The following is a 144,179-nucleotide window of genomic DNA, read 5'->3' as shown; positions in this document are numbered from 1 at the left end:
ATGGAGTTAATATTTCAAATTTCACCTGTTCTGTCACTTACATTGGGAAAAGGAGTGGGGCGGGAGACTGCTGTGACCTGAGTCTGGCTCCCTGATCCCAACATCAAAGCATGCTGAGAAGGTCCACAGGAATGGGAATAACAGGCCATTTAGCTGGTGCTACCATTAATCTCTTAGGTATCTCTGATGCTGCAGGGGGAAAGAGGCAGGGAATAATCTAGTTACTCATCCATCAAGACTCCTTCTTCTCTTATGAAATGGGTAAATGACCCAGTGCCTTGTTCACTGCTTGTGAGCCTACCATTATCTCCTGTCATTTCCTAGAGCATTGGTAGGCATTTAGCTTCCCTCATGTGGACAGCATTGGTATTTTCTATGGCTGGGACCAGTGCCTTTGTTACAAGGTCAGATGTTCCTTGCCCTAAAAGCACAAAAGCAAACCACCAGCCAGCCCCAAACACCTCTGACTGAAGGGAGATCAGAAACAAGCTACCAAGAGCTACCAATAACTCTATCATGTGAAATGCACTGAACCCAAATAACCTTATTTGGGATTTTTTTGCTTGTTCTGAATTGTTTAAACATGACTGAAGGTAACATTCACTCTCCCCTTGCAAATACTGGGTGAGGGTTTTTCCCATTTCCCCAAAGAGACAGATATTCACACTGCTCTGTCTTTGTGGAGCTGAGAACAGGCCAGGCCATTCTCTCACACATTGTTTCAACCAAACTGATTCTGAAATTTTCATGGGGCATTCAAGCATAAATAAGAGGGGAATTTTAAAAAAAATACTGTCTGGCAGGGCTGAAGAGCCCTTTTGAGACATGTTTCCATCACTTCCCCTGACATAGAGCTCAGGTAGATATAGCAAGGTCTCAGTCTTTGAGATCAACTAACCTTGCCCTTGCCCTTCCCTCCAGATCTCAGTCGCTCCTTTAGCCCCCTCTATTGCAAGAACATGAGCATTTTGGATTGAATTGATCCATTTCCTAATTTTTTTTACTCGATCCACCAGTGTCACTCACACAGAGACTGGTTTCCAGCAGGGTCTGGAGGAGCTATTCCCATTCCTTGTCTTTAAACCTTTATCTCCCACCCCTCTCTCTCCTCCCTTTTCCCAGGCTTTGAGAGCAGAATAGGATTTCCTCTGAAATTCACAAAATTATCTCATGACAATTTTGTGAGAGAGGCCAGCAGACCTTGGCTCTGGTTCTGCCCTGCTACATGTGCAGTTCTCCTCACCCACAGCAGGGAGGACAGAGAGAACCCAACCAAATCCTGACCCCCTTCTGCCTGGACCCCAAAACTAGGATCCAGCTCCCATAGAGGAGCTCCCTGAACCAAACCATTACTACACAGTACCTCATAGGAAGCTGTCCAAGGCTGATTTTATCCCATTCAATGCTACTTTGAATACCTGTGAATTTATTTCCTGTGTGTAGCCTGTGACTGGAAAACAAGCATTCAATGAAATCTCAGATTATTTCAGCTGCAAATGAAACACACAGCAGATCCTGGATGATTCCCCACACCATACTCAAGACCAGACAAAACTGGGCATGCAGTGCAATCCACGCTGTGCTCTAGGCACTGGTATTCAGAGGTGAAGAGTACCAATTCCAGGGAGGCAAACTTTCAAACAGCACCTTTTTTTTTGCCTTCTTGCATGCATCCTTAATTTTTTAGCCTGCCTTTACACTGCAATTCACCCATGTGCCTATCTTCCCAAAACATATCACATTTGGCTTTTCTCAAATGAATATGTATAAATATATTTACTTTAGCAAGTCAACACGTGTAAATGTCACTGTCTGTCACGGCTCACTGATTCTGTCCCTTTCCAAAGAAGAAAATGTAGTGCCATGAGAAAGGTCACAGGGCTGGACAGCATTGTGCTGCACCATCTGTGTTTTCCTTTCAAACTGGAGATGGACAATAACTGCATGCCTGCTGCTGGTGTGAGGAGTTAGGAGAAGATCAGTGAAGGAAGCCAATGTTTATCTCAACAGCTTTCAGACTCACAGTGCCAGTTTCCAAAGCAGCTGAACTCTGTCAGAGTAACCAGCACTGAATTAAGAGGCAAGTTTGATAGCTGTATTTTCATATGGCTTCTCTTAAGAAAGCAGATGCTGAAGCCATTTAGGGGGACTTGCTCCTGGATTCATACAGATTTGTTCCACACAAATTAGTGTTACTCAGGTATTATTGAGAAGAAAGCTGAGAATGAATCAAAGAAACTGCTTTTCATCACAGTGCCAGAGCAATACAGCCTGGAGCACAGCAGACATGAAAGAGCACAATGTGCTTAGTGAGATATGAAAAGGAGGACCTGTATGTGTCTACTATTCTCTTTTCCTTTTATGTGTGTATAACTCTCCTGGAAGCTTGAAGAAGAATGATTATTTCCCCAAAGAGACAAATGCACCATCTGCAAAACATTACAGGAAATGTGTGACCCTTCTGAACAGACCTACCCTCCAGAAGCAGAAAGCACTGAGGGCACCAATCCTGTGGGAATTGCTTTAGAGCAGAACTGTGGTCACCAAAGGTCACCAAGCCACAGCACACGACCTGAGCTGTTAGCCATGGCCATGGGTGATAAGACAAATCAGAATAGTGTGGTAGCACTTTACTATCAATAAAGGGTTAGAGTGGGAGGCTCAACTGGCAATGAATGAAAGGAGAAGTTCTAAGAGAACAGAAAAGAGAAACAGTGTTTACAATATGCTTTTTCCTAAACACAAAAGCGATTGCTTACTCCTAAATGTCTTTTCTCAGCATTTCCAATAAGGCTTAGGAATGATGGAGTTGCATGTTATTGCTTAAACCAAGGTTGAAGAAACTTCTGATTATCTTTTCAGACACAGACTTTTTATTCTATCTCTTTTCTAGTTGAAGTGCTGTTACCATGAAATTACCAGCATGCAGTTCTGACTGACTGCTAATGCCAGGCAACCACATTAAACTCTCTGTGCTCTCACCCACTGCCACCAGGTTGCTGGGCTTCACCCACTTGTGCTGCTGGAGAGAGAGTGAACTTGTGGTGCAGCTCTGCTCAGGAGATGGACTGAGAGGCAGGGATTGCACACCTGGCAGCTAAAGGAAAATGGGCTTTTCAGCCCCCTCCATACTTCAAAGAAAAGCAGGAAGTTTCAAGGCCTGCAGCACTGAATGTTTGCCATTTGATGGAAAAAGTGCTGGGATACATTCAGGTCAATTTAAAATTGTTACCAAGTACCAAAACACTAAAATTCCTGAAGATATTGCTTGCAAGAAATCCTTCATACTTGATTTGAAAGCAGTGTTGCATCATCTGTATAAAGACATGTATTTCTTACCTGAAATCTATGCCATGCCAAGCATATTCCAGCAGGAGGTTTTGTGTATGGTACAGCTTGATTTGGGAAGGAGAAGTCAGACTGAGAAGCCCTGAAATGAGAAGAGGAGAAAAGTAACTTCAACAAATTTACTGTACGGCAAAGCCAAGAAAGCAAAGAAAGAGATTCACATGAGATACTCAAGTAACATTAGAAAATCACTAATTGCCTCCATGTAGCAGATTGCAGTACTTCAGCAATGACTTCATCACTGCTGAGAAAATGCTGAAAGAATCCTTAACTGGAGCAGGTTTGTAAGCCCCTTAAAAATTCTGGCCCTTAGGAGCTCAAAGTGGATGTTCTTTGCTTCTGTAACATGCTTACCATTCATCCTGTGCTCTGCAATGCTTTTGAGCCACTTCATGCTTAAAGCAATGTAATGATCTCAGCTGCAGGAGAAGTTTTGTTAATGCAAGTGCTGGAGGTCAGTGCCCGTGATGAGCGGAGGGAGAGTCAATGTGAGGCTGGCAGATTGCTTGGCACATGCACCAGGGACATGTGAAGCCTGAGCTGAAGCAGCAGGGATGGAGAAAAGCTGCTAGAGGAGGCTCTGGGAAAAAATCAGGACAGTTATTGCTCCCTTCTCGTACATACCAAGAGACACAGTTTTGCAAGTTGTCTTTCTTCAATCCACCAGGATGGCTGCTTTGGGGAAAAACACATTTAACAAGTGTGCTCAAAATCACATCTTTTAAGCCCTTTTTAGCTGGAAATTTTCTATTCCCTCCCCACTGCCAATTCTCAGACAGGTTTTTAAACAGCTGTTTTTAAACTTTTGACACTTCAGGCTTCTCTGCGAGATGTGATGAAGTTTCTGACTGTATCTCTTGCTCATAGTCTGATCTGCCAGTCCAGTCAAAATTATGGACAGTTCTTGTCCTCATGGCAATCCTTTATGCTCACTGGATATTGTCCAAAAGCTTCTGCAGAAAAGAGATACCAGATACACAAAAAGGCATAATCAAAGAGCACTATTCATACACCAACTAGATCCCTTTGTCCAGATATTTCATAGCATTTATTTAACCATCTGGTCTCCTTGAACTTGTCCACTCCACCAGATTAAGAAAAATGTAATGTAAATGAATACCATTAAAGATCTAAATTAGTAGGCATTGATTGAATGCCACAAGCCAATGACTACAACTAGGAGAACTCTTTGCAGTTCATAACTTATCTTGTTTTGTTCCTGTTCATATGTTATCCAAAAAGGACTTTGATTTTTACTAATCTCCTCATTATTCAAGGCCCTTCAAGAAAAATTAATGCAAACATATTTCAACATATGGATTCTGTCTGTGGGTTAGTCATTTCTTCTAGCTCTTTGACTAACTATTATTTATGGCCTGTGAGTTGTCAATTGAACAATATGGCATTCCCATGCCTTGGCTGGATGTTTGCACCAAGCTGTCAAGACTTTCTGAGAAACACCATTCAGCTCCATCTGACACTTCTCATTGAATAAGCTTCAGGTCTGGGTTACCTTGATGAGACACATACAGAAACCAGAGTAGATGAAAGGGAGCGTGGTTCTTGTTACCCAATTCATTACTTGTGCCTAACCCAATTCCCTGCCTTACCAGTGTTCACAGACCAGAGGTATTTTTCACAGCTTCCCAGATTATTTATTTCATAACTTACAAGTCAATAACAAAATTATGTGTAGAAGAAGACCTGACTAAACAAAGGTTTATTGCTTTTTACCCTACTGCTCTCTTTCTTTGTAGTCCACTTCACCCTCTTTGGACGTAGCTTGGATACCTCCACATGAATGATGCAGGCATATCTTCAGTTTATTCCAAAAATGAGGAAAAGACAGCAGCAGTGTTTTGTTCTTTTACAACAGAGCAGGCAATGAACTTACCAAAACAAAATGAAACCAGCAGGGACAGTTTCCCAGTGCAGGGTGCCAGGCTGGCTCCAGTAGGTGCCCACTGCAACATCCTTGTTCTGTGAGGCCTCCCCAGCACTCAGATTCCTGAGTGCCTCAGAGTCAAATAGAGTTTCACATCAAAATGAAAGCATCTGTCCCTTCATAAAGCTATGATTTCTAAAAGATTTTGAGGAGAAGCAACTGGTATACCACCAGTTTCTGGGGACGTTTTATTTCTTATTTTTTCAAATTAGAAAAGTGGAAGAGACAGCCAAAGGGCTTTTATACCTTTTTACAGAGCAATGATAAAAGCCACCAAAATCATAATAGCTGCCTGTTTCCTGTTTAAAATGCTCTTGCTTGGCTTCAGAAAAGACAAAACAACTCTTTAGTGTCGTTTTCATCAGCACTGCCACCATCTGCACAAGCCTTAATTCATGCAGCAGGGATTTGCAGAGGAATTTTAACCAAAGTGGCACCAACAGTGTGTTTTCAGAGCAGACAGAATCTAAGAATAAGGAATTAAACAAAGGAGCTGAACTGGTTGACCCATGTTGCCAAGCCATCCCTGCAAAGTCTTACACAGAAAAGTCTGATGGGGGAAAAAGAAAGCCACAAATTAGAAAAAATTTCCCCCAGCACCATCAGATCTGTTCAATGTGAAAAAATGAGACAGAGAAAGCATCTATATTTATCAATTGCACTGTTGAGCTCCAACTCTTTTTCCAGACTCAATCAATAATTTTTCTCTTTAAATTCCCCTGTCCACTGTACAGGAGTCAGCTATGTTTGTTTACCAGCAGATAACCATCTTAATTAGACTACTGTATTGAAGCTCTGTTCTCTTCAAGCACAGAAATAGTTTTGTTCCCTCTGGCATTGTTTTCCTTGGAGGTGTCTCTTGCTAAACGGAATCTTTTCCTGTTTAATGAAACAGACTAATGTAAATGCCAACCTGTAATCTTTGTGCTCATGTCACTCCCACTCGAGTGAAACTAGACAGGACCCAGTTAATTAGTACAAGCCATTAAAACCAAATAAAAAACACAGTTAACAGCCAGCTTATTTATCTCTAAGCATCTCATTTCCACAGCATCAAAAACAATTGGAATCAAGTAAAATGACAGCCAATTTTTTATGTTTTGACCATGAAGCCTGTGCACACTGTAGGCAAGTTCTTGTAGAAGCAGTAGCAAACTGAGAAGCAAGCCCTGAGTTACTAAGTGAGCTTTTCCAAGGCCAGCACATGCACTGTGCAGGAACCCTCACAGCACAGAGCCCTGTGCCATGTGCTGCTACTAGAGTAATTCCAGCCTCATGTCTAGCCAAGGCCAATTCCCAACATCAACAATGCTTGTCAACCCACAGGCAGTTCAGTAATGATTCTGTAAGAGAAGGCAAAGCCTGACCCCTCTCTGTCACATCCTACTGAAGAGCTGTTACTTCTCATACACAGGCTCCTGTTTCCTGACTCTCAGCACGTCCATGCCATTCCTGTAACAAGCACCTAAACACAGGGCATTTCAGGGGCACATCAGCACCATCCTCTGCTTAAAGATCACACCTTACACAAACTCCTAGTAAGGCAATGTTGGGAAGGATGAAAGTTTGACAAGAATTCTCACAGATCTGTACGCTTAGCAGAAAGATTTTTGAATGTAGAATCTGAAGAAGGAATAGATATGAAAGCAAGTTTTGATATAGAAGAAAATAATTGCTGAGCCAGTCTTACTGGATAACCAAGGAGGCAAAGGGTATGTTAGTTAGAAGGGGGTTTTATGGCTTAGAGCAAAGGATAAACCCACCTCAAACAAGATGGTTTTACCAAGCAGAAAGATTCCACAGGCAAACAAATCAGTAAATGTTGCAAGTAGAAAAAAGGCCTCAGAATTTTCCACTGCAAGAAAACCAAAAAACAACTTCTAGCTTAAACTGTAATGTACTAACTTTTAGTGATTGGAGAATAGTAACATGAATATGGTAATTACAGTAGTTATGATAGGCTACAGGTAAAAGTTAAGGTATAGATTGGTTCTTCTGTATTAAGATGCTCAGCAAAGAAAAGTATCTAATGCATTGTAACCAAAACCAAAGGGTGTCCAGGCCTGCCTGCAGCTGGAGCTGACAGCTGTAGGCACAGGCTCTGTCACCCACGACCCTGGACTGCTGTAACATCTTGGATACAATAAACTGCATTTTGGAGAGCTGCCTGGAGTCCTGCATCCCTCATTCAGGCTCTTACAAGGCAAGAAGTACTCTTGAACCTTTGAGAAACTTGCTTTCCTGGAACAAATTTTCCATGGTGATAGGGCCAGCACAATCCTGTACTTCTGAAGAGGGCTATGAATAAAATAAATTTTCAGTGAAGAAATCTAGATCTTTCCTCCTTCTCTTTTAGGATAAAGCTACCAAAAGTGCATTTCTCTTCCAATATCTTCCACCTGCAGGTTAAATCTAGAAGAACCTTCTTCATGAAGCCCAACTGTGATGATCAGTCAGTTCTATACCTCTTCAGGAATAAGGAGCAACAAGCAGCACTAGCAGGGGAAGAACCATGCCAAGAGACCCACCAAAACAAAAACACTTTTCACTAAGTCAGTGACCGGGACAAGAGACTGAGGGGGAAAGGAAGGGGTTTAGATTGACAAAGTATAATACAATACCCAAGTAATGCCTTCTAAATCTGGGCATTTCTGTGAGAAACAAGTAGTCACAAAAGCTAACAGAATATTTCTCTTCTGAGCATGCTTTGATGGCTGCCATTTTTTTTTCTCAGTGTTGTGCTCTTGCAGCCTGAGAAACTGTAGGCTTTCAGTGCAAGTTAAGAAGATTGGCAGAAATTCTTACTCTGTAACTGGCATTTTGTGAAAATTTACTCCAGCAAACTGCTAGCTTTTTCACAGTCATTACCTAAAAATAAATTGAAGTAGATCAAGGAAGACAACATATCTAGTTCTGCAGAGCCACAGACAAAGACCTTGGTTAAACAGCCATTGTGGGGAGTACTCTCCATCACTGCTCACCTCAGCAAAAGTAGGAAATATTAAGAGGTGGATAATACTTTTCCACACAGTTTCAGCATCAACTGAAGCAGGGAGTGATGTCAGAAAAGCACTCATTTTAGAGTAGGCACATTCCCCAGCATCTGCACATTGCTTGTAACCCAGGGCTTCCACTGCACCCCTCCACAAACCTCTTGTACCACATTGGAGGCAGGATGTACCACATTGGAGGCCACCCAGCCTCCCCACAGCCAAGAGTTCTCCTTCCCCACCGTGTGCTGATGACATTCTAAATGTGGGCATTTTTCAGGTGCACTGTTTGGAGATGCTGGAAAAAGGAGCAAGGAGGACAATTTAGGGAACAAAAATGTCAGACTGTTATTCTCATTATAGCACCTGATCATTTTAGGGGTTTTTTGGATCTGATCCAGCAGCCCTATTGTTGTATTGTATTTATTAAGTCTATTGTGTACTAAATAGCAGGAAGATGAATAAACACATCTTTGTTTAAAAAATAAAAAGGCAAATTTCATTTTCTCAGCAGCCTTGAAGCTGCACAATTAATGTTCTCCAATTCAAACACAGCATTTACTCATCTGTCCTTTCCTGTAAAAACTAATGATAATAGAAATAGTTGGATATTCTTCAGCTGCTTCCCACTCCAATTTGCTTTTTAATTAGTACTGATTCCAGGAAATTATGTGGCTATATTTTTCAATACAGTAACCCTTATGTGATGTGACATTATACAATGACATGATCAACAAATGCCCTGTTCTGGCCCTGGAATATTGCACCCTCATCCTTCATGCTTGCTTTCCACCCATGGTCCAATGAATACAATTAGAAAATGAGTAAGCCTATTTCTATGCTAGTCATGTCCATGGGCACAGATGAGGTATGGAATCTAATTATGAAGCTTAAATGAGATCCTATATGACTCCCAATAACTTGATAAAAAGCTGAATAAAGTTAGCTTTGTTCTCAGACATCACCCAGGTAAAGAAGTTCTGTTCCACTTACATGTTTGCCTTGTTATCCTCCAAGCCTTTCTCACCTGCTAAAGAACTCCCCAGCAGTTCTTCAAAGTCTTGAAATTGTTCCCAAGCTTTGATATGGTGAATTTTACTAATATGAACTGGAATCTGATTTAATTCTACAGCATTTACAATCCATTTTTACGAAACATGTCATTTATTTTTTCCCCTCTTTCCTTCACACATAGTGAAATGACTGTACATTGGTCTAGAAGAAAGTGTCTAGATCTCAAGAAGCCCTAGAGGTAAGGTATGACTCACAGCCATCCAGCTGTGTCTGGGCTCCACATACAGGGAGGGCACTTCCCTCTGACCCATCCCTGTGAGGGTCCAAGAGTGTGCCAATTCTCTCACCTCCACACTGATTTGTGTTACACAGCCCAGTCACTCAGGACATGACAGTGCATAACAGGAAGACCTTTTACACTTTCAGTGACTATTTAGTTAGGAATAATAATTCCTTTTGAATGACAATGCACACAGAGATCATGAGGATTTATTGAGTATAACCTACTGCAGTCTATCCATCAAAGTGACACTAAGTCACTTAGAAGGTTCCTGCTTACTGGACTTAATGAACACTTCACACATTTCTGCAGTATTATTTTTGCCTAACAGATAGTCTCTCATGTGATCCTTAGGGAGAAGAACTTCCCTAAGGAGCAGAGATCTGCCTGAGCCCTTGGCAATCACAGCACATGCTGATATTTGATCGATGTTGCTCATTTGTCATTTCCCACTTGCTCTTTCCACAGCACACCACAGACTTTAGAATTAACATTTCCATGGTTATTTTGCAGGGCAATCTCATTACACATTTCACAGAAACAGGGGAACACAATCCCCTGTCCTTCTGACTGCCAGCTTCCCTTGAGTGGGCATCAGAAGAATAATTTCTCTTTTGCTTAAAATGTGAATGACAGTAATGATCTAATTCTTCCTTCTAGGGGATGAAACCAGTGTCCTGTCATTTTCAGCCATGTCTTTATCAACAGCCCTATAAATAAACAATCAGTGCTGCATATAGGTAAAACCTATATGCAGCTACTAGAGGTCTAAACCACTAGAGGTCTAAACCACTTTCCTTTTACAAGGAAAGCCTTGTAAAACCATGGCTGAGGCCTGTTACTCCAGCTAAGTAGACTATGGGAAAGTGACTCAGCTGAATTAGAGGCAGAAAAACATGTTATATAACCTGAACTGTGTGTTCACATTGTGCTGTGTAGTGGTTGGTTGAATTATGTTTGTTATGGTTCAAAACTATGTAACTGATAAAGGCCTGCTTCAAAAGGCCTGGTTTTTGCAATAAAGGGCATTTAAAGGCAATAAATAAAGTGCAATTTCCTTTGCACCTGACTAGGGGATTCTGCATTGTTCTGCTTTGCACAAATAAGTAAAACTCACCCCGGAGTAAAACAACAAAAAGTAAGACACTACTTGTCTTCCCTTAATCTTTTCTGCATACCTTTAAAGATGTCTGTCATCTTCTCTTTATTATTTTTCAAGTTCTCCCATCACATGTTTGTCTCCAGTTTTCTCCTGAATAAGTGAGTCTTATTCTCTGTTCTTGCTCACAGCTCTATTATAAAACAGAGGTCAGCCCTTGTGCACTTCCTTTCTCTTATGCTTGGCCACCTCTTGTTTTCATTATTAGCAAGACAACTGCCAGGCCAAGTCAAAAATACTCCTACCTACAAGTCCTGAGCGGCAACCAAAATGTCCATGCTGCTTTTTCTCAGACTTATTCTCAACATGCAGATGTTACCTTTTGGGACAACATGCCAACTTCAAAAGTCCCTGTTGAAATTCAAAATCTCTATCAATCCCCTAGCAGAGCCACACTGTCCTTGCTCAAACAAGGGACAATGACCCTGGGAAAACATGGACAATAACATAGTTCAGAGAAACTTTGGGGAGAAGTTCCCATTTTGTTATAAATTATCAAATCTGTAGCCAAATTTATAAAAATTTAACAGAGATTTATTAGATCGAATAAAAAAAAATAGAGAATTTCGAAATCCCACCACACCCAAGACAGTGTCAGCCCCGGGTGCAGCCGCTGGATGACCTTGGGTTCCTGCTGACAGAGTGACAGCGTTCCCCCTAAGGTTCATCCCGAGTGCTCTTCGCAGCCAGCTTATATACAGTTTATTCTGCCTGAGGCAGAGATGACCACATATTTCTTTGTGTCTGCTTGCATGTAAAGTTGAATCCATACATGTGCAGAAACAGACAAAGACAGTGTCCAAGACCCAGACAAGTGTCTGAGTACCCAGGCAGAAGATGTATTCACATGGAGTAGGTGATGTCAGCTCCTTGAGTACCATAGATTTAATCAGTCCAGGTGCATGGTCTTGCGAGCTTCTCGAGACATTCCATTAATCATCTCCAGGAAGGTCCAGATGATATCTTCCAAATGCTGGTGCCAGAGGAAACCCCCTCGGATAGCTCCAGTCTGTCCTGTTCAGATCTGGTATTGTCTCCTCGTTGTCCGGAATCAGCCACAATGTGCATAACTCCATTCCCGGTCAGAGCAACTGCAAACATGGCCCAGGGCTTCCCCATTCATAGGGTAACGGGTTTGATTTTATCTTAACGCCGTCAGGGAATTGGTTATAATGTGAATAGAATGCTGTTCCCAGCCAGAGTGGTTACAAACATAGGTTTGATTTTCTCCTAATATTTTAGACATACATATATCTATTTCTACAGCATGAATTATCTCTATCATATAGAACAATTTCATCTGAAACTCAGACATACCCAAACACCTGGAGAAGGGTCATCACTTACCACACTGCTGATTAGTCCCAGAGCTTGGCAAGATCCTTTATTCTCCCTAACATCCTACAAACTCAAGACAAACACAAATTCTCCCACCACCGTCAAAATACCACTCTCCTGAGGAAGGAAAATAAGTCTCTTAGGTTTAAAAACGTCTCCTCTTTCCAAATTTTTAACAAATCACTACAGTTTTCCTGCCTGATTAACAAGACAAAGATTTGAGTGGCAAAGATCACCTGTGAAAACAGGTCTATGACCCTGCCCACATAGCTTAGTAATTGACTTGCTGAAGATGTCTCAGCAGCTTCTCTCTGTTTAATGCAAGGCACGGGCTCTGACAAAGTTGTCCTGGTGAAGAGCCTAATTACTGCTCTTATTTCTCTGGCATCCTTTCAAAGCAGCACAGCTGCAACAGGGATGTTTCTTCCAGACTGCCCTGTAGCCTCTGATCTAAACCAGGCAAATGTGATTTGACCTCTCTCCTGTGTCCCCAAGTGTCTCTGCCTACTCTGGTGAAACAAGAGCACACCCTGCCACTATTATTGCCCTTCTCTGAACAGCATCTCTCTCCTATGACATTCTCTTTTAAAATAAACATTCTTGTATTTGATGAATATAAGTTACATTTTTTGCCTAGCGTTTATACAATTGAACAAGTGTTTCCCAGTTAAAATACACCAAAAAATAATTCATCCAAGCAGCTTCTAAATCCTCTCCATAGTCAAGAAACAGGGGTGGTAACACCTTTGTCTGCAGAGAAAGGTGTGGGCCACTCAAGTCACATAAAAGATACCAGCTAGAATAAGAATGTGCATGTCCTGGAAATATTTGTATGTAGGTCAGAGAGTCTTTAAATATGCATTGAAACTATATTAATGTCACTGACCTGTCTGATCACAAGTGCAGCTGCTGCCTTAAACCATCTCAGAATTGTTTCTTCTGAGAGCAAGTATCTGCTGCCCCTCAGATCCTTCCTTTATCTGTAGACGGGTGGAGGGAAATTATTTACTATCAGATGTTCAGTTATATTTACTGATTTTAATAAAAAAAGGAAACTTGATAAAGGACACTTCGTTTCCAGTTAATGGCCTGCAAAGGTTTATCATTGGAGACATTTGACACCAGAGCTGATGGGAAGTTTGTATTGCTGCTGTTCAGCTGTGCTTTGCCTCAGGTTAACTCATATATTTTGTTCTGGTGCAGCTAATCTCTGTTGTTTTTTGGTTTTTTTTCCATGAGAATGAAATAGTTGTTTTCCTTGGGGAAAAAAATAATAAAGATAGAAAAAACAACAAAAAAGCCCCATATGTACAGAGACAGCAAGGATTACTTGTAAATGCCATAATTTAAGGGCAAAAAGAATCCTCTTATCTCACCTGCAGAGTGGATTTAAAAAATGAGAGCAGGAAGAGAAATTACTTGCTGAAAGGAAGTTTTAGAGGGCATTATTAGGTTCCAAAACCAGATTTATGTAGCTTCCATGCTGTACTCAGATATCTTTCATGCACTTTGGCTTAGACAGATATTGAAAAGGAGCTGGAGCAGATACAAGTACATCACTGACACACATTCTGTCATGACATCTCTTTTACATGTTTACTTACTACCAGGTAAAATGGTAACTTCTCTCCTGATTAGGATCCTAAATGTACAGCAAAAATGCTAGGAAATTATTTATATGAATATTTGCAGCAGGGAGGAGGTGCACACGTGTGTGTTGCCAAGCACACTACACCTGCGTTGGTAGAAAACACACTGCAAAGGAGAGGGCCTGTCACTCTATTCCCAGCACCATCAGTGCTTTGCTTCTGTGCCAAAGGAGAGAAAATGCACTAGTTCAGTAATGGTGGTGCTTTTTGTAGGACTGTTCACCTAAGTGTCTCCAGTACTGATGTCTCTGTGTTCAACTCCTTCTCAAGGACATCAACTAACCTGCTCCAGTGCCAACACATCAGTCCAGTGACACTGCTAGTGGTGCAGACGTAGGAGAACAGCTGTGTTGGGTGCACATGCTCTTCTGTAAAGAAGACACCTCACAAAAGCAAAATCACATCACAACCACTATGTAAAGAACTTCTTGTAAAGAACTTCTGTTGGTAAAATAAACTTGTGCTTGCACACACACACCCTTGTAAATGGCCTGTGGCTCAACAGAACAATTCTGCCTCCAAGTATTCCCAGAAGAGCTAAGTAAAACCACCTTTGTTCATGTTCCTAATTCTTCCTCAGGAAGATGCCAGGCTATGCTATCAGCATGCAATTAAGGAAGGTGGCAGTCCTGCTCATCTAACTGTGCAATTAAGATAATGTCACTTTATATTTCCACTTCGTAAAATACTTTGAGATCCTCAGATGAAAGCTCTGTCCCAGTGCAAAACATTCATGCCTTCATCAATGCAGCAGATGGCATGTGGTAGACTCGTTTGTGTGTGAGCCCTGTTGTCAATGCTTGTTGTAATTAGTTAAGAATCATCCCTTCTGCTGTTTGATAATGCTTGGTAGGGACTGGCATTTCCACAGGAGCAACTGTGTCTTGGTGGCACATCCTTAGACTGCTTCCATCACTGTTGTAGCTGTGTAACTACATTTTGAAGAGTATTGTACCTATATGGCTGAAACACGACACAACAAAGGTATACATCAACTGATGAAAACTAAAGGAGAGCTGGAGAGGCAACCTTGGCCATTGCTCTGCACAGAGCAGGGTGAAGAACTCCTAAGCATTTCCCAAACAGCTCATCTAACTTGTTTCAAGGACTGACAATGATAGAAGCCCATGTCTTGTTAAAGAAGCATTAGTTTGTATTACATAGGAGGTTATCTAACATCCAATCTCAAATCCCCTTAGGGAAGTACATGCCTATTTTTTCTAGTCTTCCTTCATCAATATTGTTTTCAATCCAAGGCCCTTGCTCTTTGCAGCTATCTTAGTATACTTGCAGATTATTTTATATGGTATACTGTATTCTTTTTCATTCTGCTGAGAAATATGCAATGAATGTACCTCTCCACTTCATCCATCTTTCCACTGTAAGACCATGACTGAATAAAAGGAACACTGGAAAAGAAAAAGAAATTTTAAAAAGGCACAGGAACTATCTTTCAAAGTAATTGCTGTTCAGCAGACCAAGGCTGGAAAACAAGCATAAATGTGTTCTAATTATACCAGCCCCTGAGTTTTGTTTTGGGCTTATTCACATGAATGGGAGTTACAGTGATTCTGCCTTTGCCAAGAGGAATAAAGCACCTTGAAACAGGCATGGATATATCTAGTTAAATAAAAGTAAATATATTACTGATGCTGACTGTTGGTAATCCACAAATAAATGCAAAAAAAAAAGAGAGAATTTGAAACAAATTTGAGTAAATCATCTAAACATCATCACATGCAAGGCCAAGGAAGAGGGTCACCTGCATTTCTCTCATGGCACAGTGCATTCATGCAAAACACTCAGGACTTCTTTTGCATCTTAGAGCAAAATCTTTTGAAGATTTTTATATATTTGAATTGTTCTCAGACTCGCTTACAGGAACGCTACCTGTATTTGTAATTCACATTCTCCAGTTGCAATAATTACTTTTCTCCTAGAAGAAAAGAAGCAGTGACTAAGACAAAGGAGAAGTGGCAGGGCTTTGCTCTGCTCTGTGCTTTACTGGATTCCTACAAAGGAAATTAATTGCTGGGCTGAATCACACAGTAAGTCTGTTTGCTCCTATCTTGTCTCTGACAGGTACCAACAGCAGGTTCTTCAAATCCTCATAGACAGTCATGCAGCAATGTTCCCATAGAGGATGTTTCTTTCAAAACCAAGGTGCTTAAGACTAGTTAATGTCTTGAAGCAGAAGGGCTCAAATCTTTAATAATTTGCTTCATCCCAGCTACTGCAATATAGACATTCACTTGAGTGGAATCCTCTGCAGCCAAATTCAATACCTCAGTAATATTGTCCAAAAGAGTGAGTTTCATAAGTTTTAAAAAAAAGGCAGCAAAAAAGAAAAAATCATATAAATTCGTAGTACTGTCCTCCATTTTACCAAATTATCCTAATCTCTGAAAAAACAACAAATGGGATAAAAAAGGTCTAAATTATACCCTTAAATATTTCTTTATATACTCTTATTTTTCATTAAAATCCATTCGATCAAGTCCTAAAATTTCTACTATTTCCTTAAGATATTTTACATCTTAAATGCAAGCCTCTGTAAAGAGCTAGCCTTGGTATCTTGTGGGTAATTTCCTTGAACAATTTAACTAAGCATCAAGACCTCAGGAAACTCTCCAATCTATCTTCTAGCCAAGTACAGACCAAGTTAACCAAAACCATTCCTTGTTTATTTGTTCCTAAAATCTTTATGAAGCAGAATGTGAGAAGGTCTATGGATAGACAATTCCAGTGCTGAACTGCTGGAAATCTTGTCTCAATGTTTAGCCTGAATTTCCCTTGCTGCAGTGTGAACCCATCCAGATTTTCCCGATTTGTGTGTCATTACGTACCTATAGTGCAAACAACTCCTCCTAAACCAGATTGCCTTAGACATCCTTTTCCTGAGTATTTTGGCTATTGAGTAGTTTCAAAAGACCATTACAAGTGGAGTGAGCAGTACAGAGAGAGAATTTCAGTGTCCACAAGCACAATGTTGGCAGTGATGCCATGACTACAGAATTAAATATGCACAATGATCTGACCTACACACGTGTGCAACTTTGTGCACCAGATCCATCTTCCAAGATGATCCCCAGAGTCCCACATCCACTGGACACTATGAGGGCCAAACCCAGGCTCTTCAGTGCTATTCAGTGGAAAGCCAGAATCATTGACCAGAGCAGTGAAACAAATACCAGAGTACCATGCTTGCCTGAATTTTCCTCGGCATATATTATATATAATATATATATATATATATAGAGAGAGAGAGAGAGAGAGAGAGAGAAATAGATAGATAGATAGATATAGATATAGATAGTGCATCTAATGGGGGAAAAAATTATCACAAGGCAACAATAATTCTTTCAGGATGGTGTCAAAAAGGCTTATTCTATTTTAAGTTTTCTATCTCTTCAACTCCTCCTTATTTTTCTAAATAAATATATCAAAGTGTCAAAAAAGAAGTTGCTTGGGATTAAAAGATAGCATCTTCTTTCAAGAAACAACATGTTCCGTAGAGAATATCAAAAGAAAGTACTTGGACTTTCTCAAAGTTTCCTTCAGAAATAAAAACATATGACAGGATGGTCACAAGAATATAGAAGATCCTTTGTCAACTGACATATTTGGATGCAGCATTTGGCAGAAAACATGCCATAGGAAAGGAAAAAAACTGTCATAATGTGCCAAGCTTTCACACTGTGCCTCAGGCTACCCGCTCACACTAAGCAGGAGACAATTCTCTTTACAAGGCCCAGATCACCATTCAGCAAGAGGAACATCTCATAAAGACACAGTCACTAATTCACTGGAGTGTTTTGGTTATCCATGTAGGCATCCCTTGGTCTAGGTGGCATTCCCATGCTGATCTTTGAGCCCAAGGTATTTAACTGGCCTTACACAAGTTGTACAAGGGTTACAATGGTAAAAGGCTGCCCAAATGCAGTAGTGTTTTAAAGTGTATTTATGTATGTACACACCATTTCTGTATGTACACACCATAGTGTGGCATTCACATTCTCTGAAAAAATCCCTTCGCCCAGGATTTTTCTCCTGGGAAGCTGAGAGGCCTCAGAGAAAAGGAAAACAATTCTTATCTCATTTGCTTCTCCTGTGTTGTGCTTCTGTGGAATGTGTTTGGAGATTGTTTACCCACAGGTGATTGCCTGATTGGACTCTGGTGCAAGTTGTTTTGACTCTTTGGCCAATCAGGGCCAAGCTGTGTCGAGACTCTGGAAAGAACCATGAGTTTTCATTATTAGCTTTTTAGCACTGAGTAAGTATCCTTTCTATATTCTTTCACATAGTATAACATAGTATTCTTTAATATGATATAGTATAATAAAGTAATAAATGAGCCTTCTGAGAACATGGAGTCAGATGCATCATTCCTGCCTTCATTGAGGCTCTCTTCAAGTACAATAAAATAGAACAGTTTGTGTTGGAAGAGACCTCAAAGCTTATCTAGCTCCAACCCCTTGCCATGACAGGGACCCCTTCCCTTCCTTGCTCAAAGCTCCATCCAACCTGGCCTGGAACACTTCCAGGGATGGGGCATCCACAACTACTCTGTGTAAGCTCTTTCAGGGCATCACCACAATTGCAATAAAGAATTTTTTTCTGATATCTAAACCTAAACCTACCCTCTCACAGTTTAATTTATGTGTTATTGGCAACTTTGTGAGAGATGAGAACAGATCAGAACAGGGGAAAAAATGAGATTAAGCTGTCCTCCTGGGAAACTCTGAAAGTCTTCAGAAGAAAGATGTTACAGTACACCATAATATCGTTAATTTTTCAACATATTCCAAATAGAAGCAAGATATTGTCAAACACCTGATAAGGCCTTGACAATTACAAAGCTCCTTAAATATTGATGTGAACTGAGTGAGTCATCTTATTTTTTGGCTTAGCAATATTTTATCTTCTATTACTTTGAGAGTACTCAAACATGGGAGCAGGATGCAGTATCAACTGGGTAAAGTGCCAGAGAGAGCAATATGAAGAATAAATTGGAATCCAAATCTCATACACAAATTACTATTAACACTAATTTCCGCATATTACAAAGCAGCTTCTTTGCATGTATGACATTGCCTTTTGCACCCAAACATGACTTTAATTAAGATCTAACTTATTCATGACTATAATTCAGATCTAACTGCTGCTCTAGTCAAATGAGTATAATTAGTCCCAGAGGGTAGATCTAAGAGAACTAGGGTTTCCTTTTTACTCTACATTTAGGCAAGCACAATAGATGTTGTAAGATCCATCTGAAAACCTGGAAATGTAAAGAGTTTTACAGAGTTGGTAGGTAAACTCTAAACAAAAATGTTGTTAAAAAGGACTTTCATAAAGGCTCATTCAGCTTAATTTATTCTTGCAGACTACACAATAGAAGTGAAACAATAGAGGTGATTAACCAAAGTAAAGCTGATAAACTTTTTGTAATGATTTCCTTGTTTATTAGGAAATAGAACCACTAAAGTTTGTTTAGCCCATCCACACATAATTTTTAAAGGGATTAATGTGGTGGGTATTCATTTTTATTCCTCTCCTGCAGAGAATACAAATCAAAGAACCTGCTGCATAAGTTGTCACTAGCATAACCAAGCCAGAAGAAGTCCTAACAAATACTCTGTTATTGAGCATTCAATTATTCCAGTGTCCCCACTCACAGCATATTCCATCCAGAAGGCAAAACAATGAACACAATACAGTCCAGATGATTTGTTCTTTCTTCTAGTGCATCATTCAACCCCTACAGCTGCTTTGCTTTTCACCAACTCCTCCTTCCCACACACTTTGCAGCACCTTTGTCCCTTGTCCACAAGGCACTAACTTCACCTTTCCTTGCCAAAGCAGTCCTCACCCAGTTCCCCTGTCCTGAAAGAAGGCTGATAGACATTGTTTTTGCAGCAAGGACCACCTCATTCCCCAGCTGCCCCAATGTCACATCAGCTCCTAAAACAAGGAATTACTGCTCAGGCCCAGCTTAAATTTTTATGTATTCTGTCCTGACACTGTGCTTGGTGACCAGCGGTTCAGAGGACTCTAACTGGCATTGTTGTACCCTAAAACTGCCCTCTGGTTTGATCACTGATCATCTCTGAACTGCAAGGAGAAGTGTGAGCTTCCACACACTGAACACTGGGGACTGGTGCTCTTCTGACTTTCACAGCTGGCTTTTAATCTATCTGTAGCTGGGTCTCAACAATGCATGTGAGATCTCCAAGCTGTGTTTGAGAAAAACCAGACTCAAGAGACCTTCTGGTGAAAAATACCATCACAACCTCTGGTTCATCCAGAGGACCAAGAGCTGAGGCTCTGAATACTTTGTTGTTTTCACCAGAGTTAAAGCAGCAGTTCAGGTGCTACACGTGCAGTCAGCCAACTTTGGTCTTCAGAGTGATGTAGCTTTGGCCATCACTCTGTAGGTAATAGCAAATATTTTTCTTCTTACCTTCATTAGAGATTAAACTTCACATTTCCCAAGAATAATTCCATAAACTCAGTTCCTAAAGCTCAGTGACAGACAATAATTGCTTTTTAGAAACAAGCACATGTTCTTAATATTAATTTAAGATAAATAGGGGTAAATATATGCCTAGTTTCAACCATATGGTAATTGCATCCTTAAACTAAAACTTCTCTCAGTATCTGTAAGTGGAACTTGTTTTAAAATGATTCCCAGTGTGAAGGAAAAGGGAAAAAAACACAGTCAGTTTCATAAGGGAAGAGGAAAGTTAAACTCACAGTGTTAGGTTGGCAGCTAATCCATGAGTCTTGTAAGGCCACAGACAACTGGTGTGGTGCCCTTATGACAAAAGTGAGAGAGGCTCTTTTAAAATTGTATTTCAGAATAAATGCACACAAAAAAAAAAAAAAAAAAATTCTTGGTAAGCCAATATTTTTGTAGTGAACCCACTTAACCAGGTGATAAGAATCATGGTTTGATTCTGCTCTTAGCATGTTGTTCCAACTGTACATTTTCATCACTTTCACTAATTTTCATCTTTGTATGCAAAAAGACAAACTCTCACAAGTAACCACTTCTTTAATTGTTTACCATTTCTCACAAGAAAGTCTCTTAAGAATGTTCATTCAGTCACAAACACAAGACAGTTACTTTTTATCTCAGTCACAACCCAAGGAATATTCAAAGTTTAAAAAGGAAATTGAAGGTTTTTTTAATTTCCAGAGGCATTTCTGAATTTTTACATCCAACACAACCCTACCAAGAGAAGACAATGTCACTTTAGGAGAAGTTAACTAGATTGTCCTTGCTAAATTGGTTTTGACTCAATCAGGTCTTAGGGTGATGTACTTCTTCAAATTACAAAAGTATTTTCATCTAAGAAATATATTGAACAAAACACGTATGAGTTTCTTCATGGTAATGGACCCTGCACAGTGCTAAAGAAAAGCTAAATCTGAGCCAGGACTAAGAGGCTGAGAGATCAGAAATGCAATTTACATTGCCTTGCAGCAGGTTCAAGGCAAAGCTGTACTCCGTGCATCCTTTACCAGGTGTTGTACAACACATCTGTGTGCATAGCAGTAGCAGTGCTCTGCTGGACAAGCAAGCTTGAACAGCTTGTGCTGCATAATGAAAGACAGCGGAGAGTCAGCTCAGAGAGGAAATAAAAACCTATTCGATTGTCTATTTCATCCCCTTGCCACTATAAGACTTCACTCTATAATAATTTCATACCATTTATTCTATTCTAGTTTAAAGTGCCTGGGGTGAAGAAGCTTCCCCTGAGATATTCACAGCTTGATAGATCTCAGTATGTGGAAGCATTTCCTAATACACAACACCCATGTTTCCCTTTGAAATTTCATCCCATTACTCCTGGGCACCCACCCTAAATCAATATTTTTTTCCTTCAAGTTTCAGCAACCCATCCCTTTTGCTCCCATTTAACAATCCTGTAACATGCAGCAGATTTAATCTCTTCTAAGAGCATAAATCAGCTCTTCAGCACCCCGTTTATTTGTGCCTTCCCCTCACAATGTTTCATACCTCAGCTGAGGACAGGGCAAGAGAGGCTCTGCAGGGCCTGGGCTGCAATGTCCCTCAGCCCTGATTCACAGCCAGCCCTGGCTGGGCTCAGGGTGCTCCACCTTGCAAATGGATTCTGTTCCTTTGCACAATGAGTAGTGCACAAATCCATGTGTAAATCCTTGCTTGCACTTTCTTTTCTAGAATGGATATATTGGCCTCACAGCAATTTAGGCAGTCAAGGGACAGTACAATTAGGAATGAAATCCACTTTTTCTTTCCATGCGTTTTGCTCAAAGGCTGGCAGGTGGCAGTGCATCCTTAGGAATTAGCCATGGAAACATGGCCACTGCAATTGTCATTTATCATTTTTTTTTGTGTGGGAGGGTGGTCTCTTTTTCTTTTCTCCTTCCTCTTTCATTTCACATTTATTCTTTTTCATATTTGTTTTCCTTCCTTATCTCAAATAATTGTTCTCCCCTTTCCTGCATGGAAAGCAATTTAATACAATGTGTTTCACATCCTCTCTGCGCGTGTTCAGGTATGACGACATTTTTGGTTTCTTTCTAAAGATCCTCTATTCTCACAGACATTCAAAAAAGTTAACCTGCAAGGTCAGTAAGAGAGACACTGAAATGAATCAAGCTGCTTTGGGCAAAAGCTGGAAGGAGAAGAAAATCTGAAGCAACCATCTTGCTGATGCAAAGGATATCAGCCAGCTAGCTCAGTCTGCCGTGCAAATATGCATTGCTGGTCTTTGATAAAAGATCAAAAACTTATCTGCTTTCTTCAGGAAGCCCAAATGAGACTGAAAACACCGCAGAGGAAGGAAAAAACAACACTGATACCGCATGTGTTTTGTCTCACCTCAGGCAGAGAGGCCCTCTGCGCTCCAGGTAACAGCAAACAACATCTTAGGGAGAGCAGTGGGATATCCCAGCAGCATCTTCCGAGTCAGACACCACTCCCATGCACTGCAGGCTCTGTTCCTGGGCTCCAGTGCTGGCTGGTGGGATGAGGAAGAGCTCATCAGGCTGTCACCTGAAAGGCACTATATGGACAGGCTGCAGAGCAGGGGAACTCCTGCTGCCCTCAGTCCAGCCCAGGGGTGCTGCGGGAAAGCAGAGCACTGAGCAGCTTCAGACACTGCCCCCAGCTTACGTGGCTGGAGTTCCAAGAAGCTCCTTATTCAGGTTTAAATCACTTTGCTCTTCATCTTCCCCATCTTGGCTTCAGTGTATGAAGCAACTGCTCCAGCACTGGGCTGGCCACTGGAGAGGTAAGAGCAAAAGGATGTGAGGCAGCAGTTTTGGGATGGGGACAGCACAAGGGTGGCTTTCTGGCAATGGAGGAAGCCAGTAGGATCCTGGCCAAACAGGAAGATGATGGAAGCAAGCAAGGCACAAACAAGAGAAAAGGCATACAACTACACGGCAAAAGCAGAGGCAGGTCCAGAAGGAGAGGTGAGACCAGAAAGTCCTGAGAAAGATGTCAGCCCCCCTCCTCTGAATGCCAGACCTATGGGCAGACAAGTTAGCACAGCCTGAAAGAGCAGCATAGTGGGGAGGAAGAAGGCAGGGCACTCATGATTCTGTCCTACTGGCAGTCTCTGCCCATCTCTCATCTGCACAGCCTTTTGGTGAAAGAGAAATTCGCAGCAGTGACTCTTGACCCCAACACCACAGAAACAAAACACCTTGTTTTTCAGGAATGCTGAAAAACATTCACCTAGCCCCATCACCTGCCTTCCCAGACACAGCTGTTGCCTCCCCATACTCAGGGCAGGAGTGGAGACTGGCTGGCTTCAGGAGCACAGACAACCCCCACCAATCCCTCATCCCAGTCCCAGTCTTCCCAAAGCTGCTGAGATCCTGGCAGCACTGCAGACCTCTTTTCCCTTTGCTTCCACCAAACTCCAACACAAGCAAACTGTTGTCACACTCTGTCAGTCTGTGACCAAACCCCCCAGCTCTCCTCTCAGCCCAGACCCCAGAGGGAGCACTGCCAGCTGTACTGCTCCTAGCCCACCACTGCCAAGCTGAGCTCTGCCCAGCCTGCCAAAATGCCTTCAACCGCCTCCAGCCACAAAAATTACTCTGGCCGTTTATTTTTATTTATTTTTTTTTAGGTTTATTAGCTAATTGCTGTTGCCTCTTGGTTATGGCTGTGGAAGACCTTTACCCTTCAAGCGCTCAATCTTTGCACTGTGATGCAGGCCCACATTTCAGTGCTTTAAGTTATGGGCCATTATCTTATTCCCTGGTTCCTCATCATGGTACTGATCCAAAATCAAGGAAGGCTTTCCTCTGGCTTCAGCACTCTCTGGATCAGGCCGGCAGCCTCAGCACAGCAGCAGCTGGCACATTGATGGCTGCTTTGAGTGAGCTGCTACCCAGAGAGAGATCAGAAGAAAATGGCCAATAACGTTTGGAGGCAAGGGCAGAGTTTATGGAAGAGATTGGCTGTGGGCATTTAAAAAGCACCATGAGGTGGAAAACAGCAGCTCCCTGAAGAGGTTCAGAAGTCCCTCGGAAGGAGATGAATGGCTAAAAATGTGCCCAGCTTGGCTGAATGAGCACGCAGGGGATAGACCAGGTAAGAACAGAAGGACAAATGCAATGAAATTTCAGACCTAGCACCAAGGAAAAAGTCCCCAGACAGACCTCTGCTTAGCTTCTGGAATACCCTCCAAAAGAAAATAATGCCAAGCCATCAATTGGTATATTTATATGCAGATTTGACAAAGCACCAATAAATATTCTATTGAGAATAATTCTACAGTGACAAAGCTATGGATGCTTTTGTGGAGGGTTTTTGCAGCATTAGAGTATGTAATTTTTAGGATACTAACTGGAAAAATGACAATCCTTCCCTCCTTTGAGATAAAAACCAAAGGAGCCATGCCAAATTACTGTACCATATATGCAAATGCCTGAATGCAAATTATGTTGTTATCCTTGTGTATACTCCCAAGGAGCCATAGCATCTTTTAAGCCCTTTCTTCTCCACATACAGTGGATGTAGCCATCCATGACAAATTTGTGTTTTCTTTTCTGAGAAGTAATATACTGTATTCCTCAGTGGCAGAGAAGTGAATGGAGCTGCCATGTACAAAATTTAAATGTTTACACCCAGAGGGCAATTAAGTCAGTTTTATATGATAATGTTATAAATGAAATGCTAATAAGTACTGTAAATGGCCATGTAATCACATCCCATCATTTGCCAATTATTAACGAAGGGGGGGGGGGTGGGGGGCAGGCAAGAGCTGAAAGCCAGCAGTAGAGCTGAAGATGATGTACTACTTTAAATGAGAAAATGCAGGTACTGTGTAATGCACAGCCCTGACAGAGGCATTTTTATACCAGAAATTCAAATTTCTAAGCAATGTCTGATTTCCCCTTGTATTATCGTGTCAGTAGTAGTAATAAATTTCTCTGACACAGGCATTTTGTTACAAGTATTGCCAAGGGATTTTCAGAGATGAAAATTGGAATTTCAAAGGAACTGAAGTGCACACCTACTTCAGGAGCTGCACAGTGCCCTGGGGGGCTTTGCTTGGGCTCCAAGGCTGCAGTATAACACTGTGCTCTGGAAACTGTTTAGATGCTTGGTTATGCAATTGTGTCCCAGTGAGAAGTCCTTAAACAGAAATTAGTTGTTATACCCCTCTGCCAAAATGGTTTCTGGACAATCCCCCTTTCTACCACTTTGAGGGGCAATTTTAGCCAGGTCTCAACAGAGTAGGAATTTACTTTCAGTAAGGGCTCAGAGCCTTAAGTCTGAGGGGATGCCAGTAAAACTTTCCTGAACATCATAGATTAAAGCAACTCAGACTGTGAACTACTGGGCATGTAAAATCTTTTTTAAAAAACTGGACTTTGGTCCCAGAATGTTAATCTCATGGAAGAGAATTTGAAACACATATCAAACCACTGGAAACTATTCTTGACCCTGTTATACATGTGACTAAACAGAAAAAGCCCACAAAGACATCTTCCCAAACCAAGCCTTCTCTCAAAGACTCATGTGGGACCCAGAATCACTTCTGCTCACACTAGTCAGAAACCACAAAACTGCTCATCAGTTTGATGACTGAAGGTCAGAATTTCATCTGTTCTGGAACATTTTCCTGGACAGGCTCCCTGGGAGACAACAGGGAGGGAAATTGCTGGCCTACTGAAATGAGAAAAATATAATCAAGATTTACCAAACTAACAATTAAATGAATATACCTCAGGATAGCTACTACAGCATGAGGTCTTAAGCAGAACAGAAAGTTCCTTGACTCAGTCCTAGGGCTCTCCTGTGTGAGGGTACCATTTCCCAGTGCCAGTGCAAAGCAACTAGCAGAACACAGAGGGAAACCCTTTCACATTGACACAGGCTTCTCTGGTTCCACAAAAGCAGCATACACCCATTTTGCATCAAAAATGCAGATTCAGGTGCCTAAGTGCCAAGCTTTTTTGCTAAAGCAGCAAAATTATTGCCTTTTTATCATAAGGGAGCTGTGTCTGGTGCTTTAAGGTTGTAATGCCTTCTTCAAGCCGTGAAAAGCCACATCAGATGTCAGAAGGCATAAAATTTAAAAATAATACCTCTGACATTCATTCTTTCATCCTTTGAGCCCTTAGAGATCACATTTTCAAAATCCTCTCCACCACTAAAAGAGATCAAGAACTTTCTAAACAAAGCCTGAGAATCTCACCTAACCATGCAACTCCAGAAAATGAAACTTTTTTTGCAGAAAAAGAATCAATGGACATACAGCAACAAAGAGCTGGCAAGAGTGTCCATAGGTAAAGACTAGGAATGCACAGTGAGACTCATGTTCAGAGCTGCACCAGAGGACAGTGAGTGAAATATGAATTACAACACTATCCAAAGAACTATACCAATTTTATAGACTTCACTATTTCACAAAATAAAAGGCCTTCAGACACTCAAGAGAGTTTTGTATCTGAGAACCTAGGACAGGATGACAAAACTCACAATACTACCCATGTCATATTTCTCAGTCTGAGCTTAACTGTGATACTTCTGACTGGCTTTGCAGGTCAGACCCTGAATTTTCTGTATCCTCTTCCTTAATGGGTATTGATCATAAGCACTGGCCAGAAGACTGCAATAAACATGCATAATAAACAAATATAACTACTGCGTAGGAGAAAATTACTTGACATTGATGGCAATTAGTGGGCAATTTCCATGCTTACATTTGGTTTTAATCAAGACCAAGAAACATTTTTTTGCTCCTATTGTGACAGATGAAGCATGACAGACAAAGCAAGTCATGAGCTTCATCTCCGACTCAGTGCAAGTCAAGATGAGATTTCTACAATTCATTGTGCAGAGCAGGTTGTTATATTTTCTACAACTCAGCAGCTTTGGAGAGTAAGGTAACAAAGATTATAACAAACCACAGAAACTACAAAGAGCAAAGACGAGTAAGTCTGCCTGCCCCAACAACATCTAGTAGGACATCAATACATACAAAGCCTTATCCTAGAAAAAGGCAATCCCCCAGCCAGGGAATAATGTGCTCTGACTCCATGACTCAGAATGCTGAACAATTGCTTTATTAAAACTATACTATATTACACTAATACTATATTAAATTACATACTAAAGAGATACTATTCCATATTACACTAAAGAATAACCCATGACTGCCTGAGACAGCCAGGACACAGCTTTGAGTCATTGGCCAATCACTCAAAACAACTTTCACTGGTGTCCAGTTAACAAAATCACTTTTGGTAAACAATCCCCATAACACGTTCCACACATGCAAAAACAGGAGCAGTGAATAGAGATAAGAGTTGTTTTCTCTTCTTCTCTGAGGCTCTCACTGCCTTCCCAGGAAAAATCCTTGGGAAGTTGTGCCTGCTGCTCCCTGTGAAGAGAGCTGTGGCCACAAAGCCTCACCTATCTTTTAGCAGTGATGTAATCAATTCTGCAGCACTTGTTGTCTGGATGAGTAAGAAAATAGTGAGCAGCCCCCCAGCAACATCACCTGAAGTCAGGTTGGTTTTGAACATCACCACCCCTATGAGTGGGATAAAGTCAGGGGGAAGGTTTAAAGCTGGAATTTGCTTTTTGCCTGCACGTGTGCAGGATGCCAGGGCACTGTGCTGGCTCTGCTCAGAACCTTCACCACACTGACAGGCAGTGGTTTGGGCACGCATTTGATCCATGGCATTTGCCTTTGGATGCCTAAAGGAGAATACTTCTCCTTGCTGAACTCCACACATTCCCTTCCCTACCAGTAATCTAGATGAACTCAAATCTATGAGTTCTATCCTTCTACCAGTGGAAGGACCCCAAGGACTACATTGGGGTTTTGCTTTTCCTTCCGGTTCTGCTCAGTCTGCTTTTCTCACCATAGAGAGTAAAATAAAAAAATTTAAAATGGGAAGCTCAGACAAGCATTTAAAAGAGCAACACCACATTCATTAGCTTCCTCTCCATGACCAAGCCAGACAGCAGGACCCATCCATACACTCAACAAGCTCTCCACTGGCACATTCTGCTCACCTTTATGGCCTGAACTCTGGCCATACTTGTAATGAGGAGCACCATCCTCCACACACAGACCAGGCTTCTTTAGCTGAGTGCTCCTGGCTGGAGAGGACCATTGTTCTTGGAAGGCACCATCTCAGTGTTTTCCCTCAGGGCAGCAACAAGAAAAGAGCAAGACTGCTGAGGAGACGCCCATACACCTCACCATATCCTGGAGAAATGCCCTGGCAGCCAGGAGCTGATGGATTCCACTGGAGGTCTGCCTGCAGTGGGCACAGCAGGGAAAGGTACAGGACAAGGAACTGCAGTGTTTCATCTAGTGTTCAGAGCACTCTGAAGGTGAAAACCATAAACTAAAAACGGGAAAGAGTAATGCCAATGCTTCCCCTGCAGAATGTTTGCTCACTTCACACTCAGGAAAAGCTTTTTAAATCCTTTCTCCCATTGGAAAAAGAACTCCACACAGAGGAATTAAAAGAAATCTCTAGCATTTCTCTAACAGTGTTGAAGACCCATGTTAGACTAGGTGATCGTCAAGGTCTCTTCCAACCTTGATGATTCTTTGATTACTCTGCTGACGTGTGAACTTGTTTGCTACTGGAAACTTTCTTATTTCCTGTGTGAAACACTAGCAAAGTTACAGAAGGAAACAAATCCCAAGGAGTTCACAGGAGCTGTGCATATTAGGGTAAAAAAAAAATAATTAACAAACCACATGAAACGGAAGCCAAAAATCCAGCAGGGATACCAAACAACTGATTTGCTTAAGCAACAGAAGACAAATGGGAGGAAATTTCAAACAGGTGAAAGAGATGATGAACATGGGTTCCTAGAGTTAGGAAGCACGGCTTAGAACCTCTCAGACAGATGGGAAAGCTAAAAAATTTTATAAGATTTACGTACAAGGCATTCACATCTAAACATGATTCATAAATTAAACGTGAGTTGCAAGATGAGAGAAGCCCCCTTTTCACAGGTTTCCCTGTCTTTCACAGCCTCTCACTGGCAGGCATCAAACCCAGCTCAGAGCCCAAGGGCAAACAAGCAGTCCTGGGCTCCTGCAGGGAGGATCCTGAATAAGTGAAATGTCTTAAACCAACAGTGCAGGGATGAGACAAGGATCTGGCTCCACATTCATGCGGGGTTTTCTGGAACATTAGCTGCAAGGAAAAGAAATAAAAGTCACAACATTTAGTTTTACTCACAAAAGGATGTCTCAGTATGCCCAAGGAACAGAACTGTTGCATAGATAAATGCTATTCCTACATATTGCCATTTCTCTCCAAAATGCACATTTTTAATGGAACAATGTGGAAGAGTAAGATGTGCATAATATGCATAAAATGCATAGCAGATTCACATTTTCAGTGGTTGAAAAGCCATTCAAAACTTCCTTAATTTCTCCTGAAAACATTTCTAGAATAACTAAAAAATATCCCATGCAATCAGAATACATCCACATCCCTGTAATGCAATCTGCTCTAGGTATAAGTGTCAGAAGGAGTTATAAGGTGAGCAATTATAACTGAGCTCCACATAGCCAGTGGCATAAGTACAAAAAATATGCAAGACTACAAGGGTTTAGAGTGAAGGGAAAAATATATTGTTTTTATTAAAACACATTAGGATCTCATTTGTCTAATTCCCAGTTTAATGATGCAGCCTCTTGGCAGAAAAATAGCTTTGCCATTAGTTAACTTGATTGTGTTGAGGGGGGACTCTTTTTTGTAAACAGAAAAGCTTTAACATCAAATTGATTTTTTTTCTCTATTCAAATGAACGAGCACAAAGAGAAAGGTCTTTTTTGAGGATGTATTTTTATTGGAGAGAGACATTTTTGTCCATTCTCTTCTGGGGAAAGATTTTGTGGAATGGATCATCACTAATCTAAGTTACTTCTAATTGTAGCAGCCTATTTTCACAAAATTATTCCTGAGTGAAATGTAATTTCAATAGAAATGCCTCATTTATTCCTATTGATTTGAAAAACAGCCAGAAGATCATTGTCCTGAACCTTTTGCAAATTTGTTACTTTACATAGCAGTAAGTTATTGATGTAAACAGCCTCAATATTAACCAACTAAAAAGTTAACTCTAGGGCAATTTATTAAGCATTATTTGACCCAAAAAAAAAATTAAGTGGGGAGAGTCAAGATATTATATACTTATCTCTTCCCTTTTTAATTTCTCCATAAACTATTTAATACATTATTTCTCTGTTTTGTCATGTTTAAGAGGAGCAAGTGCTAGAACACAGTTTTCATCTGAAAATCAAGAAACTGATTTGAAAATATCAAGAGAGTTTTATAGATTCATCTTTACTCTGGGTTTGAAGAAGCAGGGAAGGCATGATTATGAGAGAAATAAAGGAAGAAAATTAGGAACTGGGGAGAAAGGTGTTAGGATAGGGGGGAAATGTAGAGAGCAGTGCAAGCAGCTTAGGATCTTTTCCAAATCAGAGGCAGAAGATGGAGGTAAGCAAGCAGTGTGAGCAAAACCAGCATGCCAAGCCACAGACACACACACTGCCATGACCCCTACATCCTGTTCCAAGGAGGAGTTAACTTGCTGTGACTTTACAGCATTTCTCATATTTTGAAATAACAGTCAGGGCTCACTTTCTGCACCATTTAACTCATTACAAACTCAGTTTTTCAAACTCACTCATTGGAAAATCTTTATATTTTCACGTGTTTAGTTAGATACAAAGGGGCAGAGATGAGATTAAATTTCCCACGAAGCAAATGTTTTTGCAAGATACAGCTGTTTAGAGGCATGACCCATTGTGGAGCTCCTTATCAAACTGTTACAAGAAGTAGGTCACTGCAGCTTCAGCTATTCAAATGTCACTCTTCAAAGAATCAGTGACTGCTGGGTCTTGGCTAATAAAAGGCAAATCTCCAGCAAAGGAAAAAAAAACAGAGAGAAGCAATTCCCTACAACAGCAATAGCAGCTCATGAAATGGTACTGACTGCAGTATCTGCTGACAGAAATTGTTGTAAGTCAAAGGAGCGTAACTGGCACAACATCTGTCTTCAAATTACACTTCTGAGTTTCTCATACATCATTTAATGTTGAGAGAGTTTTGCTGGCTTGAGTAACCTATCCCTAAGATGTTTTTTCCTTTTCACTGTACAATGCTTTCTATGTTCATTCCTAGGCATAGATTGCTATCATGCTGAGGTTTTTGTTCTCCTTTACCCCCCACCATCTCACAAATAATAAACATTCCTGTCTTCTCTAGTGTGAAGAGAAGGTTGCTCCCTGCTTTGTGGAGAACATTTAATGATATTAACAGGTCTTTGCATACTGTTTCCCTCCTGCCATTCTCACACAGGACACCAAGAACGTGAGAAAAATGTGAAATGCAATAGACTTGTGTGTGTGTCATCCACTGCCTCTCTAGCTAGGGCAGACTAACATCAGAAACCAAACCAAACCAGAGCCTCAAAGTAAGTCCCTGAGGCTCTGTGCTCATGTTCTGAGGAGCTCAGGGTTTAGCAGTCATTGACTCTGTGTAGTGCAGTGATGGGTCTCCAGAATCTCTTTGCTACAACCATACCTGGTACAGGGTACTCAACTTTCTGTGAGTTGATGCTGTCTCTCAGGGCTTTTCTTTACCAGCTGATACTTCACAACTGCTCTGCTTTAAGTTTCTGCTCGTTCTGGAGGTGCTCTACAACACACTACAGACTTGCAGGTTAAAGAGACCAAAGGCAATCTAGCTGGCCTGGAATCAGTAAATATGAGAGGAGATAACAAGGAATGGTCTTCTTTCCTTTTTGTGTTATCATTGCTTGGCAATTAACTATCTCCCCTATATCCACTAAAGTTGAAGGATCATGGGTGCTTAGTAAACAATTTGAAAAATCAGGCCAGTGGCAAGTAAGACTGCTTAAACCTGTTCTATAAAGAGTTAACTGAACTTTTTAATGGATACAGACGTGCTGCCTTTTTAAAATGTAAGAACTTTCTTTAACTCTTTTGATACCTTCAGATACTCTGAGCTCCAAGGAAAAAAAACAGAGAAAAGCAGAAGCAAAAGGTACTTACAGGAATTCAATTTGAAACAGAATGGTCAAAAAGCTCCTGATCTACTGGGCTTCCTGCAGTTTTGGTTTTAACCTATGGCACAGCAGCAAGCTTGAAACAACACCAAGCTAATGGTGGTGCTGCATCCCACTTACACTCACGTAGGATGTCTTACCTGAAAATCCATGGCCAGGCCTGAGTTCCAGAAGGGGAATGCTAGGAAGAACCCCCTGCTTCACTGTGGAACAAACACAGGACTTTGCCTTGGCCAGTAGGGATGTTATGAAGTCTGAAATTACAGTCTTTAAATCCATCCATGCAAATGAGAGTGCAGAGCACTGCTTGGGCCTCTCTGCCCTGGAACATCCCCAGAACCACACAAACCTTCTCTGTGCTATTCCATTCATTTACTGCCCCTACCGCCTGCAAGCAGAGGGGAGCCAAACCCCAGGGATTCTGACTAGGAGGTCACTGAAGAAAAAGTGATTATTTTTTTCCTTTTCTTGTCACTTACTGGTATTTGACAATAATTCTCAACAACTCCAGCTACAACACAGGCTTTCCTGCCTTTCCCCAGAGCCAGGGGATTCCCACCTTGAAAGCAGCTTACTCCAGGGCTGATTTTGGAAGGACAGGCCTTTACATGAAGACTATCTTGCTACAGACACATAGGGATTTTTATTCAGAGCAGTGCTGTACTCTTCAAAACTGCAAACTGCTTCTTAAGTTTGCCTCTTTTTGTGCAAAACCAGCACACACTTCTACAGAGAATAAAAATTTTTCATATAAGAGAACACCTATTTGCATTTTCAACTGGCTTTTTAATTGCTCAGTCAATGCTCCTGAAAAACCCAGCTTATTCCTTCTTGCTGCCAAGGAGTTTATTACACATGCAAAGGGCATCTGTATGGCCTTTGTCCATGGAAATAAACAAATAATGGCACCAGATAAAAAGAAAAAAACAATCTCCTCATATTGCAGTACAACGTAGAGCACTATAAAAGCAAAACATGATATTACTCCTCAGCACAAAATCATTTTCTCAGAGCTCATATGGGTGATGTGAAATAGCCTTGTACAGTACTGTAATGATTGACAGGCCTGATACAAAATATCAGGATCGATTATATGAGCTGCAGGGCTCTGATTTCTGCCACCATTCGTGGGATGAGCCAGTAGCAACAGGAAAGAGGTACTGGGCCGCCATCAGAAGCCACAGGACAGAAGCTTCCTATCTTTCAAAAGAGGGAAAGAGATAAGGTCAAGAATTTTAGCTCATTATATACAGATACATAAATTCCCAGTAAATACTATATATTTGTATTTTCAAATGTTGATCTTTATAATCACTATGTGCCTTCTCTTTACTGGTAAATATAAAGTGTGACAACTGCAAAAGAAGTATTTTTCCCAACTCTACTCCAAGAAACCCTCTGATATAGCTGGTGCTATCAGCAGTGCTTCTCTGGGCACTTACTGATCTTACATGGACATCACAGACACCGCAGCATTAAGTGTACCAACCTGATTGATTCCCATTGACTCCTCAGAAAATTTACTGACATTACCATGAACTGAGAGCAGCTGCTCGTCAGTCCTTCATGCTGCCTTGACTGACTTGGAAATGTGCTAGTTCAGAAAAAAAACCTGACCATATCTCTGCATCTATCACACTATTTGCTAACTTATCAGTGTGACTCCTTAATCCTTGGTCAACGAAATAACCTTCAAAGCATTGCTGTCTGGAGCTATACTCCATCTAACTGAGGTGTCCATACAGGGAAGGTGCGGCAATACATCCCTAAAACAACTCTGGTCTGCATTCAAGGAAGTGATTGAGGCTTAACACATTTTCAGTTTTCACCTGCAAAACTTCTTTTCATTCTTGCTTCTTCATCTTAATTCTGCCTCCTTTCCACTTTTCCATTGTTATCCAGCCCACAGTGTTAAACACTGGGATATACTGTGGCAAAGATGCTACAACACACGTAGGTGTTTTTCCAGCATAGCAGGAGATGGGCACTCTGCACTGCAAAAAGCCAGCAGCTGTCCTCCCAGTGCTCCAGGAGGAAGTTACACTCTAAGCTGGGCATGGATTTGTGTTTTACTTATCTTTTGGTATTTATCTTCTGGTAGCTGCCCCACGTCAGCTGTCTTACCCAGCCCTAAGAGCAGATGAAAGTTGCCCAAGTACCATGACATAGTTCACAAACCATAACTTTGTACCTCAGCTTTCTCCCATCACTTGCTCAAGACAGATGCTACAGAATAATCCTCAGCTGAGGATTGCAGGACTTGGACAGGACTTGTCTCAACAGAGTAGGACTCAGAACATTACCAGATGCTAGGTCCCATTGTCGAGGAAATGAACAAGTCCCAGCTAACTTAGGTTCCCATTCTTCTTGTCTGGATATCAACCAAACCTGCACAATACCACCAGGTCCAAACAGCTTGTTGCCACCTCAAAATCACAGCTGCCAACTGGATTTGGTTTCATTCACCACCACTCTCTGGGCCTGGACACCCAGCCAGTTTTTTACTTGATAAAGAGCATTCCCATCCAAGCCATGAACAGCCAGTTCCTCCATGAGAGCTCTGTGGGAGACAGTGCCAAATGCCTCACTGAAGTTTAGACAAACAACACTCACAGCCTTTCCCTCACCAGCTGGTCATTTTGTCATAGGAGATCAGGCTGGTCAAACAGAACCTGTGATGCCAAGAGATCTGTTGTATCTCACAGGAGTATCTATCCATTTCTTCAGTTTTATAGTGGCATAACTCTTCAGATGACTAAATGAATAAAATGGTAACAAATAACATGTTTTACAAGCTCTCCTCACAACCTTAACAGTTCATGTGTTCTTTGTACATTACTATCCCGCATCTATATTTCACTGGAAGAAACCCTGCCCAGCTAAGTCACCCAGTTAAAATTAAAAGCAGGTAAAGCATTCTCTATAGCCTAGAAAGACAGAGGAGACATTTCATCCAATATGGAAGGATATACAGATTTTTTTTCAAATAAAATCTCCCCAAAGGCTACTTTGCTAATCCTGACTTTCATTGCTATACCTCAGCAAATACTTGATCAAGGGTATCTTGCAAAAATCAACTGAGAAAACAAAATCAGGCTCTTGTTTATTATTTTCCTCTTTAGATACCTTTTCTACTGTCCCTAGCAGCTTTGAAAATAACAGAGAAACAGAAGCACTATAGTTATAAAAGACACCAGAGTATTACAGCAGAAGCCAGAGGGTGAAGGACTATTGCAACAGTGCTGAGGAAGGTATTGAAAGATGACTATTAAGAAAGGAAAGTTTTCAGCAAGCTTCTGAGATAGGAAACCAAAATTTCAAGGGAAAGGAAACCATGTACAGATGGAAAAAAAATTAGGAAAAGAAAGCATGCAGCTTACATCACAAAATTTATATCTCTATAAAATACACCTATGTCACAGAATCACAGACTGGGTAAGGTTGGAAGAGACCACAGTGGATCATCTGGTCCAACCTCCCTGCTCAAGCAGTCATACCAGAGCACATAGCACAGGATTGTGTCCACATGGGTCTGGAACATTTCCAGTGAGGAAGACTCTACAACCTCTCTGGCCAGTCTGTTCCAATGCTCAGTCACTGCACAGTAAAGTTCCTCCTCATGTTTAGGTGGAACTTCTGTGCTTCAGTTTCTGCCCATTGCCTCTGGTCCCATTTCTTGGCATTGCCAAGAGCCTGGATCCATCCTCCTGACACCTTCTTTCAGATACTTGTTGGTACTGCTAAGCAATCTCTTCTCAAGACTGGACAATCTCTTCTCCAGCTGTGTTGGAATCCAGAAAATTCCTCTGGCTGCCCTGGAGAACTCAAGACCCTGCCCAGGGGGCTCAGAGACCTTGGCACAGAGCCCAAGATCCCTGTGCCTTTGATTTAGCCCTTGGAAAAAACAATTACCAACCTTATATGAAGAATTACAAGCCACGAAAGTTTAAGTAGAATGATACTGATTTTATCACAGGGTGAGAAATAGATTATTTGGGGTTTTTAGAATGGGGGTTCAGGGGGTAAGATGGAGGAATCTGGGCATGTCCAGCCTTTCTCCTTCTCCTTCTTCTTGGCCTCCATCTTCTGCTGTGATGTTGGCACTTTTAGGTTGGTTTAGAATAGAAGCTCACTGTCTAACATAGGTGATAGGTATAGGAAAGTAATTGTAAACATTGTACACGTAGTTTTTAGTATAAAAATATAACACTGCCCTGGGGGCAGGCAGAAATCCTGGGACTGTCCTGCTGAACAGACCTCGGCAGGTCAGGAGAAAGAATTTTATAGATAAGAAACAATAAACAACCTTGAGACTGAGAAATTAAGAGCTCTGACTCCTTCTTTGAGCTCCAGGCTTTCTCGAAAAGAGACTTTCTAATGTATCTCAGGGTCACTCTGACCAGCTAGAGAACCCAAGACAGTTGCCTCAGATTTTCCTTGTAAGAGAGATGCTCCAGTCCATTATTCATTTCCATTGCCCTCCACTGGACCTGCTCCAGGAGCTCCATGTGTCCTTTGTCCTGAGGAGCTTAGAACTGGACACAGCATTCCAGATGTGCCTCACTAGGGCTGACTAAAGGGGCAGGATCACCTCCCTCGACCTGCTGGCAGTGCTCTTCCTAGTGTACCCATTTCTGTGTTTCTTTCAGCAATTCAAACAGGAACTGTGAGGCAACTCTGTGAGAGGCCAGATTGTTTTTACCAGATGGAACCAGATACAGATACCATTAGCTATTCTATTGTATATTCACAGCCTGATAATCACTACAGAGGTATTCCTCACAGAGGGAAGCTCTTTCCGGACAGCAAAACAGCAGCAAAATTCAGCTTGTCTACCCGCAGGCAGCCAACGACAAGTGATCTCCATATCTACCTTAAAAGGAGATTCCAAGACACCTGGAAGCAGAATTAACCCAGTCAATCATAAAAAAAGAAACAAGAAGCAGGATATAGGTCTCTTTCCAGCCTTCTTCCATGGCAAAACATGTAAAATAATGAGAATGGCATGTAGCCTCTGTATCATCAGAGCAAACCTGTATGAATTGTAAGGACAAAGAGCTGAGGAAGAACTTAAGAGGGATGCCCTCTGAAAACACAAGTGTCTTGCTGCTTTATTTTATTAACTCTAGAAGGCCCTCATGCTGTATGCAAATTCATATCAATCAGAATGTATCAGTGACATTTTTTGCACAACTCCAGTTCAAAATGGAATAGACTAAAAATGCTACTGAAGCAGATAGATTTCAATTTATTTTTTAATTATGAAGCAAGTGAAAAAATATTAGTAAAATGTGTCACTGTGGCTTGACACGTCTTCCTTCCTCATAATACTATGAGATCTTCATTCCAGTATAACAACAGCAGCAGACCATGCTCAATATATTGAGCATCAAAATTTATTTCCTTAAGACTTACCCAGAGGAGCAGTAGGTTTGACATTTACCAAAACAAGAACTCATTTTCTAGACTGTTAGTCACTGTATGCTTTCATTGCTGTAGCCAGAGGTCTCCTGTGCCCTATCCCAAGTAAGTGGAAATTGAAAGGCAACAGTTACCTAAGAAGAGTTTGGTTTAACCACCTGGAGGAGGGACACTAACACTCAGAACCAGAAACACAATGGGAATAATGCTTACATGGCTCCCACACAGTCACAGTTTAGGGCTAAGCTGGGCTGGATGGACAGAAGCAGAACGGCAGTCAAGGCAGGCTAGAGCCAGCCATGAGAGCAGACAAGCACCCACCCAGTCAGGGAGCAGCAGAAACAATGGTCTTTTTTCTGAGCACAGGGGTTACAGCCTCAAAAAGCCCCAAAGCAGCAGGCAGGGTCAGAAATACACACAGTGGTGGAAAACTGCACCAAGAATGATGCCAAGGATTAAGGCTTTGGCTTGAGTACATTGGAGGTGGGGAGAAGGTGAAAAATTAAGGTACAGAGCCTGACTTCAATTTACTGTCATTCCAGCCATATCCAGCAAAGAGACTGACCCAGAAGCACTGTCCAACTGGGCAAACCAAAATCAACCAATTTCACCATACAGCCATTGTCTTTTAGACCATTTCCCTGCCTTATTCACTGGAAACTTAACTTTTTTAGTAAAAGAGATAGGGCTCTACTCAGCAGCAAACTCCTTTTCAAACATTGCTTGAAACTACCCTGGTTCACTGTTCACCTTGTACCTATGAGGCAAAGCAACGTTCCAAGGAAAATAAGAGCCTTTCCAAGAAAACACAGCATATCTGAGCATAGCTCCTTAGTGCTTTACTTTGTACCATTAGCTTTCTGTCAGGATTGGATTTCTGATGTAATTTCCTGATTAAAAATAAGCAATATAGCAACCTCTGTTGTGTAGCATTGTCATTGTCCCTATCATACAAGATCAGCAGAACATGAACCTTGAACTGACAGTGACAATCTCTTTCAGCTGGACAAATGGAGGAATGATTTAGTTCAGCAGGCAGTAGTCACTGTCTGCCTGGATACCAGCAACAAATGGAGTACTGTGGAAATCTGCTTGAGATTGTCCTTTTTAATACCTTTATCAATGATCTGGAGAAGGTGACAGAGCAGACTATAGTCAAATTTTTAGATGCCACAAATTAGGGTCACCACCCAATACTCTTGAGAGCGGGGCTGCCCTTTAGAGGGACCTCACCACACTGGAGGAATGGGCTGACAGGGATGCTATGAAATTCAACAAGCACAACTGCAAAGTCCTGTATCTGTTTGGGAGCAACCTCTGCAGTGACACAGGCTGGGGACTGGCTGGTTGGGAGCAGCTCTGGTGGAAAGTAGTTCAGGATCTTGGTGGGCAGGAGGCTGCACAGGAGCCAGCAGTGGGTGCTGGCAGCAAGGCAGGTCAGCAGTGTCCAGGGCTGTATGAACAGGAGCATGGCCAGGAGATTGAGGGAAGTAATTCCCCCCCACTACCCATCACTTTTTGCACAAACTAGATAACCTATGTCATTTGCTAATGCCCACATTAAAAGGAAAACATCAGTAAACTGGAAGTCTGATGGAGGGCCAACAAGATAGTCAGAGGCTAGAGCACCTGCTGAGGGAATGAAGAACCTAATAGGCTTTAAGAATTTGAAGATTTGAAAATTGCTAAGGAAATACAAAGCACTCACATAAGCTATTAGCAATTTCCACTCTAAGGATTAAAATTAGGGTAGCAACTGAAACAGGACCCTACTCAAAGCATGTCTAAGTTTCACATTAGCAGTGAAGGCACAAGGCACAACTCACAGCCATTTTGCACCTGACAGACCAGAAACACTTTTATAAAGTGAAATTAATTTAATAGCAGCTCCCAGGTAGAGGTTCCTATCTGAGCACTGTACCTGTGTAGTGTTCTGCAAGCACTGATAAAAAAGCTGACAGAATTGAGAGCACCCAAGTGCCACTGAAGAAAAACACATATTGCTGCTGTAGAAGTGATCTGTACAAGAAAAAAGTAGATGAGTGCTTAAAGTTTCAATCTGAAGACCTATGATCTTGATGTAAGCTCAGTATCAAAGCAGATTTCCCCAGGATGACTCAGTCCTTTCTAGTTCATACCACAGAGCCTACATTAGGCACTAACTGCTCTGGAGTGTACCTGGCCAACCCTAGATATTTGCTTGCCCCATAGACACCATAAACATTAAAAATTCCTGCCACATAATACATGGAATAAAGCTGCTTCTCTTCCTTGTGGCCTGACATCTCAGCAGCCCATTGTGCAGGTGCTGCTGGCCCTTGCACCTGAGGCCACAGTCCTGACATCTCCCCATCTCCCTGCCCTGCCTTCATTTGTGAAAACAAACACTATTATCTAGAAAGGGGCTTATTCTGTGATTTCTCACTAATTCCCACATTTCTGTTTCTGTATTTAATTGGTGTTCCCAGCAGAGCAAGTCTGTGTGGGGTTCATGTGCCGCGGAACAAGCTGCTCAGCAGTCTGCAGGACCAGCAGTACAAACAAGCAGCACAAGCACTACCATGGCTCTGCTCCCACTTTGCCAAGTTCCAGTGCACGTGCAGAGCTCTCCCAGAGTCAGACCTGCAGCCTGGGACGCACCAGGACACGGTGGGGAGGCTGACTGGGAGCACCTGTCCTGGCCACCCACCTCATGGTTCTGCCCACAATAATGACAGTGCTGTGATTTTCAGTATGCAACCCAGTGCTCAGTGTTTTGGGGTGAGGGAGGGAAGTCCCCAAACTCCATCACATGGCATTGACCCAGCTGTGCAGCCCCTAACATCCAGAAGCAGGGTTTGACTCTGAAGTGAGACAGTGCCCAGTCTACTCACCTCCTGACGTGTCACTGGCTCCAGAAGGGGTGCAAGCCTGTGCAGAATACACAAGCTTGTGTACACTGTGCGTGCATGATCGTCTGAGTCATCCACTACAGGCCCTACACTGAATTTTTGCCCTAACAGTCATTTGCAATTAGCATTTGCATTAACAGGTTCATTATTTTTATCTATTAGAATCTGGAGAGGGGAAAACACAAATCAGGAATATCTGCTCTATAAAGTAGCTTACGATTGTACTGACTGGTCCAGTTCACTAATTCCTCTTCATAAACAGATAAAAAAATCAGTTTAAAAAACCACACAAAATGAGGCTGTTCCTCAAAACAGCTGCTAAGCAGAGACATATTACTACCTGATAAAAGTAAAAAATTTGTCTGAATAGAGCTTGATTCAAGCTCAGCTTGAATCAAGAGATGAGGGATTACAACACTGAGGAGAAAACAGTCACAAGAGCAGATTCTTCTTTACCCACTTAGAGTGTCTGTAATGGATATCATTCAGCCTCTCTGTCTTGATGAGAAATATAGCAGACTGCTGGCAGGAATACTGGCCTCCCTTGATTCAATCTTCAGTCCAGAAAAAGGGGTTGAAAACATGCTGAAGCAAAGCTATTTTTATTTTTTGTTTTATTTATGCAAAACAAGCAAGTTCCATAAACACACTTCAGAGACCTAGAGTCTATGCACAAGTAGTCCAGGATGTAAGCAGAGCATTTTATGCCTGTTCAGGTGAGGATGGTGAATGTCTATAACCACCACCATCTTATGAGTTCCAGAGAGTGAAGATTTCCCTTTTCACAGGGGATTGCAGCAAATGTTTCAGCTATGGCTGAATAGTATTTTTTGGTTGCAAAGACAGGAGCAGATCCTGTTTTAGCACAAAGTACTTTTCATGCTAGACCCTGAAGTCCAAAAGCAGAGGTTAAAAGTGCAATAGCAGCATTTGAAATCTGGCTGGCCAGTACCTTCCTCTGTTTACCAAACATGATTATTTTACCTTCTTCACAAAATAAGTCAAACAACTTTTCCACTGTGTATTTTCCATTTCTCTAATCTCAAGTGTGTGCTTCCTAATTATACAAACATTCTCTTTAAAAGACCAGGAAAGAATTAATTAATAAGAGAAAAATTAATAAAATATTTCAAAAGAGACATTATGGCAAAGAGCCATGACAGTACTGCAACCACAGGTCCAGTCTGTGCAGAGCTATTCTCTGATGTCTCTTCCACGTCCATCCTACCTGCTTCTTCCTGAAAGGCATGGTGGAAGGTCCAAGTGGCATTGAAATAAAACCTGGGAGTAACCTGAGGAAGGACCAATTTGCAACAATTGGAACATTTCCTAGTTTACCACAACACTCCTACCTATGTCTCCTCCAGATGACGAGGTGAGTAGTTCAATCAGGGCAAGTCTGCTTCTTCTGGCACCTTTGTGGAGCCTAAGAGATATTGAGAGTAAGAAATACTGCCTGCTGAATGAAGTAGGAAACATTATTTACTTCCAGCTTCCTCAGCCAAAGCCTGTTTCTCAAACATCAAGTGAATTTATCTCAAGCACTAGTATACATAGCTCCAGTTGGATATGCCATTTACCTCTCCCAAGGGGGAAGCCTGCAAGTGTTTTCACCATTCTACATATTTATTAAATTCTACTAGATTTAGAAGTGAGCTTAAAATTTCAGTTTCTTTTTGGTCTACTCCACAATCTGGGTCACAGACCTGAGAATATTTCAGTACACTGTGATTACCTGCAGAAACTTGACCTCTGTGCCAAAAAAGCATTAAAAAAAACACACATAACAGGCACCCCTAAAAGAATTGCTTACGTTATCAGAGCCACTATTCTTGTAGCAATTCAGTTTCACTTAACACCTGCAAAATTCCCATTTTGTATTGGGCCAGAGCTCCTTCACACAAGGTACAAAGTGTCATCTTAGTTTCAGTACTTCATTTAAAACTTTTATTTTCATTCCATTCCCCATTCCCTCTCAACTGACATCCTGCCTTTCAAAAAGTAGGGTGTAACCTTCATGCATATCCACTCAACTTCTGCCTAACCTCTTACCTGAAACTTGTGAGGTCACAAATTATGGATTCCACTTATTCCTTAACACCTGTATATTTCTTTCAAACAAACCAGGATGGGGATGTTTTTATGAATTCAGTCAGTCTTCACGTTCCCAGAAATATTTTGCCAGCCTGGCTCAAGTTTTCAGCTCCCCTACAACTCAAAAATCATTCCCATGTCAGATCTGTAAATGGATAAGCCTTGGTTAAGGCATCATTTTCCACCTGTGGCTCTCCATGTTTCTTTACCAAGGAGGAACATATATTTATCTCTTTTAATGAATGATTAAGACAAATAAATTCACAATCCATAGCAAGCTCAGTAATGACTCCTACAGATGGCTGTTGGAACTCTGTCACTAATTCATCTAGAGGGAGATCACCCTTTGGTACCAGCAATTTACACATGAGGAAAAATTACACAGATATGTTACCTGGTTCTTCACAAAAACAAAAACACTCCAGAAATTTAAAAAAAAATAATAACATTCTGCATATTACATTATTGAGTAGCAACTCCATTTTTGTAATAGGTTACCTGACCCTCAAAAAATGTGGTCAACAAGACTTGGTTAATTACTACGAAATACATTTCTTTATAGAAAAGCGACAAACTGTCTTCCAGAAACACAGAGAAATCAAATAGTATGATACCATATCAGCAACTTTTGTTGCTTCCAACACCTCTCACTTTCTTTTTCTGTGGTCTTAGCTAAACTGTATGGGATTTGTGTTAGAAAAAGGGTCTCTCCCTCTCTCTAGCAGACACAGCCTGACATTTTTTAACAGCCAGTAAGTTAAAATGGGCATATTCACATTAGTAACCATTTTAAAAAGCATTGACAAGATCAATTAACTGCTGAAACAACTTTCTAAGGATGATAATGGCTATCTCCATCCTTGGAAGCTTTCAACTAAAGCTGAAAGCAACTAAAGCAGCTAAAGCTGCTCCTTACTAAGTAGTAATTACATTAATGGGATTTTTGTGGTTGTCTTTATTAGTAAATTAAAATAGATTATCTGAATTTATTTATCCCCAGGCTGGAATATAAATCTTCAGAGTTTACCACGCTCCTTTAAAGGTCAGTAAATCTATAATTATATTAATTTATCCTGTATATTGAAAGCTCTTACCAAACCAACTTAAAAAAGCAGGTGCAGTTTTCCTCTTTGTAGAATGAGGTCCCTGGAAGCATGTACAAAAGTAGCAATTGGACAGGGGAAGGAAAGCAGTTCAGACAAAGCATGCACTCTGAAATGTTAATTTTATTAAACAATCGTGTTTTACATGTCATCAGACCTAACCCCTGAAGTGCAAAAATGTTTCTGAGGTATTAAGACTGGAGGAAAACAGGCACAGTATTGGTTGTTAGGGATACTGCCCTACAGCACAGTGGAATTTGCAAACAACAGGCCTTTATACAGCATTTACAGGGTCAGAGAAAACCGAGAACAAGACTGTATTTGTCTTTAGCCTTGAGAGCCAAAAAGCCCTGATCATTAGCCAGTTCTGACACAGACACAGTTAACACAGGATGATGATAAATATCAATGAGGTGTTTCTAGGCCAATATGTACAGTACACGAAAAATGAAATTTAACTGCTGTATGTGTGACCAAAATCCCAACTGTCTATCCAGTCCAGCTTAATATGTTTTGTCTATGGTGGCCTCTCTAATACCAGCATTTTTGTCTACACAGCTAAGCCACTGCCTTGTGCTCCTGTTTGAGGGCACCTGCCCCTCACACTTACTTCAGGTATGTCAGATGTTCATCAGACTAACTAGAGGCAAAAGTACAGTACTGCTTGTAGCCTGTTATCCTCCTAGCTGCCCTCTTCCCCTCATCCATGCAGTGGACAAGTCTAACTCATGCAGAAAATCTGCTAAAGAAATCAGCACTGGTTGATGACTGTTCATGTGGAAATGAAAGTTTTATCTGAGAACTGAAAATCTCACGGGGCAAAACTTGCCCTTAACAATTAGTATATTACTGAGAGCTTTACTCAGTTGCCAAATTGTGGTCCAAAAATAATTTTCTGTGAGGAAAGTTTGGGTGATACTTGATAAATGATACCCCCACAAGCCAATGGAAGATATATATAAGAAAACACTTCCAAATTACAAATAAGTAAAAGTCACTTGTTCCAAGCCTCTCTTCACTTATTTTTAGCCAAGACAGCTGAAAACAAATTCCTCCTGAGACACACTTATATTTGTGAAAAATGTAATAACAAAAAAGAAGTTATCCTTATCTTACTAGGTGTTCATGAACTTAGGAACTTTCCTGAATACATCAGCCTTTGTATTAAAGTGGCCTACTTGGAAAGGTTCTCATCTGCAGCCTCTTCAGCTTTTAGACCTTACTGAGCAGATGAAGACGTCAGCTCTATTGTGAGCACATTCATGGGCAAATGTCATGCAGTCTGATCGCAAACACAATTGAGATTCTCAACATTTTCTAGGCTTGTTACCAACATCACTCTGCTTACCTACACAACATCACCTAGCAAATCTACAAATACAGAATAGCTGGAACAGAAGCTGGATACCACTGGAGTGTTGCCTTAATATTACTTTTTAATGGAATCATACTTCACAGACGAGAAAGGCAACCCCAAACAAAAAGTGCAAACAAATCACTTTCAGTTGAAAACTGGGTTTCGGATGCCACTCAGGACCAAACTGTTGGGCCAGTTTCTGTGCAGAAGGGTTAGAGAACACACAAAAAAGAAAATGCTTGAAATTCCTAGGACGACAATGCCTGAAATCAGCGCACTGGTGACCGTGTTCATCTGGAAAGGAGGTCCGTTTGGGTGAGCTGCAAGGAGAAGAAAAATTCTCAGGTGACACCTGGTTTTATCTCTCATGTGTGCCACACACTTCTGCCATCCCCTTCCAACACCCAATATACTGTATAATTGCAAGGAAGGAACTAAAACTAGCTGTACCTCAGAATGTGCACCTGTCTACTTGGATAAAGCTTATCTAAGTATATTTTGAAAACAGTTATTAATTCTTTTTATCAATCATGTTGGGGGATAAAGACATGTGCCTTTTGAGGCATTATCCCTCATCTTCCAGTGACCAACCTTGACCTGTGCTACTCAAAGCAAGACTATCATTATCCAAGAACTTATCCAAGAGTTATCAATGTAGATGTTTAAGGATTTGTGGCCTAATCAAGTTAATGAAAAGATTTCTTCCCCACTGTGATTGTCTACATTTCAATTCAAAGTCTATATAAATCAGCAGACATGTCTGGCACCGGATATTGGACATTCTGGAAGCTTGTTGCACACCTTCAGAAAGGGCTTCTTAATATGTTTATCAATTCTCAGATAGGAAAGATGACATATTGAGTACTTATTGCAGATCAGCAAGCTGCTCATGGACCAGTTCTGAGATAATGGGCCACATACACCCACAGCTGGTATTGTGTTTTCCAGCAGGAGGGGAAAAAAAGAATTTGAGCATCCATGAGAATTTGCCATTACCAGTGGTGGAGAGTGCAGTGAAATGACAACACAGTCCTCATGTGAGAAACCAGACTGCTCCTCCCAGAAGCAGCCCCCTGCTCTCAACACCATTAATCCCACTCTTCTCACCCAAGCTGAAAGGAAATAAGCACTGTTGATTTGGTCACCCTCCCCTTCCCAACACTGTACTGCTTTCTGGCTGCTGCAGCAGTAACCTCACCCCACTCTACCTCTGTGCTCTCCACAGAGACAGCAACAGGCAAAGGAAAGGCTTTTGCTCTGGGATGGGAGGATGTTTCTTTTGTTGGATGGGAAGGAAACATAGCAGCCATCAACACAGCAAACTGTGTGCAGCAAATAAAGAATTGCTTTTTATCATTTTAATTATATCCATGGGTAGGAGCACACCAGGGAACAATTAATTACAGGGAGAACTCTCCATGACAGGCAAGAACAGCAACTGATTTTACATATTCTGACTTGAGTAGAGAAATGAACAAATAGCATCAGAGTTCAGAGGACAGAATGGATTCTTTGTTCCACTCAGTCCTATTAGGAAGAAATACAAGGTGGAATGGCCCAATGTACCACCTGATCATCCTTTCTTAGCCATCAGCCACTCCTTGTTGCCAGCAGAGAATAGTAACAGACAGGCTGACACAAGTGTTCCAAGTGCCCAAAGGAAAAGCACCCTGAAACTTAAAGAGCTGAACTCCCCTGCAGCCTATTTCCTTCACTGCCCCAGCAGGGCACGAGTTCCATCCAAGTTTTTCCACAGGCTCTTTGTGAGGTTAAACACTAGGAGAACAGGAGCTGAAGCTCTGACCTTCTGGCTTTGAGATGTGAACCAAGCTAGACTGCACCATAACAACAATTTTCCTATTTTACTTCTGTGTGGCATGGGAAAATTTTACTGTTTAAGTCTGGTTTTGCATCATTTCTCTGGTGGCTGTAATGTACCCTTCACCCTCAAATGTCGTAGCATCAGATCTTCATTTCAATTTCATCACAGGAATTAAAATTTCAATGTAGATGGTGTTGGGTGCACAAATTAAACTGAGAATTCCATACTCACCAATCACTTTCTTTTCAGAGCATGTTGGTATTGACTCATTTAAGCAACAAAAATAAATAAAAATTTTAAAAAGGAAAAAAATCCCAGTGCATAGATATTAATCAAAATGGTTCATCCTCAGTTCTGCTTCCCTCATAAACCCACTTGTGTTTCTTGAAATTCTGATTAACTTACCAAGCTGTGAATTGTTGGTTGGTGTCTCATCTATATTAAAAAAAAAAAAAAGGATGTGTTATATTTTTAAAATACCTATGCCTACCTCCTCCCTCTTGCAACACAAAAGCCAGTAGTTGTAGCTTTATTTTAAAAATACATCAGGTCAGCTTTCCACATTGACTAGCAGCTTTTAGCATCTCTGTTAAAATATGGACAATAACATTAATTGCATGTCATTGCTTCATTTTTAATACCAGGAGATATTAAAATATTAATTTAAATTTTTAAATTTAAATTGTGGAAAAACAAACCAATACCACCTTAAATCAAGAATCTCTTAATTGAAAAGGTGGCCAGTCCTGTTGTCTCCCTCAGTAACAACAGAAGCATCAGCACAATGTTATATGTAAGCCCCTTCACTTAATCATATTATAAAATAGCTCTATAGGAAAAACATTGAGTTTTACAAGAAAAAATATGTCAGCGACCATAAATTATTACAAAAAAGTTCTTTTTGCCATGCTCATTTTCCTCTTGGCAGTTACATAGTGGCTTTATATTCAGGCTAACATTTGTATTTTGTCTTCAGTTTTTACTTACCAGTGTCCATTTCAGAATTTCAATTCTTGTCACTGTTTTGGGGGCTTTTTGTGCAATCTGTGAGCACAGTTCACATATACATTTGTTTTGAGCAGCTGTCTCCCAAGCTTAAGTGAGATATCCATCAAAAGCTACATAATTTTAACTTCACAAGTAGGTCCCTGCTTTGTCTCTGTACAGAGACTAAAGCATTTTCTTCTGTGTACGCCTCCTGTAATGACTTATTTTGGATAAACAAAAAGGAATAACATTTCCCTGAAAAGAGCCAAATGTTAGAAATGTGAGCTCAGAAACACTCGGGAGAAGGACCATCACTCTTTTGCAGCAGCACTCTTCTGTTCCTACCAAGGCAGCTGCATCAGCAGCCCCACTGCCAGAGCAGCTGATGACAGGTCACAGGGGGACCCAGCTACCTTGAGGAGCCCCTGCAGGTGCTGATGTGCCCAGGCCAGCCCTGGGACAGCTGCAGCTCCACCCTAAATGAGGGAAGGGCACATCTCTGCAGTGCTACTCCTGGCATATGGACTGTGGTGAGCCAGGTGCAGCAGGTTTGATGGGCTCTGGACAAATGTATCCGTGTTAAAGCTAGACCAGAGCTAGCCTTGAAAAAAGTGTAAGCACTTCCATGCACCCTCACATCAGTGCAAGCCAGCACTACACCCTGGTATTCCTCATCCAAAATTTACCTAAATTCGAAAAAATTATCCAAAATTTTCCAAATTTATCCAAAATTATTCATCATCCAGATAGTTTTGGTTAAGTTCTCACATGACCTTCCCCCTTTTAGTTTGTTAAAACAGTTTCATCAACCTCCTGGTTCTTACGAGTTTATTTTCACAAAGGGAATTGACAGCAGGACTAATTACCTGTTTCTGATCCAGAAGATAAAGGGAAATGCAAGGGAGATTGAGGGACTTGCCCAATGCCAATCATTAAATTTGTGTGAGAGTTTAGAATTGAATCCCATTTTTTTCAAGTACTTCCCATTAAACCATCCTTCTGTCAGCATGAGTGGAATGCTCCAAAAGCACACTATGAAGATGGAGAAATCAAAAAAGTTTTATCCACCCACCTTTAGAATATGCCTAAAAATTTATTTTCCTTTTTCAGCCTTATTCATGATTTTATTTAAACAACCTCAACAGTTGTCATGAAATTATAAAATTGTTTCTACTTTCTTTGGCACCATTAAACATCCATCAGATCTCTTTGCTTGAAGCTATGCAATATTTAAAGATAATTGATCAGTATCCTTTTTTTTTTTTTTAATTTTTGAATTGTAAAAATAGCATCCACAGTGTTTGAATCATGAGCTATATTACCTACCAGGGGCTGCTTGTATAAGAAGCTGTATCTAGTTTCCATTCCTTGCCTAAGGCAGCATTACTCCAGCACGCTTGTTTGGCTGAGCAAATCCATCACTCATTTCCCATATGTACTCATGTATGCAACTTTGAAGTTAGTTCTTCTCACTTTTCTTGGCTAATCAGATGGCAGCAACTCAAATGGGACCATGTATAATGAAAAAAATCACTCATTTTCATTGCAGATATGCTGCTCATAACAGAGCCTGTTTGCTCTAGAAATGGTCCCTTGTGAGGTGGCTCCCCATTCTGGAGGGTCAGTTGCTCTCTTTGTATACAGGTACAACTACTTGGTATTTAAAGAAGGATTTTATTCTCAAGTTTTAAATTAGATTTCCTAGACCAGGTTCAGTCCTACTCTCAGCATCCTAAACCTAAGACTGCTGAAATCAATTGCTTAACTGCAACTACTTATAAATATTTGTAATTTGTAAAACTTAAACAGCAGTCATATAAATTTTTTTCAGGGACTGCAGGTTACATTTAGAGCTGCCTTTTATTTTTTTCCTAAAACAATTGGCAATAAAAATGAAAATCATGGAATTTCACCCTCAATTAAAACTGGATTTTGTCCCACTGTTTAAAATTTACAATGGTTTTGTCCCATTTCTTTCTTACAGCTGAATCTAAGAATAGTGTGCATTAATTTTAAGCAACACGTAGATAAAAACCCAGAGGGAAGCTGGAAGAAATGGTGAATAGAAAGTGACAGTGAATATTCATTATCCATCCAAATTAAATTGCAACACTGAACACAATGCCTTAAATTCTATTATCTCCAGTGGAATCTGACAAAAAAAAAGTCAACCCACTGAGTCTGGACTTTTATAATAGCCTTATATGTGTAACAGTATCCTATGGTGATTTTATTGGAGGAAGAAGCATGTGAGAGCCAAACAAAAATAGTAGCTCGAAATTTCTACTGAACAAAGTAGTAAAAAATGTCGTAAAAAATATTCAGTAGTAGTAAAAAAAATACTCAGCAAAAAGTGACTGCAAATTTACATTAAACTGCAAAACATTTGCCCAGGTTTATGAAATTCCTGCAGTCCATAGAGAAAGATTGCTTATTCCTACCACTCCTTGTAATGATGGGGCCAGCAGAGATTACAGCATTGCCCGATGTGCTCTGAGGGTGCCAAGTCGTCCTTCCACCAGTATCTCTTCTTTCTCTGTTACTGCAGATCTGAGTGGTCAATCAAAACAATCACAGACTCAGAGTGGAACAGAACTGTGGCCTTTTTGTGCTTCCTGATGTAATATGAATTCTTTGGTAAGGAATACTACAACTTTGATTTTATTTCTTAGTATGCATTAAATCACTTTGCAATAAAAACATCTGCAATATTGCCTAGGAGTGCATCTTATAAATTCCTGGCTTCCCATTTTATTTTGCCTCACTTTGTTTACAAAGCTACATTACTGTTGTGTACAAGATCCATCTTATAGTATATTAAATTTTCAGTAGTTAATTTCCCAAAGCTATGTTTACAGACAGTTTTCCCCAACAAATCTGTTTTGCTTGACAATCCCTATTTTAGCAAGCTTCTTGAGTGAGAGTTTGCACATCTTCCATGGAGTTCTAAATAGCAATGACACACTAAAACAATCCTCAGCACTCTCATCTGGAATGCACCTTTAACATTTGTAACCTACCATCTACCTTAATCTATGGTACTCAAGTGTGCTCCAAACAGGAGCATTTCCTTAGTTTCAGCTCCTTGTAAAAGAACTTCAAAAACCTCAGAAAATAAAATGAATGCAAAATGAATTTTGTAAATGTGTAACATAAAAATATAAAATAGCATACAAAATTTCAGGAGTATACTGAACTGTCCGCACTTTAAAATTCTAAATGGGAAGTCATTCAGTAGGAAACAATGCAGTGTTCTGAAGAGAGCACAGAACTTTGTGTTTATATGTTTATTTAAATGTTTCCATTTCCAAACTTTATTTGTTGTTCCTGATACTCCTAAAATTAGTTAATTTTAAATAGACATAACATCACGAACTTCAGCGCAAGAGTAGTTTTCAGATGATAGAGGAGATGATATACTCTAAGGGGCATGATATTTTTTTTCACTGTGAGAAATTTCCACAAATTTTCCTTGTCAGTATAACACCACTTTCTATAGCTTTAACTTTTCCATAAACTATATTCTAAGATATTTCTCTTCATCACTGTGATGATGGATATCTTACTCCTATACTAAGAACATCAACCTGAAAGCCATCTCAAAGTAGTTACTTTTAAAATTAAGGACCACAAGGCAAAGAGGTAATTTCTCATATACTCAATAAGCTGTGTTTTGCAGGTCTAGTATTATTTTATCTCCAGATGACAGTATTCATTTCCATATTCTTCATCAGTAGTTTCACATTCCTTCAGACACAAAAAACATTCTCACTTCAGCCTCTACAAGTCACTTTCATTCTGTGCCATCCAAACTTCCACAACATTTGTATGCAGAACTCTAGGATGCCTATTTTATACCCAAATAATTACAACTTACTGGCACAAGAAAGGGACAGTCATCTGCTCTGCATAACTTCGTCACACAGTGAAGGAAGACCGTGGACATCTTCTGGTTCTTGTGCTTCACAAAGCGAAACACCTCAAAGGAAAACCGGCCCATTTGACTCTTGCCGTTTTCAATTATGGTTGTCTGCGGGTCCTTGTCACAGCTAGTTTTTGTAGAGAAGAGTGAAACTGGGATGAGCAGCTCTGTTAGTAATTTGAAGCTCTTAGCTGGGAATATGATAGCTTAAGCAGCAAGATCAACGCTTTAGTTCCTTGGAAATGAAAATATCTGCAGATATAATCTGCCTGCACCATTAGGCTGCAGGTTCCTCTGCTGAAACACATTTCTACAAAACCACTGTTTTGTTTTGCAGCACCAGAGCTATAATCAAGGTACCATTTAATTCCAGTGCTCAAAGAAACTTGAGACCTGAAGCAAGAAGCAGGTATGCTAACCAGTATAGACAGGCAACTCCAAATGAAGACTGTACCTCTCCATTAGGTGTCATGGATAAAATTTAATTTAAGATATTGCCAGGATATTTTTCAAAGTTCCAATTCAAATAAATGTTATTACTGTGAGTAGAAGTAGGAGCATCTATTTATATTTAATCATTTGCTTAACTACTTTCCTGGACTGAAGTCTCTGATGTTTTATATCATTGTAATTCACCACATTCACCTTTGGTAAAATAAAGGCCAGTTTAGCCATTCACTTTAAGCATTTATGTTATCTCTGGTAGAAGTACTTTGGATATATGCTTTTCTGTCTTCATAATTCTTATGACTTGGCACCTGCTTCTATGTTTATGTTCACCCAAAAAGAAGCTCAGACATGTTATCTATAAGCCTAGCCCTTGGTCCTATCTACTAACAATGCTTAAACTTTCCAGGCAGTTTAAGACACTACTATTGAAAAAGTTTATAATTATTTTTTAAAGAAGGACCAACAAAATACTGGGTTTGCAACAGGCCCTACCTGAAGAAAAGGTCATATCGAAGATCATCACTAGGATTGCCAGATGGTGTGGTGTAACAGTAGTCCATCAAAACATTCCACCTGCACAGGGAGTAAAGGGATAGATGAGGGGAGCTGGCAATGCAAGCATGGGGGGGTGTGAGTGAGGTGAGATGAAAGGACAGCACAGAAAAGCATACAAACAGGTAGTGCAGGCTGTTACAGTGAAACTGAGTTATCGTGTTAAATAGGTCACATGCCAGGCATCCTGTTTCTTCAAGTACTTAGAAGATTAAACAGCACAACATAGCAGCAGAACTTTATAAATCAAATAATTTGGTTTCATGTAAGTCAACCACCACACCAACACACACTGCACACCTCCTCTCAGAAATCATGGCCACAAAGGACTAGAAATCAAAACCAACCCACTTTTAAAAGCCCTGGATTTTCTCGTTTGGTCCAAGAGAGGCCTATTCTTAAAAACAAAACAAAAAAAAAAAAAGCAATATAGGATTTAAAGTCTAATTCAGGAAAACTTTCATAACGAGATCTGCAGCAAAATATGCATTCACTGCCAAGGACCTGACACCCTCCAGCTGAGAGCAGTGATTATTGAACACCAACCATTATTTTGAAATACAAAAAGCAATGAGGAAAGTACATGATTCTAAATCAGATAAGTAACAAGAGCTAAAAAGCAAGCATGATAAGAAATAACACCCTCTATGGTACCTGCCATCAAGGTTGGTTGCTCTTACAGCTGCATATATTTTGGTTTTCAAAGGTAAACCTGTGCTTGGAATAAGGAGTTGCTGGCTGTAGGTTGAATCCTGTAAAACAAACATTGCCTCAATTGTAACAGAAATTCCACTTTAACAACCCATCTGCATCCAGACTGAGCTCTCAGCAATTTTTCTGACCCTTCTGTGTAGAATGATTGCTACTTAGTTCTCTGGAGGGAAGAAGCAATGCCAGAGAAATTGCCTACAAGTTTGTCTGTAAAGACTGGCTCTGCCCCATGCAACAATTTGGGAGAATATATGATTTAATAAGGTGGTTGGCTCAGTGATTAAGGAAAACAGATCATTCATTGCCACTTCAGTAAGTCTCCCAGAGCTTACAGGCACACAGAGAAGCTACTCCGGTTTTCTAATAAAGGAGATTTACTGGGTTGTCACACAGCACTCTTTCCCAGGAAAGGTTGCTAAGGTTATTTGAATTAGTGGAGTTAGCAATATTATCCATGAGATGTTATATATTTCAAACTATAGTCTGGGAGAACAAAGACATTCTGCTATGCCAAAGTGTAGTTTCTGTAGAAGTGGCTTATTGAAAATCACAAGTAACAAACGTTTTCATTTAAATTGTAGTATTTCAAAAGAACTGTTTCAAGAAAGCTGTATTCAACACAAAAGTTGGGAATTCCCCATATACTACTACTTAAATATAGCTGTTTTACTGGGGCTTTTTGTTCAAAATCTCAACCATTAACATCACTTTACATTTTACCAACAAAGCAATGAAAGAGATCTGCGCAACAGAGATTAACTGAGAATATCAAAATGCACTACCTGGTAAAGTCACCTTTGTCAAATACAGTGCTAATACAGATAGCACAGTGACTCAGCATGTTGAGACCTCTTGTCAAAGTTCCAAACACTCAATATATACGAAAAAAACTGGTAGATAATATTTCAACCAGGTTCATTGTGGCAAGCGAGACCATGGCAAGCAGCAAATGACAGCAGCAAGAGGGTTTGCACCAGAGACCAAGTGATTTTTTTTTTTTCAAATGCCAAAATTAACAGCATGCCCAATATCTATTCTATGCAATATCAGAGGCCTTCAGGTAGGTTTGCCTTCTTTCAGATAAATTATACATTTCTATAACAGTTCTGCCACATTTTGCAACTGATTAAAAAGTGCAAGACCCTCACTATTACACTCCATAGTTGCTCTTTATTCTTTAAGAGTAGTTTTTATTCATTTAGAGAGATGTTTGCAAAAAGGCATAAAAGCACATAGCCACTTAGGCTCTGTGAAAGCCTATTAAACATTTTGCTATTAAACTCTGAGTCTACCTTAACAGCTGTTGTCTTTCCTAACAATGACATGTACTAGCATCACAAAGTAAATCTAAACAACACCTTGTGACAGAAGACAGAGGTAAGCTTAGAAGATGAAGAGTCAATGTTAAGAAATAGCCATACAGCTAAATTTGGAGAAGACAGCTTGCAGTCAAGAGACAAATCTGTACACATCCCCTCACTAATAGCAAGGGTGGACATGAGCCTTGAGGCCCAAAACAAGGACTACTAAAACAGGGATCAAGCGAGCTCACAAGACAGCAGGTGTCCAGAGGCACTCCCAACAAGGAAAAATGCAGGCAGTGCACAAGCTGTCCATGTATTTATCCAGCCCTGGGGAGTGAAGCAGAAGGGCATATCCACCACTGGAATCTGCCAGCCTTAGCAGTATTATTCATTGACAGTGCTACTCATTAGGGTGAGTCATGTGGCTGCTACCACCACTGGTGACTGTCAACTTGTACACTTATACAGAGGTGGGCAGGATGAAAGCACATTTTGGCTTTTGGAGATATCTCCAGGAAAAAATGTGCTCAATATGAGCATCAATAGCATTTATTCCTGGCTGTTTGCTGAACCAGGCCCTGAAAGGCAGTCAACATGCAGTGGTCAATGCTTGGTTTGACTGAGAAATTTGCCTTCTTCATTCTGCCCCATCTTTTTGATCACAGGTTTATTTAAAAATGAAAGAACTATAATCATCATTTTAACAGATTATAGGTTGTTATTTGGAGCTTTGCTCTTTCAAACAAACATGATTTTTTAGAGAATGCCATTGAAAAATGTCCTGTTGCAATATTTATAGCTCATTATGTTCAAAGCATAAAGCATTGACTTTTAAATCAGTTGCATGAATTATAACTCAGCAACACGATGGCATGAATAATAATGCAAAAAAAATCGGATTCATAATTTACAAAAAATGATGCTTGATAGATTGAAAAATTGATATTTAAATCAGGTATTTAAAATGTATGAGTAAAAATTTTAATCAACACAAAAATATAATTTCAGGGATTAATGTTAAATAGAGGTCCTTGCATTTTTCATATTTCAGTGACACCAACCCATTTACATGGTAAAAGCTTTTACAATAATGCATATTCAAATTATCTAAAACATAAGGAAGAAGCATTGGATGAAAACTGTCATAATTATTAACCCTTTAAATCTTTAAAGTCCACACCTTAAGGCAGCATATACATCAGGATATAGATTTGGAACTGATGCATCCTTCACAACAACCACAGATGATTGAAACACTCTGATGAGGCTTGAACATAAAAATACCACAGCCAAAGTGCTACAGTTCATTGCTATGGGAATAGGTCTGGAATAATTTTATAGAATTCTACAGAGTACTCTCTGTTTAGGCACAAAGCACCTATAGACACACAGAGAAACATAATAAATGCAAACAAAATATGCACTCTGCAGTATGATTGTTATGGCTACAATTGATGGGTCACATGGCACTACCAGCTGGAAGGCAGAGCTGTAAATTGAGGAACTGTATAAATACAGGACAAAAAGACTGTGTCTGTCCTCAAAGACCAGCCATATAAACACAAGACAGCAGGTACATGCAAACAAAAAGGAAGAAGGAATTCAGAGAAGAAAGATGCCTGGAAGAAAGTCTTGGCTCATGGGGGGAGTGGGAAGAAAACAGCAAATTATGAAGAGGAATCTATACTTTAATCTGCTAAAACAGTTTGTAACCACATAGCGCAGAGATTAATTCAGTCCAGGTCATACTGTGCTTTATACTCACATTGTAAAGCAACAAATTCAAAGTGCTGATAAATGTACCATTGTTCTCTCTTACAGAAATAGCAGCTGATGACCTACAACAGACCCAGAAACCAAAAAACCATCATGAAGAAAGATACCTTATTTTTGTTTTTGCATACTTCAGTAGGCTTTATCATTAAAAAACTCAATGAGTCATATCACAAGGAGTTAATTTATGCATTTGGGTTATAAACTTCAGAAACAGGAATTTATAGTGGAAATACTGACAGTCTTAACTATGCAGAAAATAATGGATGGTACTGGAAACACGAATCAGAAAAATAATTAGCAGAGAGGCAAAGTGACAAAAAGGAACTAACTTGACATGATGTACAAAGTTTACTCATGGAAATATTTTCTCTTGCATTCTATATTTACAAGTTTCTATTTCATGAAGAATTTTGTTTTCTGCTATAATTTTTGAGACAAAAACATGAATTTTAAGGGAAGTTTTACATTATCTAAGGGTCTCTTCATAACAGCAGGTCTTCATAAATTATATTATCTCATATAATGACACCACAGAATTTTCTTTTTCCTTGCAATACTTCTTCTTTTGGTGCTTTTTCCTTTCCCTTTATTCTTAAACAGCCAAAATTGCTACAATGCTGTTTATGGCCTGCACATATACATGCTCACACAACCATGGGGATGAAGCACATAGAAATGAAAAAGCACTTACGAAGCAAGCTGGGTATTGTTAACCAAGTACTCCAGTGGGTAGCTACAGCTAAATTTGTACAGAAGCCCAGGCAAATAGCTGATAATCGTTGGTGGGTCTGGTGTATCAATATAGCCTGAAACATTACCTATCTGTACCACTGAGGTATTTCCATAAGCATTGCTACCTCGAGCTGAGGATACCTATTGAGGAAGAGAGAAAATTACTATTAGCTGAAGTTAACTGTAGAGCAAAAGAACTTAAGGACACTGATGGTTTAGTCCATAATTTACCCTGAAATATCTTCACTAAAACATTCAAAAATTATTTAGTTTAATAACATCTTCACTGTGTTCTGGTTTTCACCTCCCTGGAATCCTGCATATAAATGTCACAAGCTGTATCCCTGTTCTTAGAAGAGACTTGAGCAACATTTTAAAAGAATTATGGATCTTGGAAGCATATTTTTTGGTAGGTACTTTTTTTCTCTATATTCCCAATTAATTTATGCAACTTATTGGGAAAAACTAAAGCAATTTTTCTATTACTGTTGAAAAGTATTACCTTACAATGAGCTTCTATATCCAATAAAAAAGGCCAACACACAAGCAATTTTGTCCACAGAAACAATATTCTCTCACTGTTGTGCTTCAGTTTGGACATCAAAAATAAGGTACTTTTATAAGCAGATACAATCCAAATAGTTGAACTTTGAGCGTGGCTGTCTTTATATGATATATTTCTAAATCTTACATATAAACTATAAACTGTCAGAAATTACAGAGCTCAAAAGTAATACAAAATTAATGTCAATGCAACCTGAATTGCATCCATGTGCTATTCTGTGTTGCTCAGCTCACAGAGTGTGAAGAGCCTGCAAGAACATACAGTCCTCAGGAAAACTGAGGGACACTTCCCTGCTGGTATCAGCCCAGCCCCACTCCATCTGTAGCTACTGATCTGAATAAGGGGGCTGTGTTGAAAACAACTGAGAACAGCACAAATTCCTTTCTCAGTAGGCACAGACACAACAGGGCAAATTAACATGGCACTGGATTTCTACTGCAGCCTTTCTTTTGTACAACTGTATTACAAAACAGATGTTCTTAGTAGCTTTAAAACACATGGTTTCTTAAAAACCTATTTCATTATGGAAGAATCATCCTTAGGTGCACATGAGTCGTAGCATTTTGCAGTAAGTAGCACAGGATGCACAGCAGGAATTTTTTGTCCATCAAAAACACACCTAAAAGACAGAAGCGGGCATGCATTTTGCCCATAGCGTACTTAATAATTTTTTTAATGGCACAAAAATATTGAAAATAGAATTTTCCAGGATCTGAGCTTTTGCCTAAACAGTACAGGCTAAATTAGTACAGTCAACCAAAGCTTTTTTAACTTCCTCACCACCCTACTCCCATAAAGTAAAAAGCTGAGCCTGCTGTGTTACAGAAAGACATGGGTTTTACACAAGTTCTGCCTGAACTGTTGTCTTTCCTTTGCTTTTATTGAAAATTAGCTTGAAGGTCTTCACTGTGAAACACTGCCAAGAAATGCAGGGGATTGTAAAACTCCAGTGTGGGGAACATGATAAGAAATGCTCCCTGCTCCATTTTTGTCTTCATTTGGGGGCACAGCATGAATAAACAGAGAGGATGGAGGAATGTTTTTTGTTATATTTTTAGCAGCTGCTTTGTCTTTCTATTCAGTGCAGCCTGATGGGGGACTTCATGGGAAGCTCCAATTATTTGGACTTATCAGACCAGGGGGTCTTTTTGTTTTGTTTTTAAACATCAATCTCTTACGATTATGATCAAATAGCAAGTTCGGAGACTTTACAAGGTGACCAGCTACACAGGAACAGGAAGAAGTTGCTTCCTGGAAAATTCCTCTACTGCAAGTCATAGAGGTGCTACAGCTGGAAAAGAGATTCTTGAATTGACTGAACTGGGTTTTGTTGAAAGTTTAAGTCCTAAGTCTTAAAGTAAGATTTTACCCTAAGTCACAGAGCATATCAAACATTTCAGCAAAATTATTAGTAACAAAACAGGGTGTTTGTTGTAAAATTGACAGGGAGCAAGTACAAATAAGATTTTGGAGATAATAAAAGACTTGAAAATAATACATTTTTAAACTTGATTTTTAAGTGATTCATATGTACATTGATATCACTCAATGTGATACACATGAACTATTAAACTCTCCACTTCTGCAAAATCGAAGGCATGATCAGCAAGACTTTTAGAAAGACCTTGGAACAATCTCATTCTTCCACTGAAAAAATACTTAAAAATAATTACACTTTCTAATCAGAGGACAAATGTGTGCCCTGCCATATTTTCTCAATAGTAATCAAGATTATAAATTACCAGCTTCCCCTGGTTTGTTTCCAACTGGACAAGACAAAGTAAATATTATCTATGAAAGATACAATGCTGTCAAGGGCATTCACTTGATCCTATGTATACATAACCATGCTATAATTTCACTTTGATTTGGTCTTACCACTAAAGTGTTTCCACAAGATTCCAAAGTACTCAGATTGATGATGAAAATGACCACTGCTGGAAAGGTGTTATTATTGATGAAGCCCCTGCAGTGGGCATCCCCATGTTTCCCATTCAGTGCCAGATCTGTCTCAGAATAACCAGAAAAAAGAACTGTGCAAAAATTTATCTTCATAGTAATTGTCTGTACTCCACAGAAAACATTGATATCTCGCTCAGCTGCAACAAAAACACAGGGAAAGACATTGTAAGAAGATTTGAAGTAATCATTATACAACTATTATAGCAGTTAGTCTAGTGTTGTGACTTCCAATCAAATAATTTTTTAGATTTCAGTTTCAGGAAAATATTAGAGTATAAAGGTAGGAATTTCATTAGTCTGAAGAACAGATTTGACTCTACTATTTTGCTGAAGAAAAAACCAAAAGTTAATATAGTAACATAGCGTAAACAAGCAAGAAATATATTAATCCCCACAGCAAATCTTTTAGTAGCACATTTGTAAAATGAAACACTACAATAGAGTAGAAAACAGCAAGTGTTTAAATATTTGGAGTCTGATTAAGCAGCCCCCTCTGGAACAGAAATTTCCAGCAATTTTGAGAAATAGAGAAGGCCAAGCTCTGCCCCCCAGCCCACTCTGGCATGAAAACTGGCTACATTTTTCTGAGTTGTCTGGAGTCCACTTTGTATGAGATCACAGTCTCAGGCTGTGCAGACTTTGAAGTACAATCACAGCATATCAGAGTAATTTATTATGATCTCTCTAAAGTTGGTTTTCCCTGGATTTTGGCTTTGGGGTTTTTTTTAAGAACCATCAACTTGAGCTTTAATGAAAAATCAGTTGGCTCTTGAAAGACTACGATCAATACCACAAAGCATCTTGCAATCTTTCATTCTGTGCATTATGACAACACAAAAGACCTAGAAAGAAGCAGCTGTTAAAACTGATCAATTTTTGAAAAGCAAAAAAGTGTCTTCGCCAATTTGACCTTTTATTCAAAAGCTTTGAAGATTTCTATGTTCTGAATGGAAAAGCATCAGGTTCAGATACAGGCACAAGCAACAGACTGTTTTGCTTCAGAGCTCTAACATTGCTCTTCTTTAAGGTCTTCTTTGCCCATAGATGCCTGGGGGGGCTGTTCTGGCGTCTCCCCCCAGTGCTTTACAAAAATACATACTGTACTGTATTAAACACAGACATTACTCTTTTATAGAACTAATTTATTACATCTGTTTAAAGATTAAGGGCTATTAAAAATTGTAGAACAACTTCAGTCAATACTGTACCATTAAGCCTGCTAAAATGAATTGTTTCACTTCGTAGTCACAGCAGAGAGGAAATGAAATTTCCATTACAATGAACTAGTTCTTCCCCCATGGTACAGGAGCACAAGTAGTTTAATTTAGACAGCTTTAATGGTGGCTTTCAAGCCAAAACAATCAAGTGCAGAAAATAACAGGCCAAACTTAGTCCTGAGCTAATGCCATGATAAATGTTACTCACTGGGTGTAAATCTGGGCAGAAAGGTACTGGAGGCGAGAGAGGAGTTGAAGTGATTTGGCATGAAATTCTCCTGGTTTGTACACAATCATAATCCCACTAATGTAACGCACAAAGATCAGGAAGCAGCATGCCTTCGTTTTCTCTGCAGGAGTACTATTACCATCCATTTAATGAGTGTACCAAGGTAGAGGGGCCAGCACAAAACAGGGAATGGCAAAGTGTGCATTTATGCTTCCTTGGAATGATGCACAAACAGATCATAACGAATTACAGCATGTAACAAAGTAGCTCAGGTAATTTCATAACTCACTTTAAGCCTTTTCAGAAAGCAGCATAATAACTTTACCAATTAACTTATCATTACTGCTTGCAAAATTATCATTTGACACTATGGGAGATGAGACTTATCGTACAAAACCAACTTCTGCGTGACACAGGAGGGAGGATAAACAACCTTTCCAGACTTAAACTTTTCTGCCCACTATTTCATGAGGAAGTATTGCTGCCAAATTAGTCCATTCTGGAAATAAAACATTTTTCATGCAGAAATTTATCTGAACCCAGTCCCAAACAAATCTAATGCCCTCTTAGATGCTAAATATCTAGCGCATTTCTTGACAATTTGGGAGGGTAAATATTATTCCTATATAAGTTAAAAGAAACAAACCAACAAAAAGTATTTGCATTCCTGCATTAAAAGCCTCTGGTTTTCTGAGTCAGAGGAGTGATGGCTTGATGGTTATGGCACCCAGCTGGTGAAGCCTTAACTGTAAGGGCTCAGAGCTTCCATACAGGCAAATTTGGTTTCTTTCTGACTCAAATCACACAAGCTATTTACAGCCAGAAGTGCTCATGGATGTCTCTCAAGCAAGAGAGTAAAGCCCAAGAGGTACACAGATCCTACAGAAACAGAGACCATCTTGAATTATGGGCAGACTCACGGGGACAAATGCTGGGAGCTTCACTGCCCACTTCTGCTCCCTTACCCCTCCACACATTGACAACTCACCCCAGGGCAGGCAGCAAAAAAACCCTCAGAGGAGAAGAGTTTCCACAGAACACCATTGATAAAAGTCATTCCATCAGAAGAGGAATGAAAAGACCTCTGTAATTCAAAACCAGTTTCTCCTCATGAACCTCCTCTTTGATCAAATCCCTGCTTTGATATTGAATTAAAATGCATAGTGTATGTGAAAAAGCTGCAACATTTCCTCAGTCTCTACAAAGTTCTCAACATGAACTCAAGACAAGACCCCCTAAATCAAAACTGCATGTCCCAACTGGAGACAGACTAATATGGCTCTATGCCCCAGAAGCTTTCTAAAAGCTATGCTTCACTGCAATGCAGAACTAAAGTTTTTCCCTATGTAAGCTTTCTAAATGATGGCAAGATCTAACCTAATTATATATTCTCTCGAAAAAGTCTAGCTTTGGTACAAAAAAATCACTGCATTTTCAGTCTACCAAAAATGGGGCTATTTTTCCTTCATTCCTGATGACTATTGCATACCTGCACTCTAAAATAAACCTGCAAACTGCAGAAACAAAAGTTCTGTTTGATTGTCATCCTATTTATGCAGCACTATTCCTATGCAAGAAGTCACCTAAGCAATGAATGATAAAAGCACAAACAAATGAAAAATGGATGAGCTCCATGGTTCCTCTAGGAAGGCTTCATTTGTCCTCTTTGTTGAAGACAACTCCTGTTTCTTATCAACATTTAAAGAAAAAGAGGAGACAACTGCAACACCCAATGGCTTCTCCAGTATATGCACATCATGCTTGGAATTCCAGCTGACAGCAATAAAGACTCCTTGTGTGGAACAAATAAGGAACAGGAAGAAAAATCTACCCACATCAAGGCTCTGTGAGTACTATCTCAACCTGGAAGATACTGGTTTTAAAATGTTCTCCTTTTTGACCTCTCCTGAGCCAGGTGCTGGGGAAGCCAGCACAGGAAGAGTGAGCCCCTTCTCCCTGCAGAGGCTCTCTCCATCTTCAGCAGCCTCACAGCTCCAAGAGCCCCAGCCCATTACATAGCAAACCCTTCTGCATATTGAAAATAACGCCTGTCAAATTGGGGCAAAAGGGGTTCCTGGCTTTTAACTCCATCTCAGATGCACAACTAACAAACAGAATTATTTTTCTTTCCTAGCTCTCAACATCAAGACTGTTGATTAAATCCCAGCCTTTGAATCTTTTATGACAAACAAGAAAAAGAAGGACTCTGCTCTCAGCACTTATGGCCAGTTAGGGGTGATTAGAATTTACTTTAAGAAAAATCTGTTTGCCTGTAACCTAAACAGATTTTCTCCCAAGTCAATGAGATTTGGCAGACATGGAATCTGATATGACTCATTTTTATGAGGCAGAACTGCAAGAGGCCCCTAAGTACCCTCAATAAGAGATGAATTCAATTCGCAGGTATCTCATTGCAAACAAACATTGGCACAGAGCAGGTGCAAAAAATGACCAGAGAAAAATTTTAAAACACAGAAAGAGGAACACAAACTTCCCTCTATCTATTGCAAACATATCAAGAAGTCTGAAATTGGGACCAGATAAACCACAATTACATAAGAAACTCAAAAGGTAACTCCAAAGCAGGTGGGAAAATTCACTCACACTTCAGAGGCAAGCCTGCAAAAATTGATGCTAAGTGGAATATATATATTATGAATAGAATAGGAATATATACATTAAAAAGTAGTTTGCAAAATACTCAGCTAAATTGTGATTTTCTTGGAAATGGAGAATCTTCTTAATCTTCTTTGCATGTTTTATTTCACTGTTCTTCACATTCATATTGATTAAGTGGAAAAGAATGAAACCCACTGTTGGTCCTTATGCCAACAAAACACCTAGCAGTGTGATAGTAACATGGGAATCAATAAACCGACTTTCTGCCTTCTGCTGACTTAAATTTAATAAAAGAGCTGACCCCTCCTGAAAAAAAAAAAAATCAAAACTTTTATTATTCAGAAAGCAACAACAGCAGAGGTATTACAGTGTAATACTACACTGAGTGTTCATTACTGAACTATTCAAGTCAATCGCTATCTCAGAAAAGCAAGATATGAGAGAGACAGTATTCACAGGCTTCTTTTTATTATTATTATTCTGCCCATGATACAACTGAAGCAGGAAGGATCAGCAATGTAATAGAAACTAAAGGAGCCTTTGCCTTAGTAAACCTTGATACCATGCCACCAAGACTGACATTTCATTTCTATTTCTCATTTTATTAACAGCTCTGAGCATCCCATGTCCCCAGAATGACTTCATTCCCATTTTCTTAGAGGAAGGAAAATACATCATCTATAGACACAACTCATTGCTTCACATGTCCCTAAGCAAGGACTTAATGTTGAAGTGAGGCACTAAAATTTTGCCATCAAGGTAATTTTGCTTAAAATAGATACCTATTTCTTTATTTTATTAAAAGGATATAATTATATTCTCTTACCGAGGAAAAGAAAACTATAAAACCCAAACATGAAAGAAAATCCAGTTAGAAGTGTGAGAGTGTTAAATCTATAGAGAACATTTACAACAATATGAGCTCTGGTGAATGTCTCGGACAGTTTAGAGCACTGGCAAAAGCAGGTCAAGCCCCACTGGTGTGAGGGGAATTGTTTGCCTTGCTACCAGGCTCAATTTGACCCATTGTGCAATTAAGAAGGAAGTAAAGTGCAGCATTTAGGCAAGTTCATTGTCACAACAACAGTTAACACTCACTTAATGTGGAGTCCTACCCCCAGGCCTTAGACAGATTTAAAGCTCTGTATTTAAAAATAAGCACTGCTTTGAACCAAGACAATAAAGAAGCGATTAGAAAAAAAGTCTATTAAATACTTACCAGGAAACCTGCTATGAAGGTTAGCATCACAGTTGTATCCATTGAACTGAGCAGTCACTGGGAGCACTTTAATCGTCAGCAGGAGCAGCAACCATACCTGTTCCATTGCAAAACCTAGCAAAACATGGAGTGGTTATTATACACATCTGTTCATTGCATTAAAGATGCTCACTGCAAACATTCTACTGCTGGGAGGCGATGATCTCCAGCAAAGGAACTGGGGATAAAGCTCACAAGCTTCTGGGAAAGAGGTCACAGACAGCAGGGCCCATTTCTCTGCTCCTGAGTAATGCCTAATTTCTATTAGCTTCTAACTTCATAACTTGTGACAAAATAAAAGGCACTCAAGGATAATAGAAAAGGGAAAAACAACAAGCATAAAATATAATGATAGATTAGAATTGCTTGAATATTTAAATTCCAACCATTTTTTGATGTTTCGGCGTAAAATTGCTGAAGAAAGACATCTTGGCTATAATAAAACTATTTTTTCAAGTCATAGGAAAGCACAGAAATAAATGGTTAGCTCAGAAATTCTGGAGGTTCAAGATCTTTTAATAAAAACTGGTTCATATCTATTTGCCAAACATTTATTCTTTGCAGCACAAATGAAATTAAATTGAGCTTCCACGAAGAGCTGGTACAGACACTTCCATCTACTTGAATTGTATCTGGCAATCAGAACACATGAATTTCAAGTGTTCTCAGTAATGATTCCTTTTGCAAGGAAAGCTCCAAGGTGTAATACCTGTGGTACCAAGTGCACTAATTTTTTTGTTTGGTTTGTTTGTTTGGGGTTTTTATATATGTAAGATTTTGTCATTCTAGAGAATATAGCTGCTGATGTAGACCCCAAATGTGGCAACGCTCTCTATTTGCCTAGACAGGAACTCAGCAATTCTAAGATTTAGGAAATTGCTTCCTCTAAGACCATAGATCACCTCTCTCCAAGTGGATAAGGTACATGGGCAAACTCCAGAGATGTAGCACACTTAATTGCAGCCATACCTGGCATGGCAAGGGACTGTCCTGCATTGCTGAGAAGAGCTGGCCACAGCACATGGAGAGAACACTTGAGACAAACTCTAACTCTTTACTGGATCTTTCAAGGCTACACAGCAGTGTGAGCTACTTCTCCTCAATAATGCAAAAGCTGTCACTAATTTTCAAACCATGCTGAAAGAAAGACCCCTAGAGGACACTCCCACATGCTTTGTCCATTAACAGATCAACTCCAAGAAAACACTGACCCAAATTCTACTAAAAGGTCAAAGGTGTGTCCAAGTGTACAGCCAATGATACCTGTGCAATTCTGCTCTGAAATACATGGAATAAAACGCAGAATTGGAAACACCAGCTTCCAGCTAAGCATGCACATTTGGGAAGTGTAACTTTTGCTACTATCACATCCAAAAGCAGCTCTCCCACCTAGTTCTTCACAACTTTCTCAATGAGTGAGTTACAGCAACAATGCAACCTCCTTTTTGTTTCAGGTGGATACCTAATTCCAAACAAAGGCACTCTTTGACTCTCAACACTTTTTCCATTAGATTCCTGTGGAGATTGACAGCACTTGCAGGTAATGTTAATGAAGAATTGTGAAAACATAAGAAAGAAAATAAAATTTCCAACTGTGTAGCTATGAAACCTCTGTATTTTCATGATCTCTTCACCCTGTTCATCACTCTCAGATGGAGAAGCACAGCAGTGTTTTGCTTGTTTGTTTACTATGAAAATTCGTACATTATTTTGAAAGAAACATCTTTTCTTTCAGAATATTGGCATTTCTCCAGTGTTCTGGAGCCCTACCTCTGCTTGTACATACAGCAGTTACATTGATAAAGTGGATATTACTGTTCTCTTGTATATGGGCTGGTTTCTGATGTCCATTACAATGGGATATATCAAGGGCAATTTACCAAGATCTAAATCTGAGTTTAATTTTCTAACATCCACAGTGGTTTTCTGCTAGTAAAAAAGACTGTTTGAAAAGAGTTAAATGAAAGATGCCACTGATAAAGCTGTAATTATTATTTTATATGAAAAGCAGAACTTCACAATAAATTCTAAAATTTTAATTATTAAACATAACTTAAACTGCTGCATTTTGGAAGAAGAATAGATGATTGCTAAGGAACAAATCTGAATTAAGACATTAAGTATTTATAGCATTATTTCTCTAGCTGTATTCAGAACAATTCAGATTTTAACACAACCAATAATGTCCTACTTGCTTTTTGGCTATTGACTCATCTGCATATGAATCAACATGCAGATCCACATCAGCAATTGAGCTGACTCCTGCTGGTTTTGGTTAAATAAGCTATGAATATGCATAATTTTTCATTTTTCAAGAGAACTGTAGGGCTAGAAAGCATCCTGAGAGGCCAACACCACTGATCTGCCCACCCCAGACACAACTAAGGCAGCCGTTTTGGCTTTTCCAGTCTGGTCTTAAAGGCCCCTAGCAAGCTATTTCTCAACAGAAATTTCTGAACTTCAGACCTCCCAAATGTATAAGGCATCCTAACCAAAAGTTTTCTACCATACCAATATGGCTGACCACTTAATACAATTATAGAAGCATAAAAGTTTTATCAAATAGTAACAGGAACATGATATTATTGCTGGCATATAAATATGAAACTGAAAATCTATGTACAAAATCATAAGATAGCAAGCAAGTGTCAGGATTTATAATTCTGGAGTGAAATACATGAGGATTTTTTTTCTTCATTTAGTATGCAATTCTTAGGTTACCTTTTTTGAGGAATGCTGTTCTTGGTGGTTTAAAAACAAAAGGCTTCTTTGATCTACAACAAACATATCTGGCTGTTAAGAAGATTCCCAGGATTAAAAAGATGCCAACACATACTGCAAGGGAAATCTGACCCATTCTTTTCATTAAACTCCTAAACAACAAACCCACATCACGTTTCACTGATGTACCAAGACTCAGGCCCTGCTGTTCTGTGCTGCTCATCACTGAAGAGTACAGAGAGGTCAGAGTTGCAACAGCCAGTGCTCACTTTAATTGCTATCACTTTATAAAGCCCTTGTCCCTGCTTTGATAAACTTCACCGTATCAGAAAACCTGCAGAGAATTCCCAAGTAAAGATGTTTATGATTTAAACATCACAAGCTTTTGCAGTCAATTTAGGAATTTAATTCCACTGAGAAGCTATAGTTTGATTTAATTTCCCTCTTCTTTCCTCTGTCATGACCTGATATTAATTTCTTTTCTCTCTCATGCTCTCTAAAAAGATCTTCAAAAATTTTCCATTGTCAACAGTATTCACTGACTCAGCCCTACACTTTTATTGAATTACATTTGTGAGCCAGTTGCAACTTCCAAGTACATTATTATTTCAAATATTCTTCCTGTATTTTATAAGAACTTTCTATAGTCCACTCCTTATTCTCTATTTTTAATCCACAGGGTATGCAGTTCAGCAGAATAATATGGTGATCCTCATGCCTTCTGACTGGATACATCTTTTAAAAAGAATAGTTAATAGTAATAACAAAAAATTCTGAAAGAAAATTATAGATGTGATGAGCACATAATAAGCTGGTGCCACATTCATAAGTGTTTTCATAAATGCCTGGTATACCCAGTAACTGCTTAAATGTTGTCTAAGAATGTACAATAGGTGTCTACAAGTAATGGAGTAGGAACATTACTTCTGCTCACAAAGTATTTTCAAATTATCATTACATTCAACAAGCCCATCTCAGCCATCTCATGACAAAATAGTTCCTGGTCCGTCTGGATTGCATTCATCCTTCTGCCACACTTGTTTCTGCATGTGCACCCAAGATGTGAATAGTTGTGAAGCGCATTTACTGTGCCACTCTCAGGTCCTCCAGAACCACTTTGCTTCTAAACACACACGAGACTGTTTGCCATCACTTAAACGTAACCCAGTGAACAAAAACAGAAGAATATCTCTCTACTTCAAGTTCTTCAGTGGAACTTTTTCTTTTGACATGTACATCCTGTTGAAATAAATTATCCAGATTGTTTTCACTATCGCCTTCCACTTTATATCCTTGGGTCTTATGACGCAGATAAAACAGGACTTAGATCTTTACAGCAACTGTTTTAAAGATACGTCTATCAAAAGGTGATAATTGCCTTTTTAAAAGTCTTTTTTTTTAATACATAAAGGGCAACTGAGATGCAAAGAACTTTAAGACACATTTCAACTACAAAATTTCTCTATGTTTGTAGATAATCTCTGGACCTGAAACTTTGAAACACCTATATCTTTTTTAGAGTGTTCTGTGATTTCAGACCCCATAGTGCCATCACATTTCTGACACCTAGAAAAACCTGCAAAATTGAAAAAAATAACATCTACAGACATGCACATACATATATGTACATGACAAATGCAAACACACAGAGGCACACACACAAGCCTTGCAGTTCCACAGTTTCCTACTAAACCTATGAACAGCCTGTATACTCCCAAAATTACAGTGTTTAAGGCTCACAGCAAATTCGACATATATGAGGAAATAATAAAACTAAGAACATCAGAAACTGGTGCACCTCAGAATGTACAAAACCAGCTGATTGTTCACACATGGAAAATGTGAAAATATTTTTGTTTAAAATAAATAAACTAATCTCTCTCATAGCTATTCAGAACACAGCAGTTGTGGACTGAATGAGAAAGACCATGATTTAAAAACACACATTAGTCAGGCAGAGACTTGCCTTCAGCATCAATCATCTGGCCTCAGAATGACCTGTATGTATTTCCTAGTCATATTTTTGCCCTCAATTCTTGAGATTTATAAAAAGGAATCCTGAATTAATTCCATAATATATTAGATTTGTAATTAAATATCAGGTCAAAGCTTGGAACACCTCCTTAATCAAAATACTACCAGAACCAAATGGGAGCTTTCCCTGACCAATTCTAAATCATAGCTAAAGTCTCAAATGCCAAGATGTTTCGTGAATCAAGTAGGTGCCCATACTGTCCAAGGAAAATGAGACTGAAGAAATTTTTGCAGCTTTTGAAAAACAAAGCTTTTGCTTTGGTCCAAAATTTTTTTAAAAATCTACTGTAAGTTAAAAGAATTCTGTGTTATTTTCGAGTCTTTTTAAAATAATCTCTTTCACAGAACAAAAAAGCCAAAGGGTCTGAGAAAGAGATGTCAAGTTTCCACAAAAGGAAGCTACAACAAAATCATTGGACTTTAATTTGAAAGACCCCAGATTTTCATCAGCACACTACAATGGACAAGTCATATTCAAGATCATAAAATATTTATATGGAAGCAATACATTATGTGTTTATGAATTGAAATGAAATAATAATTCTAAACCCTTCTGAACACTAAAAGGGTGAAAACCTACATCTGCTTCCAGAATTCACAGCTCAGTGTTTTTTGTGAATCTTATGACTGTAGTGAGAAATAAATGTGTATGTTGGGTAAATAATAGAAGCCTTACAGCTCTTGAATCTATAAAGCCAGGTGTGTTTAGAGAGAGGCAGTAGCACAGGTCCATCTGGAGCTTCATCTCAGAGCCTCAGATAGGCAAAAATCAAGCTGAGACAGTTTTTCTGCCTGCCTAATGACTAGGGAAATTTAATTGGTGTACCATACTGCCAAAAAGCTCTTAAAAAAATACAAATCTACCCTCTAATACTTCAAAACATTCCTAATAAACTTTTAAACATTGTACCTTAGTATATGTGTGTGTCTTTATTTTTAAAACCAATCCTTGGATGCACTGTTTGTTTTTTTTTTTAATCTAGTCTGAAAAGAAACTGAGTTAACTGCATATTTACAATGTAAAAAGAGAATAGTGATCAAGTGAATACTACACCCTTATGAAATATTTCCAGGAGATTTATACAAAGCAGCACAATACCTTCTTCCAAGAAGACAAGAAGACAGACCACAGGGAAAACACAATTATAATAGTATAAATAAATCTAAACAACTATTTGTTGAACAAGTCAGAGATTTTGACTTACTAGGTCTAATAAAATTTATTCACTTGCAAGCGTTGAGGTCTGTTTTCCTGCTATTCTGTGCTAAACAGTAGATTTATTCCAGTCTAGTGAAATTATATTCTTCAAATGTGATATCTTCCCCCTACACTGTTCCATATTACTTTCAACATAGCTCTGCTTAGTATTGTCTACTGCATTAGAAAAACTTTGACATCAGCAAGATACCTGAGAAAAAAAGAAAGGAAATTCAGTATAAGATTTGGAGATTAATGCAGTGACTGGTCTGAAGAGATCATTTTAGCTCAAATTTGGATGTTCCTGACAAATCAAGACCTCCTTTGAATCATTAAAATCCACGTAATTTGGCCTCTTGTGCTCTGCTTTTCTTTAATTTTGTGGTTAAACTCTTTAGTACAACTTCAGTGGATTCAACTGAAACACCAGGAACATAAACCAACTGAAAACATTGATAGATTCCCTATTGAAGTCACTGCAGTTCTGACTCACGTCATAAAACTAAAATAAAAATATGTTGGATTTTCTTTATCTTACTTCAGCCACAAAATACTATAAACAAGCTGATTACAAAACGAGAGCCATCAGATAAACACCAGCTGTGCCACATTCAGTTACTGGCTGGCAAGCACATATAGAAGTATCTGTAATGAACAGAACTACAGTGTTTAAGACACTGTCTAATTAATCCAATAGTGAGGAAAAAAATGGGACAATTTAGCTCTATTGCAGCTGGTCTACATTGTGTTTCTCCTTCACTTTTAGTGGAGACACTGAAATTTGACAATCACTGCAACTAAAGCAAGTCCAGGATCACCTTGGACTGAAACACAAAAGTAAAAGCTGTGTCACGTCCCCTGCACCGGTAGTGTACAAAGACTGTCCCTAAAACCTGGAACTAAAAGACTGTTCCTAAGCTTAAATACAGTCCCCACACATGCACATTCAGTCTACAGATTTCCTTCTCAGACCACTGATCATTATAGGGGTTCCACCAGCTAGCAAATTTACAGAGATGGCCAAATCTTTTGATAGAGGCCCCTGAGGTGTCATCACATTCTGCTGGCCTTTAGTCGCCTCTAACCATGGTCTGGATTCAAACACACCGATCTAGTGATGAGATCCTCTTAATCCTATTGCCTGACCCCAGAGCCCTGCAATCACACGGGCAGATAAAGATCTAAATTAGTATCATTCTACTTAATTGCGCTTTTTATGCTTTTGAAGAGAGCGATATAAATATAAATCTTCAGTAAAATAATGTTTGATGTCACTAGCAAGTAGATTATACTGCAGCCATCTGTTTGCAGCTTGAAAAGTTACCAGTAAAATAAGACTTCCCTGACAAAAAGCACCAAGAATTCATGCCATCATGATTAGTTCAATTTCCTCGCTTTTAGAAACAACAACTAAGCACTAAGGATGTAGAATAACGCTGCAGTAGAGCACAACCTTATCTAATCCTTGGAAGTTAAACAAATTAGCAGTAAATAATGCTGCCAATATCTTGGTCAAAGAAAGCATGTAATACCACAGATTTCATAAACTATGAAATCAAAGACATTCTGTTCCCAAATTTATATTTAAAAAAGAAAAACTGTTTCTACTGTGAAACAGAAGAGATTCGCTTATGGCTATTTCTTTCATCATGTTTCAAGTCCGTGTTGTAGCCATCTGCGACTTAAAACAAGATTTGAAGTAATTTTTGAGCCAACCTGTAAAACAAGCCTGAGGTGTACTGCTGAAGATCTGGTTGGAAAAAAAACAAATCATCATGAGCTGGTAAAACCATTCTTTGACCAAGAATATGCAAGCAGGGCCAGCATTCCTATCTCCTGCAGCTCTTAAGGCTTTCCCCCACAGTACGCAAGGCAATTACAGTAACTATGACAATTTGGACAGTATCACTTCATCAGCTTAACCCAAGACTTGATTTCAAATCCCCGCGATCTTCACTGAAGAATATATTGCTGTTATCATTACTTTAAAAATCAACAAAGGTGGTGCAATTACCATGTCCAGCCAGCTTTGTGACCGGAAACAATGTCACTTCCACTCAACAAACTCTTGTCATTCAACTGCAGTGGAGCCAGATAAGAAGTCCTGCTTATCAAAATTTTCCTCCATCAATGCAATGACTGTGGGAACAGGCTGACTGACACCACAAGTTGGATAACATTGCCTCCTTCAAGCAATTAATTGTTTCCCTCCTGAAAGCAGCACGAGTGGGTTTGACATACACTGATAGCCTCCACATTGCACAGGGCTTATAACCTTCCTCCCCTAGCATTACTAGCACAAGTCTGGTCTGTGTACCCTTAGGTAAAAGCTAACTTGCAAAAGTCAATCCCAGCTGGATGCTAATGCCTTCATGTTTGCATCAGCCATTCCCCGCATACTTTTTCCCCAACAAACTACCCCTGAGATTTCCTAGTGAGGTTTAATTTGTCTGATGGGTGACAAAGTAAGAATTTCCTTTTAAAAGTAATGAATACTGTGATATTAAACAATATTTTAGTAAGTCCTAGTTGGCTGACATGGTGGGCACTTACCCAAATCCCCTGTAGTTGTTGAGTCAGCTGTACTCCATCTATCCCGTGCTCCTGCATGTGATCAACTGTTCAACTCCTCTGCCCTGCAGAACTTTTTCAGAAAATACTCTGAGCCTGTGGATGGAGGAAAAGAGACACTCATTATGAAAATTCTTTTTAAAATAGGTCTGGATTTCAGATGGGAAAATTTGACAGGTCTCAGAATACTTTACAAGCCTGTTCATCATCAGAATGAAACCTGAGTAGGTTCTTTATGGTGGCTTTTTTCAATCCTTTGCCTGTTTTTTTCTTGCAGGCTTTTGATCTGCTTCTCTCCACTTGTATGAAGAAATCCAGAGGACCATGTGGGGCGAACAATCAACCTGGAGAAATTATTCTGTCATCAGCTTGTTGAGGGAAAACCTTGTCTGCTTAAAAAGAGGGGTGGGAGGAAGGAGAGAGATGGAAGCATTGAGATAGGATCAGTAACTAAACTGCAATGTTATCAATGTACCATTGTGTGTTGTGAGAAGTGTCTTTTGTGGTTTTTTTCAGCTCTGGGCTAAACTCATAGTACTAAACAAAACAAAAGCAAAAAGAGTGACATTTCACGCTGCGATGAAAATGTGATATAGGGGTGTCATCATGAATACAGGTGACAACAGAATGATAATTACCAACAGGACATCAATGCACACAAAGCCAAGTGCACACAAAGGCAAAGATCAAGCTGCTAGAAACTAAGCCTGCTTCATAATGTCTATTCCTCTATTTCTGTGATTTGGGGGAGGAAGGGGAGGGGATGTTTAATTCTCATTTCTGGCATGAGACTTTCTTCCTCCTTCAGCCCCCTCCCTTCAGTTTATATTGTAACCATCTATGCTTGGAAGCTTTTGTTACACCTCTGGCCAGGGAAAACAGTAGTTTGTAGGCTTTTACATCATAGAGACAGCTTTGAGGTGTCTGGATTTGTTGGAATGTGGGGCAGTTTTTAGAAGAGAAAAGCCCTGCCTCTGCCATGCCTTCACTTTGGCCAGCTCCTCTTAAACATCAAAGTGCTGCAGTGCACACTGTATACATTGATGGCAACCCAGGCAGGCCCCACAGAGCAGACCTGGCAGAACCAGCACCAACATGATGCACTGACTCCCCTCCTCATCATCCTCCAGTGTCAGGGCAATGACAGAGGAAAGCAGATTTTCCTCTTAACACTGAAGTGTCATACAAATCCAAACTAAAATTTCTCTATGTAATACCTGTTTCACAAACAAGTGCATTTAAAGAACAGTCTAACCTTGAGTAGGTTTCCAAAATGAGAATCTCTATTTATGTTGTTTTATCATTTAAGACATGTCCAATAACAAAAGCCATCCCTTGCCTTTTGGTCTTCAGATGAGATTATTGGAAGCATCAAATCATCATAAATCACAGTGTAATTTCTGTTTCCACTGACAGCAATCACAGCTTCTGCAACATCTGGGTTTCCTCCCTCTGCAGGAGCATGTACACAATGAAATCCTGACAGGTGTCATCCCACCTTTCCCTTGCTGCAGACTGTTTTTCAACAAATTAAGGAGACAAAGCACAAGACTGCAGGAGAGGTCCTTATTATGTGAGCCTTACTCAAGGAGTTGCTCACCAGCAGCTATCCATGTAGAAGCTGTGGCTGTGCTCCTCTGGGAGAGAGCTCTCCCCAAAAGCTGTAGGAGCAGCTTGGCAGAGGTGAGCACACTTCCACCTGCCCAGGTGTGTGAGCAGAAGTGGGTTAAAAGCCAGCTGGGCAGCACAGCCCCAGTGGCCGCTTCCACTGCCTTCATCCCAGCAGGGCACGGCACAGCATGCTGTGTGGCACTCACTGCTGACAAGCACCTCTCACCTTCACCTTCTCAGGGAAACAGTGATTACCTAGATCTTCCCAACCCCAAACAGCTTTTGCCACCTGGAAGGGCAGCTGGTTTCCCCTCAATCTATTAAAACCCCATAGGCAGGGTGAAAAACAGCCCAGCATGTTTCATGATTTATTAACTGCTCTTGTTTACAGGAAGCTATAAATCAACAAATCCCTGTTCTTAGTAAAAACAAGCCCTTCACTGTTATAACACTGTACCTATAAGTAACCTGAAGGATATACCACACACCCTCAAAAATCCAAGTTTCTTTTTTAACTTCTCTTTGGAGAATTCAGTAATTCGCCTGCTATATAATGTGCTATTTCTCTGTTCTTTACATTACAAAAAAAAATAAATCCCTGAATCCTTTGACAGGGAAAAAAAAAAACCCCAAAACCAAAAAAACCCTGACTATTTCACCATTAATCCTTGAGAGAATGTGCCCCCAAATATTTGATTCCCCAATCTAAGAGAATTCATAAGGAAAACTATTTTCACCCTGTATAATATTCAATGGTTTTCAGAGTTTTCAGCATGATTTACAACAGCTATTCTGGCCAGAACAAATATAAGACTACAGTTCTATGAATAGATCACAATAAGCTTTCCAAATGTACCTCGTTAAGAGACATCTTACTCATTTCCAAATTAAAAATCTGCCTCCATTCCACAAATCCCTCTGCCCATCTCACTCATTTTATATATTATTTGAAATCAGACAAGCTTATTCTTCTAAACCATAATTTTCAAGGAGATTTGGACACAGTTTTGATTACTAATTTTATCTATTAGCTTCTAAGGAACTTTTTCTTTTATATAGAAGGGTGTAACACATAAGCAAAAACATTTATTTTTCCCTCTTCTCCAGAACATAAAAACCTTGCTACCCATATCTAAATACCTGTGAAGAGACAGAGAAACTGCAAGAAAATAGAAAAACTCAATAGAGAAGAACAAATTTCAAATAAAAGATTATTTCCAAAGATTTTAACCAGCCCACATGCAAGCCAAATTCCACTGCTGTTTTGCCTACAATGTAACTACATATTTTATCAGATTTGCAATTATCTTAATAAAAATAATATAGATGAGATCATCCTTTATTATTAACCACAATAAAAAAATCTCCTGGGTTTTATCACTATTATCCTCCAATAGATAGCTCTGGAATTATCTTAAACTTGCTTCTACCAAACACAGACCACATGAGAATTTCACTGTTAACATGAAATTCTACAAACCTCAGCTACATTGAAGCACAGAGGCTATTTCAAAACAAAATATTCTTGAGTGTCATAAGTCATATGAAATTTCCATTCTCAGTTTAAATGTGAAAGGCTTTGCTCTGTGAAGAGGGATTCTGGGTTTTTTGGAAATGGGCTCTGAAGGTGCACAGTGATTGCTGGAGCATCCATGAAATAAGTTCTGCACCTTAAATGACCTTCTAATGGAGCAATTCAGACAAAGCACATCTCCACTGTTTAGAAACAGAGGAATTTTTATGCGCAACTAGATAAGAAAATTGTCTATAAAATGATGCTTTTTGTAGAATATATGTCAACATCAAATGTTTAAAATATGTCTGAAAAAAAAAAGGATAGTTAAAAGAACAAAGTCAGCTGTCAAAACACAAACAACCAAATCTTTCTGATAAAATAACCTGTCAAAGTTCAGCATATTTTTGGGACATATATCTGTGTATAGGCTTATATTTGAGAGTATTCTCATGGATTTTCTCCCAAGATATCATCATAATCATCATCCACATTCAGTTCTTCTGACAATGAAATCTTGGAAGCCTCCAAACAGGCTCCCACACCTTCTCCAGTTGTTTTGCATTTCTTACAGCTGTATTCATCTGCACTTAAACTCCACACACACACACTTGCTTTTCTAGGCATTTCTCATTATTAAGTCCACATTGAGCCCCTTGATATAAGCAATTCACATTACTACCTGAGTTTATTTTCTAAAAGATCAGACCTAATTCAAACCCCAGCTAAACTGGATTAACAATTTATATAATTCTTACTGTACCAAATCAATGTGTGCTGTAACCACAAGGAAAAAAAAAGTTAAAAAATCAATACTGCATGAGAGATTCCTCCCTAGTTGTAATCAAATATACTCACACAAACATATGGCTTAAAAATTGTCACGGCTGTTTACATTATTGGCATCTAGAGAAAGCGCAAACCAGGTTTAACTGAATAGTATTCAACCTCAAAACCATCTAGTTCACTTTCTATCTTGCCAAAGCAATTGTAATTTAAATCTCTCCAATGCAATCTACTAGCAGAACAGGGAGCACAAGTGAGAAAGACGATCATGAAAGTATACCTACAATGAAACATCACAGAACCAAATCCAGTTTAGGCAAAGTTTCACCAAAGGCAAAAACATGACCTGAACAGGTTGTGAATAACCCTGGCATCGGTTTCATTTGGGTACAGACCACAAAACTGGGAAAGACAAATCCCTGTTAGTTTTACTAGCACATAACAATATACATCAAAAGTCCAGCATGTTTCAGTATTAGCAGAGTGAGAATATATAACAATGTGAATTAGAAATGGCTGTGGTTACAAATTGGGAATTGGAATAAAAAATACACACAAGACTCCTTCAGCTTCTCTGGATTTAGGCAAACCTGCCTGCTCAGTGGTAATAAATACATACTCCCTATGCTTTAGAACAGCATTAAAACCAGCTCATTTCTCCATTGAAAATTCCTTTTTATTTCACAACTCTGCTTTTTAGTTTTAGATTTTTAAGCCCCTACTGGCAGAACCTACAACTGATCTACACCTACACCACCGATTACCTTAGCTCATCTGCGGCTGTTTTGAAACAGAGTTTTTGTGTTGACAATTACAGACTTGACACCTCAGTGTGAAAATAAATCTGGAATTCAACTTCCTTTTGGATTATACAGAAAATTTTTATTTTGTCTCAAATCTAAAAAAAAAAAACAAAAAAATCACCACATTACCATTTGTTATCTTGTCTCCAATCATAGAGAGTTACGCTTTTCACACACAAGACGCAAGTTTGTTTTTAAGGCTACAATTTCCAAATATGCACATTCTTTGGTAGCATTAGATGAATCCTAAACACTGCACACTTGTATGTAACAACTGAGGCACCCTCCTTTATGAACATATTTCCACCTCCCAGCCAAACCCACAGTCTTTATTCCTGTCCCAAATTACTCTTAATTTTTCAGTAGTTAAAGCATTTTCTTCTTCTGCAGAGGCCCCTTCATCCCTCAGATGAGAAGAAAGGGTGTTTTTGACCTGAAAGGAATATTCACCTGGTCCTCTTGCTTTACAGCATAGCCTTTTTCCTTGTCTCCCTCTGCCATTAGCTTCTTCAACTAAATGCAGATGTCACCAGCCTTTCTTTAGAAAAGGGAAATAAGTGTCCCATTAAGTACTTAGAGGAGTGGACAGATTCTCCCATTCAGCTGGTTCCCTACACACTTGCTGGTGCTGAACAGCAAATCTTCTATTTCTGAGAAAGGGCTATCACAGAGAGGTTATTTTCCTCTAAGTGGTTTCCTTATTTCATCTGTTCTCAAGTTTAGTGTTAAGTTGCTGAAAGATTACCTCATTCATATGATTGCGAGCCTGTTCGCCTCCAGAGTGTAGGGTGAATGAGGCAATAATTATTTGTTGGAAAAATACAGGTAGTTTAGCTTGCATTGCAAAGAAATATGCCTGAAATTGCCATTATTCCAGTGACAAATCCTGAGACCTTTATTTCCTTTTCAGAGAGTCAGGCCCTGCTCACAATGGTGAAAATTACATGCAGATAGTCCCAGCTTCTGCTCCAGCTCAGTGACAGCCCAAAGTGAGCTGGGCAAAGGGGCTGCCTGACCAAGCACTGCTGCAGACCATGTATGCACCCACAACCTGGGGCTTCTCCAAGAAGGAAAGAAATCACCAAGTAAGGTAGGATGAGAGTTTTATGTACTTGAATACACCAGTGAAGTTCCCCAAACCAAATGGTTACCCGTGCCTCCTTTGGTGTAAGTGGGTTTTTCAGCTTTAGAGCCTGGTTTACATTACACCAGAAGGTTCTTTTGGAAGTCTCTTATTTTTGGAGGCAGGGGGGATTTAAGCTACTTATTTTCAAGGAAAAAAAAAGCAAGCAAGCACAGTGTTAGAAATAAATGCAGAGTTTCCCATGTTTAGTCAATTCATGGACAGATTTCTAAGATCATTTTTGATAAGATTTTTCTCAGCCTAATATAGTCACTGTTGTAGTTACTATGACAATTTTTTATAATTAAATGCAAGATTAAAACTTCAAAACAATAAGACCATTAAATGTCAGGAAATTCTAATAAAGGAGTAAAAAAGAGTGACAGAGATCAGAAAGATTTTTTCACAGATGAGCCTTGACCCATTCCTCCTAGGTTGCTCTCAGAATACAAAAGCAGCAAACTGCCCCTAGGAAGAAAAAAGCTTACTGCACAGCCCCTATGAACTGCATTTAAGATGCATGTTCATTATTTTGCAGAAGGAACGTTCAGCAGGATCAATATGCCATCAAGATAAAAGAAGAGTATAAATTGTCCTGAGAGCTGGTCAGAATTTTCTTTACTGTCAGCCAGGGAATTAAAAACAGGGCAGGAGGCATATTAAAACTGTGCTTTTATAAGCCTAATCAGTAGGCTGGAAAATGAGTTTCACAAAGAGATAATGAGCTCCCAAATCATAATTTGCCAAGGGTGCATCGATTTTCACTCGTCTTCAGATCATTTACAAGCACCCAGCACAAGAACACCTTTCTGCCCCAGGCTCCCTCCAAGCAGGGACATGTGCCAGAACAGCTCTCCTTGTGCAAGGAGGAGTTCCCAGCTTAGTGGTTGCATCAGCTAAAAAAGGACATGACTTTGGATCCACTCAAGATGGATATTTCACAGTCATTATCAAAGCTGAGAATGAAAGCATTCTTGTGCCCTGTTGAACAAATATTTGCTTCCCCTCTTGGGCATCTTCACAGATATGGCAAAGAGCTAATCATAATAAGGTGATGATAAAAGCAGTTGTGCTGCCATCACTGTAGTATTACCAAGACTGTGTTCTCATCCCACTCCACCCCCAGAGCTATTAGGGCATTTGCCCAGTGCACAGGAGAACAGGCTGAATGTCCCTCCTCCAGCTCCACCTTGGGGACTATTCCATTAGGTCAAAGGATGAAACTTACACCTGGGTTAGTGGCAACAGGAATTGTCCCCACCAGCTCAAACTGAAATGGTTAAATGAAAACTCTAATGTCAATTATAGCAAATGAGAAAATAATCCAGTTCAGCATACATCTAGATCAGTGCCCACAGCACTGTCCTGAGAAACAAATAACGCTCTTGAAATAATGCTCTTAGACTAGAGAGGAATTAAATCTAAGTCTTCTACATCTTAGTCAAGCAGCCAGATCCCTGAATTAACAGAGAGGAGATACTGCAGAGGCAGCTTTCTATCACGGCCACCAAACTTTTTCACAAATAGCATCACAAGAGGGATAACAGAAGTTAAAAACACGGTCTTTTCATTCAAGCTGACATTTGATTTCTTCTTTTATGGCAACACATAAAATCCACATACATAATCTACATTCTTGCTACCATGAGTCAGGCTTGTTTTCCTCTCCGACCCATCCATCATCAATCCATAAATGCCCTATGCTAAAAGCGCTCACTGGATTTTTTCAGGAGAAAGGTTGGAATCAGTCTTGTCATCTGACTCCTCTACACATTAAGTTATTTTAATTCCTCTATAATTTGTATTTAGAGTTAAGACTGTATGTACAAAATCCAATGTTAACTCCTCTCACTTGTTTCACCCTCTAGTGCTTTCATTTTATTTGATTGCACCCTGCTCTTGTCAGCAATTTAGACTGACTGACTATTAATTGTCTATTACATCACGTCTTTATTGTGTAGCAAGCACAATTTTCTCTTGTAAAGAGTTATCTTTATCCCAGGACATGGTTGGATTCCAAGGGAGCTATTTGTTTGTCAGGGCAAAATTCAATAAAAAATGTTGTTTATCTTCAGGAGCTATTTATCTTCTGCTAGAGAGTAGAGTAATTAAAAAATGGTATAGTTTGGGGAAAGGGAAAAGGTTGCTGAGTTGTTGTTTTCTGTTTAAATTTGGTGTTGTGCTCCAAAATTCACAAGTACTTCAAAATCATTTTTGCTCTAGCTAAAGGCACAGAATTATGAGGGGGAGGAGTGCTCCAATTTTTGGACATATCCTTTCTTTTTTTCTTTCTGTCACATCTCTGAACAAGTTAGACATTCCCTAAGTTGTTCATTTCAGTGGAGAATGAGGATTATGGCCCTTACCTTAGTAGTCAGTCAAATAAGATCAGATATTTCTGTGGGGGGTGGGAGAGAAGGAACCTGTAAGTCTCTGATTGTTTGAACATGTATTTTTAATTGCAGAGTTTAATCTCCCAAAGCAGGAAACAATGTACCCCACATTCTTCATTGAGAGAACTCAAAGCTGATGCTTTCTCCCTTTGTTCACTAGCTGAACATGCCCATCACCAGACCTTAGCTGATCCACCTGAATTGGTAAAATTCATCCCCGCTTTGAACTGTCCTTCTCTGAAATACTCTGAAATTCTTTACTCTGCAGGTGACTGAGCACTGGAACAGGTTGTCCAGAGAGGCTGCTGGAGTCCCTCTCACTGGAGATATTCCAGACCTGTCTGGATACAACCCTGTGCTCTGGGATGACCCTGCTTGAGCAGAGAGGTTGGACCAGATGGACCCATTGTGGCCCTTTCCAACCTACCCAGTCTGTGATTTTGTCCCTTCTTTGCTGGTGTACAAGAGTCTACAAGACTACTTCTCAGGACTGCAAATTAAAACATACTGGTGGTACAGCATTACACATCTTAATTTTCATCTTCCTCCATGTTAAACCAGCACAAATAGCTACAAAGTTTAAGCTCTAAATTTCATACTCATTTTCTAGAGAAAACACAGAAGAAATGAATGCTTGCAAATCTTCATTATTCTGTACATTATGGAAAGATACTGTAGGCTAAATATCTGAATTGCCTATTAAATACCATAGCAACAGATCAAAGTATATTTTAGTACACTAAACAAATACACTGCAAAAATGAAGAAAACAAAAAACATTGTGATTAAATATTTTTTTAAAAAATCCATAAAGTTAAAAGTTGAGGAAAATATATTTTCTCAAGAATTACAGCTCCACTTGATCTATTTCTTTCCTTACGATTAAGTCCACTGAATTATTTATTCATTCAAGTGCTTTAATCAAGATAACCACTCAGAAGTCATTTGATTTAGAAGTACTGTTACTGCTAAATGCAGCAGTAACAGATCACAGGAATTTGCAGCTCACAGTTATGTGTGGCAGTACAAAAAGCTTGCTGTACTGAGGACACACTGCATGGCTACAGCCAAGAAAGACATTTAAGGGTGTAATAGGATATTTTTGTCTTTCTGTGATAAAGAAATACTGTTGTGAGAGACAGACCTCTCTCCCTTTTGCTTAGCCCCAGGACCCACACTAACCACACCAAACATGGTTTGAAAGTTTATCCTGCGAGATGAGACAGTCTTTAACTTCAATATGTTTCAAGCCCACAGCTCTACCCATGGGAGCCAGGCTACAGCACAGGGGACCCCCCAAGCATTTTTAAAAAAACTATCCATGAATCAGGTAAATACCTGATTCACATTTACATGGATAAAACACTCTCTGTTGTGCCTACACAACTCACACAAGTGTTGTCAGGCTTTTGAATACTGAGCAGCAATGACTGAAATGACACAGGGATAGGCACAGACTCTCACATTTGTTACCAGCTACACAAGGACAACAATTCTTACCAAAAAATGGCTTTTTAGGTAAAGCAATGTTCAAAACAGATGTTTAATTTATTTTTCTATGTATTCTTACACTGTGGCTAGAGAGTCTCCTGTACTTTATTGTTTGTAAAGGTACTTATTCTTTTCCTCCACACTTTTTTGAGCAGTGAAAACAAAATCAGATTAAAGAGACCAAAACATTAGCATGTTGGTCATTGAAAATATCTCAAGTAAAATGTTAAATAAATCATTCAAACAGCATCAGAGCTTGGGTTTGGAGGTTTTTTTAGCTTGATATATCTGAAATATGTTTTTTCATAAACTGAATTCCACAGAACATTTGGAACTTCATTTCCATTTCAAATCGGGGTGCTGGGGAAATAAAGAGATCATTTTTCTAAAATAAGTGTAGGGAAGTTCTCCTGTGAAATGGAGAAATCCATTTCTCAGCCAGCTGGCTCCATCACATCTCTTTCTGAAATCAAGCCACTAAGAAATACAAAAACTTTTAAGTAACATAAAAAGGAATACATTGAACACTTCAGCTAAATTGGAACACAGACTGTTTTAAAATTAGAACATAGAAAAGAACGCATGAATAACAATGGGTCACAAAACAGAGAAGAAGCAAGAACTTTAGCAATGCTATTCCTGAATAAAATACAAATCACAGCTTCAAGAAATCCTTGTAGCAATGAAGAGCTGCAGACCTATGATTAACTTAAAAGAAATACTGGAGAAAACTAGAAAGCCCATATCAGGTTGCAGAGCCGCAGAAAATGAAGATCATGCTTTAAAAATCTGCCCAACACATACACACAAACTCTACTTATGTAATAAATCTTTTTATACATAAAAAAATTATTTTTCCCTCAACAGGACCCATGTACAGTCTTGGAGACAATCACATAAAAGACAGAGTCACGTTTGTGATGTAGGCTCATGGCAACATTATCAGTAGTAAAACATGGAATCCAAGTAAAGTAGATGAAAACTCTTACTAAAATAATCTACAAGCGTAACCACTAATGATTACAACAATCTTTGAACAGATGCATCAGGGTGTGATCTTGTATCTGTTTTAAAGCAGTATATCCACAGACCACAATTAAACTTGTAGCTTACAGCTTAAGCTAGCACAGGGGAAGGGAGATCATAAACAAAGCCTACTGTTTTTACACTTTTTCCATACAGTCCACATCATTTTCAGCTTTACTTCCAAACAAAAGTAAGTGCTATTGCTTTTTATTATTCTATGCAAGAAGTTGCTCTCTTAAGATGAAAGCCTGCTACTTGCAAGACAAATACATTTGGGAAAACAATTGTGCTTTGGAGAGTTTACTGTCTAGTTTAATTCCAAACATTATAAGTGAGAATAAAAATAACATATGGAAAGAACATACAACATAATGCACTAGTTTATAAAAGTCCACACTAAAATTTATTTTTCTTAAATAAATAACATTTTCAATTCTCTTTCAGCTTTGTATTTCTATTTTCTTTCAGCTAAAGCTCTGGTTAAAGAACTTTAACTAAATAAAGCACTGTCTATAAAATCCATTGACAATTATATACTCTTTCTACTGTAACAATCCTACATTTATGCCAGAGACTGCAGAAACACCCAGATGATAGCATCTGTCCCAAAAGCTTACTAATTATATTTGCAGTCCACAAGAACATGTGGCTTACATACAGGACATCCAGTAAAGTCACGAGACCCCACGCAGCAGCATGAGGAGCTGTGGTCCTTGGGCCATTGTCTTGGAGCAGCAGGCAAAACAGGCAAGATAAATCCCATTCCCAGCCATAAATCCAGCCCCTGCTCCCAGCCTTTCCATGCTCTTTGTCGTCACATTGAAGCATCTTTTCTGGGAATGGAAGAGGAATGGTTTAGACCATAAGCAGTCTAGCCAAGATGTGTTCAGGCCTTAACAGAGCCTTAATAGGGAGATGAACAGGTATATTTAGAGATATTTGCTAGGATTTCTTACCTGGCTTGAGAGGAAGCAAAATAATGAAGAAAATGTTTTAAGTTTTAAGCAGAACACATCACTGATTACAGGGAAAAGGCAACATTATCAGTACTGAATGAGGAAGGAACTGTAACATCTAAAGCCACAAAGGATCTTGAAAGAGCACAGACACAAGTCAGTGCAGAAGAACTTAGCAACAAGTTAACAAAGAAACAGGCAACACTGACACAGCCAGCTAAAACTGCACTTTCACATCCTAGAGGAGTACAAGCAGAGCATGAATACACTCAGCAAACCACCAGACAATGAGGCAGAGCCCCCATCTCTGGAACAAGACACAGAGTGTAATGACAAGAGCAGTCTCATCTGCTTGCACAAAGAGGAAAAGCAGAAATATCACAGAAGGGAGCTGCAGTACTTAGACACTGCCTAGAGATAATCACATTAACACAGATCAATACACTGGGTGTGAATACCAATGTTTGAAAGTAATTACTTCCAGAATTCACTTACTTCTAATTATACTCACATTGTTTCTATGCACACACTAAACTTTATCATTTCATTACTTTATTTCAAAAATCTACATTAATAGTACCAAGCAAGGGCTCTCAGCTTGTAAATAACTCAAATGCTCATATTGGGATAAAATAAGTTCCATAATGCCATCATTTAAAAGATATTATGAACTATGAGCAAGAGAAGAACAAAAATGACTACCAGCATAAATACTTGGGCCAGATTTATAATCCATAACTTCGCAAGGACAGATGACCTTGTGGGCAGGTTCTTTTACAGTAGAGATGCTTGTTCTAGGGATATAAAACGTCATGCAATTAATGATGTGAACAGAGTTAGATTTTAATAAGTTTCATCTGAGTTCATTTATTGACTTAAGTTCACATGGTACATTTATGAAGAAGTATGGGAGCTAAAATACACCTATAGGAGTAACAATTAGGACACACAATTTTCCCATGCCCTTAAGAAAAAGGTTATCAGCCAACCTAACACTTAAGTTTTCCATCAGAATATTTGTATTAGACCACTTAAGTTTTCCATCTGAATATTTGTATTAGGAAAAATATGGGCAGAGACTTAGCTGAGACTTCAGTCTATTTTTATGCATGCGTATTCTTAATATACTAGTAAATAGTTGATGAAGTCCATTTAGTGGCTCTGCTAAATTAGGGTGTCTTATATTTACATGATTATTTCATTACTTGTACCTTTAAGTTATTTATCTGGGAGAAAAATTACCTCAGCTTAGATCCAGGCTAAGGCCTTTTAAACACTAAGTAGGAGCACAGTAAGCTGGAAGTGCCTATATGTCTTGTGTAGGTCAGGACAGAAGGATGAGTGTTTGGAAGCAAGCACAGAGGGCAAAAAAAAAGTATGTAATCTACAAGCAGCACTGGTACAGACAAACTAGCAACACAATCCAGTACTCTGAAAAGAGGGAAGCAGGAAGGTAATATGGTATAGGCAGTTAAACAAGATTGTGACTTCTGCCCACAAATTCATCCTTCCCAAGACTTTCCATTTTTAGCACATTAGCTTTGGTCACTGCCACAAGCATCTCCATTCTTCCATACAACAACAAAACACAAAGGAATCCACAAACTCTGAAGAACATCCCAATGGGAATCAAGCTGAGTTGTTCACAGAACTCACGTGGGTTTTATGCTTCCATGATACACAAAAACTTCTACCACTGACCCCCATCAATTTAGTTTCCCATTTTACTGCAACACATAAATGTAGCCATTCTTCTCTTCTCCACTCACGAGACGCATACAGGAGACTTCACTGAAGGGTGAGATGTTGGGTTAATGTGGGTAACATGAATAAAATTTGTACAATTCCTCCATAATTTTAAAATTGTCATAGAAAAAGCAAAAATAAAAAGAAGTTTCCACTAGTCCTGATTTTTCAGGATTTTAATTTTTCCATGCTTTCATACAGCAGAACAAATCCAAGCCATTCCCAGCCTTGCTCCAGCACCTCTGAAACAGTCCTGCAGCATGATGACCCCAAGACAAACCACTGTTTCCACTGCATCTCTTGCTTGGTGGCTGTCACCTTCTCCCCTCCCATCACAAAGGAAAGCACTGCATATGCTTCATGTTGTTTTACATGTAGAACTGTTGCAAATATCTTTCTGGCTGGCCTGGCTGGTACCCACATTCACATCTCACTAAAAGTATTTCATGCCATCAGCACATTTCAGGTTTGTAAAGAAGCATTCCATAGAAGAAAACCCAGTTTTTTCAAGTGCTGCATGTCTGTCAAAAGAAATGGCATATGTATCATGTTTTAGACCCCACTGTGCAGAAAACCACAGTTATTATACTACTAAAGGTCTTGGGCCATCATGGCATTCTTTCATTATGCTCTGCAAGCAAGATGTCAAGGAGATATTTTCTGTCACAAGCTACCAGAAATACTAACTTTATTTCCCCCATAGAGCTAACACCTTAGACAAACAAACAATCAAATCAAACACTGGTTTCCAGGACCTGATTCCTCAGGAAAGCAATTGCAAGGACCCACAGTATATTTGGACACCCAAGGCACTCAGTGTCAGGAAGCAGCAAAGGGCCAGCTGCTTGCCAGGGCAAGGCAGCCAGTAGTCCTGGTGGCCTCAGAGCCAGGTCCCAGGGTCTGGGGACAAGAGGCAGACCTGGTCATGGGATTCATCAGTGCCCCTGGACAAAACAAAAACAGAATCAGATCCAAGGCCCCTCTGGAAGCCACAGGCAGGACCACACAGAGCTCTCTCCCAGACCCTGCTGTGAGCCAGGCAGTGATGCCACCATGCTCACCCAGCCAAACAGAGGTGGGGCTGGGCTGTCACAGGTGGAACAGGGTGATTTTCCACCCAACAGCCACAGACCTGGACCCTTCTTTTCAGTAACATCCAAGGAAATGAGCCTGATTTCCTGCTGCCTCTCACTGCAGCTGCTACCAATGGCTCCCTGAAAGGCAGCAGGCCTCACATGGCCATGATGCATGGCTGGCTGCTCATGCATGGGAGATGCAGGAGCCCATCATCCCATGGACTGAGCACAGCACAGCTGCTGGCCTGCTCCCAAATTTAAGATGCTTATTTCTCTCACCGAGCAAATACATAAAGATGCACCTCTGAGACTGTGAATAATGTTTGGTTTTATCAATCATCCAGAAGTCCATCTTAGGAATTAGCTACTCTTAATTTATTTTGATTTCTTTAGTCAAATTATTGAATAATCAGAAATATTCTTACTTGTCTTATATATACCAGAAGGATATAAACACACCAATGCCATGGACTCCTTGTTATGCTGACTAATTACCCCAGTTACCAGCCTCTAGATGAATACTCTACTCCATCATACATTTATTTTCAGCTGCAAAGTACCTATGCCAGGGCCTGGGAAATGCTCTCACAGGAACCAGTTGAACAGGGACATTGTACCACGTCAAGTTTTCTTGCTGAGAAGTCTCTTTGCTGGAGTTGTCACTAAACACCTCCAGGAAAAAAAAACACCAATGAAGCAAAAGCACAGTAGAGGGAAAACACCACCAGCAAAAATATCTCATATGAAAACTGGTATTGTTCCAAACCCTGCAAAGCACCAAAGTGTAGAACCATGGCAGAAAAATGACCAGCATCATGTTTTACAAATGCCAAAACCAAAGTTCTGAGTCTTCTGTATCATGCTGCATAGCATGAATTCAGATACTAGTACCTCCACCACAATCAGAAACATTTGTATGTTTCCTCTCTAGGCTGCAATTCAGTCTCAGAACAGCATAAATCTGACTTCTAAGTTCAAATCTGTATTGAAGACCAGAGGAACACCTCTAATGTTTTATTCTGAGCTTTTGCACAACAGAACACCTCCCCTGCTCTTTCTATTTCAGGTTCTAACGCCTCCTTGAAAAGTTGTTGGGCTTCTTTTATTTTGTTTTGTAATCTTAGTGCTGGCAGAAAAAAATTAAACAGTAGTCAGAGCTTTGGATCGATGGCCAAAAGCAGGTTTGATCTATGCATTCCCTTTAGGAATTTATTCACCTTATATAAATGGCACAAGTACAGAAACAAATGTCCTTACTTTAATACAATCTTTCACAATCAGCTTTGAGAACAGTCTCCTTAAATGGCTATCCCAAATGGTACAATATTCATCAAATACTCCAATGATCAATATCAAATTTGTAATTAGATGAACACCAATAAACACACAATGCTTAGTCATACATTATTAGTGGGGTAAGGCATGCAACTCTTAGTCATGCCTCATTAGTGGTTAATTATGTCTCTGGTTTAAGTTCCAAATCAGCAGAGAAGCTGAGTGTGGCCAAAGACACAAACGGTAGAACACAACACATTTCATCAGAGGAAATCTCTCTGTTTTGAAGGGACTGAACATGACACTGGCCCCTCAAAAAACAAAATAAATAAAATCAGTTGGCAGCAATTAAGATGGGGGTAGAAGCATGCTGTGTAAAGGAGAGAATTTTTTTATTTCAGGCAAAAGTTAGTCTAACAAAGCTCAGACTTCAGAAATAGGTACAACTTCTCTAGGGAACAGTTTTCCTTTGTGAAAGGGAGAGGTTCAAGCAGATATGTCTCCCTACAGTTTTTGCTTCTGACTCTAGAATCTGAGAATTGTGCCTAATTCAGAAGCATTACAGGAGAATTTATTGTATAGCCTTATTTAAATTTACTCTGCAAACTACAGCATCATATTTTCAACAGTTGACAAAGTGATCATAAAACTGATTGGTTTTTACAGCAATCAAACATTGTCTGCTGGATCCAGTTATTAAGTGTTTCAGTTCTATGGAATAGATAAGAGTTCAGACACACACACAAAAAAAGGAAATAATTACAAAAGGAAAGCAAAATTCATGCTCTTAGAGACCAAAAAGATGAGATGAAAAAACCTGATTCAGAAGATTGCATTTCATTATGAAATACCAAGATATTTGAGGCTCAGATAGCTTAAATATATAATGGACAAATATCCTGAATTTTGATACACTTTATCTTGAAGTAGAATTGGAAAAATTAACTAAAAAAATCTTACTGCATTTGTACTAGTTTAAATTTCATTAACTTCTAGGAACAACTGCACTCTTAAGCAGGCAGAATACATGAAAAGGATAAGCATTCAAAATGCAAAGAAAAGCCCTGCCAAACCTCAAAATTAATTCTGCAAACCCAAAAGCAGTTGTCAAAACATGCCTAATTTACAATGCTATACTATCTGTCTATTTGTGAAACTGTACTTGAAAGACTTCCATATGATAGAAATACAACAATTGGCACTGGTAGCCTCACAAGAGAAGGCAGATAATTCAATTTTCTTAAATCAGGATCTTCCAAACACCATTGGAGCTGTACACACAATACCATACATGTGGTGAACAGCAACAGCTCCAGACAAAAATCTGACTGCTGCATTAACTAGAAAGGTACTTTAAATTTCTTGGATAAAAATCACCACATTTTCAAGCAGCTGTTTTGAAGGCCAAGTTCTTCATATTCAGGCTCCTTTTACAATACAATCTATTGAAAAAAACCTAAACTCTAGTCAGTAAAGAGCATGTATTTCTTTACGCATAAATACATGGTTGACAATAGCCAACTACATAAACTGATTAGCTGTATATAACTATACAATGTAAATACATATCAAGTACAAGCTCACGTGAATAAATTTACAAGTGTTTCTTGTGCATGGCATCCACTGTTTACACACCCTTGTTGTTTCATTAAGTTATTTGCTTTCGGTTATTTCAAAGAATAGGAAAGCATAGAATATCCAGAGAAGCACCAGCCCACCACTGTCAGCTGACACAGGACTTTAAATACCAGGGAAAATCTGTTCAAGTAATGAAATAAGCACAGAAACATACCCCCAAGTATTAAACTTCTGCTGAGTACCAGACAAGTGTGGTTCAGTAGCTGGATATTCCTTAAACCCCACATCACTGGGCTGGAGATTCACTCCTCATCTCTTACTCTCCACACTTATTTCACAGCCCTAACACTCTTTTAATGTAGTTGTTTGTTGGTGCTGTGAAACCAAGCATGTATGCATTCAGCTGCTCCGAGCAGAAGATTCACACCCCAGGTGAGAGACAACTTGAAATTCCATTCCCACTTCATAATTACAGCACACATAAATGGAACAAAACATGAAGCAACTCTCCACTCCACACAACACACGGCAATGCTATATCATCAAAACGTATTCAAGGAAACAGAGCGCTAAAAGGACTGACATACATTTCCATTTGTCAGTATGTTTACAGTGCATTCTCAACAGGAGGGCTCATCATGCTCCTCTAGTAGCCCTTTTATTTTGATTGCTATTATTATTGTCATTATTACAATATGTTTTTCCCAGTCTGGGCAAGCAGCACAAGCACTGATTGATGAGACAGCCCTGCTCAAGCAGAGAAATGATAGCTGTGCCACATGCCTGCAAGAAATGACACAGCCTTTGTGTAATCTGAAGTGTCTATAGCCATAACTATTTGCCACAAGGTGTGAAGGCTGTAGTCTAGTCTTGGCATCTCTACCAGTCTTTCCCCCTGCTTTTCCTTAGGAGTAAAACAAAAATCCACAATGCTGTTCACCTGCAAGATAGGCAGAGAAAGGTGTTTATGTCACACCTCATGCAAGTGCCAGTGTTTCATTATTTATAAGCTGTGTTTCCCCTCCAAAAGTCAAGGCAAAAGGACAGCTTCCTTCCACTCCTTTTTCCTGTTCCTAAACGTTGTTCTTCTACTTCTGGAGTCCCACACTGTTGTTATCAGATTTCTAAAGTCCATACCTCCTCGGCATATTCTTACGGCTACAGATCTTCACAGCACAGACTCCTTCTTCTGCATGTTGCTCTCTCTCAGGTCAGAGGTCCATCAAGGCTCTCTCTGACTGGCTAACCCACCCCCTTTTATCCCAGTTATTGTCATTGGTTACAGCTGCAGCCCATCAAGGGCAACCAGGACCTCCCGGAGCAAAGCCACAATACAGATATTCAAGTACAATACTTTTCCTCTACTATATTTCCCCATTTTCTTTTACTTACAGAACCAGGTTTTACATACAATACTTCAAGTACAACACACATATTCCCCCATGACTCAAAGGCCATGTACAACCCACATAGCTCCTTGCTCAAAGGCCATACTCTTTCACAGCTCCTTGAGCCAAAGGCTATGTTCTTTCACAGCTCTTGGCTGCCACAGCTTGTGGCTGTCTCATCTTCTACCAACTATCACCACAGCTCATGGCTGTCTCATCTTCTGCTAACTATCACATTGGGGTCACCAATCGTTTTTTTGTTCTATTTCTGGAGTCCCATACTGTTGTTATCAGCTTTCTAAAGTCCATACCTCCTTGGTGTATTCTTACAGCTGCAGATCTTCACAGCACAGACTCCTTCTTCTGCAGGCTGTTCTCTCTCAGGTCAGGGCTCCCTCAAGGCTCTCCCTGACTGGCTAACCCACCCCCTTTTATCCCAGTTATCTTCATTGGTCACAGCTGCAGCCCAATTAAGGACATCACAGCTGCAGCCCATCAAGGACAACCGGGACCTCCCAGGGCAAAGCCTCTATACAGATATTCAAGTATAACACATTTCCTCTACTATACCTAAACATAGAAGACAAAGACAACATTTGCAAGGTCTTTCCCAAGGCTTTTCAAGATGCTTGCAAAGAGAAGACAATATTTCCTTTCACAAGGAAAGGAGGAAGGAAATATTACCTCCTGTGTAAGTAGATTGCCACAGCTCTCCCACTCTCCCTGCTGGTCTCATGCAATTCAGTGCAAGTTGAGTGCCAGCCAAAGCAGATGATTGCTTCCATGGGAAGATCCTAGCCCCAGAGATCCAGAACTGGGAAGGTAACTACTGAGTTCAGACAGACCCTCAGAACCTGAATTATCAGGGCTGACACCCACAGACAGCGTTTCTTTTTTTCCCATTAGCTAATGGGAATTGGGCCAGATGTGTATCTTCATCCCACAGAGGGACCAAGCAAAAGCCCTGTCAAGAAGTTAACAAGATGGGCCCCTCTGCAAGCTCTCACATGGAAAACAAACAAATAAGTGAAAAACACTATCTCTAATGCAGCAGGGACCCTGTGTTGCAGTGTGTTTTGTTAAGTTATTAGGTTGGTTTGTTCCAATCCCCTTCTGTCTGAAAATGGTTCTGCCCCAGTTCTCCCTTCCTGCCTTTGGAGCTGTCTGTCTTCCTGGCTCCACCTCAGCCAACAATGTATCCCCTAAACTCCGCCCTGGTTTCCCTGGAAACCCTTGTATCTTTTCTTCTGATCCCTCCCCAGTACCCCGCCAATCACTCTCACTCCCCACCCTTACTGCTAGAATGTTCCAGCAGGAGAGTTCGATGGTTGGCTGAGGAACCGGGGCCCCTCCCCAGAATGTTTCCCGTTGGTGTTGCCCACGTGTCAATCCCTTGGACCCCACTCCCCACTGTACCCCCATTGGCCCAATGCCTGGCACCTCCCTTGTTCTCCCTACCCCTTAAAACTTGCTGTCACCCCCTCCCCCTGTCTTCTCCTGTCAGTCCCTCCGGAATTCATTAAAGCCTGCATTAATCCACAGTTGGAGTCCACCGCCTTCTTTCCGCTGGTTGCAGCCTTTACTAGACTCTGTCCTGCACAAGGTGTGCCTACAGCCGCAAGCTGGGCACTGCCTTAGGCGCTATCCCGAAGCCAGCTCTTGGGAGAAGTGCCCCCTCGTGCTGCTAGCAGTGCTGGAGCTAGCCGGACGCTGACAATTGAGAGACACTGCTGCAACCCTGCAAGGCAAATCCCCAATCATGTTTTCTCTCCACTGCTTATTTTCAAGCCATATTCATGTTTGACACTTGGCTTGGATACGATGATCAAGTTTTGGCCTGAAGCACATTCCTTCAAGTCCACTAATTTCATCAAACAAATGGAAAATAAATATCTGCTTTCATGCCTATCAACAGGAGCTTATACAAGCTACATTTCAAATCAAAACTAGACAAATTCAAGTTACAGAATGTTTCCTATATACTTATTCCCTATTAAAAGTATTTCTCCATAAAACCTAGTAACAAGGTGAAACAAGTATGCCATTAAATGTAATAATCAACCACTTCAAATTTGAAAAAATCCAGCATATCATTTGTCCCATTCATTCCCTGACACAGCGGTGATGATTGTACACTATTTTTTGTTTATTTATTTCAACATCTCCCATGATTAACCTCCATATATTCAGGCAGTCCCAGCCTCTGCACACAAGAAAAATTCCTTAATCACTTATTTCATTCTGCCTACAGCCAACACCAGTCTCCCCTAGCAAGCTGAACATTGATGCCCATCATTTGGCTACTTTTGGCTACCAAAAGAAGTGCTTTAGAATTTCAAGATTATTCATTTGGTTTGATTTTATATATTTTTGTTGTTGTTCTTTGGTTGGTTGGTTTGGTTTTGTTGAGTATAGAGCTGAAAATCTGCAAGATTCAACTTTTAACATCTGAGTATTAATCAGGTGTGTAGAAGGTGTTATGTTGCAAACTATGGAGATGGAAGAAGATCAGAGGAACGAGTGCTGGCCATGGGCCTTCATTTATTTCTTTGTGTTAGGATCTAGGTTTCACATGATATTCGTGGCTCTCATTCCTATGAAAGCAAATAAAATGTGAAGAAGAGGAGAATTCCCTTCACAGATGAGTGCTACTCAAGCCAACATATGATAAAGGAATGTGGCAAGTTTTCACAGACTTCAATGGTTCCTGATTAATTGCTCAGAGAGTCCCAGATAAAAGCCAAGATATTAAATAGGTGGCAGCATGTTAGGGCAGAAGTGGTCTACTGGGAATCAGAATGAACCCCAAATAGCCATGGGGGTTGTACAGTGACATTTTAGCCATGTCACTGTATAGCAAGAAAGTCAAAACTAGGAACTTGCAAATAGCTGATATTCAGCTTAAATATCTCTAAAACTCCAGTTTTAGTAACTACAGTAAAGCTGAAAGTAATTTAGAAATAGCATCATCTTCATTCTGAAGTAATCTGAGAAAAGACAGCAGTAACAGAGTAGTAAGACATTGAGTTACTTCAATATTCTTAATCTTTTTATCTTCTTTTTTTAATATAACAGAGGACACCAGCTCTTCCTTAGTTACAAACATCATTCTGTTTGGAAAGCAAAAAAGAAGAGCAAGAATAGTTTCAAACATCATTCTGCTTTGAATTATCACACAGAACAACTCTTACATTAGTCTTGGACTAATACAGTGAAATATTTGGACAGCAATCTGTCATTTTCCTGTGACCAGTGAGGGCAGCTGCTGTTGTGTCAAACTGTTGTCATGTAACCTGTGCAAGCACAAAGAGTGGTCACAGCACAGTGCTGCAGTCCAGCTTCTTCCAAGCTGCAAGGGCACCTAAAGACAACAGGATTTTGGTACTAAGGAACTGGCAAGACAGGTAAATGCAGGGCTTTTCTCCTCAGCTCCCCCCACTCCTATGGCCTTTCACTCCTACACACATGGATCACACACACACACACTCCAGTCCTTTACATTGCCCATACTCATTTAGGCACCTCTGCGTCAGCTGGAGCCCACAGGAGCACTGCTGAAGTATCCATCTTTGTCAGTGTTGTGACAAAAATAATACTGGACAAGGTAACACAACTGCACCCTGCTGTTAGACTGACAATTGGCCTTGCAAGTATTCTTGATCCTGTGCTTATGATCCCCTGGTAGCATTTATGGAACTGAGTGCTGGAGAAACTATGAAAGTGCAGAGCAGCACATTCACTGGATAAGATCAATAGTATTCGTATCTCCTTTGCAGTAAATGAGCTGCTACCTATGGCAGTCCATACACTTGGCACAAAAAAGGTAGCTAAAATAAAGATGTATACCTAGAAACCCTCCATTATTGATTAGGAGCATTCGTTTAACAACAGTTTCTTTGGGATTGTCAAAACTGATGACCTAAAGTAAAGTGCTCACTTCTGAGGCAGTATGTATTGATAAAAGCATAAACCAATAATGCTATTTATATTTCTGTTTTCTCTACAGTGCTGTTTAATGACCCATGGTAATTCTTAAAAAGGTTATTTTAATTACTCAGATCTTATTCCTTTAAGAAGAAATGTCCTTTGTTGGCAGCTCTTCTAGCTTGGAAAGGTGGAGAAGGAAGATAAGCAGGGAAAAAAGACAGAAATAGACCCAGTCCATTTGTGGAAGTCCATGGGAAAAATCTATGTCAGTAGGTTTATGTATTTATGATTAAGTATACCATTACATTGCCTGTATGGAGAGTAATTTTGCGTACAGAACATTCCAGACAGTCAGGACAGTTCTTAAACAACTTTATTCAACTAATGATTAGAACTAGAAAAGGGCTTCTAAATCCTGTACCTGTAAAGTACATGGAAAAGTTCTTTGGGCAACTTGTGCCGGTGCCTCATGACCATCAGATTAAAGAACTTCTTACTAATGTGTAGTCTAAATTTCTCCTCTTTTAGTTTAAAACCATTTCCCCCCTTGTCCTCTTGCTATATGCACATGTAAAAAGTTGCTCTCTCTCTTCTTTCTAAAGCCCCCTGTAGGTGCTGGAAGGCCACAATGATACCTCCTTGGAACCACCTCTTCTCCAGATGGAGCAATCCCAACTCTGTCTCTCTTCACAGGAGAGGTGTCCCACCCCTCTGATCATCCAGCCCTCCTCTGGGCTCACTCCAGTCTTTCTTGTGCTGAGGACCCCAGAGCTGGATGCAGTTCTTCAGGTAAGGTTCTCACAATGACTGAGTAGAGGGGAGCATCACCTTCCTACACCTGCTGGCCACGCTGCCTTTGATACTGTCCAGGGTGTGGTTCACTTTCTAGACTGTGAGCACACAGTGTTGGCTCACAGAATTTTATCCATGAAAAGACCCCAGTCCTTCTCTACAGAGCTGTTCTCAATTCCCCTACCAGTCTGTGCTCATGTCTGAGATTGCCCCAACCGAAATGCAGCATCTGGCTCTTGGTCCTGTTGAACCTCATGAGGCTCTTGTGGGCCCACTTCTCAGGTTTGTCCAGGTCTGTCTGGAAGGCACCTCTACCACCCCTGAAGCAACAAGAGGCAGTAAGGGACATAGAAAATAAAACTGAATGGGTAGTCTAAGTATAATAAGAAGTCTGTTTCACTTATTTGGTTAAAAACCCCACATACCTGGTATTTTTGATCTCAAACCAAATAGCAAGACACATCCCAATCACCACATTTAATCCCAAACAAATACGCTTTGTTGCCTCAGCCAGTGGCTAATTGCCAATTTGTTTCATGAACAAAACCTGACATAGAAAACAGAACCCAGCTATTAAGTATAGAGGGCTACAAAAGAATGCAGGTAGCTTTAAGCTTAAAGCAGAACTGCTCTGCCAGAAAGCATCAATGTGCAAAGCAAAATCCCACCTTCTCTATCTCCTCTTTTGAATCTAATTTTTTTGCAGTTGGTTATCTCTCTCAAGGGAAAATGTATTCCAAACATTTAAGGGCTCTTACAAAAGGCCAGTACTGATCTCTGTGCTTGAATAATATCCCAAATGGACCCTCATTGGTAACACGATAACAAAATCAGTGTTTCAGTCGAAAGAGAAAAGTCTTTCTGCTCCTCTGTTCTTCTCTTTTTGTGCATTGATATAAAGATCAGAGTCACCAGCATGAATAAGATTTAGAATTCTAATGAAAACAATAAGAGATACTAAACACTTTCTGGCCCTCCCAAATTTGTATTCAACCTCTCCCTTTGTTAAAGCTGTAATCACACTCCCATCGGTATTCAAGGGATTTATGCAAACAAGGTCTCTTCTGTCAAAAATCACAGCAATTTAATGCAGTCACAGCCTGTTGGGTTGTGTAGATTACTGGCACCAAAGACACAACTTAGTATTCTGATGTGTGTAAGTTCTCTATAATACAGGTCAGATGGTCTTAGTAAACTCAGCCATTCTAGCATAAGGTACTGCATCTACATGCAATAAGGGAAAGTAACAGAAGGTGACTTGAAGCTAAAGTCATAAGGAAATTTAACAATTAAGCTAAAACTCAGCCTATTGCTTAACTGAAAGGACAATATTTGTTGAATATCCTAATTTTGCTCTCCATGCTCATGGATGTTTTCATCCATTGCTTAAGGATGGACCCAAATAAATAAAAGCCTGCTGTCTTTACCTCCGCGCAAGTGCTGCTTTGTTGCAGTGTGATGCCATTTCCTGTTTCACCTATCCCAACCCCCCACGTGTGCCAACCTCTCCTTTCCCCTCCCCCTTTGCCCTCCTGCTAAGTGCTGTCCATCAATCTTAACATTCCAGCAGGGTTGTGCTGTGGTTGGCAGAAGTTCAAAAGATGCCCCTCAGGTCCAGGCTCATTGGCCTGTCCAAGTGTCTTTATCCCTTGAGCCTTCCCCTCCTCCCCCCTGGTTGGTGCCTCACCCGTCCCTTCCCTTCCCCCTGTTCTCAGGGCTTAAAAGGACATGAGAGCATGCAGTCTGGATTCTTCTGGGAGCTGTTACAACATTCAGAGGTCTATCATCCTGGAATAAAACTCTGGATTAAAACTCTACAGCAGAATCCTCTCCTTTCTCTTCACCATCGCCTGAACCTTTTCCACCAGAGGTAAACTGAGTTTCTACTATGCCTGGATTTGTTCCAAGTGCCCAGCTGCAGCATCCAGCCAGCTAAAGGTATCTCTGGGGTGAAACACCACAGCTGCTGCCTTTGGTCCAGCAGCAAGAGTCAGACGAGGCCAGGCATGTCCCACCCAGAAATATTGGGATTAATATTCCATACTGCTTGTACCTATTACACACCCACCTTCCACACCCAACACCCAAAGGAGGAAAAGGAGTCCATTACCAAGGTCCTAGACACAGGACTTAACTCCTTAAATCCAGCTGGAAAAAAATCAACACTTAAGGCTCCAGTGGCTTTCTGCCTGACATTCTCACATGCAATACCAGCTCCTCCATCACTCAGGGCCATATCCTGCCTCCTCTGGGCAAGCTGAGCGCTTTATTTCAGTGGGCACATTTTAATCCCTTGAAATGACACAGACACAGTTCAGCCATGATCTGCCCCCATCACATTATTAACTATAGACAAATCTGGCCGTGTTGGAGAAATTCTATCTGCACTTGCACAGGGGATCACGTCTGTGCTCACTGTCACCTTTTCAAGAACAAAGAATGGATTTCTCCTGGCTTAACACTTTTTTCTAAAATCAGTTTGATGTTCTGAGAGAAAAGTGGGGGAGCAAGAGTTGATTAAAAGCCGTGATGAAATGCAGACAATAGAGTGGAGCACCTGCAATGCTCTGTCACCTCCACCCACTTTCTCCTCAGGCAACCAATGGCCATTACACCATCAGGGCAATCTCTAATTGGCTGCATTCTGGATACAGTTTCTGACCAAAAATACATGTTAAAAATACACGATAAAAAATATGCCATTCCCAAAGTATAATTTTATTCCTAAAGTATAATTTGAATTTAGGCATCATATTACCAAACACCTCACAGACATGATAACTTCAGCAACTCCCCTGAGTAAAAGTTAAGATCTGTGTGAATACTATATATAAAAATTTAATACATATATATTTATATATTAAAGTCTCAAAATACAAGGACTTCCTTTGATCACATGGACCTCTTTTGCACTCACTTTCCAATGTGTTTATGCCACTGAGTCATGCTAGCAGATACGGTTGAAAAAAAGAATTTAAAGATTTAATTGAGAATTTAAGGATTTAATTTAGAATTTAAGGATTTATTTGCAAAAAGCAAGTGTTACACTTAGGCAGATCTTGGTGCCAAGATGACTATACTGCTCATGTATTTTCCAAAGGTGAAAAACAAGATTCTATTTGCAGGATGTATCCCTGATTGTGTGTTATTTACTCAACTGCAGTATATTAATAGCTGGTTGCAAATAAGGACATTGAGGTATATTTAGCACATAACCTTAGTATAGAGAGCTCATTCTGCCAAGTGAATTGGGGCCAAATACTTGACTTAGTAAGTATTATTCAAATCTAAAGGGACCAGAAGTAAATCAGGTTGTATTCCTTACTTCATTCCAGTCCTTATCTCCTCTCCTCAAACACATGACATGCATAATCCAAACACAGCATTCTGCAAAAATGAGCCTCATTATGTATAAAACGAGCCACATTAGAGAAATCCACAGAAGTGGATAAAAAAAAAAAGGTGATGCTCATCCTTTTTCATGTTGACTTACAGCTCCTTAGAGCAAAATTCTCATCTGCGTTCTGTGTCCACAGGCTGCATATCACTGGTCTCCTCACTGGCTGCTCAATGCACTGATGTGATCTAAATAAATCAACCACTAAAACACACAACACAACAGCTGGTGTCTGTCAAGAGATGTTATTGGGCCTAACAGTATAGAAACACCTTCTTCAAAGAGAAACAAAAAGTTTAGCTGGTTTTCCCTATTAAGTGCGTTTTCTAGAATTACAAAACATGAATCAAATCCTGCAAACTTGCATTCTCTTCACAAGTGTTGAGAGAAGGCAGGAGCTCTGCCTAACAAGTGCCCTCATCACATTGTATTTATACTGCCTTCATAGGACCCTGAAACCTCAATATTCATCTGCTTGGCCTCAGTTTAGCTGCAGAAGTTCCAGCTGCTTTTTAACATTCAGTCTAATTAGGGAGACAAAAGAAGTTTCCTTAGAAGTGTAAGTTAGCCTCAGTGGTGAATAAGATGTTAAAGAGTAGGTGATGGACTCTCTAAAACAGCTTCTCTGATCTTCCCGTACTCCTTTCAAGATCCTAGCTGGTCTGCCCCACTATTAACCTCCCTCCACACTGAGAATTAGCTATTTATTCTCAGCCTTTGTTCCTTCTTCTCTAAGGCCCCCTCCTCTCACACTTTAACCAAGAATTCTCAGCCCTCTTCTATGAATGTGTATAATAAAAGCCTTTTGAAAGTCAAAATAAATTTTATCCACTGGTTGGGATACAGAGAAGCCCCTATTTTGACCATTTACAGCACACTTTGAAAAACGTGATACTGATGCAATGCTGTTTTTACTGCAGTCTTATGAGTTGACAGTGGTGTTAGGAGCATATCCAAATGACCTCTCCGGCCTCAAATCTTTCTCTCTTGCACTAGCAAAGAGCAGGTTCTTTGTCCTTGTGGTGTTCCAGCAAAGTAGTTTTATATAGCTTCAATCTTTAGCACAGAGCATTCCAGCAATTTATCTTATAATTGAGAAATAGTTCCTCCTGTCCCAGGATCTCTGTCAAAGAGGTACAACAAGGAAAAAGAATCAAAATACATAATTGGAAACCCATTTAACTTTATACCTCCTTAAATATAGGTAAATGTAGGAATAATTAAAAAACCTTCTTACCAAAAAAATCTAAAAACTGAAATCAGCAAATTGTGAACAAACCCAATAAAGTAACCATGTACAACACAATCTTTGTTAAAATTGGCAATCTCCACAAAGAAAACAGCAAACTACCTGAAGTGCAACTCCTTCCACACCCATAGGGTGTTCAGTAAATCCATACTGAACTTTATTGACTCAAAACAAATGTAACAGTTAACTAATTCAGTGCCTAAGGACAAAATCTCATTCCCAGCTCCCAAACATCACAAAATGTCACAACATTTGGCTGCCTTCTTTCAAGCCAAAGCAAAATACCATGACTTCTCTCAAGGCAGGATTAAAGGACAGTGTCAGTGGTTCATTAGAAAGCTGGCAAATGTCTTCTTGTTTTGCTCAAAGTCACCCTGCCAAAGCAGCACAGTGGTAAGAGGCTGAATGGAAAAAATGAGCACGAGAGAAGGAACACATTCCATCTGCCTATCAGTGTCTGAGAAATAATTATTAAGTAATTGTGACTTTCTAATAAAAACAGCAAAGTACTTTGCTACCTTTCTACTCCATTAGAAACCATTTCACTGATCATTGCAATGAAGCCAAGGGACACTGAAAGGATACCTGAAAAAAATCCTTAATTTAATTTTCAAAAAAAGAAAATAAGTGAAACTACAGAACCTATTTTAATGGCTCAATGTTTGGCACGAGTCTGAGCAGTACATCACACCTGAAAATGGAAACTGCATCAAACCTTAACTTACTGAGCACTATCTCAGAGACTTTGTTTCAGTTTGGACTAGGTGGGGATGATGGGTTTGAGTCACCAGGACTTCTCACTATCCCACATAAATCTTCTCCAGAGGTTCCACCCAAGCACTGCTGGGGCATAGTCTGTCAGATTTGATGAGACAGGAGGCCACAGAAATGAGAATTGCTCAGCCACATCTGAGGGCAATCAGACTTCCTACAGCATGACAGGGTGTTACAGTAAAGCAGTGCCGTGGAACATTGCATTCAGGCTTGGTAATCAAATAAAACTGTCATTCAAGACTTACTACACTCCTGTGCATAGTTATCCATTATCTGACACAAAACCTGAACTTACTAAATTACTTCATATTTTCAGTATTATGCTGTTGTTTATTACAGAGCAATATGAAGGAATGCAGAAAGAGTAATTTTCCACTAATACTGAACAAGGAACATTATTAGATTAAGGACAGAACATTACCCTTGCAGCTTTTCTCTCAGCTTTGTGCCATTGCAGAACATGCAGTCATATACTTCTCCCTGATGCCTCCTGCCACAGATTTAAAGAACCAAGGCAAATCACTCCCATCACTCTTCCAACACTGGGGAAGAGGCAGAGAAGGAAATATGTTAATTTTGGTAACATACCAGAAAAGTACATTGGTGTCATATTCCTTCCATCTGCAGAAAACAAAAGGCTAGTTGGTTCCCACCACACACCTATAAGATGAGACAGGCAGAAATGCCCAATGATAAAAGGGGGTTTACAAAAAAGAAAGAAAGATGAAAATTGATACACATGTAATAGCAGTAGCGGAGTAATGGACAGGAGAGAAATCATGTTTCAGACAAGGCCCCAGAAATCCCTTTTCAGTGTTTCAAAGACAATGCATAAGTTGGGGGTGGGGGACACACAAGAGCCTGGAGTCTCTGCTATTATTCCTCCAGTTCCAATCTTGTATGAGCAGAAGCCCCAGGGCAGGAGTTTAGTTACCAGCCTTTGCCCACAGGTTGCTCTTCTGGTTGTTCATCAGTCTGTCACAGCTATTTAGTGCTTGCAAGAGCCAAGTGCACACAGAGAAGGGAGAGCAGTGCACAGGCATTGCAGAAGGAGCTTTGCAGGCAGTCTTACCCCCCTGACCTCCTACAGTCACACCAAGAGAGCAGCAAGTCATGATACAAAATTCTCTGGTCCCTTCAGCTTAACCCTCTGAGCCAAGTGGGAACAAAGTAGAAGAGGGGCAGAGAAGCCCAACAAGATCCACTTTCCCAGGTGGAACCCAACAAGGTCATCTCAAACCCTGACAAGCTGTATTCTACTCTCCTCTGGGAACTCTGTCCATATGTTTATGATGAGGAAACAGCTCTGCATGCAGCTGCTAGTTATTTTCATTTAGCCCCAGCATTTGGCAATGCCCACATGTGGGACTGCAAACAATCTTTTTACTGAGTTTCCATGTGTTTACAGGGTCATTCAGAAGCTTTCTGATCAGACAGCATTGGAAGTTACATCATTTGCCAACCAGATTTGGAGTGCTCAGTATCTGTGAAGAACAGATACATGGTATAATCAAAACCCCATAGAAATAAGGATTATTTTTCAACTTTAACTAGGCTTTCTGACTTCTGGCCGCTTTTTTTGATTGATTTTTTTTGATCATGAACAATGAGAGAGTTCTGCAGTGAAAACCTTCTCCAACCTCCAAGTCCTAATGAAGACTTCTTATTCCAAGATCTTGGATCAGAAGAAGAGAGGCATACCCAGGTGAATGTTGCCTCAGGACAAGAACAAATTTACACTGCTTTTCTCACTGTGAAGGGCACAGGAGGAAGCCACAAAGACAAGCTAGCAAGGGCAAAAGTCTGATCAGCCTCTGATGTGGATAACCAAAAAAAAAAAATACTTGGATAACATTTTAGCCTGTAGGCAGAACAGCAGAACAGGAGGTTTATATGGCTAAAGGATCCAGAATTAGATTTAACACACTATAAACACAGCCTGCAATGTGGGCAATACATCTTACCCACTTTGGCACTGACTGCTGCCACCAAAGTACAACAAAGCTGAATTCAGACAACAGGGCTCTTACAAGACCTACAATATCCTTAGGCTGCCCTCAGTGCCTTAAGGAAGCTCAGAAGCGAGGCAAGTCCATCTTTCCAAGAGATCTTAACAGAATAAAATTATTTCTGGCTTTCACACAAGAAAAAAAAAAGGTCACTGTTTCAAAAGTTAGAACAAGGGAGCAGAGACAGTGAGGGAGATATTTACAGCTACTGCATTTGCATCACAAAGAACACAAGTAGGTAAAACCTGAAAAAAGTTTCTGCCAAATGGAAGTAATGTCAAATTGTTACCAACTTCTAACTGTAATTTGCAAGAAAAGAGATGGGATATTCCAAAGCAACAGACAGAAAAGTTGAGAGTTGCTCTATGTGCTATCAGTATGCTGCAAACCCTAATAAAATATGGGCAGTGTGTAACTCTTCTGTCCTCCGGACTTTTCTGATTGCACCATATGTTGGAAGTGCACATCTGCTCTTTACATAAAATGGATAGTACATACTTGAAAAGCAAATGTGAGGAATTCAGAGGGTAGAAGCTGATTAACATTGAGCTCAGCACATGAATTTGTTAGTCCAGTGCCACATGTCTGACTCACACAGTCATGCTGGTGCAACATTCTTTAGGTCTATTGCTGTGAGCCTGGAAATTGAACATCCATTCAGTGCTAACAGCAACAACATCTCCAGCAAGTAGCTCCTGGGACAAACGAACACTTCACACTGAAATACTGGGCTTCTAGAAAAAGCATTTCTTCCCTTTTACCAGGTTATACATATCTCAGTCTCATTTGTATTACAGAAAAAAAAGAAACTTGGATTGTGTTAGAATCCTTCAAACAAAACTGTGTTACAATTCTGTGGCAAAAAGTAGATGCATGAATCTGTGATGGCCTGCCGATCAATTTTTGACAAATCAACACTCTCATGACAGATTAAGGGGGCACATATTTAACAATTTATAGCACTCACAACATGCAAACATAGCAATGAGCACTTGGGGTACAGTTTCCTGCCTAGGAAGTTTTTTACATAAGGCTTTTAAAGTATTTTCTTTCAAATTCTTTTAAATATTTTCTTGGCAGTAATGCATCTACTCCCTAATGTTGGAATTCTCTACAAGTGGGTGTTTCAGCAGATCACTATTATGCTCAATTTTTCCTTGCCTAAAATACAATTAATCCTACCTCAGGAAAGAGGAAATGCCCAATTTCTGTAGAAATTGTAACAGAGGTTATCATTATTACTATTAAATAGAGATGTCAGACAATAGAAACCCTAACATGGTAGTAGACACAATGTGTCAGGTTTTTTGGGGGTTTTTTCTTCATTTCGGGATATAATCCCATGACTACAGAGTGTTAGGAAACTACTTCAAAGAGCTACGTGAAAACAAGCAATCTCCTCTCTTAAAAAAAAAAAACAAAACACCACAACACCAAAACCCTCAATATTTTGCAGAAGTATCATTCCTTCTCTTCCTCTTTTCAACAAAACTGTTTGAAACCCTAGGTTTAATAAAGTTAGTCACAATTATGCAGCTCCTGGTTTTCAGCTCTATTAATCCTGGATGGAAATGTTCAATTATTTCATGTTTTTTATCTAGCTACAATTATTTCTAACATACATCTTGATAAATAGCACCTCTTTCGTTGTGCTTCTCAATATTGGATGCAACATTTCGTTTTAGGAAAATCTCTGGGTTGGGACAGCACTGAAGAGACAAAACAGTCTGGCTTCCTGAGCTCTATCCAACTTCTGATAAGAAGGCTGGATTGAAAATAATTGCCCATGCAGGAAAACTACCTTGAAGTCCAGAGATTAACATTCAGAGAAGGAAATTAACTTGTAGACAACCAAGGATAACTACCTCTCAGTACTCTGGCTCACATTTTATGGAATTTGCAGTGTATTGCACAAAAATATTGCTTTAACATTTAAAGAGTCAAGAAAGCAAGTTTTTCGAGATAGAAGTTCTCTCTTGAAGAAAAACAGGTAGCTGGAGACTACAACAATGGGGTGGGATAAAAAGGACAGCAGGAGCTGACAGAGCTTACAATAGCTAGAACCACATTGCCACCATATTAAACTAGTTTTATTGATCTAATTCCATCCTGTACCATGATAAACCTGAAATAACACCAAATAAGAGCCACACTTGAAGCTAATTTTCAAAACATGCCCTACTAGGATGTTATACCTACAGAAAGTCTGGTTGAAGATGAACTGCCAGGATGATTAACAGTGGAAAAGATAGTATTTCCTTTCTTATTATTGACTTTTTAAAATGTATTTTATAGAATTACCTCAATGTTTTTTGTTGTATGTACATATATCTGAATACAGCACATGTAAAGCATTTATATCTACATCACTTAAGTTATATTCCTATTTAAGAACTAAATTATTTTTTTTATGCAAAAAGTGCATGTGTTTTTAGACTGATGGGTAGATAAGTAGATGTTACTAAGTGCTAAAAGAATAGTTTTACATATTTCTAAAAACATGTGAATTTTGAAACCTGCAGACTATCCTGAGAGAAAAGAGTCAGTCCAGTTATTTTTCATGAGTAAATGGTCCAGTGTTTCCAAACCTATTTTTACTTTGTTGATTAATTCAAAACAAATCCATCCTCTACAAATATCTTTGCTGTTTACAAATTACTCACTGAATAATTTATATGAAGGAAATTCACCCTAAGGGCTTGCCCGCAAGCTTGTTCACTTTTACTGTTCACTGCCTATTATCCAATGCATTTGAGCAGGTTCCCAAGTCACACAACTTCATTTCTACTCCCCAAGTGAATGAGTGAAAATCTGGGCTGCTATATCCACACAAGAGGAATAACAAATCATGAATCAGGAACAGCCAATTTTGTTTTCTAGTGAAAAGCCATCTTTACCTAGCTGTTTAGGAGCTGACAATATTCCCTCAGAAAGCACATCAAGAAGTGTGACTCATGAACCACAGCAGCAGGGCTGGCAGGGTGCTTCATCAGAAGGCAAATCCCATTTCAGACACAGGCAGAAGGGCAAATGCTACAGGGGGCTCTCAAAATGGCTTTGCTTTTGTTTCTGAAGCCCAGAAGCACCCTTCAGACCACTGACCTCCCTAGGACAAAGGCAAGACTTCACATTTTGCAGACATTCATAAGCAGTTATTTGGCATCCCTGTGACCCTATGGTTCTTTTGTGCCATATTACTGCTGTACTGTACAAATCATGAATTGCAAGAGCCTGTCCAAAATAAGTTCTCCAAAAGCTCACCATTGTTTTCAGATGGCATGGCATTCAAAACTATGGAGCAGTCATCAAGTAAGCTAGTTTCTAAGCTTTGTACCCAAGCTGAGATAGAGATGGACCAGAGAAGAACTGAACAGAGGCCGTGGAAGGGACAGGCAGGGAGCAAGATGACACAAAAACCTATGCACTGTTCAAAACCAGGACTCAGTTAAAAGTCAGGTAATTGTTTAGGAAGATTGGCCAGAAGACCTGGTCTGCACAGACCAGTTCACCAGCCAGCTTCAAGATAGATCCTGCCTTGCTGTAACAACTGTGGCTCTCGAGCCTGAGAAGCAGCAAGCACTTAGTTATTCTGCAGTAAGCAGTAACAGCAACTCCAACAGTCTGCTGCACAGAGAGAACAATATTTAGCACTTGTCAGGGTTATATCCACCCAGCAGAAAAAACACTTGGGCAGTGTCATCTACTTGTCACCCTGTCTCAGAACCTTTGTTTGCTTTTGATCCAAATTCAGACTGCACCACAAGAAAAAAAAATTACATGTAGAATATGATTAGTAAAATAATCAATTTTCATTACCTGAATCTACACACAGGGTCCATTGAAATAGCTACATTATATTTCTGGATTATCCTTCCTTTTTTCCTTTGTGCATGCATATAAAAGAAATTTTTACACTGCAATCATGTAATACTGACTTCCCTTTCACCCCACAGAGATTAACCATCCCTTGAGGACTGGCTTTGCTCTCACCACTGTTTACCTCTCTGGTCAATGAATCTTGATACTGATTACAACAAAGTCAATACCTGCTTATTATAGTTAAAATAAGAATCACTGAGAAGGCTTATGGACACTAGTCTGCCAAAACTACCCAGTTAAGGAGTCTGTCAAGGTTTCATTGTGTCTGTCTCCTTTTCTAGCAAAACCTGTCTCAATGAAAAAATTCACTTAAAGACTCAAAAATACGGTCTGTTCTTATAAAAGAGCCCTGACAAGGCTATTTTAATATTTGATATATGCAAGTATTCATTAGTATACAAATTCAAACACATAAGCCCAGACTTGATACTGGATAATTGTTACTTGGAGGTTGTGCGTAATTGTTGTGGGTTTTTCAATAGTTGCTGAAAGTTTTAGGATTTAATTCAAGTCTTCTTTGTATTAAATATCAAGTGCTGGTCCCCAGGGTAGGTAGCACATTTAGTTCTCTCTTCACATTTACCTTTATTTTTACGATAGATTTAAAATTAACTCCAGAGCTCAGTTGTTGTTCACAACTTTCCAAAGAGAGCTCCAGAAACTGTCCAAGTAACATCTTTACAATCCTAGCACCAGAATCCACAAAAATCCATACATACATCCAAATCCTGAGCTAGGATGAAACATAATGATGAGAGATTATTTAGGAGGGAAAATATCAGTGAAGAAGGGTAGCTCAGTAAACCTTGAGAAGAAAGGTGTGATGACTATGCAGTTTTGATCAAATTTGTGGCAAACACGCAGACATTCTCAGTTATGCAAACCAGGGGTGCCTACCCTTCCTGCTCCTGCTAACAAGATCTTTCCTTACTGTGCAGTTAAGTTTACTGACAAATTTATACTTGTTCATGTTTTATTCCATTAAGCTATCATAAGTGTCTCAAAGCCACAGACAACAGCTAAACTTATATTATACATCCTGGTTCCATGGATTCATTGAATGCAAATTCAGACAAGCACTATCAAAATTCTGAAGACCTTCCTCCTTTACTCATGCCATAGGCTTGTTCATCTCCATTGCGTTCAGCAACTCTTGTCTCTGCCCACTCAGCCAAACAACAGAGAAATCCTCAGCTGAGCTTTCGTGAGCATTAAGATTTATAAGACATTGAAGCTTAAAGCAAAGGTCATCAGCACAGCTTTAAGAGAAACATTTCAAATATTTTCTGACTGCCCACTTCCTAACTTCCTGCCTTAAAAATCTGAGAATCTACAGGGAAGGTGAGGTCTAAGCTTGGTCTTAAGGTCCTTGGATCGGCAAAGACATTGAGCGTGGTTGGGCTGCATTTCTCACGAGGTCCAACACCTTTCCAGAGGTTGCAGTGTTTCTGCAAGGCCTGGTGTTTGCCTTTTGTTTAATCACCTGCCCACTCTTCAGTCTTGTTCCTAGAGGAAGAAAAGGGTGTTCCTAAACTGTTTGTTATAGTTAAACATAAAAATTCAGAATAGATTTTTCTAGTCAGTTAACCATATTCTTGAGGGAAAACATAAGGTAGTATGATTATTAAAGAGCACTCTCAGTAATAGTCACATCTTTATTGTGTCAACCCTCTGCCAAAAAAAAAATAAGATTTATAGTAAAAGCCACTTACATTTCTTCTTTGCAGAACCAAGCCATCTGCCTCCAATATACATCAGCCCCTGCTAGATGAATTCACACATATTTTAAAGCCCCAGAGTAACCATTAGAATGGAAATTGGACACTACTTGTCATTTGCAAAGATTTCTTAACTGGAGAGGCTTCCCATTTGTTCAATTAAATGTTTGCATGTGCAATACACTTTATGAAATTTATCCCAAAACAGTGAGGACTGAAATAATCTTGGAGGCAGATGGCACAGCTGTTCCATTTAGAGCTATCCCCGGCAATATATGAAGTGATGGACAGGACGGGGAAGTGGGAGTGAAAACTTGGTACTATGAAGAATATTATCCATGGGTTTTAGCAAATAAACAAACCAGTTCAGTGCCAATCTTCCCTCCCCTATCGTATGTAGCTGCGTGACTCACTTGAGTTTATCCAATTAGAAATACCCATTTAATTCAAGAAGTCAACCACTGAAGCCATGTAAGGTTTTCCCCTAAGAGAATCCATCCTTCTGCCTTGAAATCTAAGGGAGTCTGAAAATATGTCTCTTACACTCACACAAGGAGGCAGATATGTGTATGGGCTGAGGAAACAGCCTGCGTGCAGAAGTGACACAGACACCAGGAGGAATAGGGAACAAGTTTAAGCTGCTGCTTATTTGCATGCCTGTCACAGAGCAGAAATCATTACACCGTGCTCCAGATGCTGCAAATCTCAAGATGCACATCCAGGGCTCATAATTAAAACTGGAAAACATTTTCACTGAGGAGAGGGAGGAAAAAACCCCAGAGCTATCCCAGATACTCTACCTCTATTTTGACATTTCTGGGGTGCTGATATGTTCTACCGCCTCAGTGTAAGGAAGTTTTGCCACAGGAAAAGCAAAAACACTCCCTCACAGATACAAGACCTGAAAGAACCTGATGAGGGCATACCTATTTCTGTACAGCACCTAGACTGGGGTCAGAGGTTCAGTAAACTAAATGAGCAAAATAATCCAAAATTTTCCTCAAAAAGATTTTTCAACCCTCATGAAAGAAAATAGAATAATATGTAGAAAGAGATTTAAATCAAAATAGGCTGTCCGGAAAGGTTTTCATCTGAGAAAGCACTGCTTTACTGAAAAACAAAGAAAGAGGATCCCATTGTCCATTGCAAGCCAGCACATATCCCACAGATTTTCCTTAGAGGCAGAACAAAAACCACTTGGAGCAAGAAGACAGATCCCGATCCTTATATCTACAGGTAAGAAATTACAGCAGCTCAGTGGAACCCCAGTCACCTTTTCTGCGGATTTAATAAAACATCAACAGTCAAAAAAGTTACAAGGCCAAACCTAGTTAAGGAAGAATCATAGAAACCAAAGGACAGGTCTCACCACCTCCTTTCCTCCCCACAGCCTACTCTTCCTGATTTCCTCTTCAATCCTACAGCATATTAGAGACATTCACAGCTGGAGTGCTGCTGAAAACAGAGAAAATCTGTTTTATATGGACTGTCAGTGAGATGAAGAAAGTTCTCCATAGGTGCCATGTGACAATAAATGGCCAGGGAGAGAATGCTGAAAAGCTAAAAAGTACATCCCGGTTCACCAGAACACCCATGTTTGAGTAGGTTCAGCTGGAGACTCTTATGCCTAATGCCTTAAGAAAAATTAGAGAGGAAAAATACTGCCAGTTGCACAAGTAAGGGAGGTGACAGGGCACTTTGGAAATGAATGGCACTCTGCCCAGCAAAGGATTTCTTTGTGACAGTGAAGGGGCACCAGGTTGGACATTCAGTTCTGTATTACTTAGAAAAATATTTCTTGACCTTGCTGTTACAGGATAAATGCTTCCCTCCCAACCACCTCTTTTCCAGTGGTAATACTATAAAAGATGTGCCCCAAGGGACAAGTTTCTAATAATGCTCTAATCTTGCTTTCCAAGCACTTACAGCAAGAGCAATTTTAAAATAAAATAAGTAAATTCATAAAACTCAACCTCTTCTTTATTTGCAGGAAACTTTGGCTGTGCCTAAGTTATTGCAAACTGTACAATCACAGAGAAATATATCTAGTTTCTAACTCTCGTTTTCTCACACTGCTGTAAACAGCACAATACATGGAAACTCCAGACAAGTGATGAAAAATAAGTGTCCTAATTTACTGGTTTTTCACCCTGGCTTCATTTCAGCTACATCTTAAAAGGCCAATATCCACATGTGATTCCAGTAATTCTAATGACATAAAATGGCTATTCATAATTAGTTATTTTCCACCAAAGTTGTAAATATGGAAGTCACCACAAGGGCATAAATGCACAGTTAATCCAGAAGTAACCCGCTTCTGCAGAATACCTTTACAAAGCATCAGGGGGAAGCAGAGGGAGTTGGTGTACATTCTAAAAAGCCTGTCCTCTTTGAATCACCATTCCCATAAGAGCAGTTCTTCCACTCTTTCCTGCCACCCCTGCAGCTTTCTCATCCTCAGGGGGGCAAGACATGCAACCAGTTACCCTCAAACACAGCGCTATGATAATGGCACCTGCCCACCTTCAAGTGCTTGTCTCGCTCTACCCTGGCCAGGTGCCCCTCTCAAGGGCCTGACTAGGCTCAGGTCCCTCAGGATGTGCTAACTACGACTCAACAGCTTCTGCTCCTGATTTTTGGAGAAAGAGTGGAATTCAGCTCACATCCACACAACTGTCACCCATTAACTCTCCAGCATTCCCTCCTTTTGAACAGCCAAGTAACGATGAGGGACAGGAACTTGGCAGCTACAGTAGACATTGCACTGATGGACTGGGAGCTGAAGGGCAGTAGGGGAAGATTCCCACATAAAATCTTGAAGTATTGCAGGAGGGAGGAACCAGGTCACTGATACCTCTAGGAAACGTGCAGTGGAGGACTGATTTTTCCTTACCACCCCTATATCTTGTGGGAAACTTTTCACTTTCTTTTGCAAGAAAATGAATGAATTGCTAGAAACTCTGCAGGTGATGGGGTTTTTCCCCTCTCCACCCCAATGATCTTCAATCTGCAAGTTACCACAGTTTCAAAATGCATTTCCATTTTTAGGGTTTTAGTTATTAGGGAGACTGGGGGGTGGGGGGGGGTGGCGGGGGGAATAGGGAATAGGGGTGTGCAGCAGCTTGGTTGGGCTTTTTTGGTTGGTTCCTTGGTTGGGTTTTTTTTAAGTGACAACTGAAGCAAAGGTTCAGCTCTTCAAAAAGAATGGAAATCAGCTTTTTGCCATAAAAATTGTGGATATCAGAAACAAAGGAAGATAGCAGTTACATTTTTTCACTCCTGTAGGGGTCATGAACCCTCTGTTGGAACCTTACGTGCCCTCTACTCCCCTCAAGCTACAGGATGAAGTCTCAGTATCTCAGAATATGGATGTCCTCTTTCTAAAAATAACCAAAGAAACCTCAGCAAACATCCAAATTCCAGCTGTATGCCCGAGGTCTTCAGAGGAGCAAGACCATGCTATTACAACAAACCCCTTTCTGCACTTCTGGGATACCTAACAAAGGGAAACCATAAAAATGAAAACTGAAGATGGCTCTTCAATTCACTGATCTCTTGTTACCAGAAAAGTCACTGGTGGCAGGTGGACCCTGTAATTACAGAGATTTCAAAAAATATCGAGTGTAGAGTCAAGGTTCCCAAAGCCATGTACCCAAGCTGACCCTAAAGGCCTGTGTTAGTCCATAGGACTCCCCAAGGAATGAGGGCATTCCTCACTTCTACCCAGAGAACACAACTAAGTTGCTTGTCATCAGACCCCTCTCTCTATTTTACTTCTGGGAAATTTTGTGTCCTGGCTTTACTTTTATCATTACTGCCTCTGCTAAAAGGCTCCTTGCAGGTTATGTTATTGTTGCTCCAGCAGCAGAGGGTGATACATTAGGCTCAATTTCAGCAATGCTTAAAAGTTCTGCTACTCAAAGCACAAGATAGTTTTTCTAGGCTCTGATGTCCCCTCCAAACCCCCTAGATTAAACTAAGGGAGAGTCTCCTACACCAGACTTCTCTTCTGCACGGTACTAAATAACTCCCACTGAAACACTTACAAGACACACAGTTTTTGATGTAACAAAAATAAATCCATAAGAAGGATTAGATCTCTTAAAATTTTTAACACCTATAGGTTGATAGTAGCACTAAAGTGGTGCATTAATAATGTATAGACTTGCATGAATGGTGCTCCACCAGTAGTGAGAAATAAAGCTCTGCATTGTTCAAATCTGCAGAAGTGTACAAACTTATATTTTCCAGCATTTACCCTTAACTATGCCACAATAAGATCTCAAGCTGGGGACCACTGCAATCTGACAGAGGTTGAAACAGCTTCTAAATCCTGCAGTTCCCATAAATGATTATCCATTCCTTGAACAATGAAGCTGCATGAATTTTGCATGTTACCTCAAGCACTTTACTTTACTCCAAGAATAACAGCTCCATTTCAAAGCACTTTAAGCTGAATTCCCATTTTATCACCCATACAAAATGGCTGCCAAAAGATAAGATAGGCAATGACCATAAGAAACAGACCTTAATACTTAAAGAACATAAGGAAATCCCAAATTAATTTCAAGGAATATGTCCTCTTATTTAAAAAATCATAACAAAAAAAATAATATATATATATATATATGTTTCCTAAACTAAATTGAACTCCCTGCACCTATTTTAGGTGTCTGTGGAACATTTCCATAAAGCTGAAAGGACACTCAGTATATATTTAAACCTTTTAGTCTGCAAATTCTTGTTAAGTGAAAGAATTTATCACTGTCACTGAGATAAGGCCCTGATTAGAACTGAGTAGTTCAGTTCACCAAACTATCAGAAACTTGTTCTAACCAGCAGAATCAAAAACTATGGCACAAAAATGAAAGAGCAAAACTGACGGTGCCTGACCCATGATGGTTTGCATCTGACCCCCATTTTTCACCTCTTCTCTCACTAATCCTGATTTTAATTATCTACAAATTTGTACTTACTCAAGGCTAACACCTAATTTATCTATGGAAATTCAAATCATCCCATGTTAAAATAAAGTTTCTAAAATAGACAGGTTTATCAGCTCTTAATGAGATCGTTATTATTCATATTAAGAATAGTTGAAAGTGAATTAATAGCAAAATACTTCCTTTCATTTGGAGGGAACAAGAGGGATGACACAATTTGCAGATATCTTTGCAGTCTGGGACCAGTTTGCAGTCAAACCAAAAGGTCTTTCAACCAGATAGAATCCTGCTCTCAGAGACCTGGAGTACATCCCAAACATTGTTCCTAAGACAAAAGCACCTAACGAAGCAAAACAGCATAAATCTTGAGGATTTGCTCCCAGCCCCTGAGAAGGTGATAGGAAGGTGATAGGTGATAGGAAGGTGATAGGACTTGAAGGGGCTCATAAAAAATTGCATCTTCTCACAATATTGAGCAATAGGAGTTAACCGTGTCACATTGCATTTGAGATTGTCACATTCTAAGATACTCAAGGACTCAATATTAAGAATTCACAGCAGAGGTGGCCAGTAAACAGGGCAAGTTTACTCTCTCAGTGACTAAGTTCTCAAATTCACCTAAAGGATGCTTCAAATTTCGTTCTAAAGAGAACAAAAAAGTCTAAAACATGAAGGTGTGAAAAGGTGCTCAAGTACCAAAAGTGACAGCTATGTAATACTCAGAGGCTGGACAGCTAATTGGAAAAACGGGACTAGCATTCATAATGAACTTTGGATCTTCAAGAAAAGAAAAAAAAAAATAGTAGGGCTGTGAAGGACGACCAGGGGATCGTGCTCCTGCTTCCCAAGGCTTGGAAAGTGAACAATAACTGATAGAAATCAGCAAACCTTCTCTTACTGATTGAACACGCCTGTCAACACAGAGCCCGCCATATCCCTGCCTCAGGAAACTTCTGTCGAGCACCAGCCCGGGTTTCCTACCCGCGACCCTCACACCAGCCCCCGCTGCCTCTTCTCCACACCCCGGCCCGGTTCCCGGTCCGGCACCGCCCGGGGCTCGGCGGCACCGCCGCTCCGGGCCCGGTTCCCGGTCCGGCAGCGGCCCCTGGCGCCCGCCCCGCTCCCGGGAGCGGCTCCCGGCCGGGCCCGGCCCCCGCAGCCCGGCTCGGCAGCGTCAGGGGCTCAGCAGGGCCGAGCCCCGCCGGGTCTCACGGCAGCAAAGAGTCCCCCTGTGAAATACAAAGCTGTATTTCGTGTCAGGTACAAACAGGCGACGTGTGGATTTGTGAATGCGAAATGTGTGGACCCCCACAATGGGAGAGCTGTGAATTCTAATAATAACTGAGGAAATAAAGCATGGAAAAAGGCCTTTGAACCTATCTTTTGTTTGCAATTAACCCTGGTTGATTTAGGAGCATTGGAATTAAGGTGTTAAGGATGTTGCTTTTTGCTTGCAGTTAATCCATAAAGAGCTCTGCAATAATCACCTTTTGAAGTATAATTTTAGAATATTACTTGTATCCTTGAAACTATAGCTTTGGAATATATATAAAGGAAATATGCTTATCTCATGCCTAATTGAAGCAGAGAAAAACAGCTTGAGAAAGGACGATGAACATCACCTCAGGATTTATGGTTTCAACCAAAGGGAAGCTGGACATCACTGTTGTTAGATTTATAGTCCTTGCAATCGAAAGGTGGACCCACATCTGGGGAGCTGGACTCCACCAGATGGGATTCGTCTTTCTTCTTTCGGAAACCGCCACCATCTGGGATACTCCTTTTCTGGGATACATCCTGAGAAACTAAGATCACAATAGTGTATAGAATTGTGATGTAATAATTTGGAATAAAAAATTGCTGATGAGTAAAAAATTGGAAATAGAAACTGCTGAGAAAGCTGATGAGTACCCCTATAAATACCTGTAACCCTCAACTATCAGTGTGCAGTTGGAGGGAAAACTTCCCCCACTGTACCCAGCGCTGTATTGCTCATACTTTACCATGTTAAATAATAAATGGATTGCTGCTTGAATATTGGCCTAGTCAAGCTTCTTATTCATAACACCCTGAGAGTGGCATTCCCAAGCCTGGCGGCTGAGAAAGGGCAGTGAGCTGCAGAAGGCTGCTGTGTGGGAAGGGGAGGGGTTGCACAGTGTGGAGGTGTATTTCCAAATGGGGGGTAATATCCAATAAGTTTTTAAAATTATGAAAGATGGAGACAGTGCTCAAATAAAAATTATATAGGCAGCCCAAATAACAGGGGGATTGTGGGTTTCTGGTGTCACTCTTGACAGGTACTTACTCTGTTCTTGAATACCTCCAGTTGCTGAGTGTGCTCTCTGAATTCCTTTTTCCATCCTTTCTGTCTTAATCCCCTCAGATTTCCCTCAACATTTTGCCTAAGCCAAAGGCAGCAATTCAGGTCCATCAGGTCTCATTACACCCACCACAGAGACGGGGAACACATCACTGCCCTTCTCTACAGCACTCTACAGAGGAATGCCATTTTCTAAGCCACACATCATCAGTTTCCTCCAGCCTGTCAAAGGTTATGTTTGCCAGAGCTCTCTGATGGTGCTCTCTGCTGTGGCCTCCCCAGGAGATCACATCTTTCCTGAGCACTCCATACAGAATAGCTCCAGAACATTACAGTGCCAGGACAGCAATGTGAAGCAGCATGTCTGCTCAGCACGTCTGATTGACTGTAATCCTGTCTACTATACACGTTAGTAACATATTTTCCTCGTTTCTTAGTGTCATAACACTACTGATGCATATGCTACTTGTGATAAATTACCATTCCCTACCTCATCTTTTGTAGGGGAGACCAGATTCACTCCCCTCCCCGAGTTATACCCACTGAGTTACTCCCCCATGCTGCTTCTGTGCAATTCATTGTTCCTGCTTAAGCAAAGTATCTCATACTTGTTCTGCTGAGTTATATTTTTCTTCTTCCCTTCTATTCTATCTTATTTCTCTCTATTACACACGATTTTCCTGGTTTCTCAAGCTATTTGTCATTTCCAAGCTACCTGCAGTTCTTTTGAGCCCAAAATTTAACATCCAGCACCAGTACACTCAATAATCATCTTCTGTAACTTTTCAGCAGTATAGGCTCCAGGACACGCTTTCCAGGCTTACTTAGTTCTCCCATTTTGGTGGCAAACCACTGTAAATACTGTGAATTTCATTTCCATTCATCTCTGCACCTATTGTATCACTGTCTTCATCTAAAACACACTTCTCTGGATCAGAGGGTTGATTCTGTCTTCACAAGACAGCCCATACAATCTCAAGGTCCTTCTCCACCTTTAGTAACCTCCACCCCTACAGTGGTCCTGTACAAAGATGCTGTGCAGGGAGAGGTAGAACAAATTACTCACCCTGGGGCCTTCTGGAAATAGTGAATACTCAGGGAAGTCCCATTGTTTTAAAAACTTAATTGACAGTAACTGCAATGCTCCTTGCCTCAGGTCCAACCTCTGCTAGCAATTTGTACTTTGTTAGAAATTGCCAGTATTGCTTTTTCCAGTCAATAGTGCCTGAATTTACAGACACACTCACAAGCAAAATCCCACCTAAGACAAGAGTTCTTGCATTGTATGCCAGGCTACAGGGACAGACATCTTCATTGTTATATACCGTGACACACTGACATCTCTGCAAGGTGCCATATCAGCTTGTTGTCTCAAGCCAAGCTGACATGGAAAACAGATTTTGGATTAGAAGTAGCTCAAGTCAAGGTGCTGCAGCACATGAGCAACACAGGCACACAGCTCTCACTGCTACAATGATTACACTCACCCACAACAATGAATAATCATAACTGAGCACTTGGGCAGAGCCCAGTTTTCATGAGCTTCAACATGAAAACTAGCTAAGCTTCTGAGAGCATTCAAGGAGCGTATTTCAAGGCCAGAGTCTAAAAATAGAAGAACAAAAATGGGAGTATTACTTCAGAAATATTTCCAAAAACAATCTTGCAAAGGTCACTCACTTAATACTCCATTCAATCCGTGGCAAGTCAGCCACTCGCCACTCCTCCCCAGCTGGTGGGGATGCCATTTTTAACAGAGGCAAAAAGCTGAGCTCAAAGAATTAAAACCTTAAGATTTTTTGTGACAAAGCAATGGTCTCAGTGTGATTTAATTTGCATAGCCTAGGGTGGTCCAGTGCTTGGAACAGCTACTGAACACAAAACACAGCCAAGCATCTCTGGATGTATGGATCCTTGTGACTAGATCAACTTGGAGAAGAAGTGCCTAACTTCCAGCTAATGTACAGCGGGACCTGCTTTCTGTCCTTTCTGCTACCCTAAGCACAAAATTTTGGAATCCTTTATCAGAAGTAAAATTCAAATCCAGATATTTCTTGTGCCAAGAAGTGCTGTCACCACTGCAGATGTCATTCTCTCAAAATCATAAGTATTTTAAGCAACACAGATCAAGATCAACCATCGAAGACTTCAGGTGACATCTGCTGACATCCTTTATGCAACAGGTGCTATTCTGAGGCAGTTCTTTTTTCCACCCTCTATCCAAGCAAAACCTACGTGTTTAAACCCTACATTTCTCATAGCACAGGTAAATTTTTGTGTTGAGATCCACTCTGTTTGCTCCTACGCACTGATACTGTGTGGGCCTTAAGTATCAAACCAATTTGGATCAGGAAACCAGCAAAACAATGGCACTACTGAGACTCACCATATTTCATTTGGCTAGAAGTACTTGACATTTTTGACTTGACAGTGCTGCAAAATATCAGGAACCAGATTAATCTTTTTGTTATTTAAGCAAATATAGGGGGGGAATATACCCTTTCAGCTGCCTGTCTGGTGCTTTAGAGGTTAACAGGGCAGGTGATAAACATGAAACAAAGCACCCATCCTGCTGGCTGACCCTTATGCTAAAAGCAAACTCCATTTTTAGCTCATTTTCAAAGCAGCAAGTACTACATCCACACCTTAGAGTTATTTGGCTACACACAGGTTCACTGAGCTGTGTGCTACTGCTCAATATGCCCAATAAACTCCATTATACAGAACACTGCCCTTTTTTTCAATTATTATGGTGATTGTGAGAAACCACTACCAGAAACATGACTGCAGAAAAAATTGGCATATTGTCGTGATTTCTGAAAGGAGTGCAAGTACTCTGTTTAATTGCACATTTTTCCAGAGGTTATGTACTACCACCTGCATGTGTATAAAAATACCTAATAAAAATACTGCTGAAGAAGAGCTGTGTTGCATGGGCAATAACCTTTTCTCATAGCAGTCTTATTTTGATTGATACCAGAACACTAGATCCATTGCTGGGAGGGCTTTTAATAACAGTAAAACATACCAACAAATAAAATCAGCCATTATTATATACAGTAAATGGCCTCTTCAGCCTGCTAGAATGACTACATTCACCCACAATAATAAATAATCATAACAGACACCCAGAGCTACGTCCTGGCACATAAGCTAACCATGCAAAACAGGCTCATAGCTAGTTTCAGCAGCTGGCTGAAGATTTCCCAGAATAAGGATCACCCTGGAAGTGATGGAAATTCAGAGCTGAAGCCTGCCTCCCACCTTGTAATACATACAGGAGAACAGCAGTGAGGACAAGGTGTATTGAGAGTCCTACAGCTTTTGCAATTCACCTTCAGCTGCAGCAGCAACAGCTGCTGCTCTACTCAACAGACAAAGAACTATTCATGACGTTACATCACTTCTTTTTCTGTCTGAGGGCTTCTGATCTCATGTCTCAAGGGAGAAATTGTTAAATATGAAGTTAGAGCAACTCTGGAAGTAGGTCTCTGCCAGTCTGTATTGGTACCCTGTTTCTCTTTGCCAAAGGCATCCCTGAGCTCAGTCTGGGAACAAGAGCATTCATCAGAACCACAGTTAAGAGCCCCATGATGGGAAACAACACCTTCCTTTGTCAGTATTTACCGAGGACAGTAACAGGACACACTGAGAGGATATCACCCTATAATACATTATTAGTATGCTCTTTGTGTTTAAGGATTTTTGTCTCTTTACAGTTCACTTTCTTCCAAAGTGTTATTTTTTGTCAGCAAAGCATTGAACTCCAGCACCTTCGCACACGGTTTGAATATCTGAATTCACTGCCCTCACTCTTCAACCTGGCAGAAGGATTCAGTGGAGAATGCCTGAAATTCTCCATTTGAGGCAGGGCTGGGGATGCTGCTGCGCCGCGGACAGGGCTCTGCCTTCGGTGCTCTTCTGCTGCCATCTGCAGGCTCGGCTGCAGCTCTGATCCTGCTCATTCCCCCTGGCACTCAGCAGAGCCAGCCCAGGGGACAGACTAGCCTGGACTTGAGGCATTTGCCAAATATTCTGTCACACCATGTGTTTCTGATCTGCCACGATAAAAGGGATGCTTCGGACCAGACACACAAGGGATTCTGTTTTTAAAGAGACCAGCATACAACAACAACAACAACAACAAAAAACAACAACAACAAAAAAACCCACCACATTGTCTTTGAAAGCATTCAGTTTTACATGCACTGGGTCAGAACATGAAGACCTTCTGTGGGTCCCTTATCCCACAGCTACTGTGAAAGCAAGTTGTGGGGCAAAAAACAATTGCCTGCTTGGATGTACAGAACCAATCTGCAGGACTCTCTGCCTCTGAAAATTAAAGAGTACTATGTTACCTAGGAAAGGCTGAATCATTTTATTTACATTAATAATGCTTCCAGCTACACAACCTACAATAAAGTTTGGAATAAGATGATAACCAAATTTCATGCTTCACTGCACAGGCAGATCACCCTTGCAGACAAGGAAGCATTTCTCACACATAGCTCTCCACACTTTATACACTTGTACTACATTTTAAGGTGTTCATTTTATTTTTTTGCCTTTCCCTGAAGCATCCACTCATATAGAAATTAGAATACCAGATGAGAACAACCAAGATCTGAGCTAGCAGAGAAAAGGCAAACATAACAAAACTTTCTTCAGTTAAAGTACTTCAAAGGTACTATAGCTTCTTGCTATAAAATAAGTTGTATATTAAGTTTATGCCTGTGAGGAACAGATAGGCTAGAAAACACTGCTCAAACAAGGGTCTGCTTTCCTGTCTTGTATCCTCTTTCCCAGATCCTTTTCCCAGCCCCAGACTGATCAGTGTCATCCTGCACATGCAGGATAAAGCTGACTCCACTCTGCCTGTCCGGAGCGTGCATTTGCTCACAGAAGGTGGTGAGAGCAGAGCCTATTCACCAGGAAAAGCAGCTCCATCAGGAAGGCTAGACAGGGAGGCAGTTTTTCCAGTTTGCCAGTTACTGACACTTTTTAGTCAGCCATTTGAATACTTTTTTTATTCCAAATGCTGTTTACACATATAAAGAAAACATGATTCTTCATGGTTAACCTCCCAAGCTCTGTAGGAATCAGTTAGGGAAGATTTTTGTGGCTAAAATATAGTTTAGCAATTTCACCCAAGCCAGCTTTTGCCAGCCGTATCTTTTCAGGGTTATCTGAGACATCACCATTTCCCAGTCTCATTACAGAGAAAGAAAAATAACAGTCTGGAGATGTTAACATTAAGATGGTTTCTACTGTATTTTTCAGGCAAACCCCAAAAAGTTCTTCTTCTTGGCATGGTTTTAAAAAGCAGAGATGAGGCAGATTCTAAGAGAAATCTGAGGCAGATTTAAAGAGAAAGCAGCTGTTGAAGCCTTTACTGTGTCCTCAAACAGGAAGAAGAAACAATAAAGGCAAAAGATGATGTGAGGATGCTCTGAAATAGTATACCTTTCTGCAAGGGTGCCTAACCTCACTAGTGAGAGCATCCATGTCCCTATTAGACAAGTACAAAAAGCGATTTTAAAAAAATCAAACCTTTTGTATATGAAGAAAAAAAGTCAATGGACACTGTTAGAAAGCCTTGATAGACAGATACTGGAGCTAGTTTTTAGAAACATTGTTATGGGTTCTCTGTTACATGCTTCTGAAAACTCAAATGTACCCTCATGATGCTTCCATCTAGCAGGCATGTGTTGCTCAGCACAAATCACAGGACAGAGACCATTGCAAGCAGGTCAAGTTGCAGCAGACAGAAGGAGAATTAAGCTCTTTTTTGTTTCCCAGGTTTCTGTCTCTTGCAGGGTGAGGAAGGCTCTCCCTGGCTGCCGAGGGACTGAAATGACACAGGGCTGTGGTTGGAGAAAGGAGGAGTGTGAGTTGCAGCATGCCTGATTCCCAATTACCTCAGACTTTTCTGGGCCAGCTGCAGGCATGACTCAGCTTCTCACAAAGTAGCTGCCTAGCTGCAGCATATTTATATACAATCAGTGCCAGTTTCAGCTTTCCTCAGCAGGCCAGGCTGTTATTTGTGCTGTTCAGTGCCACAAACAGTTGAGTCACAGCTGAAGCAGGGCCAGATACCTCAGAGGGGAATAACATCTGAGTCAGGGGCATGGTGGATGTCCAGGGAAGGCTCACTTTTCACCAGCACAGTTTGCTCATGTTTGTGAGTCAGCACCACAGATCAGAAGTACAGAATTGTGAAAGTTTCTTACTGCAAAGAATGTTTTGTACTTAACAAGCACTAGGAATAACTTTCTTCAATGTCAAGACCTCAAAGTTGCAGGCAAGCACAGGTGCTAAGAGCACATCTGTTGCAGGATGCTATGAAAGGTGGGAAACATATTCCCCAAGCACAAAGCCCCCAGAAACTGAAAGCAAAACATAAATGCCACTTGATTTGACTTATCTGCTAGATGCTTCTACTGCTTGGGATTAAAATAAAAGATAGCAGATAAACAAATAAGCTGATTGGTAACATGGTTATTGCTTATCATTTAAATCTGTCCTTCAGGGAATGAATCCTGTTGGGCTAGGCCTTCCTTTCATTCCTAATACACTCAGAGTGAGCAGTTTTGCTTCTGCAATTCTCTTGCAGAGGACAGTAGAACATGCAGACCAAGTGAGATGGGCTGGAGATTTTGAAACTACATCCTCTGACACCCAAACCAGATGTCTGCTGCTAAGAAACTTCAGAGGGCCTACAATAGAGCTTGGCAACTTAGAGAAGTAAACATTAATAAATTACAACTACTGTGGTCTAATATTTACTTTGTCCTTGTCTAAACCTTTTCATCTACTACAGCTTTTAGGTTACTGAAAGCTTCTACTGTATATTGAAAAGTACCAAAGCGCTGGCAGTGAGGTCCAGTTGTGGCACCAGTTTAAGAAGTCAGCACATCTCATAGTGGCAGCTCTTAGTGCAGTACTGATGCCCTCAGTGCTGCTTGACCTCACCTGAGCAGGTGCATGATAGCAAATAACCTCTTTATTCCAACTCTCTGGTGGTCATTTTCTTTTCTTTCACAGATTTGCACATAGAAAGCACATAGAAAGCAGCAGATCACCAGCCCAGAAAGCCCTGACTCTCAGTATCTGATATTAACAGACCACTAGAGGCCACACTCAGCTCACTTGGTACCTTTTTACCAACAGAGACAGAACCCTTCCCATTAAAAGCAGGGCTTAATGACTGGTAGAAGATACAAAGCAGAAGCAGCTCTGGATATTGTAAGATAACACTGATATACACCTGGGTCAGGTGGCTGAGATCTGAGCAAGAGGAAAACCTTTGCTTGCCCTCACTGTTATCATCCCACCCATGTGCTGACCTACCCTGTGTCCTGAGGGCACCTCCCTTCCCCTAGCCCAGCAAACTCCACAGGTATCCTGTCATCCCCCATGGCAGCCCATAGCAGGGATTGTGGGACAGCCCTGAATTCTGTAGGTGAGTGTAGGTAAGACACTTTTAGAGAGGAGCCTTGCTAGAATAAAGCAGCAGAGAAGTGGTCCTAAACATTTGCCTCAGATATCAAATGGTACTTGAATAGGAGCAAGATTGTTGCTCACCATCCTCCCTTGCTTTTTTGGGGTGCATCATAGAATAGTTTGAGTTGAAAAGAGCCTTTAAAGACTATCTAATCCAATCCACCTGAAGTAAGAAGCAGGAACTTTTTCAACCAGATCAGGGTGCTCAGAGCCCTGTCCAACCTTGTTTCCAGGAACAGCATCTACCACCTCTCTGAGCAACCCATTCCAGTGGTTTATCACCCTCATTTTAAAGACTCCTTCCTTACATCTATTCCAAATCAACCTCCTTTGTTTAAAACTGTTACCCCTTGTCCCCTGCTGAAGCCCACCTTGTGCTCTGAGGTGACCTAATTGTCAGCCTTTCAGTACCTGAGGGGATCCACAAGACACCTGGAGAGGAGCTGCTTACAAGGGCATGCAGTGACAGGACAGTGGCTTTAAACTGAAACACAGTGGGTTTAGATTAGAGTTGAGGAAGAAATTCTATACAATGAGGGTGGTGTGACACTGGAACAGGTTACTCAGAGAAGTTGTAGAGCCCCCATCGCTACAAGTGTCCAATGGCAGGTTGGATGGGGGTTTGAAGACCTGGTCCAGTGGAAGGTGTCCCTGCCCATGGCAGGGGAGGTTGGAACGAGATGGACTTTAAGGTCCCTTCTAACCCAGGCCATGCTATCTTATTTTGGTAATGAGGGGTGCCAGCCCTGTACTATAATCCATCCCACACAACTTGCTATAAAGTTAAAAAAGAGGGAAGAGCCTTTTGTCAGGTGCAGAGAAACTACTTCTATTTGACTTAGCCTGTGGCCCCACCACACGAGACATAGCCAGGGGCTTCACCAGCCAGTGCTAGAGTACTGAGGACAAACCCAAAACAGCAATGTCAGGGCAGAGCTGAGCCTCTGCAGAGTTGGAGCTGCTGTGATGGTAGAAGGGGAGTGCACATCTGCTAACCCAGGAAGACAGGGGCACAGGTGCAAAAAGCCATGAAGGCCCAAGCACTGACCAGTTATGGAAGTAGCTTTCAGTAGAGGGGAGATCTTTGTTCACAGCTTGAACAAAGTCACAGCAGTGTGATTCAGACAGAACATAACAGGAATGCATCAGCATAAGTTTTTCCTGTCTTTGTATTCCTCTCCAGTCATTCACTATCCATCACTACTGCAGGACCACAAGCTGCACCTTTTGACAAAGTCTGGATGTCCTCCTTTAGCTTTTTTGAAAAGGACACAGAGCAAAACCAGAAAGGAGACAAGGCCATTCTGGTGCCTGCCTCCAGGGAGTAGGCACCCTTTTCACAGCCACAGAAGGCTAAAATACAGCCTGGATTTAGATAAGATAATGCAAAAAAAAAAAAAAAAATCAACTACATGACAGGTGCTGAGAGAAAAATCATTGTTAAAACCTGATTCCTTTGTGTGACAGATAATAAGGAAGAGCATAAGGAAGAGCAAGTGCTGAATTTAATGGGAGACAATGAATGGAAATGGCACTTAGCACCAGCCATTTCAGCATGCAACAAGAGAAGACTGTTTAATTAAGAAGGTACTTATTAATCTAAGTTGAAATTTATTATTGGACAACACGTAAATGGACTTATGTTGCCAACACACTCTTACATCCTATAGTTACATTTTGATCCATCTAACAAGCTTCTGAACATACATTGTAAGTTAATTAAACATCAAGTACACAGTTTCTCGTTCCATTATTTTCTGTAACATTTCAATTAAAGACTGTCTTGGGCATTTTAAAATCACCATGTGAGGAATTCTGTGTGTTGGTTTGATTAATAATACAATTTGTTTTCATGGAGCATCTTCCAGCATTCAGCCTTTATGTTCATTTAAAAATTACCCGAGAGTATTCCATGATACTAGATTAAAATATTGTTGAATATTTTTATTACCAGGGTAAGATACACTATATTGAAGTTATTGCTATTGATTAGGGGTATTTTTCTCATTAAAAATGTTGGAAGGGTTGAATTGATTATAAATTACAGACAGCTCAAGCATACCAAGGAAAAATGTTAGAGACAAAAAATATCCAGATTTCTTTGGGGGATGTTAAAAGAGCTCCATGTTTCACATCTTTCATTACCCACTCCACCTCTTAAATTTAAAAATCTCATGACAGCCTTGATATATCTTATGAAAAATATTTGGGGAAAGAGAACAGCAGCAGCAAACAAATTCAGTTTCACAAACCTCACTGCAGCAGAGCAATTGTGTGCGGAACAAGCAACAATGCCTACAAAGCTCACAATGTCTTGCTCAAAAGAGCACATGCCATGGCAAGGACACAAAGGAAAAGTTTAAAAATATTAAATATATTGTAAGGTGGGAATGAGGTAAAAACAGAGCTAGAGAAGGGAAAAGAGAAAGGATTTATTAAGCAGAAAAAAATCCTGTGTACCTCTACCAGAAAACCAGGGTGGGTTTTTTTAATACTAAACTCTCCCTCCAATGCTTTCCAACAGCACTGAGTCAGTCCACAGCCAGGATCCATGAGACACCTGCTACCCTTTGTGGTATTACCTGTTTTCACTTATTCCCAAGCCTCACCACTGAGGAGTAGTTCCCACAGTCTTTCCCTCAGGTTGGTACATATTTTGCATTTTACAGAGCAGCCCTGCAAGCTTTTCCATCAGTCTCCAGTCCCACAGACCAAATCCACCTGTAGCAAGGCAGCCAGAAGGGCTACCAGAAAGTAGCTGGCCCAAGCCCTCATACCTGCCTGCTCTTCTGCTCCAGAGTCTCGGGTCTCTCACTGGTCAGAATGACCCTGAGATGTGATAGAAAGTCTCTTTTCCCAGCCTAGCGGTCGAAGAAGGAGTCAGAAAAATAAACAACCTTGAGACTGAAACCAGAAGAACTCTTCTGGTCTCAGTCTCAAGGTTGTTTATTGTTTCTTACCTATAAAATTCTTTTCTCTGGCCTGCCGAGGTCTGTTCAGCAGGACAGACAGAGACACTCTGACGGCCTCAGGGTGGTGTTAACTTTTTATACTAAAAACTATGTGTACAATGTTTACAATTACTTCCCAAATACTTCCCCTATGTCAGACAGAGAGCTTCTACTCTAAACCAATCTAAAAGTGCCAACATCACAGCAGAAGATGGAGGTCAAGATGAAGGAGAAAGGCTGGACACGCCCAGATTCCTCCATCTTGCCCCCTGAACCCCCATTCTAAAAACCCCAAATCATCTATTTTTCACCCTGTGACAAACTAATTATTATTCTACTTAAACTTTCATGGCTTGTAATTCCTCATATAAGGTTGTTAATTTTTTCCATGGGTCATAATCAAAATCAGAGGTGTCTTGGGCTCTGTGCCAGGGTCTCTGAGCACCCTGGCAGGGATTTTGGCAATCCAGGACAGCCAGAGGGATGTCCTGAATTCCGATACCAGAGCAGTGCAACAAATGGACAGGTATCATGTTTCTGTCAGTCTCTACCTTCCAGATGAGATCTAAAATCTAGAGCTTGTCTAAATGGCTGCTTAAGGTCACACAGTTCCCTCAATACCCCTTTCCTTCCCACATTCCAGAGCTGAGGGAGTATCTCACTATTCATTGTCTCTGAGCAGGCAGCATTCTACCAGCATAGTGCCAACCTGAGTCAAGTGCAATCCTCCTTCCTGATGAACCTCACGTGTATTGAATCAGGGCTGTTAAATTCTCATTACATTCTTAACTGAGCACCACCTTCCTCCCTGCCTGTCCTCAAACAGGGTAACAACAGATACAGCCCAGGAAAGTTGGGGTATTCAGCCAGAATGTAGTAGCCACAAAGTTATCCTCAAAGAATGCTTTGATCTTGAATTTCTACCACTTCATCCACTCTTCCCCAAAAAGTAAAGCCCCCAATTCCTGCAGCAATGCAGTCTTACAAATCCTGATTTGTCTGGGCTTGGGGATTTTTGGTTTTATTTTCTTTGTCCCAAGAGCAACTTCACTCTCCTACCTTTGCCAGGGTGCTGACCTCTTTAGAAGTTTAAGGAAAGAGTAGTTTAGTTCATGTGGAAATCTGACATCATTTCCAGTTCAGTCAAATTTTCCATGGGGCATTTGAGCTGATTACTCAGTGTGTACTCTACTTCTAGTGATGTTTCTCATTCACAAATTAGGGCTGAAACCTCCCTATTGAGTTCTGTCACCAAAGATCCTTGGAGGCACACTCCCTAAGGCTTTAAATCTTTAACAAACTAGGTAGGAAACCATGATCTGAATAAGCTAAGAAGGTCTCCTCCTTCCTCCCCTTGAAAAGGGAAAAAAAAAAAAAACTTAGCATGTTTTTTTCTTTTCCTGAAAATAGATTTAGATTTTAAATCAGCAACAACAAACATTTTAATACTGTCCATTTCTGGCACGTGCTTTTACATTGCATGTGATGTGTCAGTCCTTCTTGCAAGGCATACTCATAGACAATATTCTGGAGAACATAAAGCATGCCTTGCTATCACGTCTGATGGTATCGTAACTGCTACTTGCTCCGCCCCCACTGAGAAACCAGAGTGAAACAGGGAAGTGACAGTTTAGAAAAACCCTCAACCAGCTCACTATTTTTCTTTCACAATTAAAGGAAGTTTCATTCTATGGCAGAAAGAGGCGTAAGCCTGTTTGCCTTGTAAAGATGCACTTCACTTCTACGTGCCAGGGTACATGCTGCAACTCTATGGCTCTGGTAAAGCTACACAGACATCTGGAATATTGTGACCCAGAATGATTAAGGTCATTGCAAATGATGCATCCCACTTTCACCCATAGAGCTATGCAAAAGCCTCTAAAACATTAAGGAATGAATTTCTAATTCTTCAAACCAGGAGAGCTGAGAAGGCAAAGCTACAATCAGAGGAAGCACAATCTACCAAAAAGCTCACCTTTTCCCTAGCTCCACATTTAAGCAGAAGAACCTGTTCTCTTCTCCCCAGCCACACTTATTTTCTCATTTTCCTTTTTCAGCCATTTATACACTCAGGAAAATGTATTTAATAGCTTCCAGTAAGTCATACTCCTGACAGTAACACCTCTACATACTGGTGAGTTCAATTTGTATCCAGCCCAACAACTTTTAACAAGGCAGACAGTCTCCTGATTAAAATTGCACTGAAAGAGCACATAAAACAGCACACATCTTTACTGTCTTTTTATCAAAACTTCCAAGAACAAGAGCCGAAAAAGCAGCCTTTATGAACAAATGGTCTAGCAAACCTCACACAGAACAGGTATGTGCATGTATTACTCCTTACATTTAACCATATATAGCCAAAGAAATAAAAGTGTCTTCCCTTTTGGATAGAAGCTGCAGAAAAGTACCTACCATAGAAAGGCAGAGCTTGCATTCATGGATCTGCAGTACTGAATTCAATTAGTCTGATTTTCCTGAGTCTACTATAGATAAAGAAAGCTTTCCCAGGAAACTGCACTTATATTCCAAATGATAAAGGAGAAGAAATTTAGTGATCTGCTTTGAATCGTCACCTAGATGCAAAAGCATTTAACTATCTGTTTTCTACTACACAAGGCAGATGCCCAAGTAACTCTATTATCATGAATTATGGAATTTTGTATCCTACTCCCTGCTGAAATTTTGTCAGAAGCCAAGCTAAACATCTTAACAAAGAGCAACAAATCTGAACAAGATTAAACATTAAATCTCAATCAATTCAGATTTCATGTCACCTAAACACATAGTAAAAAGTTGCTAAAAGCCGTTAAGACAGCGCCATAATTATAGTCAATATTTATTTAAACAAATGTCTGCATTTATAGAGCAAGCACTGCGTACTTTGGAGTGAGGCACATGTTTCCTAGTAACTGACTTTCCACTTGCTGCTATCAGGCATCCAAACACAGTGCACTTATTTGTGACCAAGACTTGTTTTACAAGGTTGAACAGCTCTATCATTCGTTTTACATTTTATACTTCCATATTTTTTTTTACCTGTATGAGGTTTTTTTAAAAGAAAACTTCATAAAAAGGAATTTGTCTGTGCATATATGTGTATATACACACAAGTGTTTATAAATACAGAAATATATACATGCACCACTACCCTGTACATTTGTACTTGTGTGCAATTATACATTTGCTCTGTCTCATATTAAATTTAACATTGCTGCATCATCTCTTACACAGTCTGAAACATGATTGGGAGAAATAGTTTTCCAACTGTTTATGTTTATTGCCAAGTTTTCCATTTTATCTGGATGTACAGAATTTCAAAGAGGAACTCCTCCAAACAGATTCTGTTCCTGCCAGGTTACTTGAGATGCAGGTTAAGAAGCTGCTAGTATCATTGATTAAAGCTACTCTACCCAAGCATTATTTACTTGAGCTTCAGGAGCACTTTGCAAAGTTCTTTGAAAACGGTCAGTGTAAGAGGATTCTACTTCAAGTAGTATTAGATGCTATTCTACTCAGGTTTCCATTTTTCAAAAATACCAGTAGTACTGATGTAAAAATACTCCCATATAGCCTGATTTTTTAAACTAATCAGCTCAACTTGGAACTGCATTTTTCTCAGTTTTTTTCTCCCAGCAGTCACAGAAGACTCCTCTAAGATCCTTAAACAGGATGTTGCTCCTTTGCAGAGAGCACATAAAAAGCATCACTGCAGCTCTCTTTCCTCCTTGTTCTCACTCCATTTTTCTTGTGTGTGTATGTCCTGGACTCTGCATCATCTCTCCTGCTCCTGGTCTTTCAAAAACAAGCTTCATTTCTCCTCTTACAGCCCACATTCTTCCTGTTTGGGAAGAATTACTGTCTTTTAACATTGTTCCCCCTCCTTACAAATGTCCCCACAGTGGGAAAACACTCCCACCACAGCCTGCCGTGCACATGGCAATTTCTTCCTCTCATTTAGATTCAAAAGCCAAGCACAACTAAAAACTGTTCTGTGTGTTAAAAGAGGCTGACTGATCACTTTAAAAACATGACCAGTGGTCAGAAAGTAGAAGACTCCAAATGACCAATTGAAGACTCCTCATGTCTTCTAGAAAATGGAGATAGTGTTGCAGGACATCCAGGCAAGGCACACAGCTGAGTTTAGCAGTCACAGTCACAGAATATTCTGAGTTGGAAGGATCATCGAGTCCAACTCTTAGCCCTGCACAGGACATCCACAGGAGTCACACCATGAGCACTAAATTGTGTGTGTTCATGAGCTTTTTGTTTAAGGAATCCCAACCAGAAAGATGTTGAGAAAGCAACGATTTTTCAGAAATATTTTAGTACAAGGCAAGCTAAGTAAAATGGCCACATGATGCCAGCATTGTCTGGGAAACGGCAGAAAATTCCACTTCTAATCAAAGTATGTGGATTGCTTTCTTTTTCATTCTAAACATGTTTTTTTTTTTAATTTTCTTTAATGTGCACACATTCACCCTTTCATTTCTCATTTTGCTGCAACCTTTTCATCCAGACTCTTAACAGCCTGCTTGGATCACCCCATGAAGAGTGTGAAGCCCCCTACTTTTTATTCTTCCAGTACTACAGAGTTTCAGCAAACCTGTGTTCAGCCATCTCATGACTCTCAGCCCCTTCACAGCTTGTTTCTGCTTTCTGCTTTGCATGCCAAAAATCAACTCAGACTTTCTGTTTTTACATACAAGGAAACCCCACAGAATGATGCATTTCCACCTCACTACTTGAGTTTGCTTTTAGCATAAGTCTGATTGAACCTTCAGGTCATTATAAATTTTGATCTGGATTACAGGAAAGAAGAGAATAAGGAATTTTTTTTCCTCCAAAACAGAATCCTTCCATCCACCACAGTTTCTCAGTTCAAAATTGTCTTGTAAGAACATCCACAGTATATTCTTGCTCCCTTCCATGGGACCTTGCTTTCAGCTTTGTGATGTACACACACTTTCCTCATTTTTCCTTAAATGTTGAAAACCTTCAGAAAGAGCATAGAACTAGAATCATAGAATCATTTAGGTTGGAAAAGACCTTTAAACATCATCAAGTCCAACCATTAGCCCAGCACCGCCACTAAATCATATCCACCACTAAATCATATCCACATCTACACATCTTTGAAATACCTCCAGGAGTGATGATTCAACCACTTCCCTGGGCAGCCTGTTCCAGTGGTTGACAATCCTCTTCGTGAAGAAATGTTTCCTAACATCCAATCTAAACATCCCCTGGTGCAAATTTAGACCATTCTCTGTCATCCTATCATTAGTTATTGGGAGAAGAGGCAAACCTCTGCCCCACCACAGCCTCCTTTCAGGTTGCTGTAGTGAAACATAAGGTCTGCAGTAGCCCACTGGCTGAGCCACACTCTCTGCTTCTAGCAAAGCTAAATTTTTCAATAATTTGGTCCCTCTGCTCTGAGACCATAACCTAAAGATTTCTGAAGACATTGTTACACTGTTAAACAGAGTCTTCTTATTTTTATTTTTTTAAATAAAAATTAAAGAGACTGATCACTTCTGGTTTTTACAGCGGTATCCAGAAGATACAGACTTTCCCCCCAAAAGCTTTTTATTTCTCTGTGTATATGTCCACACTTTTATAAGAACAATTTCTAGGTGGAAGAGTTCTATCTTACATTTTTTATGCATTTGAAATGTATTGATTGGCAGACCAATTGCACGCACCTTGACCTACCCAATAAAGGCACTCCAGGGTCAGAAGCTGTAATTTGAACTCCAGGCAGAACCACACTTGTCTCCCCTCTCTCACCCCTTAACAGGGCCTTGCTTTGCTTGCCTTCACTTCTCACTGTGGTGCACTGAAATAGAGCAGAAGTACACCCACATCTGCTCTTCTCAGTCAAAAAAAAAAACAAACTAGTTAATCAGAACAGCAGCATTTCAAATCTCATGTTTTAGAGGAGAAATACACAACATCCAAGGTCAGACATATCAGGTACAGACATTTGGCACAAGGATAAATACTTCCCTTTGGAAATCCTCAGCAGAGATTAACTGGAGTCCTTATTCAGCTAGACCTGCCATACAACCCTGATATTTATCACTCGGTCGTACCAAGTAAGATACTTCAAATGGCTCACAGCCATGCTGATCTCAAGACTCACATCCTAGCACAATAGAAGTTGATCCCTGTTACCTCAGACTCTGTGGAATTGTGTCAATGCAGATTTCAAAAGTGCATTCAAATTCCCTTCACAGCAACAGGAGGATGAGTAAAGATATATTTACCTGCTTCATTTCCTCATTGTATTCCCCAGTGCCTTAACAAAAGAGGTGCTTTCAAGGAGGAAGGTGCTAAAGAGAGCTGGCCAACAGCAGCCTCCAGCACTCCCAGCCTGTTGGCCCACCATGCAAGGACAAAAGGCACCTGCTTTGGTGGAAAAGCCAGAGCTGAATCTCATTCAGTGTTGAGCTTTAACCCAGCTGGATCTCATTCAGTCTTGCCACCAACAATGACCAGTTGCAACACTCTTTGTCCTAGTACCACATCTACATTTCCTATAGCTTTGAAAATGCAACCACCACATTCTTTTCTATTTCTTCAGTTAAAAACCTCTATTCTTTCTACACAATAGGATAAGCCCATATTAGAAGATGATCAGTATGAATTCAGATAGAGCTCTTTGTGCAGTCTATTCCACAAGTTGAGCATACAATGAGGTGGAAGAGCTGGGTTAAGTGACATGAGGCAGGAGAGGGCCAAGCCTGGGTACTGCTCATTGTCAGGACCCTCCCTTAGATATCCCACCAGTACTGGTGAGGTATAACAGCACAGCTGCTCCCATCTCTTTCTGCCAGACTGATGAGAACAGGAGTCATGTCCATGTCCTGACCACTACCCCACAGCTGGGACTGTGCAGCTGGGACTGAATCTCAATTCTTGGAGGCTTTGGGTGCCACAGTGCCAGACGACCCATTGATTTTCAACTTTACACAGTGCTTTAGAAAGCCTGGTCATTGCCCTGCAGCCCCACCATTTCTCAAAACAACAAGCTAGCATGCCAAATTTCCACAGTTCTGCAACAGGCAGGTTTACTTTCCAATAAATGAGTGGCATCTGGCCTGGAGGCAGATCCCAGCTCTCCTGCAGAGCCCCAGTGCACAATTATGCCAGACCCAGGCAATAAAGCCAAAGGACCTTTGTATTCTTGGCCACTGCTCATCATTCCTTCATATCAGAGTATGCCCAACAGCTCTTCCACAAACATTTTTTTAAAGTTGAAAACACAAATGAACTTTCAACACATTCAGCTTTCACATGCTGAATTCCTTCTGCCCCAGAGGTACATGCTATGAAATTGAGGCACTTCCAGGACGATGGGAAGACAGCCAGTTTGTTCATGATACAAGAATCCATCACAACTTCATTTGTTTCATGATAAATAAGGCATCTCTTCTATTTGATTTATCCAGACATTCTTGGTTCAACATTTAGAGCATTTGAAACAACTTCACCTTTCAAGAAAACTGTTTAAATGTTGTGAAAGGGAGGAGGATGGCTGCTCAAGCAGGTTGGATGATCCTGTTCCACATCAGAAATCTAAAAAAGTGACATAATTGAAGTGTCTGGAGAGTATTACAATCACTTGGGGTTAATTGTCTAGCTCTCAGTACCACATAAAGGAAGCTGCCTGTTAAGTAGGGAAAGAAAATGGTTTTGCATCAAAAGGTGCATCAGTACAAATATCATAATACACAAGTGTCAGCTTCTGCCTTTTATTCAGACAATGAAGAGAGCAGAGAGCCTATCTTAATGTGAAAAGTTATATGCTTCTGTCAGGAAGACAGCAAATTTGAAAGTCACAAAACAAAAAAATTGTAACACGTTCTTTGTATGAACTGAATTCAGTTACACCTTACAAGATGCATATTTGGATAATGTAAAAATCCCAGTAATGCAAATTAAGTAGTGCAAGAAATTTCAGGTGACTTTTTGTTCCCACTTACTAACATCAATTGTTGAAGCAGATAAAGCTCAGCACCCCTGTTTTTCTTTTAATTTACCAATCTGTTCATTTTAAAAAGGAATTTCTAGTAGAATTTCAAGTCTTCTCTGATGCTATATAAAACTCATAAACTGACAAAATGCTGATCAGTACTAAGGGGTCCACTCTTACTTGAAGAAGAGACAGGGAAAATAACAAGAATTTCATTTTATGACTCAGATATTTTTCTTATCCGTAAAGCTAAATCATTTAAAATATTCCTATTTGGGCTACAATATGGCTTTCAACAGCATTGAAATGAAAAATACTCAAAATGCAGTTGAAGAGTTTTTATAACAATAATTCCGGTCCAGATAGCAACATATTGTTTTATGCTTCAGGTTATGACAAGTATCCATCATCCATTACACATAAGCATATATTTGATATGTATCTTTTCATACAGCTCTGTGTCACTTGGCTATTTGTTCACACTATGTTGATACTGGAAGAGAGTTAAGTGTCCTTACCATATCATGGTATTTCTTCAGTTTCCTGGCAAAGATGTCTAATAAAATACCTGCCAGAGCAGCTTTGCAGAGTCTCTGGAAACTACTTCGCTTCCTTAAGTGACTTGGCAAACCTTTGCTAGCAAAGCCAGAGAACGTAGATGTGTCTGTTTGGATTCCTACCTGAGTTCATGGCAGAATTCTTTTAGCTAACAGCATGCCAGGAGCTGGGACATTTGTTTGTGCATCACTTAGCACAGCGAGGTCCCAGACCTATGGCACAGAGCAGCAGCAATATCTAAAAGCAGAGGTTTCCTCTTTACCTGCCCCAAAGCCCACCTAAAAGCACTGCATCATTTGCAATGCTGAGCCTGGCTGAACCACTTGTGCAGCCCCTGGCCAGCCTCCACGCGAGCCAGGAGCTGAGGCTCTTGTCCCCACCCCAGCTCTGAGGGTCGGGGACACAAAATGAGGGAGAAGGGAAGTGGGAAACATTGCATTGTTCATGGAGGTTATTTGCTGTTTAAGACTTTGACTCATGGGGAGTTCCCCATGAAGGCAGAGAAGACTGTAAAACCACATGATCACATAATATTGTAAAAACCCTGACCAAGTGCATGACAAAAATTCTTGGGTGACTTTCAGGAAGTTGCTGTGAACCCCCTCACAAGGGGAGCAGTACCATGCACACCTGCCTTGCTCTGCCTGCCACTACAGTGCCTGTTCACCTGGCCACTCCTGGAGAGAGAACAGACTCCAGACAAACTGGTGCAGCTCTTCAGGGGTGCTCACCGTGGCACTGCTGGACATACTTGCCCAGAAGAGTCTCCAATCCTGACCTTAAGTGAGCTCCTTGTGACCAACATGCACACAACACATAGACAGGGCAGGTTTAAGCAGTGTGGCTACAAGAGTCTCCATGTTTAAAAGGGCTCCGTCTCTCCCAGTGGTATCCAGGCCATAAGAGACCAGCACAGCTTCTCCCTGCCACCAGGTGCTAGGTAACACAAGCAGACACCCAGTACCTCTGCTCTGCCTAGAGCCACCTGGACTGACACGATCATCTGCCTCTGAGAAGGGTGTGTTTTCACTCCAGAGCTGAAATCAGATCATATTCTCATCATGGTTGAGCAAGCACACAGATTTGTGTATTTAGGTCCCTCAGTATGTTCATCCAGCACTGAACTATTTTGATTGCCATGCTTTAACACAGGAATGTGTCTCTTAGGCACAAATGTGTCAACACCGTTCAAGAGAATTAAGAGGCAATATTGATTATTCCTGCCAGAATCAATTCTCGTGACTGGCAGTAAATCCAATCAGATTCAAGCTGTGACTTGGATGCCCTGAAGCACGACACAGTTATTTAAAGCTCTGTTAGAATTTGTTTCTATAATTTATATCTCCACCATGTGCTTGCTGGCATGGCCATGTAGCCAGAGTTGCTGGCCCAGGAGCCCCAAGAAGAAGAAGACACCCTGGGGCCAGATACAACCTCAGCATCATATGGGTACACCCGTCACTCATACACCCTCCTACCCACCAGCCATGCTGCAGGCAAGCTGGCCAGTCTCAGACTGAGGCAGCCAGAAGAACTTGTTCACACTCAGCAGAAGTGGAGTAGTCCAGGTGAAGTAAGAAGGATGACACTGTAACCAATTTATGTGGGTGCAAAGCATTTCTTGTTTCTAGAAACAGCTCGGTCTCTCCTTGGTTTGGAGCAGCCAAAAGAGACCCCTAAGCCAAGAGAGTCCCAGGCATCCACATGGCTCCTGCCTGGCTGGGATCTGAAAGCCTTCCAGAGTGTGAACCAGCCCCCCACTGCCTTGCTGAAACAGCAGAGCCTCCAGGGCCAGCAGCAGCTCCTGCAAAGCCAGCCAAGGCATCTCTGCACACACAGCCCCATCAGGCCTGTGACTAGGCAGGCCCTGTCCTGCGTTAGATGTATGACACAGTAATTCATGAACTATGACCTCTTTCTGAAGGGTATGGTCATGGGCAAACCCACAATACTTAATTTGGAGTGTCTCCAGACCATCACTTGTGGTGGTGTTCACAGGAGTCCCAGGATGAGGGAAGAGATGAGAATCTTGACTCCATGTTTCAGAAGGCTGATTTAGTATTTTATGATATATATTATATTAAAAGAAAATTACATACTATAACTATACTAAAAGAATAGAAGAAAGGATTTCATCAGAAGGCTAGCAAGGGATACGAGGAAAAATGGAATGATAATAAAATCTTGTGACTGACCAGACAGTCTGAGACAGCTGGACTGTGATTGGCCATTACTTGAAAACAACACATGAGACCAATCAAAGATGCACCTGTTGCATTCCACAGCCGCAGATAATTATTTTTTACATCTGTTTCTGAGGCATCTCACCTTCTCAGGAGAAAAAAATCCTAACAAAAGTTAGGACAATCACTGATGAACCCAGGAAGTGCTCAGGGCCAGGCTGGCTGAGGCTTTGAGAAGCCTGGTCTAGTGGAAGGTGTCCCTGCCTATAGCAGAGGGGGTTGGAACAAGATGATCTTTAAGGCCCTTTTAACCCAAACCATTCTATGATTCTATGGCATTTGCTCCTTGTGGAGAGCAAAGGAGGAAGTGGAATTGCTGACTTGTCAGGAAAAAAAACCAAAACTGATGTTGGCCACTTCTTGGTCAAAGATGGAAAATTTTAAAGTCATAGTGAAACCAAAGTGTGCTGTGTGCATCAGCCATATCAGCCATACCTGTAGTGAGCCATTCAGCAAATTCTTTCAAAGACCTTCCAGTCCTACTCCCTTCACATCCATAAATACACTTTCTCTAAACCAATATATACACTAACTTCTATGCATGAGATTAGTAAACCATCAAATATTTTTGATTTTAATAAATAATGAAACAAGTCTTTCTGCACTGAATATAGAATTTCCCAGTAGGGTAGTCACATTTTCTCTTGGTGTAGTTACTTCAATTGACTCTTTTTTTAGTTCAGGATTGAGTCATCACAAATAGCCTAGAAATTTGCTCTACCAATGAATGGAGCCCTTTCAACAAACTACATCAAAAGCAAATTTCAGATGATGTTTAGAGTACAATTCATCCCTACTGCACAAGTATTTACCCTTCCCATTATCTGAGAAATATCAAAATCTTCATTACAGCAGATGTTTAGGGGTTTTTTTTAATTGATTAAATGAAAATTCTAAAAAAAACAATTTATTCTTGCTGGTTTTATGGGTATGAGTTGGTTGACATCAGCCTGCAAAAATTAGGATTTGTGATACTCTCCACAAGTGCTGCACAGCAACTGTGTTTAGTGTCTGCAGAAGGCTGGATTCTGGCAAGCTTGCACACCATTTCACACCAAGGAGGAGTGGACAACATCCCTGTGCATGCAGCCCACAAAGGCAAAACAGATGCTTCAAATCACGGTGTCACGTCGGAGACATTCCCAATGAGGTGAAGTATTGCCTCAAATGAGGCAGTTAAGCAATGCAAAGCTCCTTTGTGTCAACACAAAAGGCCCAGATGAAGCCTCCTCTCCCCCAGGGACACAGCAGGTGAGGTCTGCCCCAGCAGAGGAAGGGGCTCTGAGTCCCACTGAGCACCTCCACCTCTGCCCTCTGGCTCCCTCCAGCCCCACTTCAGGTTCTGTGCAAAGGCCCCTGCCCCAGCAAAGCTAGAGTCAAGAGCACTTCCAAACAATTCACCTGCTCTTCACATCACCCTGATAGAAGTGCAATGGCCAAAATGTTGAAAGCACAAATTTCTTAAAACCAAGGAATAGTGTGGAAAAGTGCACAGATGTGCTCAGTGCTAAAGCCTGTGAAAGAATCCCAGACAGGGAAATCATTTGCAACTCTATCACAGATATAGACCACTGCAAATCACAAAAAAAATACGATAATTCAAAAAAAGTCCATGAACAAACTTTGTTTTCGCCAAAATATTTCTATAATGATATTTTGGCTTTCAGAACCTAATGTCTTTTTTGATAGAAGACTTCAAAATATATCTAAACTTCAGTATGTCCATCAAGGTGTTCCTTTGAACAGTCACCTTCAGAGTACTAGGCTTTGAGCTGCTTCTCTGACATTTTGACAAGGAGGAGGCATGGATAAATTAATGAACTCAAAGTGGGCAGGAAAAATGCAGAAATGAGATATCAGGGTTTGCTTCATCAGTTAGCTACACGACTTAATGAAGAAAATTTAGGAGAGCATCCTGTTTAAAGCAATTACTGAAAATAAAATGAAGTTTACAGTCCTGTGGATGTCAGAAAGTGGTGTATCCAGCCTGTTCAGATAGCTTTAAAGCTCAAACCAACACAGAGGATTTGCTTGGGCACTTCAAAATGCCTGAGACACCACCCCTGCAGACCATCAATAAACAAAAGAGGAGGTAGATAAAAAAAGTGAGAGGGAATCATACCCTTTACTGAGCAGATGTGAGCAGAGTGAGGCACTGCTTACCAGGGATCACCAGCATCCTGCCCCTGGGGTCAGGCACTCCTGGGAGCAGCTCCCTACACCCTCCCTGAGCTCAGCCTGTGCCCTCCCTCCTGCACTGTGATCACACCAACCTCCCTAGCCTCTCACTTGTGCTTCATCAGACTCCTGTAGCTCCCAGCCACCTATTACCAAGATAATTAAATATTATTACATTTAATTAATAAGTTCCCTCAGAAAACACACACATATGAGCAGGGTTTCTCTTGCAGCCCTGTGTGGGTCAACAGATTATTGGTCTGGACTGATTAGACTTTCAAAACATGCCGCCTGATGGGCTGTTCCTGGCAGGGCAGGACTAGGCAGCAGTTACGAGAATCCATGTCAGCACAGCCTTTATGTAACCTGGCGCTGCTCACACCCTTGGCTGCCTGCCTCTGAGGTCCCTCCCTTGCCTGCCCTCCAACACCACCAAAAGGAAAAGAAAACAAAGAAAAATCCGAGAGGCAGCGGGCAAGAAAGCTTTGTGACCCTGAAGGTTCACTCATTGACCGAGTGAACACAGTGGGAAAGGCTCTTCAGAGTAACTGACAGCTGGGGAAATATGAAGGGTCAGAGCATAAGAGAAAAGCTTGAGTTAGAGGCACTGTTTCTCACTAAAGAATGTGAACATGGGGTTTGGTGTGTTTTGTGCTTTTTTTGGGATTTTTTCCCACTCTTTCCTTATGCACTGGGACCCAGCCTTAACCAAACTAAAGCTGGTGCAGAGATGTTAAAGCCATGATTCAGAAATGCTGGTTTTGAAGTTCTTGGCTCACATAGAGATTTCCTGCGTGACCTTGGGCAAGTCATTTGTCTGTACAGCACTTCAGCTTCTAATCCATAAGGCAAAGACAATGCCTTACAGGCAAGTTATGAGGTTATTAGTGACTGCAAATAGCCATGATGATGGGAGGCAGAGAGGCAATCAGGCAGATATGGAAATCTACCTCCTGCAGGATCCTGATCCCTTGGGGATTCTGTCCAAGATCAAACCTCCCACAAGTAAAATGGCCACTGTCCAATTAACACTGATTTCCAGGCATGATTCAGCCTCTCACACTGAAATTGTATTTATTATTGAAATATGGCTGAATCAGAACAAGATGGACTGTTACTACATAGAAAAGTTCTCCAGGTTCTAGGGAGAGAAAAAGCCTCATCGAGCCCTTTGGTTTTCACCTTCCTGACTCCACACTCACTTTTCAGACTTGCCTCTCTCCCTCTCCATTTCCTCTCCTGCTAGAGGGGATACAAACATTCATGATGCCCTGGTTATAAAGGGTGGTAAAATATTAAATTCTGCAGACTAGTGGGGAATCAGATGCTCTCAAAGTCATTTTGAGGTTTAATACTCTGTTCAAATTGCACAGTCCTGTTTAAATAAAAGCTCAGACAATTGTCCATCATCACAAGCGTCTTAGGGGTCTCCCATGAGGGCCCCCACCTTGCCCAGCAATTCCTTGGCCCTCCAGAGTGTGTCCCAGTCAGTTCAGCATGGCACCAGAGCCCTCACCCACACCTGGAGTACAGACACAGAGGGAGCCACACAAAGTGTCCCTTTATAAGGATGCAGCTGATTTCTGGCCCAGTTGTGGGGCTGCCCTTCAGCCCCCAGCACTACAGCTGTGCCCTGCTCCACACATGGGCAGCACACCCTGGCAGAGCCAGCTCCTGTCCAGCACCCAGGGGGATTCCTCTATTTTATTAAAACAACTGAGAAGTCATTCTTTCAACAAAGGGCTTTGTTGAGTAAATTCCAACCTGCTCCAGTCAAGAAGAGACTCTATTAATTTGTAGCTGCTGTGTTCTAAGCTTTTTTTTTTTGTCAATTCATACTGTATGATTACTCACTGGGCATGTTTATGATGTTTTACCAAAAGAGTAATAATACTTGAAGTCATAAATTAGGAAAAATCCACTAAGTAGTTGTTAATTAATAACTTCAATCCATTGCAGGCCTTTGACCTTTGCCCCTTTGAGCTGGAACCCTGAAAATCATATTTGCTTCCTCTATTTTTGTTAGTTTTAGAAAGCATCCCAACTTGTGCTATTTATTTTTTAAAATTAAAAACAAAGTGAGTGAGTGGACTCCTTACCCTACAATCTAAAATATACAATATTCTGTGCTGGCAAAACATCCCATGCTGTAAGTTACTGGATCATGACTAATTTAACATCATTGCTTCAATGATGGTGTTGACTGAAAAAGAAAACATTATTCCAGGTTACAGAAGACAAGTATGCAGGCTAGAAGTGATGGCTGAAAACATTCCCAAGTGCAACATATCTTGCAGATATTGAAATCCCAGCCTTCACTTGACTTTAAATCACTGATCAGCCAGTTGTAAGGCAGAAAGAAACCCCTCAGTAGCAATTCATGGAAACTCAGTAACTGATCAGGCTAACATCAAAATAATTATGGAAGATCTCACCAGAAACACAAGCACAGGATATGAATTGCACTTGCTTTTTCAAAAGAGCTTCATAACATACGTTGTTTGCATTTCTGTGCTGCTTAGAAGACCACACTAGGAGCCACAATATAAGTTGTCTTTCAAACCTTCATATCCACTTGGACAGCATATTTTAAACTCTTAGGCCAAGCTTTTGGGAGCAGCTAATGATTTTACTGCTCTTCTTAATGTACGTGCAGGACACAAGTACCTGCTCTCTGAGAAGGGAGCTCTCTCTCCTAAAATTCCGTGGCTGATTTTTGAAGATACACCAGCGGAACCGCATTGTCTTATTTAGAAGCCCAGAAAATTGTGCATCTCTTTAGCTTCTTTTATTCAAGAAGTCAAAATAAAAGGGAAAATTTAATCAGAAACCCGGAGACTTTGGCTTGGCGCATTCCTGTAGAGTTTGTCAGCGGGGAGGAGTGCGAGAGCTGGAAGCGGCACAGCACACAGGAGGTGTTGCAACACTGAACATTTCAGTGCCCCGGGCTTGCCCTCGCTCCAAGCAGCTCCCAAGCACAGCACAGCGACTCCAGTATCGGTCAGGGCTGGTGCAACCAGTGTGAAATACAAAGCTGTGTTTCGTGTCAGGTACATACAGGCAACGTGTGCATTTGTGATTGTGATATGTGTGGAGACCGACCATGGGAAAGTAATGTGAAAAACGCCAATCACTTGTTTTTAAAATTTTAAAAGTTTAATAGTAATAAAATGGTTATAAAAAA

The 144,179-nt window shown here is 40.3% G+C and overlaps 1 protein-coding gene across 1 annotated transcript; it reads right to left on the bottom strand.

Moving 5' to 3' along the window:
• Positions 1-45,325: 45,325 nt before the first annotated feature.
• Positions 45,326-110,770, bottom strand: ZPLD1 (zona pellucida like domain containing 1). Its single transcript, XM_066568765.1, has 12 exons — positions 110,735-110,770; positions 73,794-73,907; positions 65,249-65,362; positions 59,881-60,101; positions 57,397-57,578; positions 56,695-56,767; positions 53,569-53,666; positions 52,855-52,935; positions 51,868-52,039; positions 50,432-50,540; positions 47,409-47,438; positions 45,326-45,501 (listed from the first exon to the last, which is right to left on the bottom strand). Exons 3-12 carry the CDS (start codon positions 65,352-65,354, stop codon positions 45,326-45,328), a joined length of 1,248 nt encoding a protein of 415 aa, XP_066424862.1. The 5' UTR covers positions 65,355-65,362; positions 73,794-73,907; positions 110,735-110,770.
• Positions 110,771-144,179: the final 33,409 nt, after the last annotated feature.

The sequence above is a fragment of the Molothrus aeneus genome, chromosome 2 (assembly GCF_037042795.1).
Source record: "Molothrus aeneus isolate 106 chromosome 2, BPBGC_Maene_1.0, whole genome shotgun sequence".
Classification (NCBI taxonomy): domain Eukaryota; kingdom Metazoa; phylum Chordata; class Aves; order Passeriformes; family Icteridae; genus Molothrus; species Molothrus aeneus.
The sequence above is the reverse complement of the archived record's forward strand: the minus strand, read 5'-3'. Positions and strand labels throughout refer to the sequence as shown.

What these genes read in the sequence shown, in the direction of transcription:
- ZPLD1 (XM_066568765.1), bottom strand. Translation starts at nt 65,354, where the DNA reads ATGGAACAGGTATGGTTGCTGCTCCTGCTGACGATTAAAGTGCTCCCA. An exon ending in AACAATACCCAGCTTGCTTC is followed by an intron (nt 56,768 to 57,396) that starts GTAAGTGCTTTT and finishes GGTCTGTTGTAG; the next exon opens with GTCATCAGCTGCTATTTCTG. An exon ending in CGATATGACCTTTTCTTCAG is followed by an intron (nt 52,040 to 52,854) that starts GTAGGGCCTGTT and finishes TACAAAAACTAG; the next exon opens with CTGTGACAAGGACCCGCAGA.